The following is a 144179-nucleotide window of genomic DNA, read 5'->3' as shown; positions in this document are numbered from 1 at the left end:
CCTGTAACAGAGATGGCAGCTCCCATAGCTTTGTCCATAAAGTTACCAATGTAGCATAATAATAGCTACATGACATTTATAGAGTTTGATTTCTGCTATGACACTTCTTACTAGTTTTATAAGTAGAGAGAGTATCAGGATGTCTAGTTTCTTGGTTTTACCAGTGTGATAAAATTTGACAGGATTATAGAATTAGTCCTAAATTATTCAATTTATTAATTTATATTATTATTTTATATTATATTAATCTATGAAAGTGTTCCTGTGTTGGGCTACTTTTTCAAAAATTTTTATTATTTTCTTAATTCCAGTAAAGTTAACATACAGTGTTATACTAGTTTCAGGTGTAGAGTGTAGTGATTCAACAGTTCAATGATTCTGTACATTACTCAGTGCTCATCACGGTAAGTGTATTCTTAATTCCCTTCACCTCTTTCACCCATCCCCCCTCCCACCTTGCCTCTGGTCACCACCAATTTGCTCTCTATAGTTAAGAGTTTGAGTTTTCTTTTCTTTTTTTTTTTTTAAAGATTTTATTTATTTATCTGAGAGAGAGAATGGGAGACAGAGAGCATGAGAGGGGAAGGGTCAGAGGGAGAAGCAGACTCCCTGCCGAGCAGGGAGCCCGATGCGGGACTCGATCCTGGGACTCCAGGATCAGGACCTGAGCCGAAGGCAGTTGCTCAACCAACTGAGCCACCCAGGCGCCCTTGAGTTTTCTTTTTGTTTGTCTTTTTTAATTGTTTGTTTTGTTTCTTAAATTCCACATGTGACTGAAATCATACCGTATTTATCTTTCTCTGACTTAGTTCACTTAGCATTATACTCTCTAGATCAATCCATGTTCTTGTAAATGGCAAGATTTTGTTCTTTCTTTATGGCTGAGTAATATCCCATTGTATATATATATATCACTTGTTTATCCATTCGTCTATCTATCGATGGACACGTGGGCCATTTTCATAATTTGGCTATTGTAAATAATGCTGCAATAAACATAGGGGTGCACATAGCTTTTTGAATTAATGTTTTCATATTCCTTGGATAAATACCCAGTAGTGGAATTACTGGATCATATGGTAATTCCATTTTTAATTTTTTGAGAAACCTCCATACTGCTTTCCACAGAGGCTACACCAGTTTGCATTCCCACCAACAGTGCACAAGGATTCATTGTGTTTTGTTTTGTTTTGTTTGCACATCCTTGCCAACATTCGTTGTTTCTTGTGTTTTTTATTCTAGTCATTCTGACAGTTGTGAGGTGATATCTCATTGTGGCTTTGATTGCCTTTCCCTGATGATTAATGATGTTGAGCATCTTTTCATGTGTCCATTGGCCATCTGTTTGATCTTCTCTGGAGAAATGTGTGTTCATGTCTTCTACCCATTTTTAATTAGATTATTTGTGTTTTTTAGTGTTGAGTTGTATGAGTTCTTTAGATATTTTGGGTACTAACTCCTTATTAGATATATCATTTGCAAATATCTTCTCTCATTCAATAGGTTGTCATTTTGTTTTCTTGATTGTTTCTCTTGCTGTGCAGAAGCTTTTTATTTTGATGTAGTCCCAAGTATTTATTTTTGGTTTTTTTTTTTTCCCTTGCCTCAGGAGACACATCTAGAAAAATGTTGCTACAGCGGATGTCAGAAAAATTACTACCTCTGCTCTCCAGGATTTTTATGGTTTCAGGTCTCACATTTGGTCTTTCATTCACTTTGAATTTGTTTTTGTGGGACACCTGGCTAGCTCAGTCAGTAGAGCTTGCGACTCTTGATCTCAGGGTCTTGAGTACAAGCCCCATGTTGGGCATGGAGCCTACTTAAGAAATAATAAAATAAAGTAATGAATTTGTGTTTGTGTATGGTGTAAGAAAGTGGTCCAGTTTCATTCTTTTTCATGTAGCTGTCCACTTTTCCCAGCATTTGTTGAAGAGGTTTTTCCCATTGCATATTCTTGCCTCCTTTGTCAAAGATTGATTGACCATATAATTGTATGTTTGTTTCTGGGCTTTCTATTCAGTTCCATTGATGTGTGTGTCATTTTTTGTGCCAGTACCATACTGTTTTGATTACCACAGCTTTGTAATATAACTTGAAGTCTAGAATTGTAATACTTCTAGTTTTGTTCTTCTTTTTCAAGATTGCTTTGGCTATGTGGGGTCTTTTGTGGTTCCATACAAGTGTTAGGATTATTTGTTCTAGTTCTGTGACAAATGCTGTTGGTATTTTGATTGGGATTGAATTAAATCTCTAGATTTCTTTGCATAATACAGACATTTTAACAATATTTGTTTTTCCAATTTGTGAGCATGGAATATCTTTCCATTTGCTTCTGTCATCTTCAATTTCTTTCTTTCTTTTTTTTTTTTAAGATTTTATTTATTTATTTATTTGACAGAGAGAGACACAGCAAGAGAGGGAACACAAGCAGGGGGAGTGGGAGAGGGAGAAGCAGGCTTCCCGCTGAGCAGGGAGCCCGATGTGGGGCTCGACCCCAGGACCCTGGGATTGTGACCTGAGCCGAAGGTAGACGCTTAACGACTGAGCCACCTAGGCGCCCCTTCAATTTCTTTCATCAATGTTTTAATAGTTTTCAGAGTACAGGTCTTTCACCTCCTTAGTTAAGCTTATTCCTAGGTATTTTATTCTTTTTGGTACAATTGTAAATGGGATTGTTTTCTTAATTTCTCTTTCTGGTGCTTCATTATTGGTGTTTAGAAATGCAAGAGACTTCTGTACATTGATTTTGAATCCTGAGACCTAACTGAATTTCATTTATGAGTTCTAGTAGTTTTTTGGTGGAGTCTTTAGGGTTTTCCATATATAGTAGCATGTGATCTGCAAATAGTGAAAGTTTTACTTCTTCCTTGCTAATTTGGATGCTTTTTATTTCTTCTTGTTGTCTGATTGCTGTGACTAGGACTTCCAGTACTATGTTGAATAAAAGTGGTGAGACAGGACATTCTTGTCTTGTTCCTGATCTTAGTGGAAAAGCTCTCAGTTTTTTACCAGTGAGTATGATATTAACTGTGGGTTTTTCATATAAGGCCTTTATTATGTTGAGGTATGTTCTCTCTAAACCTACTTTGTTGAGGATTTTTATCATGAATGGATGTTGTACTTTGTCAGATGGTTTTTCTGCATCTACTGATTCTTTCTCTGATTTTTTTTAAAGATTTTATTTATTTATTTGACAGAGGGAGAGGGAGCGAGCACAAGCAGGGGGAGCAGAAGAGGGAGAAGCAAGCTCCCTGCTGAGCAGGGAGCCCAATGTGGGGCTCCATCTCAGGACCCTGGGATCATGACCTGAGCCAAAGGTAGATGCTTTAACTGACTGAGCCACCCAGGTGCCCCTGTCCTTTCTCTTATTTTACATGATATGTCATGTTGATTGATTTGCAAATACTGAACCACCCTTGCATCCTGGAAGTAAATCCCTCTTGCTTGTGGTGAATGATATTTTTAATGTATTGTTGGATTTAGTTTGCTAATATTTTGTTGAGGAATTTTGCATCTATGTTCATCAGAGATATTGGCCTGTAGTCTTTTTTTTTTTTTTTTTGTAGTGTCTTTATCTGGTTTTGTTATCACGGTAATGCTAGCCTTATAGAATGAATTTGGAAGTTTTCCTTCCTTTTCTATTTTTTAGAATAATGTGAGCAGGATAGACATCAGCTCTTCTTAAAATATTTGGTAGAATTCATCTATGAAGCCAGCTGGTCCTGGACTTGTTCGTTGGGAGTTTTTTGATTACTGATTCAATTTCATTGCTGGTAATTGGTCTGTTCAAATTTTCTGTTTCTTCCTGCTTCAGTTTTGGTAGGTTATATGTTTCTAGGATATAATTTTTCATAATATTCTCTTATAATCCTTTGTATTTCTGTGGTGTTAATTGTTATCTCCTCTTTCATTTTGATTTTACTTGTATCCTCCCTCTCCCTCTCTTCTTTGTTTTTGTTTTTTTAATGAGTCTGGCCTAAGGTTCATCAATTTTGTTAATCTTTTCAAAGAAGCAGCTCCTGGTTTCATTAATCTGCTCTATTGTTTTTTAGTTTCTATTTCATTTATTTCTAATCTTCTCTTTATTTCCTTCCTTCTACTGGCTTTGGGTTTTGATCTTTTTTTTTTCCTAGCTCCTTTAGGTTGTTAATTTGAGATTTTTCTTGCTTCTCAAGGTAGGCCTGTATTGCTATCAAATTCCCTCTTATAACTGCTTTTGCTGCATCCCAAAGATTTTAGACCATTTTTTTCATTTTCATTTGTCTCCATGTATTTTTTTTAATTTTTTTTTTTAATTTTCTCTTTGATTTCTTGGTTGATTCATTATTGTTTAGTAGAATGTTATTTAATCTCCATGTATTTGTGCTCTTTCCAGATTTTTTTCTTGTGGTTGTTTTCTAGTTTCATAACCTTGTGGTGAGAAAAGATGCAATGGTATGACTTCAGTCTTTTTTAATTGGTTGAGTCTTGTTTTGTGATCTATTCTGGAGAATGTTCCATGTGCACTTCAAAAGAATGTATCTGCTATTTTAGGATGGAAGGTTTGAATACATCTATTAGATCCATCTGGTCCAATGTGTCATTCAAAGCCACTGTTTCCTTATTGATTTTCTGTTTGGATGATCTATCCATTGCTGTAACTGGGGTGTTAAAGTCCCCTACTATTATTGTATTTACTATAGATTACTTCCTTTATGTTTGTTATTAACTGCTCTATATCTTTGGGTACTCCCATGTTGGGTACATAAACATTTAAAATGGTTATATCTTCTTGTTGAATTGTTTCCTTTATGATTATGTAAAGTTGTTCTTTGTCTCTTGCTACAGTCTTTGCTTTAAAGTCTATTTTGTTCAATATAAGTATTGCTACCCCAGCTTTCTTTTCACTTCCATTTGAATGATAAATGTTTTTCTATCCCTTCACTCTCAATCTGCATTTGTCTTTAGGTTTGAAATGAGTCTCTTATAGGCAGTATATAGATGGGTCTTGCTTTTTTATCCATTCTGTCACCCTATATCTTTTGATTGGAGCATATATCTGTTTATGCTCAAAGTAATTATAGATAAATGCACATATTGCCATTTGTTACTTGTTTTATGGTTGTTTTGTACTTCTTCTCTGTTCCTTTCTTCTCTTGCTCTCTTCTCTGTGGTTTGCTAGCCTTTTTTAGTGATATACTTAGATTCTTTTTCTTCACTTTTTGCGTATCTATTACCAGTGTTTTGATTTGTAGTTGCCATTAGGTTTATATATAACATCTTATGCATCTAACTGTCTATACTAAGTTGATGGTTGCTTAAGTTTGAACCCATCCTAAAAGCACTAGATTTTTACTTTTCTCCCACCTGCCATGTTTTAGGTGTATAGTGTCACACTTTACATCCTTTTAGTTTGTGAATCCCTTGACTGATTTTTATAGATATACTTAATTTTATTGCTTTTGTGTTCCATACTTTTCTTACTCCTGCTTATGGTCTTTCCTTTTCACTCAAAGAATTCCCTTTAACATTTCTTGTAAGGCTGGTTTAGTGGTGATGAGTTCCTTTAACTTTTGTTTGTGTGGGAAACTCTTATCTTTCCTTCTGTTCGGAATGATACCTTACTGGATAGAGTATTCTTGGCTGCAGGCTTTTTTCTTACAGCACTTTGAATACATCATGCCACTCCCTTCTGGCCTGCAAAGATTCTGCTGAAAGATTAGCTGATAGCCTTATGAGGTTTCCCTTGTATGTAACTGTTCTCTTATCTCTTGCTGTTTTTAAAATTCTCTCTTTATCACTACTTTTTGCCATTTTAATTACTATGTGTCTTGGTGTGGACCTCCTTGGTGTGGATCTCAATTTCTGTTTCTTTCCTCAGACTAGGGAAGTTTTCAGCTATTATTTCTTCAAATAAATTTTCTGCCCCCTTTTCTCTCCCTTCTCCTGGTATCCCTATAATGCGAATGTTGTTATGCTTGATGGTGTCACTGAGTTCCCTTAATCTATTCTCATTTTTTATTAATCTTTTTTCTTTCCCCTGTTCCACTTGATTGCTTTTTCTTCTTCTTCTTCTTTTTTTTTTTTTTTTCACTTGATTGCTTTCTATTACTCTGTCCTCCAGGCCGATGATCCATTCTTCTACTTCATTTAGTCTTCCTTATTTATTCCCTCTAGTGTGTGTGTATATATATGTATATATATATTTATATTTAAAATTTTATTTATTTATTTATTTATTTGACAGAGAAGGAACAAGCAGGGGGATCAGCAGAGGGAGAGGGAGAAGCATGGGACCCTGGGATCATGACCTGAGCCAAAGGGCAGACACTTAACCAACTGAGCCAGCCAGGTGCCCCCTCTAGTATATTTTTAATATCAGTTATTGAGTTCTTCATCTCTGATTGGTTCTTTTTTAGGCTTTCTGTTTCTTTGTTGGGGTTCTTATTGAGATCCTCCACTCTTTTCTCAAGTCCAGTAAATAACTTATGACCGTTACTTTAAATTCTCTATCAGACATATTATTTAGCTCCATTCCGTTTAGCTCTTTGATGTGATTTTGTCCTGCTCTTTCATTTGTGACATACTCCTCTGTGTCTTCATTTTGTCTAACTCTCTGTGTCTGTTTCTATATGTTAGGAAAGTCACCTATGTCTCCTGATCTTGAAAGTAGTGGCCAGGAAGAAAGGAGAGGAGAGGAGAGGAGAGGAGAAGAGAGGAGAGGAGAGAAAGAAGGAAGGAAGGAAGGAAGGAAGGAAGGAAGGAAGGAAAGAAAAGAAGGAAGGAAGGAAGGAAGAAAGAAAGAAACGGCCTTATGAATAGATGTCCTGTGGTGCCCTATAATGCAGTGTTGCCTGTTCAACAGAACCTGGCACTTCATGGATATCTCCTATGTGTGTCACATGCACCCTACTGTTGTGGCTGAGCCTTATTTGCCTTCAGTCCAGTTATCTGCTTTCAGTCCAGTTATCTGCAATGGCTCTCTTTGCCTGTTGTAGGCAGGGTTAGGCCCCTGTGTTGTTAGTAGGCTAGTCTGGGTTTGCCATGGGCTTGAGTTGAGTCACAGTAGGCATTTGCCAGAGCTGTTGTAGCACCAAAATGCAGGGTACTCTCCCTGTGTCATCCCCTGAGAAGTTTTGTTGGTGGGCAGGGCCTGCAATCAGACCAGATGTGTGCCCCCCAACCTACCACTTGGGCCACAGTGGAAGTGGTGTATGTGGTTATCGTCCCTTCTCTACAGGGCAGGAGTCATTTTGGGATGTGCTGGCCCCTGTCAGGGCTGCTTGCACAGTGCCAGCCTTGGGTGGATTCCTGCTAAGGACGGGTTAGAAAGGGTGGGGTGCCTGGTATCAGCAAGCCAGGTGGAGAGTGTTAGTGCTAGTCTGTATCTAGCCTGGAGGGCGGGGGAAGGAAATGGTGCTCCCCAGCTCTTTTGTTCTTGAAGAAATCTCCTAAAGATCTCTAACCCTCCAGCACATGTTCTGAGATTAGTAGATAAATCTTCCTGTATACCCCAGGCATTTTTCCAACTGCTGCTTCTATGCGGTATCTCAGCAGGGCTGTTTGTTGTGCTGTCTCTTTAAGGGCAGGGACTCAGTTTCCTACCACCCTCTACCTATCCTAGAGCCAAACCACTGATTTTTAAAGTTCCAGATGTTAAGTCCCACTGATTGTAAAAATTCACAATGTTAAGCCCCTCTGGTTTTCAAAACCAAATGTTATGGGGATTTATCTTCCCAGTGCAGGTCTCCTGTGCCTGGGGTGCCCAGTGTGGGGTCCGCTCCTCTCTCTTCTCCCTGCTTGCAGTGTCCCTCCCTCCCACAGACATCTTGTAGGTCAACTTTGTTCCCATCCGTGTCTCCACCCTTCCTTCTGGTTTTGATGTGGCTTCTCCTCTACGTTTAGCTGTGGACAGTCTGTCCTTCCAGTTTGGGGTTCATTTTCTGGGTTATTTACACTTATGTGGGTGTTATCTATGTGTATCTGTGGGACGAGGTGAGTTTACAATCCTCCTACTCTGCCAGCTTCCCCGGAAGTCCTGTGTAGAACTACTTTTAATGGAAAACCTGGCATTGGTAGTCATCAGCTAGCCACTAGGTTCTGATGGGGGTTGTGGGTAGGGGGGTAGATGTTGTTAATAGCTTTCCTTATCAAAGCAGTGTTGACAATATCTAAGATACCAAAGTGAATCCATCTTATTATATGATAAGGTAGCAGATGATTCACAGTCCTTATCACCACCTTCAGAAAGTTTTAAAAATAGATTCAGAATATTAGATTTTTGTTAACTGACAACTTTTATAAGAATGAAATCAACCTGCTCGGAAAACATGGGAAAAATAAGGTAAACCTTATTCTGAAGTATTCTTTTCTCTTAAAATATACTGAAAGGGTTGTATGATTTATTTTCCATAGAAACACCATAAATTTTATTGGGGAAAAGAATCACAGGTCGTCAACAATGTGTTCAGAGCTATTGTCAAATTCATTCTGAGTAAAATGTGGAAAGAACCCAATATTCTTTTTTTGGTTGTTTGATTCATAATCCATAAGCCACACTGAACTGAGATGGAATTAATCAATTTTAAGAATATATGACTCTTCTATATCAAAATTTAAAAATTTCTAAATTATTTCTCAATAAAACTGGTCAGGGGGGAATGGAGAGTTCCATGTTATACATGGTAAAAAGCCCAAAAAACTTCTGTGCATCAGAGGACATAACCAACAGAGTGAAAAGGCAACCTATGGCATAGGAGAAAATATTTGCAAATCATATCTCTAATAAGGGGTTAATATCCAGAATATATAAAATCTTCTATAACTGACCAATAAAAAAACAACCAACCAATTAAAAAGTAGGCAAAAGACTTGAATAGACATTCCTTCAAGGAAGACATAAAAATGGCCAATAAACACATGAAAAGATGCTGAATATCACTAATCATTGGGGATATGCAAACCAAAACCACAATGAGATACTATTTCATACCCATTAGGATGGCTACTATCAAAATAATGGAAACAAAGTATTGGCAATGATGTAGGGAAATTGAAACTTTTGTGTACTGTTGGTAGAAATGTAAAATTGTGCAACCACTATAGAAAACAGTATGTAGGTTGCTCAAAATAATAAAAACTAGAATATATGATCCAGGAATCCACTCCTGCGTATATACCCAAAAGAATGTAAAGCAAGGTCTCAAAGAAACATTTTTACACCCATATCCATGACCCATTATTCACAAAAGGTGGAAACATCCCAAATGTCTGTTGACTGATGAATGGATTAAGAAAATATGTTTTATACACAAAATGGATAACTATTCAGCCTTAAAAATGAGGGAAATTCAGACATATGCTGCAACATGGATGAACCTTGAGGGCATCATGCTAAATGAAATATGCCAGTCATAAAAGGGCAAATATAGTATGGCTCCATTTATAAAAAGTTACCTAGAGTGGGGCTGGAAGTGGGGGGAGAGGGAATGGGAGAACTCTACCATTGGTACTCATTGGTTAATGGGTACAGAGTTCCAGTTTCGCAAAATATAAAGAGTTCTGGAGATGGATGGTGATAATGGTTGCACAACAATGGGAATGTGCTTAATACCACTGAATTGTACACTTACAAGTGGTTAAGATGATATATTTTATGTCATTATTGTATTTTACCAGAATTTTTAAGATAAAGGAATATCTGACTCTTACTATAGCAGCTTATTTATGCTCATTGCAATGATCTCCATATCTAATTAATCTAAACCCTTTTGAAAATAAACCTATCAATTTCTTCCTTCTCTGTATTGTGGCCTTGGGTTAAAACTCTCAGTGCTACTTAATACACTGCACAAGAGAATTAATGAAATCCCAGACATCTTAGCAACTTTAGACACAGCTGATCACTCCCTTCTGGAAAGACTCTCCACTCTCAACTTCCAAGGTATGACAGTATTTTGGTTTTCCTTCTACTTACTGACAATTATTTTTTATCTTTGCTGGTCTTCCTCCTCTACTTGATCTCTAACATTTCTGGTCAATTTAGACTCCGCTATGGGCCTCTGTTCCTCTCTGTATGTACTCCCTCCCTAGGTGATTGCACCCATTCCACAGCTTCAATTCCACTGAGAAATCCTGAGAGGGAAATGGTATGGATGTGATGTGCAAATAGAAGGATATTTGTGGATGTTACTGGGACAGCAAGTTGGCCCTACTCCATAGCTAGGCTCTCAGGGGGTGCTGGAGAATCTCTGATACCCTGTAGGATTCTCTACAACAAAATGGTCAGACCAGCTATTTTATAGTTGCCCCATAATCATTTAAAAAAAAAAAAAAAGCAAACAAGATTCACTGTATTTAGACTGTCTACATTCTTTTTTTTAAATCATTTTTCCCTTCCTCTCCTCTCTCTTATCAATCCTGTTTTTGTCTTATTCCTTAACACCAATAGTCTAAAGACTGTGTCCCTCACTTGAAGTTTCTTGGAAGCCATCTATACCCTGCTGTTTCTCAGAATTGTCTAGATTGAACCTGTCTTCTGAGCACCGTACATATATGGAGGTCCAAAGGAAGATCTGGTAACTTGATGTCACGAGATGCTTGAATTATCTCTAAGGAATCTGAATTCCCAAATGCCCTCGAGCTTCTTTCTCTCTTAGTCATCCCCTCTCAATAAATGGTACAAACATCCACCCAGTTTGTCAAACAGAAGCCAAGGGAGTACCCTCAAGTTTTCTTTTTTTTTTAATTAATTTCTTTTTTCTCCTTTATTTTATTTTTTATTTTTATTTAAATTCAATTAATTAACATATATTATTAGTTTCAGAGGTAGAGGTCAGTGATTTATCAGTCTTATATAATACCCAGTGCTCATTACATCACATGCCCTCCTTAATGTCCATCACCCAGTTACCCCATCCGCCCACCCTCCACCCCTCCAGCAACCCTCAGTTTGTTTCCTATGATTAAGAATCTCTTATGGGGGGTGGCTGGGTGGCTCAGTCATTAAACGTCTGCCTTCAGCTCAGGTCATGATCCCAGGGTCCTGGGATCGAGCCCCTCATCGGGCTCCCCGCTCAGCCAGTAGCCTACTTCTCCCTCTCCCACTCCCCCTGCTTGTGTTCCTGCTCTCGCTCTCTCTCTCTCTGTCAAATAAATAAATAAAATCTTAAAAAAAAAAAAAAGAATCTCTTATGGTTTGTCTCCCTCTCTGATTTCATCTTGTTTTATTTTTTCCTCTCTTCCCCTATGATCCTCTGTTTTGTTTCTTAAATTCCACATATGAGTGAAATCATATGATAATTATCTTTCTGACCGACTTATTTCACTTAGCGTAATACCCTCTAGTTCCATCCATGTTGTTGCAAATGGCAAGATATCAATTTTTTGATGGCTGCATAATATTCCATTACACACACACACACACACACACTCTCTCTCTCTCTCTCTCTCTCACACACACACCACATCGTCTTTAGCCATTCAATATCCATGGACATCTAGGCTCTCTGCATAGTTTGGCTATTGTGGACATTGCTCAAGTTTTCTTTTCACTCCCTTATTCAATCTCCCACAACAGCAAACATTTGGTTGAATGAATGAAAGGAACTAATGAATGATTTATAGCAAAGGAACACATTTCATAGGTGGGTTTAATGGTGAAATTTTTTGATAGTTTATTCATGTTAGAAATTTATTTTAACCATCTACCAGGAACATAGAACTATTAGGGGAGCCAACAGAAGAAATAAGCATGGTATATACCTTTGAAAACATTCTAGCTAAGTAAAATAAGACAATGCACAAGGTATTCTTCAAAAATGAATTAGCTTAAACTTCACCCAAGATTGTGGAATGAAGAAGAAACACTTGAAAGATGAGCAAAGGAAGAGAAGATGAGAGAAGGAGATAGGGGTAGGTACGGGTGCACATAAAGGGATCCACTTGATGGATGGCTTTACTGATTAGCTGAGGCTTTTACATCTATCCCAGAAATAGCAGGGAGGCATTGCATTTATTGTGCATGCAAGTGACTTGGTATTTTAGGGTAAGTTCATTGACATTCTGACACAACTTCATTAAAAATACTCACAATGATGGTTTTCATTTATATTTAGATGCTCTTTAGGTTCTTTTCCAGCACCAAAGTCAATAATAAAATAATTTGTGAATATTTGTGGAGTGTTCATTCACACTCCCCAGCCTCTGTGCCTGATACTTTTGAAAGGTGCTACACAGATGGGCTTTTCCTTTTGGACTGATGGAGGTAGGAAGCATTTTTTGTGCTTAGGCACCTCGGTGGAAACACAAAGCCAAGACAAGGTATGGGAGAGGGTGGTTCTGGTATCTTGAGAGTTGAGAGCAGACAGCAGACATGTACCAGGGCTGACCAATATTCTCAAGTGCATTGCTGAAATTAACCTCCAAGAGGCAGCTGGAGTGTAGAGGAACTACCAGGCTTGCCTCTGAACACACTCAGAAATACCTGGGGACTCAGCCTCTAAAGGTAGGGGCCTAAGGAATCAGCAAATGTGGATTTTAATATCATTATCATCTCAGTTAAATCCACAGGCTGGTGAGAGAGTGATATTTGAGCAAAGATCTAAAGAGGGAGCCATGTGGCTATCTAGCGAAGACCATTCCAGGCAGATCCTAAAGTGAGAAGGGTGGGGGGTTGGAGTTGGGAGGGCATGCTTAGTGCATTCAAGGACCAGCAAGGAGTCTGTGTGGCCCAGTGATACTAGGGAGGGTGAAAGCATTAGGAAATGCAATCCAGAGGAGGGGGCTAGGAGGTAAATCACAGTAAGCCTCAGAAATCATGGTAAGTTATTTAGATTTTATTTTTTTTGAATGACAAGGAAGTTCATGGAAGGGTTTCAAGCAAAGGAGTAACAAGATCTAACAACATTTTAGAATGGATCTTTTTGGCTGCTCTAGAGAGTATACACAATAGGGGGCGAGGGTAGAAGCAGGAAGACCAATGAGGATGCTATTGTAATGGTCTCAGCAAGAGGTAAATGCGCTTTGCACTATTCTCTCAGCAGTAGAGAGAAGTGTTAGGTTTAAGATATAATTCCAAAGTAAAGTTGACAGAATATACTTGCAGACTGAGTGTGCAGTGTGACAGCCAGGTTATTAACCTAAGCAACTGGAAGAATGGAGTTGCATTTTGTTTTATTTTATATTTATTTTAAGATGGGAAAGAAGGGAGAGGGGCAAGTTTGAGGGACATGGAATGAAGAGTTTTACTTTGAACCCATTCAACTTGAAGTGCCTCCTAAATGGGTATCTAAATGGAAGTGGGATGGTTAAATACCGGCACTTGAGCATTCAACAAAGGACAGATCGCAGCAGATGGGGCAAGCCACTCGCTCCATCATTTACAGCTGGATTTCTATCTTGTACTTTGGCTTGTCTTTGAGTCATTCTTTAGTATAGCCTAATCAGAGTAAACTGCTGTTTAAAATCTTAGTTGATCCTCACCTCAGCACGTCTACAGTGTTCAAAATTCAGAATATTATGTTTAGTCATCACATATAAATAGTGTCTCCTAACAACTTCACTGGAAATCCCCAGGATGTTAATTTATACTCATGACTTTATTATGAAGCCCTACCATCACCTACTAAGAACTATTTCTGGAACCAGACTTGGCAAAGCCCCAGGATCACTGCCAAACTTTTGCAAAATTTCCTCATGGTTTTTTCTTGTTGTTGTTGTTACAATGTTTAAATTTGTGGCAAGATGTACATAACATAAAATTTACCATTTTAACCATTTTTAAGTGTACGGTTTTTAAGTCTCCAGAATTTTTTCAGACCCATTAAACAACAACTCCCCATTTTCCCCTGCCTCCAGCACCTGGCAACCAGTACTTTCTACTTTCTGTCTCTATGAATTTGACTACTGTAGGCACCCCATATAAGTGAGATCATACCGTATTTGTCCTTTTGTGACTGGTTTACTTCATTTAACATGATGTCCTTAAGGTTCATCTGTGTGTAGCATATATCAGAATTTCCTTCCTTCCTTATTAAAGCTGAATAATATTCCTTGTGTGTATAGACCACATTTGTTTTTATCCATTCATCTGTCTGTGGACACTTGGGTTCCCTCCACCTTTTGGCTATTATGAATAATGCTGCTATAAACTTAGGTGTGCAAATAGTTCTTTGTGTGCCGGTTTTCAATTATTTGGGGTGTGTCCTTTAACTGTAATTCCAATGTAATTTTTATGCTTCTAATTTTTAACTTCATCTCACTATTATTTTCTATATTATTTTGTATAATTTGAATTATAGAGTTGTAAGGGACTTTACAGATCTGGCCCAACTGTCTCATTTTTCAGATGAAGAAACTATCACCCAGCAGACTTTAGGGAATAAGGTCTCACAGAGAGTTGACAGCAGAATTGAAACTAGAACCCAAGCCTCTGAACTCCTAATCCAGAGTGGGCTATCCTATAGGTCCGTCCTGTGGCCACCTGGTAGTAATATCCATCCCCTCTCCTGCTTGAATCTAAAAGTTGTCAAAGACGATCTTATATTCTCCCACCTACTGTCTTACTAGATATTTGAAAAACTGGGCAAAGTTGTACTGCCTGTACCTAAAAGAATAATTTTTATCTCTGGAAGAGAATTAACCAGCAACTAGCAATGTACATGCCTCCCCAATGTAGGTTTTTAGCGTCAAAAGCAAGACTCCCAAAAGCAGATAGGCTACAAGAAACAGCTTTGTGACTGGTTATTTGTCATGGCAAATGCTCAAGGCGGTAAAAGGAAATTCTAAACTCACACTAGATGCTAGGCAAAGGTATGCTGGAGCTTGCAGGAGCTAACTGTGCCCATGTCTCTCCAATTCCAAGCTCAGTGACATCACTTTGGTAGCTTGAAATCAGCCATGTTGGAAGTATTTATACCACAAAAACTGTGAAATGCTGCAAATCGCACCCGTATTCTCACCAAGAGCTGGTTGTTAAGCATTTATCAGCACGCTACTGTTGCCAGGGACTATGCTCAGAGTTATGGAGGCTGGGGGGAGAGAGACAGTGTTACATAGCCAAGCTTATAATTATTTTAGAGAGAGTGTGAGTAGGGGGAGGAGCAGAGGGAGAGAGAGAATTTCAAGCAGACTCCCTGCTGAGCACAGAGCCGCAGAGCCAGACATGGGGCTCAATCTCACGACCCTGCGATCACAACCTGAGCCAAAACCAAGAGTCGGACACAGCCAACTGTGCCACCCAGGGGCCCCTCCAACACATTCTCTTAATAATAATTATCTGCCGCCTTATGGCATCAATTTAATTGTTGTATTTTAAAATAGAAATTGAGTTCTTATTATTGGATCCTCTACAGCACCTGGAAAGATGCCTTATATGTAATAAATTCTTAAATAATTATTGACTTGATGTGAACTAGAAATTCTGGTCTTGTTTAACCTTGTCCTTACCCAATGAATGGCTATAAGCCCAGTAAAATTTAATGAAGTGATTTAAACCTCCCAAATTAAAGAATATTATATCTTTCTGTCTTGTTTTGACATTTCAAGGAAGATGATTTGTAATGTCGGTGGAAATAACTGATATCTGTTCCTTTCTAAAAGTGAACAATACTTCCTGCAGGGTGAAAAGTGTATCCTTGTTCTTACAGAGGCCGGTTTGGAGTCCTTAAAGCTCAGAATTTTCGCACCTACCATAACTTTTTCCAGTATCACATATTGCCTCATGTTTCGTGAGCCCTGCACTCTATAAGTCATGGTAAAAATGAGTTTGGTTTATTTATTTTCAGAGTTTACTCAGTTGCCTAGAAGACAAATATGTTGTAAAACTTTGAAAATATTTCTATATATGTTTCATGGGGGTGGGTAAGGGGATGGTCTGTGAATTTCATTCACACTGCAACTTTTGCATGAACAGAAAAAAATGTTTATTTTTCTTTATAACTGATTTGGTCTTCCTGACAAGCCCCTATTGTTTGAGGAGTATGAAATAACATTTAATTTTTATCCTAATATGGTAATTTTTGCCTGAGGCAGTACTTTAAAGAGGTCTTTTTCATAAATCTTCATCTGTTTAAGATAAAAATCACCAGTCTCAGATTTCCTCTCTCCCCTTCCCTTGCTCCTCAACAAGAAAGGAAAAGGTGTGGCTTACTGGAAATGTGCTCTTTTCTCTGGCCTCTTCAACAATGACAGCAGGCTCCTGGTCATATTTTGTCTTCCCAGAACCCTGGGGTGAGGTCTGCAGTCAGTATAATTTATAGTTGGGGCTCTTAGCTTTGGGATGCTAGTGGGGCTCCCTGTATAATTGGGCCTCACTGGTAATGAAGATCCTTCTGCATTTTTACTTTGCCTTCCTTTATGTTTTGGCCCAGGTAACCACTGCTCAGCTGTGACTGTTTTTCACATATTAGGCCCCCATTGCCCCCAGTGGAGCTGCCTGCCATATTCTCTATTAGGTGCTTATGGGAACTCCTAGATCCTTCTCACATTACCCAGGAACTGAGGATAGCTAAGGAAAGTTAAAGAGCTGCCCTTACCAAACTCCTCCACCAGTGTTAATGTGATATGGACTTGACCTAGTTTGTTGGCAAAAAGGGACGGCAATCAGGACGCATCAGCCTCCTCCTTCAAGCTCTCTCCTTTTCCCCACAACACTCCAAGACCTAGAGCAAGCTTTCCCCCACTTCCATTTTCCCCTTCCTAAAACTCTGTGGTGTCTTTCCCTCAAGACTGGACCTAGATATGCTAGGTTGGCGGGGGTGGGGAAGGGACAGGATACCAGGTTGGTCCTTTGGTAGAGCATGTGACTCTTGATCTTGGAGTTGTGGGTTCAAACCCCACGTTGGGTGTAGAGTTTACTTAAAAAAAAATAGATATGCTAAGGGGGAAATGAAGGAATTTGAAAAATCCTCTATCTTAACAAAGCCTCTCTTGCAACATTATTGCCTTTGTGTGAAATTTCATCTTAAATGTCACAAGCCAAATATGAACTCTGCTTTCCTTTTACATCTTCTGATGCTGTCCTAATGGACATTCCGTGATTTTCTGCAGGTTACCATTCTCAGCTAAGGAGAGGGATGAATGCAGAAATATAAGAGAAAAAAAATGTATTACATGCTATTATCCCTATTAATGACTGTATTAACTTTGAGATTAAGATAGTATAAATACTATAAGCAATATTGTAAAACATAAATATTTTATTGTAAAGTAAGACAGAGTTCTAAGTCAGGGGTGGGAGACATATACTAGAGAAAACATTCTACCTGCTAATCAGTGTGTACTGCAGAGTTTCACATGAAGGAATGCAACCTGGGATAAATACCACTCTAGAGAGTTAAGAGAGAAAACTATGAATTCTGACAGTCCCATGGTGTTATCGTAGATCAGTTGTTTTTTTTTTTAAGTAATCTCTACACTCAACATGGGGCTCAAACTCATGACTCCAAGATCAAGAGCTGTTCGCTCTTCCAACTGAGCCAACCAGGCGTCCCTAGATCAGTTCTTTTTAATAGTCCAAAATATGGGCTATCAGTTATTTTAAAAATAACTAAGGTGAAAAAATGCAAAATAAGAAACTATAGAGTTCAGTAAAAAATACTGACAATGTGCAATTAATTATCACTTTCTTGCAAGTGGATTTTCACTTGGTGGATGGTCTGAGTAAACCCAGGGGCACTTTTCTTATTTTGACCTTCTCCCCATCCAGGCTGTTCATTGGCCATGCCCTCCCACGTCTAGGTTATAGTTTCCAGTTTTGGACTATTGAGAGTTAGATAAAGCCAAGACTATGGTTTTAATCCTACACAAAGAAAATTTAGTTTACATTGTGGAGGAAGGGGGTTGCGCAGATATTTGCCAACATTTCAAAATTAAATACCAACTGTTTAATATTGGTTCATTAATTTGTCCATTCTTTAATTCAAACATGTTTAAACATCTGTCATATAATCAGCATAGTGCTAGGTCCTAGGTGAACACTGATGAATATAAAATAACTCACAGTCTGGTGGGAAAGACTGATTTATAAAATTAATACTTTTAAAAAGATTATTCTGGTGATATGCATGATGGATGGGAAGAGACAGGGGCTAAAGAGGGGAGTATTATCATAATCCAAGTAAGAGTAATGCGGACTTAAACTAGATCATTAGGACTAATGAAGAAGGAAAGAATTTATTTCAGGGAACTTCCTGAAGTAGAACCAGAACTGGATTAAGATACAGACCAGCAGGGCAGCTGCCCAGGTCCCCCATCTATAAAGAGTTGCTAAAACACCATTCAAAAAATTGGAACTGTTGGGTTACTTCCTCTAGATTTCTACAAACTGTTCTGTACATAACTGACAAAATATAAACTAATATTCTCTTATCAAAGTAGATAATTTCTCAGAGAAAGAACTGTGAAAGATTTCTTGCCTCTGCCAGCATAAGCCTACCACTATCTACTATCTCTATAATAAGCACATACCAAACTTACAGTATGACTATGTAGTAGGCTGCTATTTCTAACCCCACTAACCTGATGATCACATGAACTTGGCAGTCATGATAACAATCAGAAATTCTAGATCACTATTAACACAAGCAACAGTAAACACATTCTTTCCAAGTGCACATGGAACAATTTCCAGAATAGGTCATATGTTAGCTCACGCCACAAGTCTTTTTTTTTTTTTAAGATTATTTATTTATTTATTTGAGAGAGAGGCAGACAGAGATAATGAGAGAGAGCACGAGCAGGGAGGAGAGGGAGAAGCAGACTCCTTGCTGAGCAGGGAGCCCGATGTGGGGCTCGATCCCAGGACCCTGAGATCATGACCTGAGCCGAAGGCAGATGCTTAACTGACTGAGCCACACAGGCACCCCTCACACAACAAGTGTTAATAAATTTAAGATTGAAATATCAAGCATCTTTTCTGACAGTGTTATAAAATTAGAAATAAATTACAAAAAGAAAACTGGAGAACTTCAAATACGTGGAGATGAAACAACATGCTACTGAATAACCAGTGGATCAAAGGAGAAATCAAATATCCTAAGGGCGCCTGGCTGGCTTAGTTGGTGGAGCATACAACTCTTGATCTCGGGATTGTAAATTCAACCCCACATTGGGTGTAGAGATTACTTTAAAAAAAATCTTTAAAAAAATATATTAAGACAAATGAAAATGGAAACATAACATACAAAACTTACGGGATATAGCAAAAGCAGTTCTAAAAGGGAAGTGCACAGCAATAAACACCTACATTAAGAAACAAGAAAGATCTCAAATAAACAACCTAAATTGACACATCAAGGAACTATAAAAAAGAAGAACAAAACAAAGATCAGAATGGAAATAGATGAAATAGAGACTAAAAAGATGAAAGAAAATAGCGAAACTAAGAGCTGGACTTTTGAAAAGATAACAAAACCAACAAGCCGTTAGCTAGATTCACCAAAAAAAAAGAGGACTCAAGTAAAACAGAAAGACCCAGTAGACATTACAACTAATACCATAGAAATGCAAAGGACCATAAGAAACTACTAGGAACAATTATATGCCAATGAATTGGACAACCTAGAAGAAATGGATAAATTCCTAGAAACAAATAACCTACCCAGACTGAATCATGAAGAAATAGAAAATCTGAAAAGACTGATTACCAGTAAGGAGATTGAATCAGTAATCAAAAACCTTCCACCCCCCCAAAAAAATGTTCAGAGCCACATGACCTCACTGGGTAAATTCTACAAAGATTTATAAAGATTTATTTATATATTATTTGAGAAAGAGAGAGAGAGCGCACATGCAGTGGGGAGGAAGGGGCAGAGAGAAAGGGAGAGGGAGAGAGAGAATCCCAAGCAGATTCCCTGCTGAGCATGGAACTCAACATGGGGCTCAATCTCACAACCCTGAGATCATGACCTGAGCTGAAATCAAGAGTCGGACACTTCACCAACTGAGCCCTCCAGTCAGTGCCCCCTACCAAATATTTATGACTAAAAATTCTCAACAAAGTGGGTGCAGAGGGAATGTACCTCAACATAATAAAGGCCATATATGACAAGCCCACAGCTAACATTATACTCAAGAGTGGAATGCTAAAACATTTTCTCTAAAATCAAGAACAAGACAAATATGCCCACTCTTGCTACTTTTTTCCTACATAGTATTGGAAGTCCTAACCAGAGCCATTGGGCAAGACAAAGAAATAAAAGGCATCCAAATCAGAAAGGAAGAAGTAAAACTGCCTCTATTTGCAGATGACATGATTTTATATATAGAAAACCGTTAAAAAATTGGTTAGAACTAATAAATGAATTCTGTAAAGTTGCAGGATACAAGATCAATATATAAAAATCTGTTGTTTCTATACACTAATAATGAACTATCTGAAAGACAAATTAAGAAAACACCACCATTTACAGTTACATCCAAAAGAATAAAATGCCTAGGAATAAATCTAACCAAGGAGGTAAAAGATCTAGACACAGAAAACTAGACACTGATGAAAGAAACTGAGGAAGACACAAATAAATGGAAGGATATTCCATGCTCATGGATTGGAAGAATTAATATTGTTAAAATGTCCATACTACCCAAAGCAATCTATAGATTCAATGCCATCCCTCTAAAAAAGGTCTGATGCATTTTCCACAGAAAGAGAAAAACAAATCTAAAATCTGTATGGAGCAACAAAATACCTTGAACAGGAAAAACATCTTCAGAAAGAACAAAGCTGGAGACATCATAAATAAAATCTTTAAAAAAAAAAAGATTTTATTTATTTATTTGACAGAGAGAGACACAGCGAGAGAGGGAATACAAGCAGAGAGAGTGGGAGAGGGAGAAGCAGGTTTCCCGCTGAGCAGGGAGCCCGATGTGGGGCTTGATCCCAGCACCCTGGGATCATGACCTGAGCCGAAGGCAGACACTTAATGACTGAGTCACCCAGGCGAGCATCCAACTCTTGATTTTGGCTCAGGTCATGATCTCAGGGTCATGAGATCAGGCCCTATGTCAGGCTCCATGCTCAGAGGGGAGTCTGCTTGGAGAGATTCTCTCTCTCCCTCTCTCTCTTCGCCCCTCCCCCTACTTGCACTTTACCTCTCTCTCTAAAATAAATCTTAAAAAAAAAAAAAAGAATGAAACTAGACCATTCTCACATCCTACAGAAAAATCAACTGAAAATAGAATAAAGACTTGAATGATATAAAGACCTGAAACCATAAAATTCTTAAGAAACCATAGGCAATAAGCTCCTTGACATTAGTGTTAGCAATGTTCTGGATTTGACACCAAAAATAAAGGCAACAAAAGCAAAAATAAACAAGTGGGGCAACATCAAACTAAAAAGCTTCTGCATGGCAAAGGAACCCACCAACAAAATAAGGCAGCCTATGGAATGGGAGAAAATATTTGCAAATCATGTATCTGATTAGGGGTTAATATCTAAAATATATATGAAGAACTCTTACAACTCAGCAGCAGAAAATTGGTGAAGGTAGTAAAAAGGTACACATATCTGGTTATAAAATAAATTAATCATGGGAATGTAATGTACAGCATGGTGACTATAGTTAACAATACCATATGGTATATTTGAAAGTTGCTAAGAGTGGATCTTGCAAGTGCCCATTGTAAGAAAAAAATTTACAAATATGTGCAGTAATATACACCTATGACTTTCAGTTCTATATGCTGGGGGGAGGAGAAAAGAACTGAGAGAAACCCTGCTCAAGCAATCTAGTTTTCCACAGAGTGGAAGGCAGCCGTCATCCAAAGACTGGTAGCAGTACAGAAGGACAGAGATTTCCTAAAGTATAGAAAGCTAGAGCCAGGACTAGAGAACAAAGATCTCTTCAATAACCCCAAAAGTTGGCAACCAAGCTGTAAGGCAGAAAGAGATCACCCATGGTTTAAAGAACCAATAACCCAGCTATAAAGTACAAAGAGATCTCTGGAAACTTGCCATTACTCAGATCTTATGCCCTGTAGAATGGAAAGTACTGATTCCACCATCAAAACATTTAGAGACAATGGTGAACTAAATGCAACAAAGCTCAGACCCAGGACAACTACTGAACAAAATGACTCTAGTGGCCTGACATAAAAAGGGCATGCACTTTTCTAGAAGAAAATATTGTTTATTTAATTCTTTATTATTTTTTTAAGATTTTTTTTAAGTAATCTCTACACCCAACATGGGGCTTGAATTCATAACCCCAAGATCAAGAATCTCATGCTCTCCTGACTGAGTCAGGCAGGTGCCCCTTTATGATTTTTTTACATATATCATCCAGTATGCAATCAGAAATTATAAGATGCATGAAGAAGCAAGAAAATGTGACTTATTGAAAAGAAAGAAGTCAATAGAAACAGACACAGAAATGGACCTGGAGTTGGAATGACCAGACAAGAACTTTAAAATAACTGTGTTAATATGCTTATGGATCTAGTAGAAAAGGTGAACATCTGCATGCAAACATAGAGAAATTTAGCAGAAACATGCAATCTATTAAAAAAGAGCCTAATGGAAAAGTCAGAAGTAGAAAGTATGATATCAGAAAAGAAAATTTCATTAGATAGGATTAACAGCAAACCAGACAGAGCAGAAAAAAGGATCAATGAAGTTGAATACAGGAAAACAGAAAGTGTCCACACTGAGAAAAAATAATGAAAAACAAAACTTCAGCGCCCAATATATATGTGGAACAATATCAAAGGCTTTAATATATGGGTAATTTAGGTCTCAGAAAGGAGAGAGAAAGAATGCAGAAGCAGTATATAATGAGATAAGACAATGTTTTAAAATTTGATGGTAAAAGTTATCAGCTAATAAATCTAGGAAGTTGAATAAACCCCAAAGGAAAAAAAATCTAGGCACATCATAATAAAAAGTTTGAAAAACAAAGAACAAATATAAAAAGCAGCTAAAGAAAAAAAATGGCACATTAAATCAGGAATTGGGGATGCCGGGGTGGCTCAGCTGGGTTAAACATCTGACTTAGTTGGTTCAAGTCATGACCTCAGGGTCGTGGGATCAAGGCCCATGTGGGGCTCTGTGCTCAGTGCAGAGTCTGCTAGAGATTCTCTCCCTCTGCTCCCCTCCACTGCTAGCGTGCTCTCTCTCTCTAAAATAAATAAATAAATATTTTTAAAAATCTTTAAATACAGGAAACAATAGCTAATTTTTCATAGAAACAATGGTGAATAGTTGAAAATAGAAGATAAAATGCTAAAAGAAAGAAACTAAATCTAGAATTCTATGTTCAGTGAAAATATCCTTAAAAAACCAGGGGAAAATAAAGACATTTTCAAATAGACCACATTGAAGAAAATTTATCTCCAGCAGACCTGTATTATGAGTTTTTCAGGATGAAGGAAAATAATGCCAGATGAAACTCAATATATGCAGGAGAGAATAGTGAGCAGAAAAGGTAAATATGTGGTTTAAAAAAATGTTTTATTTCAATCTTCATCTCTTAAACATATTTTATTTTTCCTTTTCAAAGTTACTGATGTTTTAAAACATAAATAATGCATCATAGGGTTTATGATATATGCAGAAGGAAAATATAAGAAAATAAGAACACTTGGGGTGGAAGTGGATAAATGAAATATACAAGCATAAGGTTCTTATGCATAAAGTTAATATTATTTAAAGATAGACCATGGTAACTGAAAAATACTTACTAAAATCTCTAGAGCAACCTCTAAATATAACACAAAATGGGATATAACACTAAAAAGTGAATAGATTAGGTAAAATAAAATATTAAAAATAATACATGAGTTATACAAAAGAAGAAAATACAAGAAGAATGGAGAAACAAAGAACGAATGGAAAATAAAAACCAAATAACAAGCTAGGATACTTAAACCCAACCATATCAGTAATCACATTACATGTAAATGGAATAAATGCTTTATTCAATGGCAGTGATTACCAAATAGACAAAAAGCAAGACTGTTGTTTACAAGAAATACACTTTAGGTGTAAAGTTAGAGAAGTATTGAAAAGATATGCCATAGAAAATGTAAAAACTGCTGAAATCTAAATAAAGTCTAGTTAATAGTATGGTACCAATGTCAGTTTCCTGGTTTTCAATTGTGCTTCTTTTTATGTCATATGTTACCATTGGGGAGAGCTAGGTGAGGGGTACGTGGGAACTCTCTGTTCTATTTTTGCAAGTTCTATGTGAGTCATCCTTCTCTATAAGAAATATAGAGAAGAGTCACATGCTTTACCAATGGGCTCAGTGAGTAAAGCATGTGACTCTTGATCTCACGGTCATGAGTTCAAGCCCCACACTGGGCATGAGCTTATTTATTTATTGATTGACTTATTGATTTATTGATTTATTTTAAAAAGATTTTATTTATTTATTTGACGGAGAGACAACGTGAGAGAAGCAACACAAGCAGGGGGAGTGGGAGAGGGAGAACCAGGCTTCCCGCAGAGCAGGGAGCCCAATGCTGGGCTCGATCCCAGGACCCTGGATCATGACCTGAGCTGAAGGCAGACGTGCTTAATGACTGAGCACCCAGGTGCCCTGGGCATGAGCTTATTTTAAAAAGAGAAAGAAAGAAATATATTTTTAAAAAGAAAAAGAAGAAAGAAAGACTGGTGCTTACAGCTGAGTGGGTTTTTTCTGATTTGGAGTTTTTCGGTTTTTAGATTGCTTCCCGCTCATGGTAGTTCAGAGAACCAAAGGCCACCTTTTATTTTGTAATCTTTCTGTCCCTCTTAAACTGCTGGTGATATTTCCACCAATACATTTCTTTTACAAACTTAGTGGACTTCTTAAGAATCTTATTGGGGTTTATCACATTCAACAAAAAGCACACCCACAAATATCACAAAGATAAGCTCTTTCTACCTTGCGCTTCCTGTGAGATTGCTATGGAACTACAACTTTAAGATTCTTCCAAGGCCTATTGTTTCATACAGAGGATCCCTAAGGCAAGCTTTTAAGGTTTCAGGGAGACTTTTTTCTGTTTGAAAGGGTCTATGATGCACCACTGACACCTTTCTGAGGTCTTTTTCCCCCCTTTTTAAAAAAAATATTTTATTATTTATTTGAGAGAGAAAGATAGTGGGAGAGAAAGCGAGAGAGAGCACAAGTGGGAGGGATGAGCAAGCTCCCTGATGACCAGGGAGCCGGACGCGGGGCTCGATCCCAGGACCCCGGGATCACAGCTTGAGCTGAAGGCACACGCCTAACTGACTGAGCCACCCAGGTGCCCCTTTCTGAAATCTTTTTATTATTATTATTATTATTTAAAGTAGGCTCCATGCCCAACATGGGGCTCAAACTCACAACCCGGAGACCAAGAGTCACATGCCCTACTGACTAAGCCAGCCATGTGCCCCAAATCTTTCTGAGATCTTAACAAAAAGTTTTATAGTCACTCTTGGTTTCATCTCTAGACCTTGTTTTCTTGACAGTGCACTTGACTTGATCTCTGCCTAAAAGTAATTTCTTAATTTCAACATGTTTTTCATTTGGAGAGTCTGGAAATAACAGTGTAGTGTTTTAACCCATTAAGTCTTAGATCCTTAATATTTTCTGATTGTGGTAAACTATCATAAAATGCACTCTCCCCCAAATTTCCAAGTGTAAAATGCTGTTGAACCGCCTTAAACGCATTGTTGTGTAACACATCTCAAGAGCCCCACCCCCCCAAGCCCATGCTGCTTGACCAAACCTCTATATACTCACTAAACAACTCCCTACCTCCCTCTCCCAAGCTCCTGGCAACCACCAACCTCCTTTCTGTTTCCATTAGTTTGACTACTTCAGCTCATATAAATGGAATCATGCAGTATCTGTCCTTTTGTGACTGGCTTTTTTCACTTCGCATAATGTTCTCAAGGTTTATCCATTTTGTAGCACATGACAAAATTTGCTTTCTTTTTAAGGCAGTAATATTCCACTGTATATAAATACCACATTTTCTATATTCATTCATCCATCAGTGGCCATTTAGATTGCTTCCACCTTTTGGCTATGGTGAATTATGCTACAGTTGGCACGGGTGTGCAAATATCTCTTCAAGATCCTATTTTCAGTTCTTTAGGCTATATACCCAGAAGTGGGTTTGCTGGGTCATATGGTAGTTCTATATTTAATTTTGCTCAATCCTTACTATTTAACAATTCTTTCTTTTGCTTATCTCTATCTGTACCTTATGACAAGCAGCTTAAAAAAACTAGGTAACACTTTTGACATCTGATTGGAAATACCTTTGGCTGGATCCATCAGTTTATTAGGTTCTTCATCTATTTTCCATGTTACTACAGGTAGCAACATGGCTAACCTTGCCACCACTACATAACAAACATCTCCTTTCATCCAGCTTCCAATATTTTCTTCACTTCCTTTAAGTCTTCATCAGCAGTCTCCTTGAGGGCCATCAGGATTCAGCTAACGGTATCTTTAAGGCCCTACTACCTTCGTCCCACTGCCTGCTCCCAAAGCCACTACATGGTTTATTATAGCAGCGCCCCACTTTCAGTTAGCAAAATCTGTTCCAGTTATATATCCTGCATAATGATCACCCCATTCTTAATGGCTTAAAACAACATTGTATTAAATTTTTTCTCATAGTTGGGGGCATGCTGAATGAGCTCAGAGATTCTTGCAACTGTTGATCTCACGGTCATATAGTCAGAAGGGGGCTAGCATCATCTCAAAGCCTTCCTCATTCACATTTCTGGTGGCTGATGTCGGCTGTCACCTTGACCGCACTTGTGCTATTAGCTGGAACACTTACATGTGGCCTCTTTGTGTGGCTTGGGGTTCCTTCCCCATGGCACTGAAACTTAAGGGTATGCTTCCTAAACAGAAAGAGCTGGATGGGAGCTGTATTGTCTTTTATGACTTAACTTGGGAGGTTTTATTTCTGAAGTCATCACAAAGAATCACCACATTCAAGGGTAAAAGACCTTCCACCAATTAACTGGGTGAGAGGCAAGTATCTGGAAGATCATGTAAGACTGGAAATATTTTTTGCAGTTTTATTGTTGTTGTTGTTTTTGGAAAAGACATAAATCTGCCTCAGGTCTCATTTGATGAGGTGGTGACTTGGTTAGTTTCCAAGTTCTATGCCATTACTAGCCACCTCTCTTTAATTATAAGTAGGCCACATGGTCACAGTTATCTCCACAATCAGTAGAGGATAGGATTCTCTAATGTTTATAGGGGGTGGGCTAAAGGGGATATTGTGATCACTCTTCCTAAATGAAGTAGCACAAAGACCTAGATATGAGGCAAAGTTTTGTCAGAAAGATCAGGCCCTGGCAAACTATTACTTGAGGACCAAATCCAGCCCACCACATGTTTTTGTAAATATAGTTTTATTGGAGCACAGCCACACCCATTCACATTGTTGCCTACAATCGTAGAGTTGAGTAGTTACATCAGAGACCACAAGGCCCTCAGAACCTACAGTATTTTCTATATGGCCCTTTACAGAAAAAGACAGATTATTCATATCTCATCATAGGAACAGGTGGTGAATGTACTTTCCCGGCCTCTGGATCTTAGGATCAGAAAGATTTACCCAGTCTCTTTCACTCTCATCTCTTTGATTAAGGTGCATGGGGGGAGGGGCTGATGGGATGCTCTACCACTAAGAGGTGGGAGGATGGTGGACATCTTGGCCACCAACTTCACTGATGAAACTAAACAGACCATGAACCAGAGGCGGATGTTTATATAGACCTTTTTAAAGAAGACGTCAGAGTAGATGGAGTCCTATTCACAGTCTCCAAATCACTTCTTGTCACATCTGTTTAACTACGAGTAAATAAGAGGGGCACCTGGGTGGCTCAGTTGGTTAAGCATCCAACTCTTGATCTCAGGTCAGGTCTTGATCTCCGGGTCATGAGTTCAAGCCCTGCATTGGGCTCCACACCCATAAAAAAAAGAGAGCGAGGAAAGAGTAGATGGCAAAGTCCGTGAAACAGTTTTTAATGAGGTTGGTATAGGCTGACACAGGAATGAGTCAAAAGAATGGACTCAGAAGGCTTCTCTGTGGAGGGATTAGAGGATCAGGTCTTCCTGATCATTGCTTTTAGAGCTTAGTGGTTGGGGCGGGGGGGGGGAGTTCTTTTTATCTTATGCTGATTACTTTTTTCTTCTCTCCAGAAAGGGCTTTCCATAGCATAAACAGGGAGTCACTTGTCACGGGTTCTCTCTTAATAATAACAAATTTCTATTCATGGAAACTCTTTGTTTTCTGAAATCATTCTCCATGTCTTGAATTCTTCTGCCTGTAAATTTTTGTTTCCTCTACATTGACCATTTCTGTTCATTCCACATACTCTTCATAAATTAGTTCCTTTTAAAGAATGTCTATCTGCTCAGGGAGTTCTTTAAGAGTTTCTATTTTCAGCTAGAGGGCTTTGTATTTTTTTCCAGTTGTGCTTTCATTAATTGCAGAGGTCAAAAGTCACGTTACAACTCTTTTGTTGTTGTTCTCCCCATTCATGTGTATAGCTCATACCCTATCACTCATTTTGGATTGTGATTTGAATTGTGATTTGAATCTATCATTTTCAACTAATATTCATATAGTTTCTGCACACGAGACATAAATCATCTCTTTTTTTCTCATCTTTTAGTACCTCATTCCAATGATCTACTAGTTGTCAACTAATTTACACCTTTCATTTTCTATTTTATTATATGGTATTTGTCGCCTGATTCAGAATGAAGATCTGGCTATTTCGGTCGCACAATGCAATGATTACAATGTTCGGTTTCATTTTCCTTGTAAACAAGAGTTCTTCTGTGTCTTTCTGAGACTTCTGAATTAATTAAGTTTGTCCTCTCAGCAAGTTCTGAATTCCAGGCTGCTACTTCCTCCGCTCTTCAATCTTGTATTTTCTTCTCCAGTAGGAAGGAGGACTTTCAACTTTATATTGTCTTTATTGCCTTTACTTCATTAGGGATATTTTTATATTTTTGAAAATTTTGTGGAATTCCTTATAATTCTTCGTAACATGTGTATGGATTTCTGTCTTTACAATATATATATTTTTAAAGATTTTATTTATTTGACAGAGAGACACAGCGAGAGAGGGAACACAGCAGGGGGAGTGGGAGAGGCAGAAGCAGGTTTCCCGCGGAGCAGGGAGCCTGATGTGGGGCTTGATCCCAGGACTCTGGGATCATGACCTGAGCCAAAGGCAGACACTTAACTGATTGAGCCACCCAGGTGCCCCTGTCTTTACAATATTTTATCCCAGTTCTTTACTCCATATTCTTTCTTGGTTTCAAGATGACAAGCATGTATTTCAACATGTTTTGGTCATCTTAATCAAGCCCAAAGATTGTATCTTTTTCTTTTTTTTTTTTTGAGATTTATTTATTTGAGAGAGAGAGTGTGTGGTGGGGGAGGAGCACAGGGTAAGGGAGAGAGTCTCAAGCAGACTCTGCGCTGAGCTCAAGCCTGACATGGGGCTTGATTTTAGGACCCTGAGATCACGACCTGAGCTGAAACCAAGAGTTAGATGCTTAAACAACTATGCCACCCAGGCACTCCATATCTTTTTTTAAAGATTTTATTTATTTATTTTATTTTGGAGAGAGAGCAAGAGCACAAGTGAGGGGAACAGAGGGAGAGGGGAGGGAGGGGTAAAGAATCTCAAGCAGACTCTGTGCTGAGCACAGATCCCGACACCCAGCTTGATCTCACAACTGGGAGATCATGACCTGAGCCAAAATCAACAGTCCAAAAAAAGACACTTAACTGACTGAGCCACCCAACCGCCCCACCCAAGGATTTTATCTTTAATCCCAGTCTCTCCAACAGAGAGATCTCTATTTTTGCTTATTGGTTTCTTCAAATATTTACTCTTAATATTCCATGTTTTTTTTTTAATTTGTTTGCCCTCCAGATTTTTAATCAAACTCCCAGATCTTGATTTTCAAATATTTGGAATTTTCAAATTTTCTTCATTACATCAGAATGTATTTCTTTAAAGAACTGAAGTTCCTGTCCAGGTTATTTCCCACATTATTGGCTAGACATTCTTCCTGGACTAAATTTAACTTTGGCTTAATGGTGTGTAGCATGACTTTAATTAGAAGGATTATTGAACCAATATACTTTTTGAACTATCTTATAGTCCACTTGTCAACATGAGATGTCTTTATTATAAGCAATGGTATCATGGGATTACTTTTTCTTCACCCTATAGAGGCAGATAATCAGGTTATATTTAAGTTCCTTTGAGTTGTTTGATTCTTCTCTATGAATTTCTTCAAGTTCTCATGACATACTTAACAGAATTCTATGTTAGGTTTTTTAGTAAGGCTGAAGATTTTTATTTCCATGGAGTTATTTTTCACTCTAGCAAAATTCCTATTTAGTTAATAAATCTATTTCTCTCTCTACCCCCACCCTTCTCTCTCCCCCTCTATCTTCCAAGCAGGAAAAAAAATGAAGGGAGTCCCAGGCAGAAGAAAGAACATAACCAGACACAGACATGAGGAAACTGCACTTATTTGTGGAAGAACTCATGTGAGCATAATGGGAGATGTGGCGGGAGCCTGAGGTTGGAAAATCAGAGTGGAGCCAGCGTGGGGAGGGTCCAGTATGGTCCAACCCTATGGAGTCTAACTTAGCTTGCTGAATGGACAACCATCTGAATGTGTTTGTTTGTTTTTACACAGGAGCAGCATGTAATTTCTATGTTGAGGAAAATAATTCAGAAGGTGGATTGATAGTGGGAGACAGGTTTTGGAAGGAGGGAGACCAGTCAGGAGATAGCTACAGTAATTTAGGGAGAGCTGGGGAAGGTCAGTTGTGTTCCAGCTCAAGCAGCATCTTTGAAACACTGAAGGGGAATGCTCCATTGATCCACATATGAGAGGCCTAACCTAGGGTGTCAATGAGGAGGAGGGGGGAAGTCATTGGAAAGAATTGGATGTAGACTGAATTGGTAGCCTGAGTAGTGCCTGACTGTTCTTCAAGGTGCTATCCCTACTAGGGGCACCTGGCTGGCTCAGTCGGTAGAGCATATGACTCTTATCTCAGTGTTATAAGTTCAAGTCCCACGTTGGGTATAGAGATTACTTAAAAAAAAAAAATCTTAAAAAAAAAGACACTATCCTGACTGAATTAAATCTTTCTGACTTTCCTGACTCTTGCTACCAGCCATTGCTACTCCTGTGCATTGTTTCATCAGTTGTGGTTACATTCATGTAACAGCATCTGACTACAAATGACTTCCCAATATCTGTCTGCGCAGCGCATACACTGTACCAGGTAAAAAAGTGGTAATGGAGCCACTGGAAGACTGACTTGAGAGCCCTTTCATCACTATGGCTGGTAGGGCTTACTTGACACCTAAATGGATGTGAGAGATAAACAAGAAGCCAATGGTGACTCTAACATGTCCATCTCAGGGGCGCCTGGATGACTCAATCCATTAAGCATCTGACTCTTGGTTTTGGCTCAGGTTCATGGGATCAAGCCCCACATCAGGCTCAGTGGGGAGTCTGTGTGAGGTTTTCTTTCTCTCCCTCTGCCCCTCCCCCAAGCACCCTCTCTCTCTCTAAAATCAGTCAATCAATCTTTAACATTTCCATCTCAGACAACTGCTTCATTAGTAAAGGTTAAGCGTTACATAGCGTATGAGGCTCTTTAACAAATGGACCATGATTAATTGTGAGAAATCTTAATCACCAGCAACAACCACGATCACAGCTTCTTTGCAGTACACATTGTGGCTACCCTCAGGAGACGACTTGCATGTTAATGCCCTCCCCTGCCTCTACTGTCATCCTAACATTTCAAGGAAATTCACAGGTCATTCTTAGACATTCTTTTTATAAGGATTCCTTAGACCATTCCTATCAGAAAATACTTTTTCTCTCCCATCTTTCAAAAATACCCCTTGCTCCATTCCACTACTCTTTTCTTTTTTTTTTTTTTTAAGATTTTATTTATTTATTTGAGAGAGAGAGAGAGCATGAACACATGCAACAGAGGGAGAGAGAAAGAAGGAGAAACAGGCTTCCCGCTGAGCAGGGAGCCTGACATGGGGCTTGATCCCAGGACCCTGAGATCATGACCTGAGCCGAAGGCAGATGCTTAACCGACTGAGCCACCCAGGCGCCCCTCTAATACCCCCTTCAATTACTGACCTATTTCTGTCCTTTCTAGAATAAAGGCCCTATAATCATTATCAGCAATTCTCTCCTTCCATTCTCTCCTGAACCAGCTACAATCAGATGTGCACCCACTCCACTCCCAAACTGCTCACCTCGAGTCACCTATCATCTCCACTTTTTCAGAGCCACTAGTCGCTTCCCAGGGCTCATCTTACTTACACTATTAGCAGCATTTGTCATAGTTGGTTGCTTTCTCCTCCTTGAATCACTTGCATTTCTTAGCTTGCAGGACACTTCTCTCTCCTGGTCCCTTTCCCATGTTTCTGCCTGCCCTTCCTCAGTCTTTTTTTCCCCATATTCCTCCTCATCTCTCTAACCTGTAAATGTTAGTTCCCTATCACAAACCTTGGTCTTCTCTTTCCTATCTATACCCATTCACTTGTGACCCTGTTGAGTGTCATGGTTTTATATATCATCTATATGCAGGTGACTCCCAAGTTTATATCTCCAGCCTGGACCTCAGTCTTTCCACATTCCACATTCCAGACCTGTGTATCCAACTGTCTGTTTGAATCACCATTCAGACCAGTAACATATATTTCAGATTTTGCAAGTCTAAACTGATTTTTTTAAAGTAATCTCTACTCCCAACGAGGGGCTCAAACTCATGACCCTGAGAGATCAAAAGTCACATGCTCTACTGACTGAGTCAGCCAGGCGCCCCTAAAACTGATTTTTTGATAGCTGCCCTTCACAAGGACAACTCCATCAGTTCTCTCCATCTCAGTGAATGGCAACTCCATTCTACTGTTGCTTGGTAAAAAAAATAAAAAATAAATATGTTGGTGTCATTTGACTTGGACTCATTTCCCTCTTTCTCATCCCACAGTTGATCTGTTAGTAAGTGCTGTCAGTTCTACCTTCAAAATAATGGAACCACTTCTCACCAACCCTTTTATTGTCACCATGGTCCAGGTCACTGCCACCTCTTGTCCAGATGATTACAAAAGCCTTGGAGACACCACAGTGAAAGGAAAGAAGAAAGCTAAATTAAGGGTCTTGAAAAATAGGTTACACCAATACTTCTACCCTCCAACACTACCAGAACTCATTAAAAAAAACAACTGTAGGTTTGGGGCGCCTGGGTGGCTCAGTCAGTTGAGCTTCCAACTCTTGGTTTGGCTCAAGTCATGATCTCAGGATTGTGAGATCAAGCCCTGCATGGGGCTCTGTGCTCAGTATGGAGTCTGCCTGAGATTCTCTCCCTGTCCCTCTGCATCCCCACCCCCGCTCACACACTCTCTCTCTCTAAAATAAATAGAAATCTTAAAAAAAAAAAAAAAACTGTACTTTATCTTGGCTGAACTCCATCTCCCAAGAATAGCAAAATATTAAACCAACTCTATACAAAGCAACTATAAAAACACAAATACAGAAAAATAAATACTTTTAGCTGATAAAAATTCTCCTCCCAAAATGAAACACAAAGTAGTATACTGTTACACAAAACTCTATACTGAATTACATATTCTCAAACAAGCATATAAAAACAATTTTTTTAAAACCACTTAGAATGTAAATTTCAACACTAAGAAGAGATAAAAAAAAAACAAATCCAGGATGAGATGCAACAAGAACTGATCAAACTCAGGAAAGTAGTTGAAGAAAAAGGTGTAAGTGTCTAAAAAAAATGAAGGATAAACTACAGTGTGCCCAAGGAAGAAGGAATTCAAATAAAAATTTAAAAGAAACATTGAATCCATTGATGTATGAATGGAATATTATTCAGTAATAAAAAATTAAGAAAATTCTATCATTTGCAACACCATGGATGGACCTTGAAGGCATTATGTACATGAGATTAGTCAGACAGAAAAAGATAAATACTGTGTAATCTTACTTACATGTGCAATTTAAAACACACATTCCCCCCCCACACACACACACAAAACAACCAAATGCATACAAAAGAGATCAGATTTATGGTTACCAGAAGTGGAGGGTAGAGGAAGAGGAATTTCAGGAAGGTGGTCAAAAGGTGCAAACTTCCAGTTATAAAATAAATCAGTACTAGGGCTGTAATGTACAACATGATGACTATAGCTAACTCTGCTGTATGATACAAAGGAAATTTGTCGAGTAAATCCTAAGAGTTCTCATCACAAAGAAAAAGAAAGAAACATTGAAGAAAGTGAGTAAAACAACAAGAGAATGAAACTGAGATAAAGATATTTTAAAAGAAATCAAGAGAATGTGATGGGAATGAAAAACAAAAAAAATCAACGTACACATAATTGGAATTCTTGAAGAAGAGAAATGAAACAACAGAATAAAACTTGTGTTTAAAAATTTTTTAAAAACTTTCCAGAAGTGAATTTAAATATATTTCAATATTTTGAATTTGTCACATTATTAAGGGTCCACCACATGCATGGGGAAAATGACCTATTATAATGAGTTCTGAGACTTTAAAGCAAAGGAAAAAGGCTTAGAGCCTTTAGGCATAATGATAAAATTACTTATAAAGGTAAGGAAATTAGGCTGACATCAGACCTCTCAAGAGCAACCTACAGAACTTTAAAGCTTTAATATATATAAATTCATGCCAGAATAAATCTAATCCTCTTAAGGAAAGACAACAAAATAGCACTCAAAAATGAAATACTCACAATGCTTAAAATACAATTAAAAATTACTAAACATACAAAGAACCAAGGAAATGTAATCCATAAGTAAAGAAAAATTGGTCCAATTGCAAGAGACCCCAAAATCACATGTAAAGTAGCAGACAAAACACCTTTATAAATACATTCAAGGATGTAAAGGAAAATGACATAATGAAGTGAAAAATGGAAGCTATTGGAAGAAAAAGCCAAATTGAAATTCCAGAGCTGAGATGACATATCTGAAATGAAGAAATTCATTGGATGGAATTATCAGAAGGTTAGACACTGCAAAAGAAAAGATTATGTACCTGAAGATATAGTGATAGAAATGTTTTCAAATGAAGCAGAGAGGGGGGATAAGGGTTGGGGGAAGAAAAGAACTTTACTTCAGTAATCTGTGGAACATTAAGTTATCTAATATATGTATAATTTGAATCTCAAAAAGTGGAGGCAGAGAAATATTTAAAGAAGTAATAGCCAAAATGTTTCCTAATTTGATGATAACTATGAATGTACATATCCAAGAAGCTCATGAACCTTAATCAGAATTAAAACAAATAAAACAACACCAAGTCATGTTTTCATCAAATTGGTAAAAACTAGTGAAAAAGAGAAACTTTAAAAAGCTTTTGGGGTTTTTGTTTGTTTGAAAGGAGAGAATGCATGCACGCACGTGCGTATGCATGCATGCATGCATGGGGGAGGGGAGGGGAGGGGCAGAGGGAGAGAAAGAATCTTAAGCAGGGTCCACACCCAGCGTGGGGCTTGATCTCAGGACCCTGAGATCATGACCTGAGCCAAAATCAAGAGTTGGTTGCTTAACCGACTGAGTCAGCCAGGTGCCCTAAAAAGCATTTGAAAACAAAACTCATTAGTAGTGGACCAAAGGCAAGAAATACCAAAGACTATTTTCAGAAATAATAGAGCCAGAACACAATGAAATGACATCTTTATTTCACTAGAAGAAAAACTCTCAACCTAGAATTCTATATCCAGCAAAAACATTTTTCAAAATAAAGGTAAAATAAAGACTTTCAGACAAACACTGAGAAAATTTCTCTCTCTCTCTCCTTTTTTTTTTTTTTTTTTGCCAGCCAGACTTGTACTAAGGAAATATTTTTGGACATTTGTTGTGCTTAAGGAAAATCAGACCAAGAAAACACCACTCTACCAAAAGAAGAAAAACAAAGAGACAGAGGAAGTGAAGGGGCAGAGGAAAGGAGAGGAAGAGAAGAAAAGAGGAGGTAGAGGAGAAAGAGAAGGAAGAGGAGGAAAAGCAGAAGCAAGAACAGAATAAGCAGGTAGAGAAGCAAAACAAGCAGAAGCAGAGAGAGCCTCCTCTTTTTGTAAATGAAGGGGCCACATGCATATTTTTATGTATTTTCCATAGATAAACACCACAATAGCAGAGCTGAGTAGTTGTGACAGAGACCGGTTTACCATCTGGCTCTACAGGAAATGTTTGCAAAAGTCCAGTTTATATATCTCAAATAGAGATTATCAGACTGGATATAAAATCAAGATCCAACTACATATATTACCTCCAAGAAACATGCCTCAAACACAGAGACATAAGTAAAAGGATGAAAATTATATACCAGCAAACATTAATTGTAAGATAAAGTGGCTATATTAATATCAAAGTAAACACTAGGATAGGTAAAATTAACATGAATAAAGAGGGGTATTTCCTAAAGATAAAAGGAACAATTCACTAAGAAATAATAATTTCAATTGTATATCTAATAACAAAGCATCAAAATACAAAAGCAAAAGCTCTCACACCAGAGAGAATACGAAAAACCCATATAACCATAGCTGGAGATTTCAACACTCCTTTCTCAACAAGTGATAATACACAGAAAATAAGTAAGAATATAGAAAACTTGAATCCTGTCAACAAACTTGACCCAACTAACTTCGGTAGAACATTCCACTCAGCAACAGTAGAAGATAGTTTCTTTTCAAGCACACATGGACCATTCACCAGAGCAAACCATTTGCTGGGTTATAAAATAAGTCTCGATAAACTGAAAAACAATTGAAATAATAAAGAATATGTTCTCTATCCAAAATGAGATTAAATTAGGAATCAATGGCAGAAAGATCCCTGGAAATTCCAAACATTTAAAAATTCACACACACACACACACACACACACACACCTTTAAAAATTAAATAACCCATTTCTAAATAGCCATGGGTCAAAGAAGAAATCACAAAGGATATTATCTCAAAACATATTTTACTGAATGAAAATGAAAACACAACATATCAACATACATGGATTGCAGCTAATGTAATGTTTATAGAGGAATTTATACTTTTAAGTGTTCATTTAGAAAAGAAGAAAGTCTAAACATGTTCCCAAGTTTCTACCTTAACAAACCAGAAAAAGACAGTTAAATCCAGAATGAATTGAAAAAGGAAATTATTCAGAAAGTAGCAGAAATCAGTGAATAGAAAATAAATGATAAAGAAAATCAATGAATCAAGAAATTGTTTTCTTACAATCAACAAATCTGACAAAACATTAGCTAGATGAATCAGGAAAAAAAGAAAGAAAATAAAATTATCAACATAAGGAAATTACCTAAACATTCGAACACAGGAGACTAGTTGAATACACTATACTATACTATATTCACATGATGGAGACCCATGCAGTTACAGCAAAAAATGAGGAAGGTCTCTGGGGAAGAAATGTGCAGTGGTTTCCAGAATATATTAAGTAAAATAAGTAAAATGCAAATCAGTACATGTAATATGCTACCTTTTATATAAGAGAAGAGGAAGTTAAAAATATACATAAATCTGCTTATGAAGAAACTTCTACATTTATAAATTTATTATTATATTTATAGATTTCTTTATAAAAAGAAATACAGGAGAAATTACAACTGAAACCACAAAAATACAAAGAATTATGAGAGACTACAATAAATAATTATATGCCAACAAGCTGGATAAACTAGAAGAAATGGGTAAATTCATAGAAACATAGTGTCTACCAAGAATGAATCATGAAGAAATGGAAAATCTAAACCTACCAGTAGAGGTAAGAGGGTTGAATCAGCAATCAAAAAACTAAATTCTGACAAACAAAGAAGAATTAATGCCAATGCTTCTCAAACTCTTCCAAAACATTGACAAAGAGGAATACTCCCAAATTCATTTTATGAGGATAGCCTTACCCTGATGCCAAAGCCAAATAAAGACACTTCAAGAAAAGAAAATTATAGGCCTGATGAATGTAGATCTAAAAATTCTCAACAATATATTAGCAAACTGAATTCAACAGTACATTAAAAGGATCATTTCACCTTGAGCACATGGGATTTATCCCTGGGATGCAAAGATGTTTCAACATCTGCAAATCAACCAGTGTGATACACCATTAACAAAATCAGTGACAAAAATCATATGATCATCTCAATAAATGCAGAAAAAGCATTTGACAAAATGCAACATTTTTTTCATGATAAAACATTCAACAAATCGGGTTTATAAGAAATAAATGTTCCTCAGCATAACAAAGGCCATATACAACAGGCCCACAGTGATACTCAATGGTGAAAGTTAAAATCTTTTCTTCTAAGATGAAGAACAAGAGAAGGATGCCCATGTTCACCACTTTTATTCAACATAGTATTGCAAGTCCTAGCTAGAGCAAGTAGGCAAGGAAGAGAAATAAAATTCATCCATATCAGAAAGGAAGAATTAGTTATCTCTGTTCATACATGATGTGGTCTTATATATTGAAACCCTAAAGACCCTACTAAAAACTGTTAGAACTAAGAAATCAATTCAGTGAAGTTGTTCAATAAGAACACAAAACCAACATACAGAAATCAACTGCATTTCTATACACTCACAAAGAACTATATGAAAAAGAAATTAAGAAAACAATTCCATTTAAAATAGCATGAAAAACAATACTTAGGAATAAATTTAACCAAGGAAATGAAAGCCCTGTACACTGAAAACTGTAAGACATTGATGAAAGAGATCAAAGAAGACACAAATAAATGGAAAGATATCCCATGTTCTTGGATTGGAAGAATTCATATGGTGAAAATGTCCATGCTACCCAAAGCAATCTACAGATTCAAGGAATCCCAATCAAAATTCCAGCGGTGTTTATTTTCACAGAAATAGAACAAACAACTCTAAAATGTGTATAATCACAAAAGACCGCAAATAGCCAAAGCAATCCTGAGAAAGAACAGAGCTGGAGGCATTACAGTACCTGATTTCACGCCATATTATAAAGCTGCAGCAATCAAAACAGTATAGTACTGGCATTAAAAACAGGCACATTGATCAGTGGAACAGAATAGAGTCCAGGAAAAAACCCCTACATATATGGTCAATTGATTTTGGACAAGGAGGCCAAGAACACACAATGGGGAAAGGACAGTCTCTTAAATAAATGATGTTGGGGAAACTGGACAGCCAAAAACAAAAGAATGAAATCGGACCCCTATCTTACACTACTCACAAAAATTAACTCAAATGGATCAAAGATTTCACTATAAGACCTGAAATCACAAAGCTCCTAGAAAAAAACATAGGGGAAAAGTGATTTCCTGGATATCAAATGTAAAACATAAGCATCAAATGCAAAAATAGACAGGGGACTACATTAACCTAAAAAGCTTCTGGACAGCAAAAGAAACAGAGTGAAAAGGCAACCTATGGAGTGGAAAAAAATATTTGCAAACTGTGTATCTGATAAGGGTGTTAATATCCACAATATATAAGGAACTCCTACAACTCAAAAGAAAAAAACCCAAATAATCCAATTTAAAAATGGACAAAGGACTTGGATAAACATTTCTCCAAAGAAGATATATAAATGGCCAACAGGTACATGAAAAGGCGCTCAACATCCCTAATCATCAGGGAAATGCAAATCAAAGCCACCTGTGAGCTATCACTTCACACCTGTTAGGATGACTGTCATAAAATTAACAAAATGCACTTTTCCCTCCTTTGACTCCCCCATATTAATTCGCATTTATCTCTCTTATGGAATTTATCATGTTTTGCCGGGGGATTATACATCAGATCCTTCAGTTTAAATCCTTCTCCTCCTCCTTGTGATCTTGGGAACTATGGAACTTGTTAGTACCTCACTTTCCCTAAGTGTAAAGCAGAGATGGTAATACCCACCAATAGGTTTACTGTGAGGGTTAAATTAGATGATGCATGGGAAGAATTTAGAACAACGTCTAGTTATATGCTATGTACTACATAATTAAAGACAATTATATCAAAACGGAAAAAAAATCAATCTCCTAAAAATTGAAAACAAAACTGGAACTAACTACATCTCAAGTTGATGGCACAGTCATATAGAGAAAATAATTAGATCAGGTGACTTTAAAACACACCGTTTTGACTATCTGTCCCTAATGGGATATATTACATATACAAACAGAATACAATAAAGGTAGGATAAAGCAGATAAGTAGTTTTGTAAATGTCATCAGGAAAAAAAGTTTCATCTGAGAAAATAAAACACAAATATAAAATCAAATAAATTAAGATACAACCCTATAGGGACACCTGGGTGGCTCAGTCGGTTAAGCATCTGCCTTAGGCTCAGGTCACGATCCCAGGGTCCTGGAATTGAGTCCCACATTGGCAACTTGCTCAGTGGGGAGCCTGCTTCTCCCTCCCCCTCTGCCTGCCACTCCCCCCTGCTTGTACTCTCTCTGACAAATAAATAAAAATCTTTTTAAAAAAATAAATAACATAAAATAGAATAAAATAAAATACACAGGAACCACCTTGAATAATTTCTACTGGCCAAACTATTTAAGCATCAAAAAGAATAATTCAAGTAATTCAAATATATGAAAATCACAACTGAAGTTGCAAGGGCACCAGTTCATTATTCTAAAAATTGAAAAATGAGGGGCACCTGGGTGACTCAGTTGGTTAAGCGTCTGCCTTCAGCTCAGGTCATGATCCCAGAGTCTTGGGATCGAGCCCCATGTCGGGCTCCCTGCTCAGCGAGAAGCTTGCTTCTCCCTCTCCCGCTCCTCTGTTTGTGACACCTCTTTCTCTGTCAAATAAATAAATAAAATCTTTAAAAATAAATAAATAATAAAAAAATAAAAATTGATAAATGAAAAGAAACACGTACTGATGCTTTCTTTCATCTACAAATTGTATTTTAAGGTAACAAAACAGTTGATGATAAAAAGTTCTCTATGGTGGCTTTCCAGCTGGTAAATTCAAAAGGAATGATAGAATTATAAATTCATTATTGTACAACCTCTAATAAAATACTGGATCACAATCATCAACTGACACTAAAACAATCAGGTGAAAGGCTGATGAAAAACTTTATAATATAGGAATCAAGCTGACACCACTTGAACCCATGAGCAATATTTCATCAACATTGACACTACAACATTATGTGCCTCAATATGTGATACATTAGGAAGTATAGGGCAAGTACTAGGAAATAATCTTATCTAAAATATAGAACTGAATTTAATAAAAATTATAGATCTAACTACCTTTCTACAGAAATAAGTACTAGGAAATAATCTTATCTAAAATATAGAACTGAATTTAATAAAAATTATAGATCTAACTACCTTTCTACAGAAATAAGAGGAATATCTTAAGGAAGGGATATAATAAGGAAGGAATCAGCTAAATCCAGAATACGTAATTTGTCATTTCTCCAGTAAATCAATGGTAAGAACAAAAGGGTAGGGTACTAGTAAAACTGAGTAAAAGGGACTTAACTAAGTGCAATGTATGAACCTTGTTTAGATCTTGAATAGAATAAAGACTAAAGCAACTGTAAAGAGAATCTTTGAGACAATCAGAAAAATTTAAACACTTCATGGATGATGGATAATATCAAGATTTTCTTTCTTTCTTTTTTTTTTAGTATTTTATTTATTTGTCCGAGAGAGAGAGAGAGAGAGAGCGCACAAGCAGGGGGGAGCGGCAGGCAGAAGGAGAAGCAGGCTCTCCGCTGAGCAAGGAGCCCAATGGGGGACTCGATTCCAAGACCCTGGGATCATGACCTGAGGCAAAAGCAGACGCTCAACGAACTGACCCACCCGGGTGTCCCTCAAGGGTTTCTTAATTTTGTAAGTGTGATAATGGCACCGTGGATATGGTTTTACTTAAAGTCCTTATTAGGGGCGCCTGGGTGGCTCAGTCAGTTAAGTGTCTGCCTTTGGCTTGAGTCATGATCCCAGGGTCCTGGGATAGAGCCCTGCATCAGGCTCCCTGCTCAGTGGGGAGCCTGCTTCTCCCTCTCCTGCTTCCCCTGCTTGTGCTCACTTTTTGTCTCTCTCTCTCCATCAAGTAAATAAGTAAAATCTTAAAAAAAAAAACAAGTCCTTATTAGACACACACACTGAAGTTGGGATATGCTTTATGATACTTCAGCCAAAATAAGGGATAAATTTGGAGGCCACTATGAATTATATGCCAACAATTCGGACAATCTAGAAGAAATGAATAAATTCCTAGTAACACACCACTTACCAGGACTGAATCATGAAGTAATAGAAATTTCTGCTCCCTGATTTCAAAGTGTATCATAAAGCTATAGTAATCAAAATAGTATGATATTAGCACTAAAAAAAGAACACTAGAACAGAATTGAGAGCACAAAGATAAACCCACATATATATGGTCAATTGATTTACAACATAGAAGCCAAGAATGTACAGTGGGGAAAGGACAACCTCTTCAGTAAATGGTGTTGGGAAAATTGGACAGCCACATACAAAAGAATAAAACTGTACCACTATCTTACAGTATACACAAAAATTAACTTAAAATGGATTAAAGACTTGAATATAAGACCTGAAACTATAAAATACTTTGAAGAAAACATAGGCAGTCAGCTCCTTGACATTGGTCTTGGTGATGACTTTTTAAATTTGACACCAAAAGCAAAGGCAACAAAAACAAAAATAAACAAGTGGAACTACATCAAAATAAAAAGCTTTTGCATGGCAAAGGAACCCATCAACAAAATGAAAAGAGAGTCTGTGGAATGGGAGAAACATATGTGATATATATATATATATATATATATATATGGTTGTGATATATGGTAGAATATTATTCAGCCATAAAAAAGAAGGAAATTTTGCCATGTGTGACAATATGGATGGATCTTGACTGCATTATACTAAGTGAAATAAGTCAGACAGAGAAAGACAAATATTGTATGATATCACTTATATGTGGATCTAAATTTTAAAAAACCCACTAAGCTCATATATGCAGTGAACAGATTGGTGGTTCCCAGAGGTGGGGTTTGGTGGGGTGGGCAAAATGAGTGAAGGTGGTCACAAGCTACAAACTTATAAGTCTTGGGGATCTAATGGACTATGTGGTGATTACAGTTAATAATACTGTGTTGTATATTTAAAAGTTGCTAAGAGAGTAGATCTTAAAAGTTACCACAAGAAAAAAAAATTGAAACTATGTGAGGTGATCGATGTTGACTAAACTTATTGTAGTGATTATTTCATGGTATATACATGTATTAAATCCTTATGTTGTACACCTAAAACTAATACAAGGTTCTATGTCAGTTATATCTCAGTGAAAAATATATTTTAAAAAAGTCAAAATGGGGGCAGGACTAGGCTGTTAAAATGTTGTTAACTGTTGAACTAATCAGGGTTGAGGTTGATTATATGATGATCTCTATTTTTATGTATGTTAACATTTTTTCACACAAAACGATGTTACAGAAAAAATTATTTAGCTGTCTCCAGCCTGGATTGGTATAAGTTACTTACTGGTAATACACTAAAAGTCAGTTCAACGTTAAGTAATGTTTGTTGGAGGGGTGGGAAACCCTCATTGTGTAATTACATTAACACAAAGCATATAGTATCCCATGTTTGTGAGTAATAAATTCACCATAGTGAGAAATGGTTTAAAGTTTTAGGTTCTGTTTCTTGAGATGAGATGATCAATTTTTAACTGGATTGGGAAGTTTTAAACCGTAAGCTGATAAAGTTGGGTGATAGATACATTTTCCGGAATACTTAAGAAGTCTTTTGAAATATCTTATTTTCTAAAGCAACCTTAGTACACAGCAAAGCTAGCTCCACATATGTCGGGAAGCACATAGCTTATGTGTGCATCTGGCAGAACCCCCAGTACAGAGAAGAGCAGGTGCTATTTCCCAGTGACACCTACTTGTGCGCATCCCAATACTATAGTTAGAAAATGGCTCAGATTTTTAGTTGCTTTCCCAGAACTCAAAGATCGTCTTCCTGTTTATCTTGGTGGGATGCCTATGTTGTACTTGTGATTTTTCTGTTCTCTGTAACATATTAAAATAAGATCGTCACAGATGGGGAAACAAGAGGTCATTAGTTAACAATCAGATGTTTGATTTTTATTTCCTGAACAGCAAAGATACTCTCTTGTGAATTTTTAACATATTTTTAAAGGAGAAATGGGGCTAGTCCCTTGAAGGTAGGTTGTTCCTTGGGCTTTCCTCAAGAGTCAACACAGTCCTTTGTAAATTCATTTCCTCACTTAACTCTGTCCTGTGCATTGACTCTCAGCTTTGCCTCAATCTTAGTAAGTCTCTTGTCAGTTTGTAGTGGTTACTGCTTTATAGTTTATGTAAACATTGCCAGAAGAGCAAAGGGAAGCCAGATAGGTGGTGGGTTAGCTTTGGCCCAAGCCAGTGTGCTATGGAGATGACAGCACTTTTACTTTAATTCATCCTTTGGTTTCTAGAACAGTTAATCTGGATTAGATTGGGGGCAGGAAAAAACTCGTAGTAATTCCTGGTTTTGGGAGACACCAGCCTTTGTTCTCCCCCAGAGTATTAGGTAACACTCCTAATGCTACTAATCATATAATCCTGAGAACTGGGAGGGACACTCATTCATTGCCTTACTCTTCTTTCACCCTCTGTAAATGAGCATAATAATAGTACCCACCTCATAGTGTTTTCATGAGGATTAAATGAATATTTGTAAAATGCTTAGGACAGAGACCGACATAATATAAGCACCATGTAAGTGTATATAAGATAAGTTCCTTCATGCCAATGTAAATCTTCTCTATAACATCTGAGTAAGTGGTCACTGCTACAATGCTGGTAGAGTTCCAGAATCTCGTTGGTGAACTTCTCATTGGCTGTTGCACTGCCAGCAGACGGTTTGGTGAAACCTCACTAACTTGAAATTAGTTCACAGATTATTGAGCCCGAATAAGTGAAAAATCAGAAATTGCAGCTCTTTGGAAATATCTGAAATAATATTTTATATTTGACTGCTCTGTTCATGAAAATTTTGCAAGTGTCATATTTGATTATTTTCAAGGTATACATGTTCAGTTTGTGATTTTGTGTACTTGGTCGGTACAAAAGGGAAGCTAATGAAGGGTTTTTTTTTTAAAGATTTTATTTATTTGGGGCGCTGGGTGGCTCAGATGGTTAGGCGTCTGCCTTCGGCTCAGGTCATGATCCCGGGGCCCTGGGATGGAGCCCCACATCGGGCTCCCTGCTTGGCGGGGAGCCTGCTTCTCCCTCTCCCTCTACTGTTCCCCCGGTTTGTGCTCTCTGTCAAATAAATAAATAAAATCTTAAAAAAAAAAAGTTTTTATTTATTTGGGGCACCTGAGCGGCTCAGTTGTTAAGTGTCTGCCTTCAGCTCAGGTCATGATTCCAGGGTCCTGGGATTGAGCCCCACATCGGGCTCTCTGCTCAGCGGGAAGTCCACTTCTCTCTCTCACACTCCCCCTGCTTGTGTTCCCTCTCTCACTGTCTCTCTCTCTCTGTCAAATAAATAAATAAAATCTTAAAAAATTTTTTTTAATTTATTTGTCAAAGAGAGACAGCACAAGCAGGGAGAGAGGCAGGCAGAGGGAGAAGCAGGCTCCCCTACAATCAGAGAGCCCCACACGGGGCTTGATCCCAGGACCCTGGGATCATGACCTGAGCTGAAGGTAGACGCTTAACCGACTGAGCCACCTAGGCGTCCTGCTAATGAAGGTTTTGATATGAGCATCTGTTCTTTTAACTAGACATCAATGAAAAGAGCATACAGAGATGTAAGTACACTTGTTTGCACACCATAGACCTAAATAGTAATTTTTAACAAAATTGTTGTACTACTTTTAGTACCTACATATAACTAAATTTAGAAGAATCCAATGTTTGTGGAATGAGTGTTCTCCAGTAAAGTTCCTGCCCTTGAGAATAGTTAAGAAGCACTAATAATTACTCTAGCAAAAGGACTACAAAGTAATTGATTTTACTTGTATTGGAATTATAATTCATATAATTTATGTATATCAAAAATGTTTTAAAAGTTTGCTTTTTTAAGCCATTGAATAGCTTCTTTACATTTTTAAGAATTTCTTAACTAATTTGCTTGGAATCTTGCTTAGTGCAAAAGGCAGACCTAGCAATTCCTTTTTCTTTGTTCCCATCCCATTCTATCCATCCCTCTCTTATGAAACTTAGTCCAAATTCTAGGTTGTCATTATTTGTTTACATGTCTGCCCCCTGCACTGGACTATATACTTGCCCTGCGTACATAGAACTAGTTCATTTGTGTGTCAAACACAGTGTGGCATGTAGCATGCTTCTAATGCATTTGTTGAAAAGCCTAATTAGCAGTATCTGAAACAATATTTTACTGTATTTAATAAAGCTCCGGGAAAGTTGGATACACAACTGAGATTGATCCAGGTCTTGATTCTTTCCAGAAAGTTGGACTTTTAGTTTGGTTTGGAATTTGAAGCTGTGAGTATAACATTTACCTCAGTCTCCCAAAGTCCAAGCTAATTGGAATTACTGTCCTCTTTCACCAGACTGGATCCCCAGGATACTGTTTATTTATACAGAAGAATTTAGTGACACTTTCAAGTTCTGTATAATTGATGGAGAGCTGTGATGTTTTTGATTCAGGCCAGTTTAAAAAAAAATTCTACAAAGTGGTTTATAATTATTCCTTATATTCTTCTGCCTTTGACCTACACCTTTCAACTCTTGTGTTGTTAGTTTGAAAGGCTGTCATCTCAAGGACTGATGTTACTTTCGATCTATTCAGAGGATATGCAAGCCTCGCACAGCATTTTCCACATTAGCAGGTGTTCAATAAAAATTGTGAAAATCTAAATTGCAGGTCTTTTTATTCTTAAATGGTAAGTGTAAAGAAATCTTCGGCTTATTTCTGAAAAGGTTTTTATGTTCTACAAAACAAAAATTGTATTCATCGGCGTAGCACAGATTCTAATACGAGATTTTTTCTCTCAGGAGTAATTCCATCAGTTTGAATTTAAATGCCTGAATGAGGATACTGGAATGGCCACTGATTAACTTGAATTTGGTGGCCAAAAATTTCTTCAGAGGGTTTGACACTCGGCAAGATTTCATAAGGCTTAGAAACGGTTTTTTAAAAAATAAAGTGAAATTTCAGTACCTGCAAATGTGGCTCAAACGGGGCATAGGGGCTTAGATGAGTGCTGCAGCAATACTTACTTTTTGTTTTTAACCACTTCAGGCCTCGAAATAGAGGCTGTGTTGGTGTAATGGAAAAAGCAGCCTTGGAATCTGACAGAGCCTAATTCCTGGATTCAGTCCCAGTCCTGCGTGACCTTGGGCAAGTTACTTTACTTCTCTGAATTTCCGTTTCCTCCTATGCAAGACCAGGACTGCGAGAGCCACCTTGCAGCGTAGGCTGCGGCGCCCCCAGAACACACCGGGTGGGCCCTAAACAGATTGCAGCCATATTCCGGGCACCCGCTCCGCGCAGCTCTCGCGGCCGCGCTCTCCCCAGCAGGTGTAGGCACCGTCCGCCGCGCAGGGCCGGGCTGCCCCGCCCTTCCGTTCTCGCGGGCCTGCTCCTCGGCGTCCCCGCGCAGGCCGCGGCGGGAGGTGGCAGCGCGCCGGCCTCTGCGTCCCGGGACCGCCCCGGGCGGAGCCCGCAGAGGGGCGGGGGCAGGGCGCCGGGACCCGGCTCCCAGGCCCAGCCCGGCCGAGCGCGGGCGCGCGGAGGCGGCTCCGCGCCTGAGCGTGTGTGCGCGGCCGCCGCCCCCTCGGCCCTCCCCTCGGCCCTCCCCTCGGCCCCCTCCGCCCTCGCGCGCCGCCCGCCCGGGTCGCGGCGGGGCCGTGGTGTACGTGCAGAGCGCGCAGAGCGAGTGGCGCCCGCACGCCCTGCGCTCCTCCACAGGCCGGGCCGGGCAGCCGCGGACGTAGAGGCGGCGGCGGCGGCGGCCGAGGCGGCGAGTCTCGCGCGCCGGGGCCCGCGTGCCCGAGCGGAGGTCGCTGTCCGCCGCGCAGGCCGCGGTCCCTCAGCTCGCGGCAGCGATGAGGCGCTGAGGCGGCCGCCGGCGCTGCGCGGCCGGACCCGAGGACGAGGAAGCGGCCGGGCCGAGGGCGCCGGGCCCCGGCCTCCCTCAGGCGGGGAGTGGCGGGTGCATGGCGCAGTGACGGCCTCTGTCGCTCCTCCCGCTCCCCGGCCCCGGGCGAGGCCCTCCGGCCGCCACCCCTCCTGCTCGGCTGCCGCCTCCAGCGCCGCCGCCGCCGCCGCCGCCATGGCTAATGACAGCGGCGGGCCCGGCGGACCGAGCCCGAGCGAGCGAGACCGGCAGTACTGCGAGCTGTGCGGGAAGATGGAGAACCTGCTGCGCTGTAGCCGCTGCCGCAGCTCCTTCTACTGCAGCAAGGAGCACCAGCGCCAGGACTGGAAGAAGCACAAGCTAGTGTGCCAGGGCGGCGAGGGCGCCCCCGGCCACGGAGCGGGCCAGCACCGGCACCCCGGCCCCGCGCCGGCCGCCTCCGCGCCGCCGCCCAGGGCCGGCGGGGCCGGGGCCAGGGAGGCCAGGAAGGCAGCGCCGCGCCGGGACAGCGCCGCCGCCGCCGAGAATGCGGGCCCGCGGGCTGCCGGGGACGCGGCCAAGGCAAAGGCCAAGCCCGCGGCCGACCCCGCGGCGGCCGCGTCCCCGCCTCGCGCGGCTGCCGGCGGCCAGGGCCAGGCGGCGGCGGCCGAGGCGGAGCCCGCGAAGGAGGAGGACCCGGAGAAGACGAACCTGTACCCGCCGAGCAACACGCCGGGCGAGGGTCTGAGCCACGGCGGCGGCCTGCGGCCCAACGGGCAGACGAAGCCGCTGCCGGCGCTGAAGCTGGCGCTGGAGTACATCGTGCCGTGCATGAACAAGCACGGCATCTGTGTGGTGGACGACTTCCTGGGCAAGGAGACCGGGCAGCAGATCGGCGACGAGGTGCGCGCCCTGCACGACACCGGCAAGTTCACGGACGGCCAGCTGGTCAGCCAGAAGAGCGACTCGTCCAAGGACATCCGAGGCGATAAGATCACCTGGATCGAGGGCAAGGAGCCCGGCTGCGAAACCATCGGGCTGCTCATGAGCAGCATGGACGACCTGATCCGCCACTGTAACGGGAAGCTGGGCAACTACAAAATCAATGGCCGGACGAAAGTAAGTGAGTGCTAGGGGGTCGCGCTGGACATCCCTTACTGGGCGGGCCGCCCCCTGCGCGGCGACAGGAGCCGCTTAGGGCGAGGAGCATGGTTTTTCCTCCGTATAAAAGTGATTTCCTTCTTGTGTAGCACCGCGTAAGGAAAACGGCTCTAATCCGTACATAGGTGTTTATCTAGGTAGCCCCTTTCTCTGTGCCCACTATTTCCCACCTACTGCCCGTTTACAAACGTCTTATTGCATGGTTTTGTGGCTGAACTTAGGCCCTTCCTTTCACTTTGCTATTTTCTGCTATTTTTCCTTTTCCAGTGCACTGTCAGTTCAAACCTTATTGGAGCTTTAGCCTCCCGATTGGGGGGTATTAGAGTAGTACCCCAAGCAAGTGCTGGTTCTGCATCTGTCTTGTGTTTGCCTATACCCCTAAATTCTCTCTGTGGTGTTGGAGCCACTCATCGGATTCTGGTTCACAGAGTGGAATGCTGTGTTTGGTTTAAGAATCTGCCAGCCTGACCGCGAAAAGGTAAATTTAAAATCAGTACCTAGTCAGAAGACTCCTCGTATTCAGGAAGAGCCTGGCTGCTCCACGCCTTCTCCTATCGCTCCTATCCCCCTCCCTGTCCCTACTGTTTTGAAACCCCCCGCCCAAAACGGGGAAAGAAGTATTTCCGTTTTTAGATCTTGCAGTGTAGGTACGTTACATTTTTAGCATAGGTTTCCTTTATTTGCTTTGTTAATATAATCCTTCTGTTGAAACAGAACTGTGTTGTAGCTTCCTGGAAAAAAAAAAAAAAAAAAAACCCACGGAATTGGAGCAGGAGGGAGGGCTCATTCTAAAGTCTCAATTTGGTGGAATCTCTTTGTTTTCTTTTTACCGTTGTAGTTTTCCCCCCCCAGATTGTTCCGCTCGTACCTAGTCTAATCCCTCTTCCCTCCTCTGCATGGTAAACCGGAGACTCTTCCCTCCTTAATACTCTCTCGCAGTTCTTTTTCATTTTGCTTCCCTGGTCTTAATCTTTTCTTTGTATCCAGCTCCTCCCCAGGCGGCCCTGCTCCACCCTCCTCCACCATCAATCTCTGTCTGATATTTTGAGTTTTAAGAGCTTGTCTTAGGAGATAATCACGTGTGTGTGTGCACACACACTGACTCTTCCCACTAGTTCTTTTGTGTGTTGTCAGGGCATCTATTTTGGCAATCATCACGGGTGACTCTCAGGCTGCCTGAAGGCTGAGCAAAGGCAATGAGGAAAGTTCTGAGCATGACAATTTTGTGGGGAAAAATACAACATGAAGTCTAATTTATATATTGCCGTCTCATTACTGGATGAAGGCACGTGTCATAATATCATGTAGTTTCAAAAAAAATCAACAGTCGCGTAATATTAAGCTAGAAGAAAAAAAGGGAGCCTGATTAGACCTCAGTCTCAGTCTTCAATAAGAATTTTACTTATATATTAAAAAAAAAAAAAAAAAAAAACTTTGTCATGGATCGAATCTTAATATAGTCATGAACTCCAGAGGAGGAAGGGAACTAGCCTGAGGGAATATCAACATAGCTCTATGCAGACTGACCAGTCATTAGTTGAGGTATAAACTTAAGGCGAAGTCATGAAGAAGTTAATGTCCTAAATCTTCCTTGATATGCTTTCCTTAGTTAATTTAGCTTTCCAAGTTAAGTCTTCTCCTGTCCCCCCTGTTTTCGTCTGTCCTCAGGGAGGGGACAGTAGTCAGCCTAGCTCTTAGAGCAGTTGCTTCTCAAGGGGAGGTTGTTAGAAAATAGCGACCTCTTCATCAGGCATCCCAGTGGCTGAAGGGAACAGTAGTCGAGGTTGTAAATCACTTCAGCGCACATATTTTATTTAGGGTTTTTTTTTTTTTAAGAGATTTATTTGCTTATTTGAGAGAGAGAAAGAGTTTGGCACGCACCAGGTGGGGAGGGGCAAAGAGAGAGAGGGGGAGAGAATCTCAGGCAGACTCCCTGCTAAGTGCGGAGCCTGAGGAAGGGCTTGATCCCATGACCCTGAGATCATGACCTGAGCCGAAACCAGGAGTCGGATGCTTAACTGACTGAGCCACCCAGGCACTCCGGAAAGGACAGATTTTAAATTCTTTAGATTGATCTTATGCTTACATTCATTTTCAGCGCACAGTTTGAGAATCCGTGAATGATTTTAGGGAATCCCTTTCATTGTATTTGGTTGAGAGAGTTTTTGTTAATTGTGTTTAACCATGTAATTTTAGTATTCCTTAAAAAACCAAAGATCTTGCTTTGGGGGAATGGGAAAGCAGTCAGATTATTAGCGACCATTTATTGAGCAACCACAGTGTGGGGTAGGCACCAGAGTAGGCCCAATACAGACATGATCACAATAAACTTAATCCTATGAAGTGTAGGTAGTAGTACTCCTAATTTACGTTTAAGGAAATATCAGGTCAGACTTGGCTAAGGACTACCACGTATGCTAACCTCGATGGGATTCAAATTTAGGTCACTGAGATACCAAGCCCCAGGCTTCTTCTACTATACTGCATATAGGTAGGATATTAGATGAGCTGTAGATTACTTAGCATACTGCTGGGACTAAAATTTGATACATTTTATTGAGGGCGATAGCATTAGGCTTGTATGTGAATAACTGTACTTGATGGTTGGCCTCTGTAAACTTTTTAGTAGATGACTACACAGTGTTTATTTCAGTATCTGAAAAGCCACTTTATAATTACCCATTTGAATCATGTTCATTTCTCTATAACTTTTAAGAGAGGCAGAATATAGGTACTATACTATATGGGATTGAAGAGAGGGTCTTCAGTTAAGAATTTTGTTATTCTTTACAACACTATAGTAATTTAAAAAGTTACTTGCCACAAATGTGTAGTGTTTTTCTCACTTAGATTTTCACAGCAACACTGTAAAATAGGTAAATTGTTGATATATTTTTCCTGTTCATAGTTTAGAAAGGTGAGCCTCAGGAAATCATGCACTAGTGGGAAATCATGCAGCATTCCAGGACTTAAATTGAAGTTTTCTGACCAAGATTCAAATGTCCTTTTTTATTTATATTATCTATTCTGAGTGGTCTTTGTGTGTATGAGGGCCTGATAATCAGATGATGTAAAATTGGCTGTGGCTCATTCAGTGTTAGGCTTTGATTTCCCCCAAGTTTCTACTTCAGACATGCTTATCTGGCCCACTGTTTGTCCAGCTCCTTTAAAAGAGGAACTGCAGGGGAAGGATGAAGTAATGCACGCCGACGCTGATGGAACTGAGCTTCAGTTTCCACTTTCTCTGGTCCCTTTTTCAGGATTTTCCCCTCTTTTGCCCTTAAACTGACCTTTGATCCTTTTTCCTTTCTCACACCCTTCCTTCAGCCAGCAGTGGTGTTCAGTGGGAAGAACGCATGATTTGTGAACAGTGGTGTCGTGTGGGCCCTAAGAAGTCATAGGTGGCTTTACTTGGGGAGAGAAGAAAAGGAATGCAGATGAGTGGGGATCATGGGAAAGTGCTGCACTATTCAGTTGGAGCTTCTCAGCTACTCTGAAGGAAACGATTTGCCTGTTAGAATAGAAATACCAGAATCATATGCATATTTTTGGAATTCATCCAGAATTTAACTCTGTTCAGTTAAAATGAACATAAAGAAGAGGAGTGATAAAATGGGTTGATACTAATAAGAAGCAGATTATATTCCTAAGATTTTTAGTTAGTGTCACTGTTAGTCAGCTCTGGCTGATGATGGCTTTCAGAGCAAAGAATAGGATGAGGAAAATCCTGTTGGCTTTATTATCACTACTGAAGAGATGTGGTGACTGTCCTTTTAGATGTTACAAACAAAACTTCCTTCTCAGTCCACTTCTGCCACTTTCTCTGTATCTCAGCATCCACCATGTACGAAGGGGAGCAGCTTGTTTAATGTTTTAATAGCTCTATCAGTCTTAAAGATCAAAGTCCGTTATTCCATATGTGAAAAGGTCGAAAACATTGCAGTTTCTCATAGTGCTTTACAGTTTAAAAGAGATATGTGAGGACTGAAAAAGCAGTCTTCATAGGTTGTGACTGAACCAAGTTCAACTTTGTAGGAAAACATTTTGTATAGTGGATTAGTTTACATGTAGTTCACATACAAGGTAACTCCTTTAACTATTAAAGAATTTTATTTTAAATTAAAAGGGTTTGTGTGTTTTGGATGTTTATAACTCTTCACCCATCTGTTACCTAGTAAGCCGCAAAAATTCCCCACAAGACCTTAGTCATGTGGGAGGACGGCATCTGAACATAGAAGGATGGTGGACTCTGCTGCTGTCCCATCTGGCTGGGATCCTGGATCTGCCATGGCTGCTGTGTCCTTGAGCCAATTGCTTAATATTTCTGAGCTTCAGTGACTCCATTTGTACAGTGGTGTTAAATCATAGTCGCCTTTTCTGCCTCGTAGGCTTGCTGTGAGGAGTACATATAATTATGCGTGTAAAAGCACTTTCTAAATTGTAAAGCCCAGTGTGAAACTGTTGTTAACTATTACTCTTTTTTTTTCCTTAAGGTTTTATTTATTTATTTGACAGAGAGACAGCAAGAGAGGGAACACAAGCAGGGGGAGCGGGAGCGGGAGAGTGAGAAGCAGGCTCCCTACTGAGCCGGGAGCCCAATGCGGGGCTCGATCCCAGGACCCTGAGATCATAACCTGAGCCGAAGGCAGACGCTTAATGACTGAGCCACCCAGGTGCCCCAACTATTACTCTACTTATCTTAAAATTTTCCTATTTTTCTGAATCCTTCTGTAAGAGTTAGTGCTTTTCATGTCTTTTCCCCCTTACAAGCTAGAGGGAAAAGAGACCGAGAATGATCACCCATTTTTGACCTGACCACTCCCCTCCCCAACACATATATTTCTTTTTAAACAGAGAAAATAAGTCCCAGAGAGGTTAAGTGATTTGTTCAAGGTCATAGAGTTCCTTACTGACAAAACTGATGCAACTTAATGCTGCATCTCATGTAAAAGGACATATTCCTACTTAACTAATTTTGGTATATTTTTTTGCCATTTTTGAGAATTGCTTGAACATATATAACTTCCTTTTTCTTCTCCCTTTTACTCCTATCATTGTACACTTTGGCTTATCTGACATTCTAGTTTAAATTTTCCTCCTTTAGGGATGCCTGGCTGGCTCAGTGGGTTAAGTGCCTGCCTTTGGCTCAGGGTGTGATCCCAGGGTCCTGGGACTGAGTCCCACATCGGGCTCCCTGCTCCGTGGGGAGTGACTGCTCCCCCTGCTTGTGCGCGCGTGCTCTCTCTCTCTCTCACAAATAAATTTAAAAAATCTTTAAAAAAAAAAAAAGATTTATTTATTAAAAATAAATAAATTTTCCTTCTTTAGTTAATTCCTCCCTAATTTCCCTAGATGTTCTTTATTCACCTTCTTTTCTTTCCTCCAACATTAAAGCCATTTTCCTGAAGCAGGCCTTCTGCATTTCTGATTTACACATTCATTCTCTCTTTTCCTTTCCCTTTTTTTCCCCACTATCAGGCTGCAGATCTATCTTTGTTCATCTTCCCCGATGTTTTTTGAAGCCCGTGCCTTTCTGGTATGCCTTTGGATAGATGTTATCAGCTTCGTTTTTATTTAATTTTTTGCTTTAGGCCTTTAAAGTGACACCAGATGTTTCAGTCTTTCTTTCATTTGACCAGATGCTTAGCCGGTTTTCACTGATGCAGTTTACTACTATGCCTGCCTTTTTGTGTTGTGTTTGCATTCTACCTCCTTTCCCACTTGTTTCTGCACTTGAAATACTGTCTGTAACTATGGGATGGCATTCATATCATTTATGAAGCATATTCATAGCTTGTCTTTGTTATTCCAGCTAAAACCTTTCTGTTCTAAAAAAAATAAAACAACAAACAAACAGAAAACTGACAGATGGTTAACCAAAGCCGTCCCTTAAAATAGTTGTTTTCACACTTGTATTTCCTAGTCCAAATGCTGAACTGTTCTGCCACCTTTATTGGAATGTTTTGTACTTCATTATCACATTTTCCCTGAACCAACTCACAGTTCTGTTTCCAAAGAGCTCTGATAGTATCTGTAGCCTCTATTTGCTCATTGAGGCCACTATAAAATTTTCATGAGTTTGGAATCCTCATTTTCTTTATTCAATGTCCCAAACCCCATTTCTTTGCCAAAGCAAAGTGTATGTACTCTTGGTTCCCCTTGTTTATTCTCTGAGTCCTGTTTTGATAATCTTTTCCTTCATTTGTTCATTCACCAAATATGAAGTGGGGACTTGCCTCTTCTAGGAACTAGGAATGCCTGAACAATGACAACACCGAAGAGCCCTCGTTCTCATGGGGCTTAAATTCTGTTTGAGGTAGGCGAGAAGTGGGGAGAGACAGTCACTAAACAAATGTATAAGTAAATATATAACATGTTAGGTGGCAAATATTAAGGCAAAAAAAAAAGAGTGAACAGTGGTTACTCTCTTAGGATCGATAAAGTACTCAGATGATATTACACTTGATCTTAGCCAAAAGGCCGAGAAGCGATTACTCAGATGATATTTAAGTAGACACTTGAATGAAGTGAGGACCTGGGTTATGTGGATACATGCAAGATGAACACCCCAAGTGAAGATACTACATAGCAAATACAATGGCCCTGACATGGAATGTGCTAGATGGGTTCGGAAAACAGCAAGAAAGGAGGCGGCTGTGGTTACAGGAGAGTGAGGAAGGGAGCATGGTAAGAGATGTGGCCCATGAAGTGGTGGGTTAGGAAGTAAGATCACATCTGGTCGGATTTTGCCTTGTAAGCCATGGCAAGAACTGTGGGTTTTATCCTAGGTGATGGAGAGTAACTGCAGACATGGTGAAAATGAGTTGCATTCTGGGCATATTTTAAAAGGAGAGTCAGTGAGATTTGCTGATGGATTTGATGTGAGGTCTGAAAGACAGGAAAGAGTCGAGAAGGACTCCAAGGTTTTTGGCTTGGGCAGTCAGAAAGAAATAATGATTATTTTGTCTTGCCCTAACTTTTCTGCCTTTCTTCTCTTGTCCCACTTTTTCAGTTTCCATTTATAGCAGGTGGTTGACACTTATTTTGCAGCCAAAGCTACAGGAAAAGGTTCTCTGCTCTTCCTTTGCACATTCCTTGGTTGGCTGTGCTTGCTGCTACTGGGTTGGCCTTACAGCACATCCTTTCTTCTCCAGAGGCTTTGGGGCTTCTTTGCACACCGTGCTCTCATCAGCCCTGCCACGGGGGCTGCCTGCAAGAATTACTACAGCATTTCTGGTGCTGCCAGCAAGTGTGGCTGTGCTGTCTTGCATGAATTGCTCACTTAAGATGGCTTATAGATACAAATCCTGTAAAAAGAATTATACAGATTCTGAAATTTGAGGGAAACATTGGAGAAAATTGAATGGTTCCATGTGAGAGACAAACAGATTTAGATGTCGAAATAAAGTCAGAAATAAGACACCTTCATTTAAATATGCTGTTGAAAATAAAACTACTGTAGAAAATTGAGAAGAGGTAGAAGGAATATAAAATACCAAAAATAATCCCATTGAGGGGCACCTGGGTGGTTCAGTCAGTTAAGCCTCTGACGCTTGATCTCAGCTCAGATTTTGATCTCAGGATTGTGAGTTCAAGTCCAGCATTGGGCTTCATGTTGAGCCTGGAGCTACTTTAAAAATAATAGTAATAATAATAAAAATAATAAAATTTAAAAATTAAAAAAAAATCTCTTTGACATGTACATAGGACGATATGATAGCTTCCTATATAGTAGTATGAAAAGCGGGGATAAGTTTAGGATAGCTTAGGCTCCATATTCAATGGTCTGAAAAATGCCAGAGAAATATGAATTCTCATCCCCTTGCTTTGGAGCCTGATACTGGAATTAGAAATAAAAGTACTAACTGTCAAATGGCAACTAATAGTGTTAAAATTAGAATATTGTATCCAGGACTTTGAAGGATAGGAAGCCTCGCTCTGGACTCCAGACAGAAGTATGGATAAACATTAGGTTATTGTGTATGAAATGGTTTTTAAAAATTTAAACCTGAGGGACACCTGGGTGGCTCAGTTGTTAAGTGTCTGCCTTCGGTTCAGGTCATGATCCCGGGGTCCTGGGATCGAGTCCTACATTGGGCTCCTTGCCCAGCTGGGAGCCTGCTTCTCCCTCTGCCTGCCATTCCCCCTGCTTGTGCTTACTCTGTGTGTGTCTCTCTCTCTCTGACAAAAAATAAATAATCTTAAAAAAATTTAAACCTGAGGGCGCCCGGGTGGCTCAGTCGGTGGAGCGTCTGCCTTCGGCTCAGGTTACTGTCCCAGGGTCCCGGGATCCAACCCTGCATTGGTCTGCCTGCTCAGTGGGGAGCCTGCTTCTCCCTCTCTTGCTCCCCTGTTTGTGTGTGCGCTCTATCTCTGTCAAATAAATAAATAAAATCTTAAAAATAAATAAAAATAAATTTAAACCTGAAAAGTCAAACATGAACTATAGAATCCAGGAATCTATATTCTCAACTTAATTCAAACAACTTCTATTTAAGGCTGAATTTTGTATAATAAAACTTAGATAGGAAACATCAAATCTAGCCAACTAACTGAAAAGGTCTAATCAGGATTTTGGAGTCTTCAGAGATTGACCATGCATCTGAATTTTTTTCTCAGTGTTGGTACTCAGCTCTCGTCTATAAATGGTAACTAGAAGTTCTGAGTCTATAGTTTTGTCATAGAAGTATCCTTCATTTTAGCTCCAGGCATTTGTTACCTTCTTTTATGTCTTCCACTGACTTCTTAGCACTATTTCTCTGAAATAGATGTCTTAAAAATTACTTCTTTTTTTTTTAAAGTAGGCTCCATGCCCAGCATGGAACCCAACATGGAGCTTGAACTCATGACCCTGAGATCAAGACCTGAGCTGAGATCAACAGTCAGATGCTTAACTGACTGAGCCACCGAGGTGCCCCTTAAAAATTACTATTTTTTTTTTTTTAAGATTTTATTTATTTGAGAGGCACCTGGCCCAGAGTCCTGGGATAGAGCCCTGTGTTGGGCTCCCTGCTCAGAGGGGAGCCTGCTTCTCCCTCTCCCTCTGCCCTCCCCTCCCAACCCCCGCTCTCACTCTCTCAAGTAAATAAAATCTAATAAAAACAATTTTATTTATTTGAGAGAGAGAGCGTGCAGGTGGTGGGGGGAGGAGCAAAGAGGGAAGGGGAAAGAATCTCAAGCCAACCGAAGGCCCAGGCCTTTGCAATCCAACCACAGAAGAGACATCCATCATCTGTACTGTATTCTTTTGTTAGCAGCAAGTCACTAGATTGATTCCACATTCAAGGGGAAGGAATTACAAAGGGGTGTGAATGTCATTTCTTGAGTTGTTTCTTCCTTTGCAGTGTCTGCCCCTTAAATGTTATTGTTCTTAATGGTCTGTGCTTTGTCTTCTCTCTTTGTTCTAGTCAACACTTTTTCTCTCTGGCTGATACCATGACGCGCTTGGGAAGCACAGGTTCTTAAGTTAGTTTGCCTATGTTCAGACCCTTGTTTAGCTACTTGATTGCGCTCTGATTTTAGGCAAATTTTCTAACAATTAAAGCATCAGCTTCCTCACTGGTATTAAGAGGAGTTAATAGCACCTAATTCAATAAGGTTTGTTTGAAGATAGATGGGATAACGCATGAGAAATGCTCAGCAGATGATCAGTTCGTGCTCATTTAATATTAGCTGTAACTGTAATAGTAACAGCAGGAGGATGAGGAGAGGAAGAGCCATGACTTCAGCTATTAGGGTTTGTCGGAGCTCCTCGATCTGTGCCTCACCCTGGCGTCTGTAGAGGACTAATGGATAGCTCCACCTGCATGTTCTGGAAGTACTGCAAACTCAGCATGATCAAGACTGAAGTTCCCTCCAGGTTTCCTGCGGGGGGTAGGGGGGATGAGGATTGAAGGGGCTCTCTGGTGGGGAGAGGATGGAACAGGTTTAAAATTGACTCTATCTGTGAACTGCATTTACTTTTTTTGACAAGTGTTCACCGATTGCGCAGCGTATGCCAGGACCAGTGCTGGGAACTGGTCATGTCAGCGCCCAAGCCAAGGTGATGCTCTCTGCCATTCTGGAGCAGGAGACAACCTTGAGCCTGCATTCCCATGCGTGGCGGGTGTTGCTGAGACGGACAGGATCCCACGGGAGCACGTCAGAGGGGGCCGAAGTTGGTCTGCAAGCCAGGAAAGGTCTCCTGGAGGCAGTTACTTAGACTGAGACTTCCAGCACCTCAGTCGGTTTCCAGTGGAGGAAGTCCATTGAAAGTCTCCAAGTCTGAAAAGGGCACAATGTTTTAGAAGAACATACCTTCTTTTATCAATATGGAAATTGTACTCATTTATTTTTATTTATTTATTTTTAAATACCTTTTTTTTTTAAGATTTTATTTATTTATTTGAAAGAGAGAATGAGAGAGAGAGAGCACATAAGAGGGGGGAGGGTCAGAGGGAGAAGCAGACTCCCTGCTGAGCAGGGAGCCCGATGTGGGACTCGATCCCGGGACTCCAGGATCATGACCCAAGCCGAAGGCAGTCGCCTAACCAACTGAGCCAGCCAGGCGCCCCGAAATTGTACTCATTTAAAAATTATTTCCTATCTGTGTCTTGTTCCTGTTCCCATTTACACTTTCCTGTTGAAACCCATCTTCTCTGTCTAGGTTATTACAAAAGCCTTTTTCTTTTTGTCTCTTTCCTTTCCAGTCCATTCTGTCCTGGTGTTACATTTCCAAAACACAGATCGTATCATTGTCCTGCTTGAAAATATTTGTTTCCCCCGTAGTCTTCGTATGCCATACAGACTTTAAAAAAAATTTTTTTTTTCCACTTCTCATCATATACTTTCTCCTCTAGGCACTGGAGCCTTCTTGCAGGTTTCTTGAACCTGTATTTGCTTTCTGCCTCAGTGCATTTCCCTGGTGCTTTCTGTGTGGAAAGGTGGTAAGGAGGTTTCTCTAAGTTGATTCTTGCCCTGGTGCCTCTAAGCAGAATTACACTTCTGTCCTGTTTGTTGCTGGGACACTTACCATTGATAGAACACTTTCTACATTGGTGGGTTTCCTCTACTGAGTGTGAGGCACTTGAGGATGGGACCCGTCTTATCCATGTTGCATGATGCTCCTTGCACCAGGCATCCAGTAAATATTACATTGGAATTTCCACTGCACTACTCCGATTGAGATTTTGATCACTTCATACCTGAATTGTTTCACAGTCTTATTATTTTTTCCTTAATTCACTCTTCTCTGTACCACTTCTATCCATCGTGTATAAATTTACCAACATTTATAAAAATCTTACTCAAAAACCTTCCTGAGTTTTATTTATAAGGGTACAATTTGATTCTCATGCACCTAATGCTGAGCCAACTGCTTAGGCCCACACCATCTATCTGTTATTTGCTACTCCACTTGGGGAAAAACAACCACTATTTCTGCTGGACTGTTTTCTTCCTCTTGCTGCCGTTCTCCTCCCAACACATCTGCGAGTTCTTTGACTGGTTTATGACTCCCACACCCCTGCTCCAGCAATTTAAATCTTACACATTTTTTAAGATCGAGCTTAACTCCCATTCCTAAATATCGCCTTGAACTCTGTACCTCCACCATTCTTTTTTCTCAAAAACTTTGTATACCTTTTATTCCTGAGGCATCTTCTCCAGAAAGTTATATAGGGCAGGGGGACTGTTTTATACTATTCTGTCTTACACAAAGCACCTTTCGTTGTTGTTCATGGTTTTTATTATTCATATATTAATACTTAATGAATGGGACTCAGCTGTCCTGCCCGGTACCTCACCCTGCTTCCCCTTATTTCCATCTAATTTCTAAAACTACACTTTTTGAAAGGCTGTGAGGCTTTTTGTCCTATTGTGGTGAACTCTCCTTTCTGTGCTTACTGTGCTGTTTCTAGTCCCTATTTTCCAGATAAAAATAACCCAGGCCAATATGGCCTAAACTATTTTTAACTGCAGTTACGGGGAGAAAGGTCTGCTGTGAAGGTGGAATGAAGTCTCATGCCATTGTCTAGGCCCAAAATCAGTTGATCAGGTTACAGATTGTGGTAGAACCCTGTACGTCCATGAATCTCAAGGGGAAGGGCCTGCGTGTCTTCCCTCCCTCGCCCCCACCAGTGGCATGAGACTCCCCAAGGAACAGGAGTCACTTCACAACAAAGCAACATAATAGACATGATGTTGAAAGTGACCTCTTGTATCCTCTTGTGCATGACCTAGAAGAGAGAAGCTTGTGGCTAATAAGCTGACACAGAGTTCAACATTGATACACATGATTCATGTACAAAGTAAAAATTTTCAAGAACAAAATTTTAAACTTCTAACATACCGCAGTTTTATTTTGGTTTTGGAACTATATTCAGAATTTCAAATAACATTAAAGGAGGTTTAAGAGTGATATTTAACAGAAGAGGGCGTGGGTTAAACAAGATGAGAAATACTTCTTTATAACCAGAAAACCTTTGACTATTAACCGCATTCAGGCATCTAATCAGCTTGGGGGAAACAGTTGATTTAACTGTTCGAAGAGGACACTGGTAGTGCAGATGATAGTAACTGGACAGTATAATGGTTATTTGAATTTGATCTTGAAATGCACTCAAACGTTTGTATGCTTAAAAAGAGTTGCACTTCCTAATTTTGCTGAAGTTTGGAACTTAAGATGTTTTCATTCTCTGAGAATGGTTTTTGGGTTGGTAAGGAAAGTAGCCTAAGATTTCATATTTACTGCAGATAATTTATGTGCAGAAGAATGGTTGTAGTTTTGGGTGCGTGTTACCCAGAGTACTTTGTATCAAATTTTTTGAGTAAAGAAAAATTGGGCTAAAAGTCATGTATGATAATAAAATAGCATCCCTTACCAAGAGCTTAGAAGTTTTTTTTCAAGGAATGATATAAGTTAGTGCTTCATAACTTTGTTTTGTTTCTGGACCCCTTTGGGAATCTAATGGAGGCTGTGTACCTTCTCACCCTAATAAAGAACATACACATAATGTTTTGCTTATAAAAAGGCCCATCCATAGACCCTACATTGAGAACACGTTACAAGAAAAGTTCTAAAGAATAAAACAAAAAACATTTTTAAGCATTTAATATCTTGTTATGGTAGAGTGAGGTTTCTTTCTTTATTCAGTTGCTCTTCTTCCCCCATGTCTATATAACTATGCTTTGGATTTTTCCCCCCATGGTAGTAGTCAGTTTAAGTTATAGAGACCCTGATAAAGGGATATACATTTTAACTTAAAACTAGTGGTATGTATGTATGGACTTCTGAAAGATGTTTGCCTCATAGAATCTGGATATAAAACAAAGCAAAGTTAACCAAGGTGGAAACCATGACCTTAGTACCTCTCCAAGCACATCTTGCTGGGTTAAACCTTGCTCTAGAATTCTAGGCGTGCAGTTCTGCCACGAAAGACTGAGAACCTTTATCACTAATGATTAACACTGGATTATGATTCTCTTTTTTTCTCTTCTCTTTATGCTGTCTTATTCCCTGCTCCCGTTGCATATGTTTGTTTGTGTTTTGCTTCTCTTTTGGTTTTTTACTTGTGGCATTTTAGTAAGATTAATTTAAATTTTTTAAAAATAAAAACCTTAGGTCACCTGGGTGGCTCAGTTGGTAAAGCATCCCCACTGTTGATTTCGGCTCAGGTCATAATCTCAGGGTTGTGAAATCAAGCCCCAGGTCCAGCTCCTCGCTCAGTAGGGAGTCTCCTTGTGATTCTTTCTCTCCCTCTCCCTTTGCTCCTCTGCTTGCATGTGCGTGCTGTCTCTCAAAAACAAAAACAAAACACCTTAGTAACAGTGCACCAGGGGCCCAGGAGTAGGGGTACTCTTACAAAAATGAAACTAGAATTCATATTGGTTGGTTTTATTTATATTAAAAATAGTTCCTATAATTGTTAGATCTGAAGCATTTAAAATAATGGTAAGGTATTTCTCTAATGTATACTTACTCTAAAGATTCTTGCAGGTGTTTCTTTTCTTTGTCTTAGAATTGTCTAGGGAAAGGGAGGACAGTGGGGAAAAGAGGTGATTGTTGACAGAAGCCAGGAATGGGAATAGCTGTGCTAGCCCTGCTCTGCTCTGGATTCTTGTCCTCTGGCTCTCTGAGCACTGAGCATGTCACTCAGCATCTCTCTCAGTCTTTTCATCTATGAAATGGGAATCATGTTGACCTAATTAGCAGGAGAAATAATGAATAATTGATTATTGTAAGAAGCTTTTTATTTATTTAAAAAAATTTTTTTTTAAAAGATTTTATTTATTTATTTGAGAGAGAGAGAATGAGAGACAGAGAGCACGAGAGGGAAGAGGGTCAGAGGGAGAAGCAGACCCCCCGCCGAGCAGGGAGCCCGATGCGGGACCCGATCCCAGGACTCCAGGACCACGACCCGAGCCGAAGGCAGTCGCCCAACCAACTGAGCCACCCAGGCGCCCCTATTTAAAAAATTTTTTTTTAACTTTTTTTTTTTTAAGATTTTTATTTATTTATTTGAGAGAGAGTGAGCAAGAGAGAGAGCGCGTGAGCAGGAGAAGGGGCAGAGGGAAAAGGAGAAGCATACTCCGCACCAAGCAGGGAACCGGACACCGGGCTCCATCCCAGATCCCTGGGATCATGACCTGAGCAGAAGGCAGATGCTTAACCGACTGAGCCACCCAGGTGCCCCTTAAGATTTTATTTTTAAGTAATCTCTGTACCCAACTTGGGGCTCAGACCCACGACCCTGAGATCAAGAGTTGCATGCTACACCAACTGAGCCAGCTAGGCACCCCTGTAAGAAGCTTTTTTTTAAAAGTGATTATACTTTTAGCTTTCAGCACCGCCTTATCCAATTGTTAGGATTTGGCTTGGCTGCCCTTAACTCTAGACCTTTGTTCTCTGTGCATTGTGTTGGTTAACATTAGTATCACAAGTTAAAGTTCAGTTTTAGATTCAGAATTCTTGACCTGTTTTTAATAGGATATCAGAACCTTATTTTTGTTTGTTTGCTTCATTTTAATTTTAATTCCAGTATAGTTAACATACAGTGTTCTGTTAGTTTCAGGTGTACAATATAGTGATTCAGCAGTTCTCTAAATTGCTGATAAATGTACCCTTAAATTCCCTTCATCTATTTCTGATAAATGTACTCTTAAATTCCCTTCATCTATTTCACCCATCCCCCCACTCACCCCCCTCTGGTGACCACCAGTTTGTTCTCTATAGCTACAGTTTTTGGATTTGTCTCTTTGTTTGTTTGTTTGGTTGGTTTCTTAAATTCCACGTACGAGTGAAATTATATGGTATTTGTCTTCTCTGACTGACTTACATCACTTAGCATCATTCTCTGGCTCCATCCATGTCCTTCAAATGACAAGATTTCATTCTTTTTATGGCTGAGGAATATTCTATTGTATATGTGTATGTGTGTGTATATATATATATATATATATATATATATACCACATTTTTTTTTTATCCATTATCTCTCCATGGATACTTGGGCTGCTTCCATAATTTGGCTATTGTAAATAATGTTGCAGTAAACATAGGGGTGCATGTATCTTTTTTTTTAATGTATTTATTTATTTGAGAGACAGCAAGAGTGAGAGAGATCACAGAGGGAGAGGGGAGAAGCAGGCTCCCCGCTGAGCAGGGAGCCTGATGTAGGGCTGGATCCCAGGACCCTGGGGTCATGACCTGAGCCTAAGGCAGACACTTAACCAACTGAGCCACACAGGCGCCCCAGGGTTGCATTTCTCTTTTTGAATTAATTTCTTTGGTATTCTTTGGGTAAATACCCAGTAGTGGAATTACTGGATCATATGGTAATTCTGTTTTTAGTTTTTTGAGGAACCTCCATACTGTTTTCCATAGTGGCTGCACCAGCTTGCATTCCCACCAAAAGTGCACGAGGATTCCTTTTCCTGCGCATCCTTGTCAACACTTGCTGTTTCTTGTGTTTTTGATTTTAGCCATTCTGACAGGTATGATGTTATATCTCATTTTAGTTTTGATTTGCATTTCCCCGATGATGAATGATGTTGGGCATCTTGTCACATGTCTGTTGGCCATTTGTATGCCTTCTTTGGAGAAGTGTCTATTCACATCTTCTGCCAATTTTTTAATTGGATTATTTGGGGGGGGTTTGATGTTGAGTTATATAAATTCTTTACATATTTTAGATACTAACCCTTTATCAGATATGTCATTTGCAAATACCTTCTCCCATTCAGTAGGTTGTCTTTTAGTTTTGTTGATTGTTTCCTTCACTGTGCAGAAGCTTTTTATTTTGATGTAGTCCCAGTAGTTTATTTTTGCTTTTGTTTCCCTTGCCTCAGGAGACATATGTAGAAAAATGTTGCTATGGCCAGTGTCAGAGAAATTACTGCCTGTGCTCTCCTCTAGGATTTTTATGGTTTCAGGTGTCACATTTAGATCCTTAATCCATTCTGAGTTTATTTTTGTGTATGGTGTAAGAAAGTGGTCCGGTTTTATTCTTTTGCAGGTAGCAGTTCAGTTTTCCCAACAACATTTGCAGAACCCTGTTTTTAATTAAAACAAATCTCTTGTTGATTAAGCAGTTGGCACATAGCCTTGGCACTGCGAAAAAAGAAATAGTCAGTTGATAAGGGCATCTTGCACTGAATTTCAGATTGTTGTATTACACCATGGGTCATGAAATAACAGACCAGGATACCTTGATCAAAGGATTTCTCTCTTGCCCCCCTCTTCCCCACTCCTACCCTGCTTTCACCTCCCTTCACCACCCCCATATCCTCTTAGCAAAATGAAGTCAGATGACAATGAATATTTTATTTATTATTAATTTAATTATTTAAGGTGCATTTTAAAAATTGAAACTCTTGGACATTAATTTTAAAAGCTAGTCATGCATATAAATAAGCTAGTGCCCATAAAACAATTGGATTAGACCTCACACAAATGAGTTTATACTTATTTTATAGTTTTTATTGATGTACACATAAATTAGATTGTTTCATAATTTGTTGGTAGTACTTAGTATTTCTTTTATTTGCCGTATAGTCTATAACTTAATAGGAGGCTTTTAAATTCCTAAAAGTTAATTCTTCCCTAAAATGATGGGGAGTGTTTGGGGTTAGCTATTTTTCAGCTGTGCTTTGTGGCTGAAATTTTACCTTTACCTTTAATATATCATCATCTTGTAGTTGATCATCAATTCATAGAATTACTTTGGTGTCTGTGCTATTGAGTTTGACTCATGATAATTGTGCTCATAGTGAAAAATGCATTTTAAGAAGCCTTTGTTGCCCTTAAGAAATTGCTTGTAAGTTCCACACTTTTTTTCTAAAGTTGATTGTTCTTAACATTGTTAACAGTGGAAACATGAAACCCTTGAGAAGTCAGCTCTACATATTATAATATGTAGCTCTTTTTATGTCGACACTGGATAAGATCATTTTAGTCATTTACAAAAAAAAATTAAGCTTATATGAAAATAAGTAATGATAAGGGTGCATGTGTGGCTCCACCCATTAAGCGTCCGACTCTTGATCTCAGCTCAGGTCTTGATCTCGGGGTGGTGAGTTCAAGCCGTGCATTGAGCTCTGCGCTAGGCGTGGAGCCTGCTTATAAGAAATAAAAAAGAAGGAATGGAAGGGCAAGTGAAGTTAAACTGCATGAATCCATAACTGAATTTTTCTTACAGAAATATATCTACCTAGGTATTATATAGAAGAGTGATTGCTTTGAATTATACAATAGTTTAATAATTTAATATAGCTTAAACACTTGGTAATTTTAGTTATTGCTGTCTATTTTTAATTTGAGAGGGAGAGAGTGCATGCTGACGCGCATGTGAGTATGTGGGGTGGGTGGAGGGGCAGAGGGAGAGGGAGAGAGAATCTTCATGCAGACTCCGTCATGAGTGTGGAGCTCAGTATGGGGTTCCATCTCGACCCCGAGATCATGACCTGAGCCAAAATCAAGAGTCTGACACTTAGGGGCTCCTGCCTTTGGCTCAGCTCATGATCCCGGGGTCCTGGCATCTAACCCCATGTTGGGCTGGCTCCCTGCTCAGTGGGGAGTCTGCTTCTCCCTCTGCCTTTCCTCCTGCTCGTGCGTGCTCTCTCACACAAATAAATAAAGAAAATCTAAAAAAAAAAATAAAAGCCTCCCAGGTGCCCCAGTTGCTATCTTTTCAGTTTGGGAATTGCATATATATCTGAACTGTAAAAATCTTATATATGGAAAAACAGTTGCTGCTTTGTTTGTGACTTTATATGTTTCTGATTATAAAAATAATACAACGCTTGGAAATATATGAAGCAAAAACTGGCAGAATAGAAAAGCAATAGACAAATTAAAAATTACAGGTGAAGATTTCAGTACTTCCTTCTAGTCATTGTTATAACCAAGAAGAAGAAAATCAGTAAGGATATAGAAGACTTGAACACTGTGAACCAACTTGACCTAATTGACATCTGTTGAACACTCCTCAAAATGACCGAATGAAACACATTCTTTGCAAGCACACCTGGGACATCACTGGAATCGACCATATGCTTAGCCATAAAACACGTCTATCGATAAACTTGAAAGGATTGAAATCATTCAGAGTATATTCTTGGACCACAGTGGAATTAAATTGTAAATAAATGATAGAAATCTTGCAAATCCCACATCTATGGCAATTTAACAACACATTCCTAAATCATCTATGAGCCAAATAAGAAATAGATGTAGACATCTAGGTCGATGGACAGGATTAAGAGTCCAGAAATAGACCCATATTTAAAACATCAATTGATATTTTTTGTTGTTTTTTTACAAAGATACTAAGGTAATTCAATGCAGAATAGTTTTTTTGTTTTGTTTTAATAAATGGTGTTGGAGTACGTGGATATCTATCTGGAAAAATAAACATGACCCTTACCTCACTCCATACACAGAACTAAGTTCAGAATGGATCATTGACTTAAATGTAAGACCTAAAGCCATAAAAATTTTTAAAGAAAACGTAGGAGAAAATCTTGATCACCTTGAGATGGGCAGCGATTTTTCAGGACAAAACAAAAAGATGAACCATGAAAGAAAAAGACTAACAAATTGGACTCTAAACATTAAAGCCTTTTGCTTATAGAAAAACACCACTTAAAAAGAGATGATATTTTATCTCCTTTGGGGACAAAATATTTACAAAACAAGTATCTGACGAAAGACTTGTATCTGGAATATATAAATTTTTTTTAGATATAAACCTATATTATAATCTACATATACGGAGATAAAAGAGGAAAGAAGTAACCACTGTTAATGCCTTGATATTCCTTTTTTCCTCTCTGAGTTGTGCTGTTATGGCTATTTATTTCTTTATAATTTGCTCTTAAGTTTTTGTCACTTAGCTTCTGTTTTCTTTTATTAGAAATTATTTTTAAAGGCAAAGTTCAGTGGTCAGGGTGATTCATTGGATGATAGAGTCATGGAGATAGATAGGTCAGTGATGGCTCACTTATGTAGCAACAAAGAACTGGTGGAGAAAACCACACTGTGTTTTCCATTCTCCCATAAATGTGTCTGTCTCTCTTTTTTCCTCCTTGGTGGTAGGTAGGATCTAGTTCCTTGCGGACTGTTGGACTGAAAGCCATAGTTCCTCATTGGCTGTTAGATGGAGGACTTTCTCCTTTCCTTGACCTTTTATAGGGTAGGAAACACGACAGAATTTCACAATATGGCAGCTGGCTTCCCTCAGAGTGGGCAAGTAAGAGAGGGAGAAAGGTATAACTATTTCTTACAACTCAAAAATAAGAAGTGAAACAACCTAAAAGAGGCAAAAAATTTGAACAGATATTTCACAAAAGAAGATACATAAATGACCAGAGTCTATGAAAAGATTCTCAGCATTATTGGTTGTTAGGGATATGAAAATTAAAAGCGCAATGAGATAGCACTGTACCTACACTAAAATGGCTAAAATTTAAAATATTGGCAATAGTAAATTTTGGTAAGGATGTTGCACAACTGGAATCCTCATATACTGATACATTCATTGTGGGAGTGTAAAATGGTACAGCCACTTTGGAAAACAGGTCAGCCATTTCTCAAAAAGTTAAATATAGACTCATCATATGGCCCTAAGTATCTTAAGTATTCACTCCTCTGTATCTACCAAAAGAAATAAAAACCTGTCCACACAAAGACTTGAGTAATTATTCATTATAGTCAAAAATAGGAAACAACCCAACATTCCATCATGTGGTGACTAGATAAGATGTGATACATGATGCAGTGGTATCCTATTCAGCCATAGAATGAAATGAACTGTACTCTTTGGGGCAACAACATGGATGAATCTCAGAAACATTGTGCTAAGTAAAAGATTGTACCATAAATTATTTAACTAGCTCCTTGTGGTAGAAGTTTGTGTTCTTTCTGGTATTTTGCTATGACAAGTAATTCTGCCTTAGATACCCTTGAAAATATCTAGTTTTTATAAGACAAATTTCCAGAAGTAGAACTGCTGGGTTAGAAAAGATTTTTATATACTTACATGGCCAACATTACTGAATGCTTATGTACAACCACAATTGTAAGTACTCTTTCTACCCAGATTATCTTGTTTAATTCTCCCAACAACCATATTAAGGTGTAGGTACTTATTTTCCTCATTTTTTGGTTGAGGAAACTGAGGTACAGAAAGGTTGTTGTTGTTTTTAAACTTGTTTCAGATCACACAACTAGGAAGTCACAGAGCCAGGGCCCAAATCAGGATAGTGTGATTGCAGAGCTTGCCCTGGTTAAGACACGTGAAGGAGGGTTCTATTTATGCATGTTTTGAGGGTGCTGTATTTATTTTCAGGTCTCCTACTTGATCTTGCTCCGTGCATGACAGAAATTTCTTAATTTTAAAAAGTTGGGGAGAAGCCAAGAATTTATCAAATGAGTCTTTCTCCTTCCTAACTGAAATAATTTCAGAAATGCACCATTGGAATGTTGTTTAATTTCAACACAGACAAATTCATAGTCAAGAAAAATACCAACCATTCACTTAAAGGAACATTCTTTTGAGAGTATACAAATATAGTATACAGTTCTTTGAGCTGGTTTTTTCAATGTAAATCATAAAGAGTATCGATCAAATAGTAAGTTCATATTAACCTCAGACACTTAACCACGATCCTGTCTTCAAAAAGGCAGTGTGTGCCTAGCGTCCTCCAGGCATGTAAGCTTCACATCAGAATCACACTAGTGTCAGGGGCCCTCTGTAGAGCTTCTGAATCAGAGATTTTGATCCAGGGGGAAGGCCAGACAATTTTTTAGAACTTCATGGAGCTTCTAAGACACATTTGGGTCTGAGAAAACTGGTATAGAGCATACTTTTAATCGATAAGGGATCTTAGGAATGCGATGTCTGATATATCAGATACCCAAAGGACATTTGTTGAATATTCTAAACACCTCTTAACAGCGAAAAGCTTGGCAAAGAAAAAAGTTGTTGCTAGTGAAAACGACTGGTTTACATTTTCTTGGTTGTATTAATCTTATAAATTGATATTCTCTCACCTTTTCCCCCATGGCTTCTACAAGTAGGTGATACCGTCTGCTTTTACTTGTTCATCATGTATTTATTCCTTAATCTCCCTGGTAATATGATGCGGGCCTTCCAAGCATTCGGGTAGACCCGGGTTTCACTTGCACCCCTGCCACGTATTAGCCGTGAGACCTCAGAACTTAACCTGAATCCTTTCCAAGCTCAGGTTTCTGATCTGTAAAACTGGGGTGATTCCTGTACCACGGGATTGCTGGGAGGAAGAGAGCAAACCCAGGGCCCGGTACAGGGTCTGTGCATGTGGTTGCAGAGTAAATGGGCCCTGCTGTCCTGCTGCCATCTCCAGCTTGTCTCATCCCCTTGCACTCACCCAGTTTTCTTCAGGTTTCATCACATAACTGTGGCCCCTTAATGCTGTTTGTCTAGTCGGATTTCCTTCTCGCACCGTGAAGGTGTGCTTCCTGTAGGTCTTAGTGATATTTTAGAGGTTTCATATCTGATCTCAACTAATCTTCTGTCATCTTCCCTCTGAAACTTTATCCTGTGTCCCATTTTAAAATCCATGGTCTTGACGTCCTCCACGTCACAGTACTACTAAGCCTTGAGTTGATTTGTGCTCCTGGTCTGGCTCTGGTTCTTCCCAGTGTAGGTTCCATTCTCACCCACACCGAGGTGCAAGCTGTGTTTGACCTGCAGTCCTCACTACTGTATTTAGACCTGCATTACCTTGTTTTTCCCAGTAGCCACAAATGTCATCTCCCCACCTCCATTATTCCTTGTCCTTCCTAATCTATTTTTTACATTCATTTTTCCCTTCTCAGAGTCCTGTTCCTAAAGTGGGAGATCAGCAGATTTTCCCCCCAAAGGGCTAAATAGGTATTTTAGGTTTTGTGGTCCATGTAGTCTTTGTTGCGACTACTCAAGCTCTGCTGTTGTAATGGGAAAGCAGCCTTAGACGGTGTGTAAGTGAATGTGGCTGTACTTCAGTGAAACTTAGAAAACAGGTGGTGGGCTAGATCTGGCCCACAGGCCAGAGTTTGCTGATTCCTGTCCTAAATGACAGCTCAGATTATTATCTGTGCTTGCTTACATGACTTCAGGCATTCAGTAGCTTGAAAAATGGAGCCTGAATTCCTTAGTGCAGAGTATGTAAGATCTGCTATTATGTGGCCTTGATTTCACTTTATTTTTCTGTACTCCTCATCATGCATTCTTTATTTTATTTTTTTAAAGATTTTATTAATTAGAGCGTGTGCGCATGTGCATGGGTTGGGGGGGCAGAGGGAGAGGGACAAGCAGACGCCCTGCTGAGCGGGGGACCCGATGCGGGGCTCAATCCCAGGAATTGTGAGATCATGACCTGAGCCAAAGGCAGACACTTAACCAGTTGATTAGGACATGCCATGGTGTATTAGGGCATCTCATGGTTCTTTTTTTGGTCAAGGTCCTAGAGTAAGCACTCTGTATATCCTTCTTTTTTTTTTTTCCCCCTCCCTCCCTCCCTAATGACCACTCTATACAGTATTTCTTCAAATGGTTTTCTTTTTTAATAATTGATTGCAAGGTAGGACAGTCATCCTAGTGCCCCACTTCCTTACCCTTCACTAAAATATTTTGGTTTTAAGTGTTCTGCTTCCCACCATTTGGAGAAGAAAAATGGGATGCAATTGCACAGACTCCAGAAAGACTGGTTCTTATAGCAGCTGCTCTGAGTAATAGCTCCTAACTCTTAGATGCCACCAGATGCACGTGTTAGTGATATGGTGCTATATGGAAGTTCTTTGGGAAGGTGGCTTTAGGTCTGATGAGCCTGTCAATTTCTTCAGAACATGTTTTGACCTCCATAGAGTAGGATACTATTTTCCCTGTCTCATCTCAGCCTTTCAGAGTTCACTCGGTGATGAAGGAACATCTCTGGCCCTGTATGTCTTCCTTAGGGCTTGGAGGCATTCTACATCAGCTTCATGGGCGCATCCCTTATGGGGCCTTGGAAATCTTCCTGGCAATATTCTAATTCTTTAAGTTAAATATTTTTTAGTCCTTTTTCTAGACCTGTGCTGGGACATATATAAGTAAAACACAGTCCTACTCTTAACAGTCCTCATGGTCAAATGCAGGGATCTGTAGACTTTCCCAAAGGGCCAGATAGTATTTTAGGCTTTGTGGGCCACGTGGTCTCTGTTGCACCTCTCAGCTCTGCTGTTGTACTTTTTTTTTTTTTTAAGATTTTATTTATTTAGCAGAGACACAGCGAGAGAGGGAACACAAACAGAGAGAGGGAGAAGCAGGCTTCCCGCTGAGCAGGGAGCCTGACCTGGGGCTTGATCCCAGGACCCCGGGATCATGACCTGAGCCGAAGGCAGACACTTAATGACTGAGCCACCCAGGCGCCCCCCTGCTGTTGTACTTTGAAAAGAGCCCTAGATGATACATCAATGACTGAACTTGGTTGTGTTCCAGTAAAATTTTATTTACAAAAACTGAGGGGCCAGATTTGCCTTGCAGACCATAGTTTGCCAACCCCTGGCCTAGTGGCATTGTGCCAAAGGGTATTTTGAAACCACAGGTAACCAGTGTATCTTCCTTGAGTGTCAGTTTTACTCCATTATCATGTGGAAAAAGTTAAGTAGTTTTAATTGGTAAGTAATTTAGAAGATTCTCTTAATAACATAAGTAGCTACCCATGGCCTAGAAAATTGAAAGGACTATTTAAGATGAAACTGAGCCTTGCAAAAAGTATCTTGTTTGTGGTGAGCTTCTTAGATCTGTATCTGCAACTTACTGTGGTTTGTTGGAAAAGCTGAAAATTGCTGCTAGGCATTGGAGCCGTTGAAGGATTGAGAGGAAGGCAGTGACACCAGATTTTAATTTTAGACAGCTAACTTGGGTGGGGCACCGAGGAAGGTTTAGAGCAGGCAGGACCCGGCCATCCTGGAGGCAAGGAGACGAGTTAGGAGGCTGTTACAGGAATCCAAGCAAAAGATAAGGACCTCTTTTTTAAGATAGAGGTAACAAAGATGTAGAGATTCAGACAGATCGGAGACAAAGCAAGGATGTTTGGTTTGATTGATTGTGTCGGGGAAGGGACATGGAGAAGGGAAAGGAAAGGGTATATGAAGAAGAGCCACCTGAAGGCCAGGGAAGACAGGCAAGTAAGGTGTTTTGGCATAGTTGAGCTTACTTTGCCTGTGTACTGTACACACAAGGAGAAGTTGGTTTTGGAGGTCGAAGACTCCAGAGAGCCGTCTGGAATGTGGTGGATGGCATATGGATAGTAGCTAAAACCACAGGATCCAGTGCAGCCTCTGAGGGAAGAGTTTTACACAGCAAAAGTAATGCTAATCACAGAAGCCTTAGGGGAAACAATACTTCATTGGTGGAGAAGGGGGGGCAGGTAGTATTGGAAGGAAAAGAAACCAAGGAAGAATAGAGGTACAAGAGGAAGATTGGTAATGTCAAACACAGCAAAAGGGGCTTCATTAGCATTGGAACTGGAAGACATGTATTGCTTTTATTAAAAAGGGAGGAGGGTGTAATTTGGGACTTTGCCCATGGCAGTTTTACTGGAGTTGTGAACTGTCAGAAAGCAGTGAGTTGAGCAGGAATGGTGGAAGTGAGAGCTGGCAGGGAGGGCCAGACCAGCCTTCTCAAACTGTAGTGCTGTCTTAGTCACTCGGAGAACTTGGGAAAGTGGTCTTGAGTCAGTGAGTCTGGGGTAAGACTTCAGCTTGTGCATTTCCAACCACCTCCCCAGCAGCGGCAGTGCTGTTATTCTGAGGACTGTCTAGACCACAGGTCCCTAATTGTGCATCGAGGGCCCCCCAGGGCACTGCAGCAGACTCATAAAGAGTGCCTTGGAATATTTTTTAAATTTCAAGGGAAATACGGCAACATCTCTTGGATGGTACAGTATTAAATCACTGTATTCCTTTCCTTGATGTCATACCTTTGGAACCTGGGTTTTTAGTGCTTGTTCTGATTAAAAAAAAAATGTAAGTACCACCTAAAAATAACCGTGAAGCAGGAAATGAGGCTGTTGTGTCCAATCTGATTCCAGGGTTGGAAAAGTTACACAGGGCTGCCAAGGTACAAAATTATTAGGACTTTCATACCTGCCAAGTGGTTTGGTGCGTACTGCTTAATCAAGAGAGCTAATAGGTATTTCTTATGGCTTAGAAGTGTCATGAAAAAAATTGCTGAGACATTAATTACTCTGTGCACCAAGATAGTCTGAGAACCACGGACATAAACTGTACTTCATAGAAACTGTGGAGCCAAGCAGTTGAAAACATTGGATGGCAGCTAATAGAGGAGCAAAGGAGGGTTTGTTCTAAAGTAGAAGAGACAGGTATGTTCAGTGCTGGGGCAAGGAGCAGCTGACAGAGAAGTAGATGTGAAGATACAGGGGTAAAGATGTTGACTTGGAGTAAAAGGTCTCTGAGGAGATGGAACAGGATGGACTATAGAGCCTGCTTTTCTAAATGTTGCTTCAAACCAGCAGCATTGTTTTGTTGGGAAAAGTGCAGAATCTCAGGCCCTAACTTCAAACCTCCTGAATCAGAATATGGATTTTTAATAAGATCCTTGGGTGGTTTGTATGCATGTTAACATTCCAGAAGCGCTGTAGGAGGCAGGATTACCCCTACCTAGGAGAAAGGACACCTCCTTTATTTATTCCATCACCACACTGTGTATCTTGTACACACCAGCCATTCTGATTAACAGAAATGAGATGATGGGGCTTTTACATTTAGATGCATGGGAGTAAGAAGCTGAGGAAGTTTCTTCCTGGTTGCCTTAATTACCTCAGATAAATAAGGAACATCTCCATTAGTGAATTAAAAATTGGGGCTGAAATAATGGCTGAGACAGCCTGCAGTGGTGCTCAGTAACTTGGGTATAGCTACAAAGATTGGATTCATTTAAATTTGCTAGTTTGCAGGGTGAGGTGAAGGAAAACATAAAGAGGGCTGGCAAGACATCTGTCCTGGATCTGGAAAGAGATGAAGCCAAAAGGAGAAAGATGAGAAGGAGGGGTAAGAGGATGGGAGGTCTCCTTGAAAAGCCAATGAAAAAGTCACACATCCTGGAGTGGGAGGGGTCCTGCCCTTATTCTTACCACCAGGAAGAGGAACATTCTTTCCTGTCAGGCTACAGAGATTTAGCGGGACTCAGTGATGGATTGGCTAACAGGGAAGGAGGATCAGTCTAGAGTGACTCCTAGGATCCCAGGAACACATTCTCATTCATTGGTGAAGAATTGATCTCTAATGAGGGGTTTTTTTTGAGGCAGGGGGAGTAATGGGGCAGCGTGGAGATAGGTTAAGATGAGATTTGGCAATGTTAAATTTGAGGATGGGGGACTATGTAGGTGGAAATGGCTAAACCACTGGAAATATAGATGTGGAACTCAGGTCAGATATGAAGATCGATCTGAGATCAATGATACATTAATAGCTTCTACCAGTTGAGTGTTAATCCCTGTCAGGTGGAAGACTGAGCAGTTTATAGGCATTGTCACATTTATCCTCTGCAACCCGTTTTATTTTTTTTTAAGTTTATTTATTTATTTATTTAAAGATTTATTCATTTATTTCAGAGAGCAGGGGGAGGGACAGAGGAAGAGGGAGAGAATGTGCAAGTAGACTCCCCACTGAGCGCAGAGCCCCACGCAGGGCTTGATCCCAGGATCCTGAGATCATGACCTGAGCTGAAACCAAGAGCCAGATGCTCAAGCGACTGAGCTACCCAGGTGCCCCTATTTATTTATTTTATTTTTAAGTAATGTCTATATCCAACGTGGGGCTTGAACCCACAACCCTGGAGATCAAGAGTAGCATGCTCTTCTGACTGAGCCAGCCAGGTATCCCTTTTAGGAACCCTTTGAGGCAGGTATCAAACCACTTCACAGATGAAGAGGTAGGCTTAAACAAACTGCCCATGGTTCACATGTTCAGTGAGTGGTAGAACCAGGGTTAGAAACCAGATGTTGCTGATTTCAAATCCATGCCCTTCATGGCAGAGCTCTACTACATCCTTGGTCACCAGCTTAGTCTAGGTGGTGACTGGTACCAAATGTGTTAGATCTCAGATGCAAATGTCAACAACAAAATGAAAAATCCCTAGGCTTGAGCAAACCAAAAAAGATTGGTCCCTATAACTGTAGATCCTAATGATCAACCCTCTGACACAGTTGGAACCAAGGGTGCAAATAATACCATCAAAACTTGCTCTCTCGGCTCTTCTTTTCTGTTACTCTCTTGCAAGCTTTCTTCATGTGACAGCAAGTTGGCCCCAATAGTTTTAGATTTTCATCCTAGAGATGTACATAGGAAGAGAGTCTCTCTTTACCAAGGGCTCCAGATAAAATCCTGGAGTTGCATCCCATTGGTTCCGATTGGCTTGGGTCATGTGCCCATTTCTGAACTAGTCTCTGACTAGGCTTGATACACTCACCCCAGAGGGTAGAGAGTGAATCTCACCCAAACAAGATTGAGAACCACAGGTCAGGGTTGCCCAAGGACGAGGGGCAGTGGGTACTGGGAAAACAAAGGCAAATGTTAGCACAGGGGCAGAGAGGACATCCTCCTGTGTCATCAGTGTTTGAGGGGCAGACTGGCAGTGATGCGAATAGCTCACGTTTATTGGATGTTTACTGGGTACCAGGTGCAAAATGCATTCTATTTTTAATCCTCATAATATCCCTTTGGGGTGTATACTGTTGTTATGCCCACAGAGAGATTATAAGTAGTGGAGCTGAGATTGAATCCATGCTGGCCAACTCTAAACCTTGCTATATTTGATCATTATACTGTATGTTGTTTTACCCTGTCTGTAGCACCATAACATTTGTAGTTTTCTCATTGTATTTTCACATTTTGTACATTAAAGTTATAGATTTATGGTGAGTGAAAGCATAGTGAATCAGACAGATCTAGGCCACCATTTGGTCTATTTAATATGCATAATAAATAATTTATATGACTTAAATAACATTTACCTTAAGTGTTAGAGTCGAAATTGCTTGTTTTTTTTTTTAATTCTTATTCTTTCTGTTTTGAAATGTTTTGTGTTTTATAGTTTCGTGTTATAGTGACTTTTTATATTTAGCCCTAGTACTCTTTTTTTAAGACTTTATACCATCCTTGAATATATAAAATTGTAGTTGAATTTTTGCATTTTAGTGTGTCTCCAGAAATTATGATAATTTTTAGTTATTCTCGGTTTGTTTAGCCTTCATAACAATAGTTTCAAAATCTTACCCAGTAGTTCTATAAATCCTTTTAAAAAATAAAAAAAGAAGCTAGGGGGCCTGGGTAGCTCAGTCGGTTAAGCATCAGACTCTTTTTTTTTTTTAAGATTTTATTTATTTATTTGACAGAGAGAGACACAGCGAAAGAGGGAACACAAGCAGGGGGAGTGGGAGAGGGAGAAGCAGGCTTCCCGCCGAGCAGGGAGCCCGATGCGGGCCTCGATCCCAGGACCCTGGGATCATGACCTGAGCCGAAGGCAGACGCTTAATGACTGAGCCACCCAGGTGCCCCAAGCATCAGACTCTTGATTTAGGCTCAGGTCATGATCTCAGGGTTGTGGGATGAGCCCCCACACGGGCTTCCCACTCAGTGGGGAGTCGGCTTAAGATTCTCTTTTTTTCCTCTCTCGCTGTCCTCCCTGCCGCCCCACTCTTCCACTCTCTCTCAAAAAAATTTTTTAGGGGCACCTGGGTGGCTCAGTCGTTAAGCGTCTGCCTTCGGCTCAGGTCATGATCCCAGAGTCCTGGGATCAAGCCCCGCATCAGGCTCCCTACTCAGCAGGAAGCCTGCTTCTCCCTCTCCCACTCCCCCTGCTTGTGTTGCTGTCTCTCTTGCTATCAAATAAATAAGTAAAATCTTTTAAATTAAAAAAAATTTTTTTAAAGCTAATTAGTGCTACCGCAAGGCTTTTATTATCAAAATAATTTATTCTGAGGTTACCCTGTTTGTTTATTAGAATTTGGTATTCACAAAATTAGAAAATAATAGCTTAATGTGTCTTTAATGTGGTATTTTAAGCAATAAAACCTGGTGTTTTGTAGTGACTAATAAAGTGAGTTTTTAGAATATAAAAGTTACTACTGTTTAACTTTGGCACCCATTATTTTTGGACTTTGTGATGCCAGTTATATTTCCTTTAATCCTGTTTGAAATGTCTACTCAGTGTCATTACAAAAGAAGCAATGTAGGTTTGGAAATCGATTGGGAAACCCAGATTTTTGTCCTTGGGGATTCCCATGTCTAAAGAGTTTGGGCCAGACCTTTAAGGTCTCTTACAGTTTTGAAATTCTAGAGTTTTTAGAATGCTTTGTCAGAAGTGTTGCCAGAAGGGGGGCGCTTGGATGGCTTAGTTAAGCATCTGCCCTCCACTCAGGTCATGATCCTGGAGTCCAGGGATCAAGCCCCACATCAGGCTCCCTGCTCAGCAGGGAACCTGCTTCTCCCTCTCCCTCTGTCTCTTCCCCCACTTGTGTTCTCTCTCTCTTTCAAATAAATAAATTAATTAAATATTTTAAAAAAAGTGTTGCCAGATGGAACCATTATGGTCTTCAAACCAGATTGAAAGACTGTATAGTCCAGGTTCCTTATCTTAGAAATAAAGAAACCTGGCCCAGACAATGTGATAGATCTCCTTGCGCTTTATGGCAGGTGCATGGAGCAGGGACAGAGTCTTTTCCACAGCTCCTCTTTCCTTGCAACAGTTGTACCACGTTGAAGACTGCTAACATTCATTTATTTGATTAAGGAAACATTCATGTTGTTAGCTGCCAAGATGTGTAAATGCAGGAATGTGTATGAAAAGCCATATAGCATGGAGGCTCTAAAGTGGGCTACAGAGTCCAAAAGACCTGGGTTCTCAGTCTTGCTGACCACTTAGATCTGCGGCCTCATGTAAACTAGCCATCCTAAGCCTGTTTCCTTGTCTGTAAAGCGAGGCTGGTAGAAGTAGGCATTTTATATAGTTGTGGGGAGGATTAAATGAGATAACAAAGATTATGCTTAGCGTAGTGCCTGGCGTAAGGCTCTCTCAGAGATGATGATGAAGGTGTTCATGAAAGAGAAAAGCAATTAAGATTTACAGAACACTTCCCTTTTTTGTCTTATTTAACTCATAGCCCTGTAAGTAGATGGTGATAATCCTAATTTTTCGAATGAGGACACGGCTCTGGAGGCTTGGGACTTACCCAGCGCCCCATAGCTGTCGGTCATAGCTGCCATTAACCTGCTGCACAGGCAGTGTTTTTAAGCACTTTTTGTGTACTAGTTCATCAGCAATGCAGGTATACCGTTGTTATTTTCACTTTACGGACAAGGGAAATCAGGCACAGAAAAGTTAAATAATTTGTCCAGAGTGACCCAGCCAGGAAGGGGCAAAGTTGGAGTTTGAGTGCAGGCAGTTGGCTTCAGATCCCAGTCTTCTTAATCTCAGTGTGCTTCCTTTATTTTGTGTGGCCTTTGGGGAAGGTAAAAGCCGTTTTGCAAACTGGAAAGCTCTACGTAAAATGTGGTGCTATTTTTATCTGACTCGGTCCCTGTATTCTGGAGATTATGGTCTACTGGGAATGTGTCTTCTCCAGGCTGAACCTATTCACATCCTGCCACTGTTCCTTACTAGACATTGCCCTCACCACTTTGGCCATTTAAAAAAAAAAATACTCTAATGTATCCCCAGAAATGAATAGGGCCTGAGTAGTACAGAATCTAGTCGAACTGTTTAATGTAGCTTAATGTGGCCGTAGCTTTTTAGCGACACAGTGGCTAGTTTAAATTTATGGTCAACCAGAACTCCTTGGTTTTTTGTTTTGTTTTGTTTTAAGATATCTTTTCTCCAAACCATCTTACCCCTTGCATAGTTTACTCCACATGATGAGCATAATACCTGTCTCGCAGGGATTCTGAGAGTTAAGTAAAAGCACGTAGTAATACCTTGGTGGTGGTTTTCCTGTAAAGTGCACTTATCTAAACTTCTCCTATTCAGAAAAGTTACACTGATAAATCCCTCCGTCTCTTCATTCAAAATCATTGATAAAAATGTAGATTAATTGGCTAGAGGCTAAAGAAAGTAGACTCTCCTCCCAGGCTGGCACCGGCCTACAGGTGGATTCAAAAAGAAGCGAACTATTAGATTGCACAACTCACATCTCACCATCTTATCAATCAAATATGGGAGGATTTTTCTTCAAGATTCTTTTAAATGTATCTGGTTGGTTCTTCATAATTAATTTACTTAAAATTCTCTCAAATTATATGCAAAAGTGGAGCCTCACCTTTAATACTTCGCCTTAAGACTTCTTGCAACATTCTCTTCAAATTCCAATCCTTATAGCAATGGTCCTCAGTTTTTATCTTAGGGCCCATGAGTCAATTTGGTTAGAGTCACTGGGCCCCACCTAGAACCAAAACACAACTTCCTCTTTTATAAACAGCACATTGATTATGCTAAGTGAAATAAGTCAAGCAGAGAAAGACAATTATCATATGGTTTCACTCATATGTGGAACATAAGGAATAACATGGAGGACCACAGGGGAAGGGAGGGAAGACTGAAGGGGGGCAAATCAGAGAGGGAGACAAACCGTGAGAGACTCTGGACTCCGGGAACCAAACTGAGGGTTTCAGAGGGGGGCAGGGTGGGGGGATGGGGTAGCCCAGTGATGGGTATTAAGGAGGGCATGTGTTGTGATGAGCACTGGGTGTTATATACAATTAATGAATCGTTGAACAACTACACCAAAAACTAATGATGTACTAAATGCTGGCTAACTGAACATAATAATAAAAAAACCCAGCACATTTAGACATAATACTGAATGACAGTCTGTAGAACTTCGCCTATAGTAGACTGACACGTAATGTTGATCAGATGAGCAGGGTAGATGAGTTATTAAGAGGATTCCGTAAACACTGTGACATAAAGACTGAGCCTGGGCCAGCAGAAAACTGTGGGTCAAAGAAGCAGGTGGCTCTGAAGAGCAGGGAGAAGCAGCAGAGTGGCCCACATGCTTGTTCTCGCCCATGGGAACGAGGCTTTGAGAGAAACACTGGAGGTTGCTGGTTCCTGGCACTATGCCTGAAAGTTAGTAGGTGTGAAGGCTTAGAGAACTTAACTTCTTAATGCTTGTTATGGAAATCTTATATTCTACTTAGGCTCTTCTCCTAAACCATTCACTAGGTATACTTAAACATTCTTTTCTAAAGTAGGCTCTATACCCAGCGTGGGGCTTGAACAACCCTGAGATCAAGAGTCACAGGCTCTACTGACTGAGCCAGCCACATGCACCTACCTGAACATTCCTTTTTTTTTTTTTTTAAAGATTTTATTTATTTATTTGAGAGAGAGAGAATGAGAGAGAGCACATGAGAGGGGGGAGAGTCAGAGGGAGAAGCAGACTCCCCGCTAAGCAGGGAGCCCGATGTGGGACTTGATCCCGGGACTCCAGGATCATGACCTGAGCTGAAGGCAGTCGCTTAACCAACTGAGCCACCCAGGCGCCCCCCCCCCCTTTTTTTTTTTAAGTTTTTTTGTTCTGGGGGTTTTAAAAATTAATTTATTTAAGTAATCCCTACACCCCACGTGGGGCTCGAACTCATGACTCGAGATTGAGTCCCATGTTCCTCTGACTGAGCCAGCCAAGCACTCCCCTACTTGACCATTCCTAAAAATAAGCTGTGCCAAGACCGAAAATAAAGCTATATGGTCCTGAATGAAAACCAGTCTGTTGGCATAACTTAGTAACTATGCTTCTTTGTGTACGTGTACACACATGCACATACGTACATAGTGTATGTGTGTTATTTTTGTCATCCTGTGCAAATGGAAGGTTGTTGAACTTCAGATTTATTTCTCATAACCTAGTAATACTTCTGTCAACTTTAATAAGATGGTAAAACTCAGCTTGTATTTTGTATTAAAGTGCAGATGATGTCTTTTCACGAAGGTCTTCAGATGCTCACCCGAGGCACTGCTGAGAAAGACACTTGGCAGAGCAGATCCAGAAGAAAAAATGATCAATAGATCGTATCAAAGTTGTTCAAGTTATTCTCTCCTTTCTCTCTACCCTTAATCATTAATTGATTTACTCAATAGAGATCTGAGCACCTGTGTTTGGCACAGATTAGTAAGATCTGCTTCATGTTCTATAGGAGTCCAAAATCTGATGGGGGAAACCCAGAAAATAAATATTACAAGGGTGTCTAGGTAGGGCGATTTATAAGAAATTCAGGAACTTTTCTAAGAATGATGCAAAAAGCAAAGAACATTAAACTTGTTCAAAGTGATAAAAGCAGAGTAGAGGTTAATGTTATTTGAAACAGGGCCATCATTATTTTCTGGGACCAGATCTGATGCTTGCAGTAACTATACTTCTGTGCAGTGGTATGAAGGCTCGGCGGAGTAAGCCCTTCAGCACTGTGACTTTCCCGCATCACTCGTGGAGGTGTGGCAGGACTGACATGAGATGCCTCATATGCAAGTTCTGTAAACTCAAGTTCTGTAAAAATACAAAGGCTGTGATTGGAACCTCTGTCAGTCACACCACAAACACTTTTCAGAGGTGTTTGGTTATGGGCCGCCTGGTGGCTCAGTCGTTAAGCGTCTGCCTTCGGCTCAGGTCGTGATCCTGGGGCCCTGGGATCTAGCCCCACGTCGGGTTCTCTGCTCAGCGGGAAGCCTGCTTCTCCCTGCTTGTGTTCCCTCTCGCTGTGTCTCTCTTTGTCAAATAAATAAATAAAATCTTAAAAAAAAAAAAAAAGGTGTTTGGTTATCTGCCTAGAAAGGGAGTTATGCTGTTGTTGTTGTTACTGTTATTATTATTGAAAAACTTCTTAAGGGTCTGATTTATATGTTTTTAATGAGCAGTCTTTTCAGCTAAGAAAGAGTCCTGATTCTCTGCCCATTTAAGTCTTAAACTGAAATAAGCATTTTAGCATTTATGGACTATCTCTCCAAAGCAGTAAGGCTAGGATGAAGTTGACACTTTCAGGTACTTCATTTGAGTGCATTCGTTCGTTTGGGGAAATTTTTATTTATTTTTTTAAAGATTTTATTTATTTATTTGACAGAGAGACAGTGAGAGCAGGAACACAAGCAGGGGGAGTGGGAGAGGGAGAAGCAGACTCCCCACTGAGCAGGGAGCCCAGTGCAGGACTCGATCCTAGGACCCTGGGATCATGACCTGAGCCCGAGGCAGATGCTTAACGACTGAGCCACCCAGGCACCCCTGGGAATTTTTTTAAAAATCAGCTTTTTGTTGTTGCATTGATTCTGCATCAAGAATAGCAAATTAAGAACAAAACACAAACATTCCTTTGAAGAGTACCCCACAAAAGGAAATAGTTGTGGTTTACCAACTCCAATACGAAAAGCAGACTGATGGGCGCCTGGGTGGCTCAGTTGGTTAAATGACTGCCTCAGGTCATGATCCTGGAGTCATGCATAGGGCTCCCTGCTCGGCAGGGAGTCTGCTTCTCCCTCAGACCCTCCCCCCATCATGCTCTCTTTCTCTCTCTCTCTCAAATAAATAAATAAAATCTTAAAAAAAAGCAGACTCATGACTTCATAGCTGTGCTTCAGAAATGTGCCTCACAGTCACCTGCCCAAGTGAATGAAAACTTTAAGAGTTGGTAATGTCACTTCCCTGCTCAAAACTCTTCAGTGGCTCCCTAGTACCCATAAGATAAAGTCCAAGTTAATCATCAAGGAACACTAACCTTCCGGGGAGTGGCCTTGGATATGTCCTGCCTCATCTGTCACACCCCTTGCCTGGTGCTTTGGGTTCCCCCTTGCTTATAGTTTACACACAGGACATGCATATGCACACACACTGTGCTCTCTGTTGTCTTTGTGACTTTTTCTTTTCCTGGAACATTCTCCCTGACCTCTATTGTCTGGCTAATTCACATTCTTCTTTCAAGACCCATTTTTCAAGAAGCTTTCTCTGACCCCAACTTCCCCTGCAATGGAATAATACTCCGTGCCTGGCCTGGTCATTTTCATTGTTGGCTGTGTTGAAATATCATTAGTTTTCCTCTCTGTCCCACTGGAATATAAGTTCTTTAAGAACAGGGACTGTCTTCCTAAAACTGTGCCTTACACATACCCTAACTGAACATGTTCAGAACTGAATCCCTGATCTCCCACATGCCCCCATCCTCAGGCTGTGCCACCTGTTGTCTTCATCTGTTTACAGTAATTACATTTTTCCAGCTTCTCAAGCCAGAATCTTAGAGTCTTAGAGTCATCCTCTCATACTCCATGCCAGTCTTTCTGGAAATCTGCTTATTCATCCAATCACTTCTTACCACCGTGGCCCAAGCAGTCATTGTCCCTCACCTGATTTAGTGCAATAGCCTTCTAAATAGTCTTTCACTCCTGCTAGCCTTCAGTCCATTTTCTGCACCAGGGGTCAGCAAACATTTTCTGCCAAGGGCCAAATGGTAAACATTTTAGGCTTTCTGGACCACACTGCCTCTATCATGGCCACTCACATGTACTGTTGTAACATGACAACAGCCATACAAAATGTAAACGAAGGAGTGTTCCAATAAAACGTTACTTCCAAGGACAGTTGGCTGTAGTTTGCCGATCCTTGCTCTACATGGCAGCCAGACTACTCAAAACCCGCCAGTGACTTCCCCTCCTGCTTCGTCTTTACAGTGGTCCCTGTCCCCACCCCTTGCCTCTCTGATCTCATCTTCCAATCTCCCCTGCTTTGCTCTCCTTTCCGGCCACACTGACCCTCCTTTTCCTCAGACATGTCAGGCACAAAGTGTGCATGGAACATTCACTTCCTCATCTCTTAACATTTTCTCAGATGTCAGCTTCTCAATGAGGTTGACCTGACAACTCTATTGATAATTATGCCCCAGCACTGTATTCTCCATTCCTGTTGTTTTCCCCCACAGTGTTGATCTTCTAACATAATATAAGAAGTACACCAAATGATTCTTACTGAACACATTTGGCTATACTGACTTATAAAACAAAGCTCCTCAGCAAGCCAGTAAGAGCCTCTTTGCCCCACCCCTGCCTGTCTTTCCTGCCCCATCTCCAGCTGCTCTGCACTGAGCATTTCCTCTCCCAACATTGTTTACCCATTTGCATTTCTCTCAAGGTGCCATATTTGTTCTTGCTTTTTGCAAATACTCTGTTCCCTTTACTGGGAGTCTCCCACTACTCTGGAAAACTTGTATTTTTATCCTTCAAAATTCTGCTCATTGGTCACTTTGCCCGCATAGTCTTTTCTTTTGTCTTTTTTTCTTTTAAGATTTTATTTATTTATTTGTCAGAGAGAGAGAGAGAGACAACAAGCAGGGGGAGTAGCAGAGGGAGAAGTAGGCTTCCCGCCGAGCAAGGAGCCTGATGCGGGGCTCGATCCCAGGACCCTGGGATCATGACCTGAGCTGAAGGCAGACGCTTCACTGACTGAGCCACTCAGGTGTCCTCGCATGGTCTTTTCTGACACCCGTTCCTAGGAGAGCATTCATCATCTTTGCTGTCTGGGTACCTTGTGTAAGACTGTGTATATCACACTGTCCTGGATGCTTTTCCATGACTTTCCTTGTTGTGACCCAACTTGAGCCAATTCAGTTGTTTGAGTATTAGGTTCTTTTAAGAGATACTGCTCATGTTTGCAAGCTACAGATAAGTGAGCACGATAGATCTACTCCCCCAAAACCTAACATCCAAAAGGCACATTACTATGAAAGCAAAACTCACACGGAGCTCTGCCACACATACAGAAATTTATTAGTCAGCAAGCACAAAAATAGTCTTACAAACTATTTTCTAAACTGCATAAAGTCCCTCCTCTCCATCCTTCTAGGAACTCTGGCAGGTACCTTTTATGAGAGTTTTATTCCAGGCAGAGTGCTAATCTGGTTGTAGGATTCAGTTTAACCTAGTTGGGATCAGACAACAAAATTCCCTTACAGGGAACTAATCACAGAACCAGCAGGAATCCCGAGGCCTAGGGTCCATTTCCAAAGAATATTCGCCACAGGTTTGTTAGATTCATATGTGTGCTCATAGAGGAACAGTGGTCCCCTTTGATACCTGTAGCCAAACCACATATCCTGAACACGACTCTTTTCTACTACTATAGTCATTTCTCATATCTTTTATGCGAATTACCATACCCTCTGGATTTGAGGAGAGAAGAGAAAACTGGACTTACCGTAGTGAGGTTTTTTTTGTTTGTTTTAGATTTTTTTTTTTATTCATTTGAGAGTGTGAGCGAGAGCATGAGCAGGGGGAAGGGTCAGGGGGAGAGGGAGAAGCAGACTCCCAGCCAGACGAGGGGTTGATCCCAGGACACCGGGATCATGACCTGAGCCAAAGACCAACGCTTAACCAACTGAGTCACCCAGATGCCCCTGGAGTGAGATTTTTTTATTAGCAGCTTCAACACTAACCAGTGATTGTGCATATCCAGTAGGGGTTTTGCAGATGTTAACTCCGTGCTCCAGGAGGAGTATCAGGAACCTCTAATCCATGCCCTCCAGTCCATTTAAGATAAATATGCATTACACTCTATGCTGAAATAATGTACTGAATAGTTTAAAATCACACCTCTCTTCTGGACTCTGGAACTGAAGCAGGTATTGAACTTTTCATCCATGTATCCCCTTGCCGAGTGCAGTGCCTGCTCAGTAGGCCTAGGGAAGTGCTGAAGCAGATGTTTGTAATATGAAACAGCTGAGTGTTTTGTTTGTTCTGTTTTTATTTTTCTTTTAATGTTAAATTGCATACTCTGCCAGGGAGTTATATTAATAACATAACAGGTTTACCATAGCTGTCTGAGTATGTGTCTTACCAGTGACATCTCCTTGCATGGGCTCAAATGAAATCACGCCACTCCCTGGGTGGGGATCAAGCTGAGGCCTGCCTGGGATCCCCAACCTCCTCACGGGAGAGAGGTTGCTCTGTCCTCCTCCTCAAGTTTGCGGTTGGTGGGGGTGAGGGGGAGCTTTGTGGGTGAGTGGCGTAAATACAGAGCCCTGCTTAGGAGCCCGGGGAAGGTTTGTGCATAGCTGGTGAGATTGCAGCCGAGGTTAGCAAATTATAGGTCTCTGTTCTGACAGCAGGGCTAGACAGCTCAAATAGAAACTTCTTCACCAGATGGCTTCCTAATTTATAAAGTATAACTGCAATTCCTAAAAGGGAAATGGAGAGTGAGTAAGGCATCATTATATGTCTGTAGATCACACTGCCTGTTGGGAGCATCGCCCTTAAGTTGATTTTCAAATGTATATGCAAGTTCTTTTCTCTTGGGCTAGAATGAGGGCCCAGTAAGGAAAGTAGTGTGTGTGGTGTTAAACAGTCCATCATTCCTGAGCCACTTGGGGAGTAATTTGGAACAATGCTATTTATTATCTTTGGGTTTTTTCTGCATTTTTCACATTCCTATGAATATAGTCAGAAAGTCTCTTGGACTTTTTAAAACTTCAGTTTATATTAATAATTAATATGGTTATACTCTGCCTTCCTGCACAAATAATAATTACATTGTATTAAAATATTCTGTAGGATCATAGTAAAAATGTTGAAATTGCTGTCATGTCACTGGACAGAAGGCTAGTAGCTAAGGAGCTTAAAAATCCTTAGAAAAAGAATGAACAACCCAAGAGGAAAGCAAGTAAAGGATGTGAGTAAGCAGTTAACAAGAATTAAATGGCCAATAAAAATACGAAAACTGCTTTCACAAATTGAGATGTAACTAAAATAATAATATAAATTTTTACCTATCAGATTGAGCAGTTTTTAAAAGAATAAAATTCAGTAGCCAGGATTGGCAAATGAGTGGGAGGATGTGTAGACTCCTACAGAGGTGGAGGGAGTATAAGCTAATAGAACTATTCTGGAGAACGTTGTGGCAATAAAAAAATTTTAAAGACTTATAATTTCACTTGTAGGAATTTAATTTTAGGGAGGTACTGAGGATGTTTACAGTGACAGAGCTCCAGAACTGTTGTCAATCACAATATTGTTTGTAATGGCAAGAAGCTTCTTAAAACATTTTATGGAAACAACCTAAATGCCCTTATAAGTCCTGTAGTTTTGTAGTATGTATTTATCATTTACAATTAGTCAGCTTTTGCCGAGTTATTTAACTGTTTTTGCTGTGATCAGGAAAGCAAAGTTTAATGAATTTTTATTCTAAGTGAGTTTATTCCATAAGAATCTGTCCTCTGTTCTCTTCTTCTCTCCCTACACTCTCTTCCTTGGCAATCTCTGGCAGCCACATGGCTTCAGCTATCCCATGTGAAGGTGGCTCCTAAGTCTGCATCTCCAGCCGTGACCTCTTTTTGGAGTTCCAGACTCACATTTCCAACTGCCTTTTTTTTTTTTTTTAAAGATTTTATTTATTTATTTGAGACAGAGAGAATGAGAGAGATAGAGCACATGAGAGGGGGGAGGGTCAGAGGGAGAAGCAGGCTCCCTGCCGAGCAGGGAGCCCCATGCGGGACTCGATCCAGGGACTCCAGGATCATGACCTGAGCCGAAGGCAGTCGCTTAACCAACTGAGCCACCCAGGCGCCCTCCAACTGCCTTTTGAACATCTCACCTGGATGGCCCACCAGCGTGGCAAACTCAGTATGTCCAAAAAATGAACTGGCCTCTCCCAGACCCGTGCTCCCTGCTTCTATTAATGGTCTGTTACTCTCAACCACACACAAACTCGTAAGCCATCTTTGGTTCAGCCATTTCCCCCCCCTCCTGTCTGTGAAAGCACTTACCAAATCCCCTCCCTTGTCTCATGGTCACGACCCCTCCCCATTCCACTCAGCCCCTGCTCCCTCTTTCCCCACCCTTCCCAAAGGCCCTCCTGTAGATCAGACTGCTTCCTTTCTTTGTCTGTAGAGCACTTGTGTTCTGACTGGTCTTTTTGGTGTCTTGTTTTTTCCTGCCCCCTTTCCCAAAGCCATCTTACGTTCAACTTGTCATGTGTCTGACGCACAGTTCTGATCCTGTTGCTCCCTTGCCCCAAAATGCTGGCTTTCCTCTCTCTCCCTGTAGGGTAAGAAGACACTCGGCTGTTTCCACAGGCTGGCCCCCTCACCTTTTCAGTTTTCCTCCCCCTTCTCAAGAACTCTGTGCTTTAGCGAGTCTGAATATTCCTTGGCACCAAATTGTTCTGTATTTTCTTGTGTTTAAAACTTCCCTTACATACTTTATTCTGTTTGAAATACCCTCTCTCTAACTTATATATTTCTTTTCAGCTTAGTTCAGATGCAGCTTCTTCCATAAACTCTGCCATGATCTGTCATGGTACTTTCTCAGGGCCTCCTTTTCCATTCTTCTCTTTCCACTTGGAATTAGTTTGTTTCAGTCCCTGCTGATCTTCTGAATGGGCTTTGTTGCCCCACGTGGACTAGAGGCCTGAAACAAGAGAAACTGTCCTTGTTCTTATTCCTGAATCCTGTTTCTCAGTTCGAGTTTCATTTTTGCCATGACATGGATTTGAAAAATATACCTCCCAAAACACACAGTCTGAGGCTATTTATGGTGAGATACTTATTTACAACATTAAAGTTTAGCAACTAAGTCAAGAGATTTAAAAAAAATTTTTTTAAAGATTTTATTTATTTATTGAGAGAGAGCATGAGAGGAGGGAGGGTCAGAGGGAGAAGCAGACTCCCTGCTGAGCAGGGACTCCGGGATCATGACCTGAGCCAAAGGCAGTCGCTTAACCAACTGAATCACCCAGGCGCCCCTAGAGATTTAAAAAAAAATTTTTTAAGGTTTTATTTATTTATTTGACAGAGAGAGATGCAGCGAGAGCAGGATCACAAGCAGGGGGAGAGGGAGAGGGAGAAACAGGCTTCCCGCTGAGCAGGGAGCCCGATGCGGGGCTCGATCCCAGGACTCTGGGATCATGACCTGAGCCGAAGGCAGACGCTTAACGACTGAGCCACCCAGGCGCCCCGAGATTTAAAATTTTTAATGCATGTAGATTGCCCTCCTCCATTACCCTCCCCATGCTAATTAATGCAATGAACAAAATTCATGACTTTTTATAAAGTTTTTAATTGTATTTTTTTGGAAATGAGATTTACCTAAACAGGTATAATTGAAGTCTGCAGTTTTAAAATTAGGTTATTCTTACAATAAATACCAACCTGTTCTTAGTTCACTTCTTTTGGTGACCTATTTTTCTCCATATTTGAGTGGGATGGTATGTAACCCCAGAGGTAGCGATGGTGGTGGGTGGGTGTGCTTTCCAGGATGGTTGGGAAAGAGACTTAAAAGGTAAGGTATAGAGTTGGAAAACACCATATGTACTACATCTGTGCGTTTGAGAATTGAGCATTATGCATGTGGCATTATAGCAGCTGGGGAATCACGTAGGAACCCGTGTTACCAATTTCATCTGAACTCTAGACTGAATACAAGCCTTACTGGAGCCAGAAATTGAGGAGGAGTACAGACAGAATGAGTGAGTTTTCTCTCTAGACTGCTTCAGTTCACATCCCACCTCCACCACTTAGAGTCTCTCTGACCTTTGGCAAGATTTTTATTCTCACCGTAGTTCAGTTTTCTAAACTCTAATGGAGAGATTAATTGTACCTACCTCATAAATTTGTTGTGAAGTCCAAATGACTGGCTTGCAGTAAGTTCTTACTAAATGTTCACTGTCAGCATCCACAAAGGGCCAAGTACGGTGTACACTTAAGCAGTACTTTTTTTTTTTTTTTTTTTTTAAGTAGGCTCCACACCCAGCATGGAGCCCTATGTGGTGGGGTGGGGTGGCAGGGCTTGAACTCAGGACTGTGAGATCAAGACCTGCGCTGAGATCAAGAGTAAGACCCTTGACTGACTGAGCCACCCAGGCGCCCCTAGGCAGTACATTTTAATAGGATAAATTTTCAGATAGTACACCGGTTCCCCTCATTCAGGGAAAATAGTACTTTGATAGCCCATAAAATTTTGGTTCTCTTAGCTTTGAATCAATGTTTTAACATAATTCTGTTCAAAAAGGAAAATTTTTTTTTAAAAGTTTCCTGATTCAACTTCATACTGAATACAAGTCTTCCAATGCCAGAAATAAATGTCTTCAGATTCCAAAGAGGTATCACAAACCTCTTCCTTCCTTTTATTCTCAGAGTGAAAAACAAATTTATGGTGTTTCTTATCTTAAGAACATCCTCAATCATGTATATTTTCATATCAAAAAGGAAAAAATAGTATTTAATTGTTTTGCTTATGTTTAAATAGGCTCTTCCCAGTGGGAAATTGAAATATTTAAAGCTGGCATCTCAAAGAGATGGCAGATTAGGAACATACCTCAGAATTATAAAGGAGCAATTGTATTGTTTCTTTTTCAGACAAATGCCTAGATTCTTCTGCTGTCCTCTACCCCAAACCTTAGAGGAGTGCAGTCATTTCTGGTGTTGCTTCTTCTGGGAAAGGACAGAAGGACAGCCAGGGAGTATCACTTTAATCCCTAATAAGTCTCATTTCAATTTTTCTTGATAGACATTAATGCATTTCCTTATCCTTAGAACTGGTACATCTAATGTAAATCTGTTGGAACAATTTTATCTTTTATAGATGTGGCTTAGTCCATTTGGGCTGCTATTAAAACAACAACAAAAAACCCCAGATTGGGTAGCTTACAAACCACAGAAATTATCACAGTCCTGGAGGCTGAAAAGTCCAAGATCAAGGTTTCCATGCCTTCTGGTGAGGGCCTTCTTCCTGGCTCGTGGCCATCGACTTCCCACTGTGTCTTCCCATGGTTAGAAGGGCAGGGATCCCTCCAGAGCCTCTTTTATAAGACACTAATCCCATTCCTGAGGGCTCCACATTACCTTACCTCATTACCTTAGCGCCTCATTACCTTATTACCTTAGCACTTCCCAGAGGCCCCTCCTGTTGCCATCATCTTTAGGGGTTAGGATTTCAACAAATGAATCTGGGGGTACACACATGCAGACCAAAGCAGTGTGCTTTATAATATCTTCCATATAAATCCTAGAATAAAGAAGCTGCCTTCTTAAAAGCTACCCCACTGTCACTTAACTGTTTGCTGTATTTGTAATCTTCAGACACTTTGCTTTTCTTCCCTTCACCTTTATCAAATCACATCTGTTCTTTAAAGATAACCTTAGGTATTATATGTAGCTCAAAGCCTCGTCCCTTTATTTTATTTTATCCCACACGAAAACTTCCTTTTTTTTCTAATTCTTTTTATTTTTTATACTACTCAGTTCATCATTTGTTTTGTGTGTGCCCACTTTTTTCTTTTCTTTCCAGTTAAGTCCTTTCAGACTGATACCATAGCAGCCCTTGTTGTAGGGTGATATGGTAGGTATGCCATAAATAGTTTTTTCCATTCTTTTTTTAAAAGTTTTTATTTAAGTTCCTGTTAATGCCATAAATATTTTTTAATGCTGTCAATGACATCTAAACTAATAAGATGCTCAAGCAGCACCTTATGAGTAGAGAATGAATGGTTATTAGTTGCTTTACCAAGGAGTTAATAGAAAATAAACTGAATTTACTAAAGTATTGTGAATAAGAGTATGTTAGTTGCATATTAAAAGCAAGCAAAACAAGAACAGCAACGTCAGAGTCTTCTTTACACAAATATATATAAAATGCACCAGGAAAACAAAATTACCAATTAAGAAGCAGAGCATGAATATTATTTCAAAACTGGAAAAGCTGTGTTACATTTAAGGAACTTTAAAATTTTGATGATGCAGATCATAGCTAAGGATAACTGTTTAAATGTGAATACTGGTTGTAAACTTCATCACTGCCACATTTCATGAGACTTAGAGAAATGACCCCCCCCTTTTTTTTAAGTTTTGATTTTAATTTCAGTTAGTTAACATACAGGGTTACCTTAGTTTCAGCACTTCATACATCACCCGGTGCTCATCACGACAAATGCACTCCTTAATCCCCATACCTGGAGAAATACCTTTTTTATGTTTGCTGTAGTCCAAATGGAGAGGAGTCTCGGTACATGAATCAGTTACTAAATGCAGTGTCACTGTGTCATTATTGGGCCATGCGTTACTTGAATAAATTCATGACCCTTCCAAACCTTTGCAGGTTTCCTACAGGGTTTCTCTTTCCCCAGAACTCTAGGAGTGTGGCCCCCTGGTTCTAGATTTTCTGTGATAGCCTGTCTTTTCTGGGTGTGCTTAGGCTCTGTCCTTCTGTAGTCTGTCCTTGTATGGCTGGAGGGGCTTGTCTGGCCATCTTCTGGGACTCTTACTCCTGTCTTGCTTCCCTCACAGTTATGTACCAGCTTGCAGTTAAATGCTGCCCCTAGTTGAAGGTTGGGGCAGAATCTGCTTGTTTGGGCTCTTCTCATTTCACTGCATCCCTCCACCAGTCGCCACCGTGGGTACCACCATGTCACCCAAGGTGACTGATACAGACAGATCCCATGTTGAGGCATAATCCTGATGTCTGCAGTTTTGTTCTGCTCTGGGGTGTCTGGCTCCTCACGACCATTGCTGAGAAACTCCTTTCCTCCATGATGCGTGTTATTAAAACCACTCCTTCACCTCGTCTTTCCATGTTTGGAAAGCATTAACCCCATCCATTCCATTCCATAGGGAGAAAACCTCAGAGTCGTCCTTGACTCTTCTTACTCTCCACTTCCAATCCATGAGTGGGTCACGTTGGTTTTCTGCCTTCAGAATTCTCCCCACTTTGCCGCCCTGGGCAGGCCTCCTTTGTGTTACTCTCCTAGAAACTGCAGTAGCCAGCCAGCCCCCCTTCTCTCTCTCCATCCCGCCCACAGTCTGGAGTAGCGGTTATGTGGGTTCTGAAACTACATTGCCTGCATTCCTACCTGCCTCTACAGTCATAGACATTGAGAACGTTAATGAGCCTTTCTGGGCCTTGGTTTCCTTTTTTTTAAGGTTTAATTTATTTATTTGAGACAGAGCGAGAGAGAGCATGGGTGGGGGGGGGGTAGAGGGAGAGGGAGAAACGGGCTCCCCCCTCCCCGAGCAGGGAGCCCGAAGCAGGGCGATCCCAGAACCCTGAGATCATGACCTGAGCCGAAGGCAGACGCTTAACCAACTGAGCCACCCAGGCGCCCCCAGGGCCTCAGTTTCCTTAACAGTTAAATGAAGATGAGGATGATGATACTTTTTACCTCATGTGGTTGTGCCAGATGAGTTAGTACACACAAATTACTTAAAATAGTGCGTGGCAAATAGTCAACATCCAAAAAATACTAGGTAGTGGGTGATACGGAGGTTATTGCACTTGTTAGTTTTTATTCATACAGAGTTGAAACTTACTTTCTTAAAACATTGATCATTGATCTCCATTGATCATTGATCTCCGTTGGCTTCCTGTCACTTTTAAAACAGTATCCAAAGTCCTGACCAGGGCTTGCTGAGCCCTCCAGTGGTTTGCCCTTGCTCATTCAGTCCTGCTGGCCTGCGGTGCTTTACCACTTGGCCCACCCACTTCTGCCTTTGCTCTCATTTTCCCTCAGCCGGAAATGCTGACCCCACAGATACTTGCACAACCTGCCACTCCCTTCACTGAAGTCCCTGCTCAGTGTGAGCCCCTCACATAGGTCTTCCTTGACCACTGTTCTAGAATTCATCCTGTTGTTTTCTATATCCTTCAACTTTATGAAAAGATAACTACCTAACAGTGTATTATACATGTTTGTTTATAGGTTATTTCACCATGCTAGGTTCCCTAATAAATAAAAACAAGGGACTCTGTTTTGTTCATCATTGTAGTCACTGCCCCCCTCTCTTCCCACCAAGGCCTTTCAGATACATAGCTGGTGCTCAGGAGGTGTTTGCTATGGGATGGATGGGATGGGGTGGGGTGGAGTGGGGTGGATGAACAAAGACAGATTTTCCCCTTTGTTCTTTGCACAAGAGATTCTGAGGTTACCAGATAGTTGGAGACGCCTGAGTGAACTTTTTCGAGATGAGACCACTTTAGAGAAGAGTTCAGGTTGGGTTTTTTGGTTTTTGTGTTTTTGGGGTTTTTTGTTTTTCATTCTTTTTGTGGATAAGACTGTATCATGTAATTTACAATAATTGTCTTTATTAATTATAGGTGGGTTAATTGCTCTGTTAAACTGGTATCTTATAGTTCCTGTTCAAGGTCTGTTGCATGTGCCTTACATTAGCAGCTAGTGACAAGGGAATTGTTTATCTTTTATTGAGCATTATTAAATCCACTAAACCCATGCTATTCTGCCTGTTATTAACAACCTCAAGTCCCAAAAGAAAGCATTTAAGTCTATCTGGAATCAGGAAAAATAGAGACATATGAATATACACCAAAAATTCTGCTTCTGAAAAAGCAGTAGGTCCAGGGTGTCTAGGAAAATGTGATTTTTTTTTTTAAGCTTTCAGGTTTAAAATGCTTCCTAGTCTCTCAGAGGTGGAATACTGAGTTACTTATTCACTAATCAGTTGAATATGAATTTTAAAAATTAGCATTTGCCTTTTATCTTAAATAATGATGTAATCTCATTACTGTTTGATAGCTTTATACTGATTCACTGACATTAATACTGACCTGTTGACTTCAATACATGAAGAAATTGGAGAAATAAAAGATTTCAGGAATAAGTGGTAACCTTGATCATCTTTGTTTTTGTTTTCTTCATAATTCCTGAGGTTTTTTTCTGTGAAATCACTCTTTCTAGTTTCAGTCAGTTAGTATGTACTACAGTTCTAGAACACGTGCGTTCTTCTGGTGCTTTTTATTTTGGACCTCTCTTGCACCTTCATGCTTAATACCAAACAATCTTCTGAACTACATCTTGTTATAATGTGAGCAAAAAATTATTTTCTGGTTTGAAGAGGAATTAGTCACATGCTAATTTGTCATGTAAGCCTTTTTTTTAAATCATGGAAATTAAGTGAGTGAATATTTGAAGTTGACCTTCTAAATTCAGAGACAGTGTCAGATGAGGTATTTGGCTGTCAGATAGTAATGCAGGTGTTCTGTCTGCAGGAAGCTCAGGAAGGACAGAGCCTCCCATGGAGCAGAACAAAAACTCACTTGATCTTGATCATCAGTGTGAATAAAGATCCTGAAAGTGTGTCCTGCAATCCTTCTGGCCTCTGATTCTCCCATGTGGGTTTTTCCCTTCACCATTAGGCAGACCTCACCAGGCCTTGGATTATTCACCAACCTACCCTTGTATTCTTTATAAGTGTCAACATAGGCTATCTTTGCCTCTTCTTATCTACAAAATATGATTTTTATTTAGAAGAATTTAAGTGTAGGAGTAGCCAAAAATCAGAGATTTCTTTTATATGCTGTTTTGCCTTTTTTATTCATCTATGTATAGACTTTTAAAATCATCATCATTATTATTACAGGCCATGGTTGCTTGTTATCCAGGCAATGGAACGGGTTATGTACGTCATGTTGATAATCCAAATGGAGATGGAAGATGTGTGACGTGTATATATTATCTTAATAAAGACTGGGATGCCAAGGTATGCAACTTAATTGACCATTTATTTTTTCCCCCATAGCTATTAAGACTCATACTCCTCTTAGGGAGACTGTCTTTACTTTAACACATGGAATAGTTAAAAATTTCTTAGATTTGTTTCAGTTTTGGGTATTAGGAGTGGATCTTTGTAAAGTGAAACATAATAATATTATCTCAAAAAGTGGATTCCCTTATTTTCAGATATTGAGGCATGCATCCAAATTTAACCTTTTTTATTTGTTGTTGTTTTGTTTTGTTTTGTTTTTTAAGTAAGCTCTACACCCAACGTGGGGCTCGAACTCACGACTCCGAGATCAAGAGTCGCATGCTCCACCGACTGAGCCAGCCAGGTGCCCCCCCAGAATTTAACTGTTACCAAAATGTATTTCATTAAAATATACACCTTTTAATAGCTTTAATAAAAAAAAAAACTCCTCTGCGAATAATTGCTTTATAATGGCTTTTAAGAGAGATTATATATAAACAACTATTGTGGATTATTTCCTACTTATTCCTGTTGCAGAGATCTTATCTGGCATTCGGTTATTGAATCGAATATTGGAGGCAGGATTCCTTCTTTTCCTGATTATGGAAAAAAACTAGAAGTTTATCAATACTGACAAATCCTTTAAAACCAATTAGAGTGTACAATACATTTAATTTTCTCTTGTTTTAAATATTTATTTCCTTAATATTGGCCTGAGTTTCACTTGAGTTTAAATGATTGAAAGTTCAGAAGTATGTCATGCTTTCTTACTGCTTTGGAGGTTGTCTAAACTAATTTTTGGTTGATTTTTAGAAATCCTTATTTACTTTTATTGAAGCAAAATATTCAAATAGAAAAGTGAACACAATGTATAGCCCTGTGGATTTTCACAGCATGAACACACCTGTGTAGCCAGGGCAATTTTTAAAAACCAAATAACCTTTAAAACACTTCCCCGCGGGGCGCCTGGGTGGCTCAGTCGTTAAGCGTCTGCCTTCGGCTCAGGTCACGATCCCGGAGTGCTGGGATTGTGTTCCCTCTCTCGCTATCTCTCTCTCTGTCAAATAAATAAATAAAATCTTAAAAAAAAAAAACACTTCCCCGCCACACAAACCTATACACAGAAATGAAAACCACCAAGTCTTAAATATGTAAAAACCTAGTCCTGTCCTAAAACTTAGGATATGCTCATCGTGCTCTTTCTGTGTCATACTGATTTAAAGATTCTCCTCTGTCCGAGTTCAAAAGGGAGGTAAGTTTTACTGCTAAGTAGATTAAGTAAATTTCAAGGCATTCTGTTAACAAGCATGGTCTTTCCGTTATAGCTTTCAAAGTTTAAAATAGAGACATAAATCTGGTCATTTGCCTTGAGCCTAATGCACAAAACGGTATAATTTTGGTTAAAACTTAAAAATTTATTTATTTTTTTATTTTTTTAAGATTTTATTTATTTGATAGAGACACAGCGAGAGGGGGAACACAAGCAGGGGGAGTGGGAGAGGGAGAAGCAGGCTTCCTGAGGAGCAGGGAGCCCGATGTGGGGCTTAATCCCAGGACCCTGGGATCATGACCTGAGCCAAAGGCAGACGCTTAACGACTGAGCCACCCAGGTGCTCTAAAAATTTATTTTTTTTCCCAATTTTGTGAGTATCTTGAAAGCTAGAAATATGTTTGAGCAACTCCTAACTTCTGTATTTTGTTAGGTTCTTTCTAGGCTGATCTTTTAATTTTGATCCGACCTAGCCAGGGTCATTAATACATAGTTTTTAAATTAGTACATAAGCTGAAAAAAGTCCTTATTAGTATTTTTGTATGTAGAACTGAAAACTTCTTTGCAAGATTGCACTGAATATGTGCAGTGTGCCAGACATCATTCTGGGTGCTGGAGATAGAGCAGAAATAGAAATAGCCTTCATAGAGCCTGGGATCTAGTGGAAGGTACAGATCAATAGATTAACAGTGACAACTGGTTAGGCCCAGTGCAGGCAGGACAGATTGCTGTGGGACCGCCTGGGCGGGTCAGGGAATGTTTCCCAGAGGAAGATTGGAAGCTTTAATTATCTCTTTTTAAACATTTCCAGCAGATCACCTGTGATATTCCCAGTGACTCCAGTCAGAGGTCAGGGAGAAGAAAAGGATGTGTTCTTGGTCACAGTCTAGAGATTCTTTAGATGTTTGCATGAGTGCCGTGGGAATCAATCTGAACAGAACCTGAGGAAGGTGGGCAAGGGTACAAGTAGCTTGAATTTAACTTAAGGATGAGCCTGATAAACAGCTTGCCTAACTACAGATTCTAGGCTCAGCCTCCATGATGTCTTGATTAAGTATTAAAGTTCCTTTCAATTTAAGCATCTACCTGCTTAGAAGTTTAGTTCTTCAAGGGTGAAGGGCTACTCAGTTGTGGGTGGGTTTGGCCTCGCTTTAACGCCCCCCAGATTGTAAATACCATGAGGCCCACATCGGTGTATGTTATTCCCTACTCTGTACCCGGGGTCCACCCCAGGTCCCAGAATACTCAGTCTGTATTAGAATGAATAGGTGAGTCCATCTAATCCCCAATAGAGATGGATGTGTATTGGGATAAATAGTAATTATCCTTTCTGGATGGAATCCAGTTCTGTAAACAGGTAGCCTTCAATGTGTCAGGTGCAGTCTAGAAAGGGAGAGCTATAGTCTCTAATAACGACCACAGTGATGATGGTGGTGACAATAAATGAGGACACTTTGTACTGATGAAGTTGAATTCATTATTTTTTTTTTTTTAAAGATTTTATTTATTCATGAGAGACAGAGAGAGAGGCAGAGGGAGAAACAGGCTCCCTGCTCCATGGGGACTCGATCCCAGGACCCTGGGATCATGACCTGAGCCAAAGGCAGATGCTTAACTGACTGAGCCACCCAGGCGTCCCTAGTTGAATTCTTTTAAGTAAGAGGCATTAAACTTGTGACTGTCTTATTAATTACTGTTGAACCTTAAAATACAATAAACTGTTTATTTGACATCACCATTTAGAGTAATCTATCAAGATGATTTGAAACGGACACATTTTTAAAGAATAGGCTAATTAAGCACATCATAAGTATCCCTACATAAGAAACATGTACTAGTTTTTACAACTTGTTTCTAAGTGTCATTTTAAGCCTTTTGAATTCAGATAATACTTCTGTTTCATCAGTAGTTACAGAAATCCCTAAAACAAGAAATGAATTTTTCCTTGTATCAGTGCATGTGCTTGGAATCTCAACTCCTCTTCATACCTTGTTATTTGAGATACATTTGTGAATAATCCAACTAAGAATTTTGATTCTGAAATGGTCTTTTTTTCCTCCCTAAATTTCATTTTGTAGCGTTCTTGCTCTCATACTCACATATTTGGCTCTTTTCCATAGGTAAGTGGAGGTATACTTCGAATTTTTCCAGAAGGCAAAGCCCAGTTTGCTGACATTGAACCCAAATTTGATAGACTGCTGTTTTTCTGGTCTGACCGTCGCAACCCTCATGAAGTACAACCAGCATATTCTACAAGGTGTAGTATTCCTTTTAAGAAAAATTGGTAAAGACTATGGTAGGAGAGGAGGGGGATAGGTAGGATATACTTGAGAGTTTTCTAGTGAGTATCTTCCTGTTCTTTAGTTACCTTTATCATAACGCTTCAGTCATAACTATTTTAATTTGAATAATTTTATTTATGATTTATTCCCAGTTAGCGCTAAAAGTTTGTGACTTTGCATAACCACTTCCATTTGGGGTAAGAAATGGAAGTACAGGTCCTCTCCTTCCTCCAGCCTGTCTCATTATTTTGTGCGTCTCTGACTATAATCCGTTCTGATTCTGTGAGTGGATTCACTTGGGGGACAGAAAGATTCAACAGAGAAAGGAAAGGACAGCTTTTCAAAGGCAGTGAGAGAAGAAAATGAAAGGGATAATGTAGGAAAATTAAACAAAGCAGAAAAACAAGGCACCTGGAGAGTAGAAATGAAGAGGGAAAAAGAAAGGTTGCCACGTGGGGGAGTTAATGTTAGAAAAATAATGCGTTAGCTTTAATAATAAGCATCTAGGAGCCTTATTATACTTTATGACGCTTTCTACATTGAAATGTTAAGACTCTTAAACTAGAAGATGTTGCAGACATTGTTATAAATATTTGTAGAAAAATTGCACTATTTTGTAAATACCTATTTTTCATTATAGAAGGGACTTTGAATCTTGTGCTAGTGAGTTATGGGCCTGCAGTTGTTAGGTCTGGTGAGAAGAGGCTTAGCCATAGTCAGCCCAGGAGAAGAGCTGGCTTTTCCTGGTGGTATGAGGCACGGGCCAGCCCCAGGGAGGTTCGAATTCCAAAGACTTTATTGTCACCTTTCTTTTTTCTTGGTTCTGTTCTTTTCCTTCTTTTCTTCCTTTCCTTTACTTTCTTTCTTTTTTTCTTCCTTCCTTCCACCCAACATGGGGCTCAAACTCGTGACCCCCAAGATGAAGAGTCACATGCTCTACCAACTAAGCCAGCCAGGCACTCCTTTATAACTTGCTTCTTCCTGAGTTATGTTGCCTTTAACCCTAATTCACATAGTGGGCAGGAAGCTGAGTAGTTTGTGGCTAGAGATCCAAAGAAGCCATGAATGGAAACCAGGGGGGGATCCTGTCCCATCACATGATGTGCCATCCTAAATCCCCCATCTCTCTTCCCGGCATCCCAGTGCCCATCTCTGCCCCTGCTGTTTCTTTAAAACCCTTTTTGACCTAGAACCTGCTTCATAGACCCTCCCTTTTGTGGAATCTTGAGTATGGTCTGCTTGTATCATTTCTAAATAAATAAATAATGAACATTTTTAGGTAGTAAATGCCAGACAACTGTGGAGGATAGATACTACAAGACTCAGAGGAGGGAGAAAATGGTGTTAATTGGAATAGATGGAATAGATGGGCCAGGTTTCACAGTGAAGAGGGGAGCTCAGCCAGGCCCAGAATGACCAGAAGCAGGGAGTTATGACAGTGTTAGGGAAGCTCTGGGAGAAAGGTCAAGGTTGTTCAAGTTCAAGACTTTAATTACTAAGTAACTGAAAGTTTGGGGCATGGGCAAAAGAGAGAAAATTATCTCTCTGTGCCCCTTTCCCATTCCCAAGGCCACCTGGGAAAATAGAAGAGGCTACATGGAAGGAGCAGAATCTGGAAGTCAGGAGGCCAGACTTTGACCTCAGTGTCATCACTCAGCAGCTGAGTGATCTGTGGGCCTCACTTTCCCTATTTGTCCAGACTTCCAGGCTCTGACTCTACTCTGCCTTTGACTCCTTCCTGATTCAGGTCTGTCACATTGTAGGGCTCTTCATTCGACCAGTGTTGCCCACCCCCCCGCCCCGGCCCCAGGGAACACTGGCCAGAATCTGCAAGATACTTTAACTAACTGTTGTGTTCTACTAAGGAATTCCCATGTATAGTGTGTTTTTACTTCCTATGGTGTATGTACACTTCCCCCATTATTGGGACCAGGATTGTAACTGTGTGCTTTGTAGTATTTAATAAAGAAGAGAGTCTTCCTTTATTTGTGGAACGAACTGTTCCAAATAAGTGAAATTTTCAGAGGAATAAAGTTTAGCTAAATAAACTTTAAATGTCAAACACAGTGTAATTATTTTGATAAAAATCCCCAAAACTCTAAGCATAATTTAACTCTTTCTTGATGACACCAGGTTATAAAATTACAAACCTCCACTGTTGGTCTTTGCTGTCCTACAGTGATGTCCTCAGAAGCTGTTGGAACTGTGAGCCCTCCCGTTCGCCACAGGGCCCCGGCCTCGGGTCCTCTTCTGCTTCTCTTCTCTTCTTTGAGAACTTGTGCTAGTGATACTGTGCTTTTTCTGCCGGGGCCGTTCTTTTCCTTTCTTCCTGTCTGTTTCTGATCTGCTGTGGGGTCGCAAAACAGATAAGCAAGCCGGTTAAGTAGGTATTAAGAAAACCCTAAAAACTCCTCAACTTTGCAACATCCATTTTGGCTATTCCTGGTTCTCTGCTGCACTCTTGAGCGTCGAGGTTCCTGGAGAGGTGGGTTGTTACTGCGCTCAGTTATCCTCTGACACATCCAGTCGAGGCATTGTTTGGCATTACACGTTTTAATAGACCATTGCAAGAGCATACCACTATTTTTTCCCCAGTGTGATCATTCTTACCCTATTCTAAATTTTCTTTTAGGTACGCAATAACTGTTTGGTATTTTGATGCAGATGAGAGAGCACGAGCTAAAGTAAAATATCTAACAGGTAAACGTTATTTGGGGCCAGGGTATCCCGCAAGGCAGGTGCCCCGCAGTCCCGCGGTGCTGGCCGTGAGCGCAAACACGGTCTTTATTAACTCCACAAAGACTTGCTCCTTGTTTTTGTCAGATTCCTTAATTCCCTTATGTAAAAGAGGACTTCTCTCAAGTCATCTTCATTGTTCTCTTTAACGAACAACATTGTCCAAAGATGAGGAAAGTTTGAGGCAAGAAACCTGAGCAAATGATTCAAATACAAGCTGAGTTTTTCTGTGATTACCCTTTCCAGTCACCGGCTGCCCAACTTGCCCAACTTAACTGCCATCTGGCTTCCTCTCATTCTCCCATTAGAAGGAAGTCAATAAATACCCTTCCCTTTTTAAATGTACATGCTCTAAGGAATATCCGGGTCTTCCACGTTGAATGTGGACATGAAGAAAATGAATACAAAGGAGATGAATTGAAATGCCGAAACCAAAAGTCAAACAGGCGTGTCGAGCCCGTCCCTGCCAGCCAGTGGTGTCCATAAATCAACACACTTGAACCGAATCTGAAGATCCTTCAGGATGCCAGCCCCACCCATCCCCAATTCCCATCCCAAACTGCCTCCTGAGAGTAGGGGGTCTTAGTTTTCCATCGGATGGACCACTTCTCTCTTTTCTTTAACCCTACCTTACAGCTCCAAAAGTCTGCTCAGTGCTCACATGACTGATTCGCTGTATTTTCATGAGCCATTGATAATCCCACATCAGCCTTTTGTAAAATTACAAAATTGGATGTGCATTGCTTTTTCTATGTATTTTTAAAGTTATTATTTGTGGCAGAACCCTAGTGGGGTGCTTTCAGTGACGCTGAACACACTATTTTATAGCAATTCAAATTGCTTTTAAAGTAAAAGGAGGTAAAATTATCTCTGTAGAGAATGGCTTTTCCCTTTAAAGGTTTACCAGTTCAGAGTAACGCGTTCATTATAACAATGCTGTGGGGTAGCGAGTACAGTAGTTTTCAGATGATGTGTGTTTGCAAAGCTGAGGCATTGTGCACACTGTTAGGAGCTCAGTGGGAAGCAGTATCAGAATAACAGATGCTCTCTGGTGCTTAATGAATGAATGAATTTTTTTTTTTTTTCCCTTGCAGGTGAAAAAGGTGTGAGGGTTGAACTCAATAAGCCTTCTGATTCCATCAGTAAAGACGTCTTATAGAGCCTTTGATCCAGCAATACCCCACTTCACCTACAATAATTGCAAGCTCTTTGTTAACTTGTGAATACGAATAAATGGGATAAAGAAAAATAGACAACCAGTTGGCATTTTTATAAGGAAACAAACAACTTTGTCATGTTGCATCAGAAAGAAGATTTTGACTGTGTGACTTTGTACTGCATGATTGACTCCAAACCTGTGATTGCTCATGGGAAGAATATAAGCTACCAGCAGAAAATGGGGTTGACATCTGGACATGAAATAAGTGCCCTAGGTAGAAGTTTTTCATTCTTATATTTTGCCAGATCTGTCATCTAGATGAGTTCATTTCATCTCTCCCTTTTTTATATAGTAAGTTTGAATTTGAAGTAATTTTTGTATGATCAGGTACAATACATCAAAACTGAATTGACAAAAAATTACAGTATTACTCCCCCAAATAGCATCAATCTATTTTTGTAAACTTCTTCGTACTATTAAATTTTGCCCTAAAAAAGACCTCTTATCATGATTGTTGCCAGTGACTGATGATTACTTTCATTTCCTTTTTACTTACCATAAGAAAAGGAGCACTTTAATCGCCAACTTAAAACTCAGATTGTTTTGTAGTCCTGTCTTTTACACTAATTTGAGCTCTTAAAGATTGCTGCTGTCCTGTTTTTGACATTGTTCATAACAAAACATTAACAGTAAAACCATCACCGTTTACTACCAGTAACTTTTGGTTCATGTTTTATAAGAAAAAAATACCCAGGTTTTATTCTTTTAAGTTAGTATTTTTAAAAGACTAAAGTGACTGGCACTAAATGAACTTGAGTTTGTCCTCAGCATCAAGTTCCCAAGACAAAGGGCTCTCTCATGCTTTCAGGTATATCCTGTAGATGTAGAAGGTGACAACGTCCCCTTCCTAAGACTTTTCCTTTTGCTTCCTGTCAAGTTGATCGTACTTCCAATTTTGCTGTTACGTTTTCTTCCTACTCCTGTGACGCACGTGGTCTGCAGTGGAGAACCTGGCTTCTGTTGGCTAGCTTCAGGGGGAGACTGAGCGCTGGGGCTGAGCCGCGTTAGTATAGACCGAATGTTAGCGAATCCTCGGAGCCGAGCCAGGGCAGGCATTCCTCAGGCGCGATGCTCACCTCTTTGTCAGTACTGAAAGCTGGATGTTTAGCTTAAAAATACAAAAGAAGTGGAAAACCAGGTAGCTTTATTATTCTATTCTGTTTTGTGACTTTTCTTTTACTTTTCAGAAAAAAGAGGGACTATTACATTATCACACAAGGCCTCCCAGACTTCTGTTTTTTGATGTATGAACTGGGAAGGATGTCTAGGACTTTGTTTTCCTGGGCTGACCTCTAGCAGAGCCCAAAGGGTGGTATCCATGTTTAGCATGAATTATGGGTCTAGACCTTGCCCACTTCAGTTTTCTGTCTCTGTCCTTGATCTTTGCCAAAATGTGTGTACAGAAATACTTCTGTATATTTCAACTCATGACAGTTTTAGCATCTGTATAGTTCGTATTCAATTAGAGACCTTTTCTATGGAAAGCTCAGTAATTTTTATTAAAAGATTGCTATTGTTCATGTAAAACATGAAAAAAAAAATTGTTTAGTGAAACCGACAGCGTGGACTTAGGGCGGGATGAAAGATTCAGTATCGTGAACTCACTTAGGAGAACTTGCGGGAGAAAATTCGAGTTTATTGTTGTCTTTCCTGCCCGTGCTCGGTTTTGTTCTCCTTCCTCTTCTGTGTTCCAGACAATGCAATGTAAACCTCTCTCTAGTCAGTGCCTCTGCCGGCCGGACCTGGGGATGCAAGGTGTCTCTGCCCTCTGGTCTGCGGTGCGGCGTGCTGCGCTGGGCCCCCACTCAAAAGCGCTGTCGTTTTTAGGTCTAGTAGAAGTTGTCTTCTGTTGGGGGGGTGCGGTTCGTGTGGTTGTCAAGGTGGGACTGCAACAGCCTTTCCTTCTGGGAACCCCTGTGTCATTCACATGTGTATCTCTGCAGTTGTGCAAAGTGTCAGATTCTACTGTCTGTGCGTGTGCTTTCCAGGCAGGTCTTAAAATTTGTATTTTTCAGAAAATTGTAACAGATTTCTTGGAGATGATTGTGAAAGGATCAGGAAATCCAGGATAGCCATTTCTTTAGTATCCATTTAAAATCTGTTCGTTTCATGTTAGTGGGACTGTTAACTTGTCACCAAGCAGGACTCTATTTAAAACAAAATTTAAAACTACTCGTGGCCTATATGTGTTTAATCCTGGTTAAAGATAAAGCTTCTAATGCTGTTTTTCATTCAACACATTAACCAGCTGTAAAACACAGACCTTTATCAACAGCAGGCAAAGAATTTCAGGATTCATACACAGACGGTAAAGTCATGTAATTTGAAAAGCAGTGTTTCATTATGAAAGAGCTCTCAAGTTGCTTGTAAAGCTAATCTAATTAAAAAGATGTATAAATGATCTTGAAAAACTTATGGTTGTTATTTCCAGCCGTCTTTTTTTTTTTTTAAATCCTTTATCATACACTGACTTTCTTAATGGGCCCTTCCATCAGATAAAGTGCTTTTCTATCACACATCTCTGGCTTAGTCCAGAACATTTGGTATTGCTTTTTATAAATGATAACAAGGGAGAGAGAGAGAACAGTCACCATAGGAGTCTAACAATTTTAGAAACATCCCAGGGGTAATTGGCCTGTTCACGGGATCCATGAGCTCTTTGTTTAGATTCTCAACATTTGGATTCTTGCCCTTTCAATAGAATTTTTAAAAATTACTCTAACACCAGTGCTGTTGAGTATATCTGTGTCACCCCTCTGCAGCAAACAGGAAGGGGCATTAGGCATAGATCTGTAATTGTCACAGGTGTCCTGTGTGTGTATGCACAAAAGTTTAATTCGTGTGGTTATGGTCAGAGACTAAAATATAAGCGCTCTTGTAATGTGAGATCAGTGTACATGTTCATTTATCTCTTACCTAAAGAACTTTAGTGTGGTGGTTTTGTTATGTTCTAGCCTATCGTGGGGCATTTGGGAAAATGTACTGAAATATAGTGGGGTGGATTAAAGGAGAGGGCAAATAAGTCAGAGATGAAGACTAATTAAATTAGGTCGTGTTGTAAAAAGAGCACAGGACTGACAAATCTCTGTTTAGTTCTGGCCCAGTCACTTAATTATGTGACCATTGGAGCCTTTCTCATCTGAAAACAAACACCTGCCGAGCCGTGTGAGACCTAAATGAAGTACAGATTATTTCCGAGGTGTGCGTGGCCCAAGCGTGAGGACTCTGTGGTGGCCATAGACCACCGTGGTAAATATTTACACCGTATGGTTAATCACGTCCTCGTGGACTGGAGGTTTTCAGTTCACGTACAAACACTCACGAGGAGATGCCCAGACTCTACCGCTTCAGGATCGTTCTTTGGACATCCAAGGTTGGGAATCCATTCCCCCCACTCTGCTGTTGGTTTTAATGCAGATTCTTTTCCTTATCACCAGCAAGTAAATTTCACCTGAAATACGGCAAGTGCCCAAGGATAAACCATTGGACAAATGACATGAAGGGCCTACCTAGAGCCAGTGAGGTGCAATGCCTTCAAAATGCTGAAGGAAAATGCTTTCCAAACGAGAGTGCTAAGCTCGGGCAAGTTACTAATGGAGTGTGAGGGTAAAACAAAGACACAGGTCTTGAAAAATTTACCACCCACATACCCTTTCGCAGGAAGGCATGTGAAGGACATGCTACCCCAGATTGAGGAAGTCAGCCGAGAAAGGGGAAGATAAGGGATCCAGGAAACAGGAGACCCAGCAGAGTGGTGGAGGGGGTCTCCAGAACAATGGGGAAAGGAGACCTCAGGAAGACGGCTGCCTAGCAGGCAGGCAGGGAGACAACTGCTCCAGACTGCTAAGGGCTAGAAGCCACAGGAAAAGTAGGAAAATCAGGACATGAGGATACAAGCAAATTGTGGATGAAAAGTCATCACAATTTACTCTGCGTCCCAGCTCTGAATACCACCAGTAGTCTGAACTATCAACCTGATCTAAGTTACAGTGGAATTACATGAGGAAGATGGGGGATGGGAAGTGTGCTGTCCACTTGGGGGGGTGGGGACGGGCTGGGGGGCTGGACAGGGCCCTACATTCTTATTTTTCATGTGGGGAGCCGGTTAGCAGATAAGCTTTCACCCGGGAAGTCCAACGTGTGGCAATGTGATTATGTTACTGAGAACTAATCAGGCAACTAAACCTGAAGAGTCACTTAAGAGTTAAAATTTGTGCTCAGGGGAAGAAATCTAAAGCCATTCCTATGCCTGACTCTTTAGATGGAGCCTGCTTTTTCTCTGTGGAAGCTCGTGGAGTTACTGTCTGTCCCTGGAGCTCTGTAGTTTTCCAGTGTTCTTTAGTGTGGTAGGCATGTGGTCTGTAAATTCATGCCCTACGTGTGGGGACATTTTCTTAAACGATTACATTAATTATGTCCCCCCTCCATTCTCTTGCTCTTTCTGGACCTCCCATGGTCCAGACACTGCATCTACTGGGTTGTGCCTCTTGCTCTTAGTTACTGTGTGTCTTTGTCCTTTACGTTTTTTTATGTCTCTTTTCCAGTTTTGCCAGCGAGGGTTTCATGTCTATTACCAGGTTTTAATTTTCAGGAGCTCTCTTTTGTTCTAATTTTTTTTTTTTTTTTTAGTATATAAGAACCAGTTCTGCTTAATAGATACAGTATTTAACCTTGCTTTGTGTTCATTTTAATTTTTCTCTTTCATATTAGAGGTTTTGCTCACACGTCTGGTTATTCTTGCTGGGTGTTCGTGTCTAAGGGGAGGTACTTGAGCTTCTGGTTTTCCAAGAAATATCGGCAGCCGCCTAAATCTGAATCTCTTTCATAATCTTCCCAACACATGCAGATAAGGAGAACCGAGTAAGTCACCTAGAACGCATGCCCGAAGCATAACCGTGAGACACAGAAGTTCAACCTGCAGGAAAGCAGAGAACTAAGCCTCCGAGGCCAGCATCAGGACCCACGTGAAGGCAGAGTCAGGTGGAAGCTATAAGATAAAGGGACCAGGGAAACAGGGGCCTGGTGGTGGCAGTACACAGCGGGGGGCGGGTGGGGGGGAGGCAGGGACCCCACCACAAGTGATGGAAATACAGTCTCCGACTGACGATGGCTGACTCAACGATTTGTCAACTTTACAGTGGTGCAAAAGCAATATGCACTCAGTAGAAACTGTACTTGGAATTTTGAGTTCGGATCTTTTACCAGGCCACGGATCGCGTGGTACATACTCGCTCGTGATGCTGGGTGACGGCAGTGGCCTCAGCTCCGAGGCAGGCACGTGACCACGAGGGTCAACAACCGACCCACTTCCCACCGTTCTGTGCCCCAACCGCCACTCTTGCTTTTCACTTCCAGTGCAGTATCCAGGCGATTACATGAGCTGTGCATCACTTTATTATTAAACAGGCTATGTGTTAGATGACTTTGCCCAACTGTAGGCCAACCTCCGTGTTCTGAGCACGCTCAAGGTCAGCTGGGCTGAGCTGTGATGTTCAGTAGGTTAGTGTATTAAGGGCATCTTCAGCTTACCATGGGTTCATTCAGTTGTAAGTCGAGGAAGATCTGTTTTGATAAATCTGACCCTGGTTCAGCAGAGCACGGACCACTGGGTCATCGAGGAAGAAGTTTGAAAGTTCACGAGATTGAAGGTGGCTGTTTGGGGAAGGTACCATTTCTGGGAGAAGGGGTAGAGGTCTCCTGGAGACTTGATGGTAAAGTGCAAGAAGGAAGCAAGGGTCTCACAGGGATGGAAAATATCACAGAATCAGAAGAGAACAACCCCTCCCAGCTCAAAATAAAAGTGTTCTCTCGGGGGAATACTGCATTTCCCTGTACCAACAGAACACTAGTGAATCAACTCCAGTAAGCCACGCAAACCCCTCCTCTCTGCCTGGATAGAACCAACTGTTTCTGCAAGTCAAGAAAAGAATGCCTTTCAAAATGAGCAGAAAAAGGAAGACAACATCTATAAACACTGCCATTAGAAAACAAAATGAGAATCGTTTACAGCTGATGAAAAGTCTCCCCTCAACGAAAAGGCAGAAGAGAACTGCAACAAGAACTACCCTGAATCAAATACCCTTAAACAGGACTTTGCAGAAATTAAACTTAACACTGGAACTTAAAAACTCAAAATATCAGGGACACCTGGGTGGCTCAGTTGGTTAAGCGTCTGCCTTTGGCTCAGGTCATGATCCCAGGGTCCTGGGATCGAGCCCCACGGGCTCCCTGCTCAGTGGGGAGTCTGCTTCTCCCTCTGCCCTCCCCCTGCTGCATGTGCACACGCCCACACTCACTCCCTCTCTCTTTCAAATAAAATCTTTAAGAAACCTTTCCAAATGTCAGAACAAAAATGAAACAAAAAGAAAACCTTCAGCAAGCTGTAAAAAATTTAAAAAGACAAAATTATCTCAAGATTAAATTACAGGGTGGCCAAGGAAGAATAGATTTCGACTGAAAATACAGTGAAGGGCATTGGAAAAAAGTAGAAAAGCAGCCAAGAGTCCATAACCAAAGTTAAAAGAGAAAGTAGAGTGGGTACACACGAGTGTGTATGCATTGAGGGGTGCTCACATGGTGAAATGATCATGGACAGTCGGCCAGTACACAACATGGAGGACTCACAGACATGCTAAGAAGATGGACTCCAACCTCCCCTTGTGGATCCTGTGGAGGTGGCTATTGAATATCTGGTGTTAAGAGTGGAACTGAACAAGTGTGGGTGGGTCCATCTTCATAAATGCATTACTGGGGCGCCTGGGTGGCTCAGTCGGTTAAGCGTCTGCCTTTGGCTCAGGTCATGATCCCAGGGTCCTGGGATTGAGTCCCACGTCAGGCTCCCTGCTCAGTGGGAAGCCTGCTTCTCCTTTCTCTCTCCGTCAGCCAGTCAGGTGCCCCTCTATTGAATTATTTTAAATGTATACAAATGCATAAAAGAACCCTATGAGGAATCTAATGTAAAAAAATATAAATACCCTCCCGTTTCTTTCATATAGATGCAGATTTTCGTATATTTAGTTTGCAAGGAATGCGTATAACCTGGAATGATTTGGGTCTTAAGAGTGTTCTAGCTTGAAAATACACAACCTTGGATTCTTCAGAGAAGTACGGAGAAGGGGGCGCCTGGGTGGCTCAGTTGGTTAAGCGACTGCCTTCGGCTCAGGTCATGATCCTGGAGTCCCAGGATCGAGTCCCGCGCATCGGGCTCCCTGCTCGGCAGGGAGTCTGCTTCTCCCTCTGACCCTCCCCCCTCTCCTGCTCTCTCTCAAATAAATAAATAAAACTTTAAAAAAAAAAAAAAAGATGAAGAGTCGGCATTTACAGGGTTATTATTGAGAAAGCACATAAAAATGGAACTTGAAAATGCCTAGCCATTTCATTCACTTAACACCAAGAATCTAAGAGGCTCCTCTTTGTTCTGTTAGACAAATTCTGATGTAGGGGCAAGGGACAGTATTTGTGTCCTAGGAAGCCTTCAGACTAATGTAGGCGAATGAGAGCGAAGTGCGTTGTCTCAGACATACTCAAAGGAAGAGCACTATAATTTCAGAAATAGTAGGAAAGTATAGGTGTTGCCTTGTCTGGAAGGCTTCCTGTTATGAACTGCCCGGTTTTGCCCTATGTGTGGGTTACTGGTTTGCTTTCTTGCAGACAACTGTGAAGTCAGCGTGTTGAGTGAGAGGTGAAATGAAAACAAGGCTAGGGAGGTTAGGGTGCCCTGTACATCAGTCCTTGTTTGTTTGAACAAGCACACATTCTTGGCCTGCTGTGTCTCTTCGCGCAGGACTTGAGATCATAACCTATCCTTTCCTTTCTACGAATCAGAACTGGCAATTATTGTTCCAGTTGTTGGCAAGTTTCTCGTCCATTTGCTTTGGGCTCGGCTTCGTTTTTTTCCTCCCGAGAAGTTTAACTTACCAAGAGCGCCCCCTGGTGTTCGGTAAACAAGAGGGTAAATCTTTTGGCAAGTTGGGCTCCAGTAGGGAAGGGAGCCAACAGCCGCTTGTTTCTGTATTACAGTGCACAACATTGTAATTAATAATTAATAATGATCTGGCTCCAGATTCACCCAAGACCAGTCTTTTCATTTCAAAAGATATGTGATGATGAGTATGTATCCTATAACCTTCTGGTGGAATGTTAGAAAAAACAAGAAACCCCAGCGCTAAATCTCCACATGGCGTCCTTTTAACTCCCAAGGCAATTTAATCTGTAATAATAATTGTCATATTAGAGTTTCACTTCAGTGGTGCATATGCTTCTAGTCAACAACTACAACAAATTGCTAAAAAAGCGAGACACAGGGTAACAGGAAACCAGTGGCCCTCAGTAAGAATGAACAAACTACGAAGAGCTCACCTTTGTTATGAGCAGCCTGATGAGAGGTCCTGCATGTACCCAGGTGCAGGATCCCAGGGAGGCACTAAATTTGCATGAAGATACAGTTAGCTGTTTCACTTTGACAGTGAAATTTACTTAAAAATCCTGTAAGCTTTGCGGGGTGCCTGGATGGCCCAGTGTGACACTTGGTTTCCGCTCAGGTCATAATCTCAGGGTCGTGCCCTGTGTCTGGCTCCGCGCTCAGCACAGTCTGCTTGAGATTCTCTCTCCCTCTGCCCATCCCACTCGTGCTCTCTTGCTCTCTCAAATAAATAAATCTTTAAAAACAAAATCCGGTAGCACTGGCTGTTAACATGCAACTAATGAATCGTTGGAACACTACATCAAAAACTAATGATGGACTGTATGTTGGCTAACTGAACATAATAATAAAAAATAAATCCTGTAGGGGCCCCTGGGTGGCTCAGTCGGCTCAGCGTCTGCCTTCGGCTCAGGTCATGATCACAGGGTCCTGGGATCGAGCCCCGCATCCAGCTCCCTGCTCAGCGGGGAGCCTGCTTCTCCCTCTCCCTGTCTGCCACTCCCCCTGCTTGTGCTCACTCACTGTCAAGTAAATAAAATGTTTTAAAAAAAAAATCCTGTAAGCTTTGAAAAAAACAAGCTCAGTGCTTTAGGACATGGGACAATATGAGTGTTTTGTTGTATTTTCCACTTTAGATACACATTTATGTAGTCTAAAAAGCAAGACAGAACTTTCCAAATTTAAAATTAGGTGATAGTGGATAGCCCTGACTTGAGTTTTTATAAAGTTTACTACCCTTCTCCCCCACCCCATCTCTCCAGAATGAAGGGTGATAGGATTTAAAGGTTGACCCAGATACACCAGCTGTTACTAGGGCAGGGCGTGGACTTTAATGGTAAAAAACTAAACCAACAAAACAGAAAACAATTTCTCTGATGTAAGTGACTCAGAGTTGGGGGTAGCAGAATTCTTTTGGTGCAAGTTTTCTCAAAAGCTTTAACATGAAGTGAAGGCTATATAATTCCAAATTTAAAATTAACTTCCCTTTTCTTGCCTCCTAACATGTCATCATCCCTTAAAACTGACCAACTCAAGGGGCGCCCGGGTGGTTCATTCGGTTAAGCGACTGACTTGATTTCCAGCTTGGGTCATGATCTCAGGGTTGTGAGAGGTCATGTTCTCAGCGCAGAGCCTGCTGAAGATTCTCTCCCTTTCTCTGCCCCTCCCCCGCCAAAGAAACAACTGACCAACTCTTCATTTTACCACCTAGCTCTTTCTCAACCCACCCTCTCTCCAGCCCTGCCACTGCCCTTCTTCCTCCCATTAATGTTGCCCCCAGAGAATCCATCAAAACACTTCTCAAATGTTCTTGACTGGCTTACAAACCTTTCGAACCCCTCTCCCCACCCGCCCCTCCCCTCCAGAGCACCGCCTCCACCTGAATCAACAGGTGTGTCACCAGGGACCACACAAACCAAACATAAAGTGGACATAACACCACCCTCAAAATTCCACCTAGCTAGATCTGTCTGCAGTCCTTCTGCCATTTTACCCCTCACATCTTACCCTCTGTTCATTTGGAATGGCTTAGTTCCCCCAGTAGAATGTGCTGGTCTAGCTCCAACACCTTTCTTGTGCTCCCTCATTCTGCAAGGCCCTTTCCATCCTTTCTTACCAGGCTACCCTGACTCACCCTAGAAGATCCAGCTTGGAAGGTGTTTCCTCCAGGACACATCCCCTGATGTCCTGGCTGTGCTGATCGTCCTGAAGTCCCCACAGCTCCCAGCAGAAACCAGTCAAGTGCACTTCCTGTGTTCAAATTAATCTGTTCTTGTCTCACTACCCAACTAGGCTGTTTTTAAAAAGCCTGAGGACATGGACTGTCTTATTTACTTCTTTGCCCCAGAACCTCATACAATTTTGGCTCAAAAACTGTTTACCTGCACATAATTTGCTAAATTGAATTAAGAGAAAATGATCCTCTGTGAAAGTATATAATTGCATATATTCAACATAATACACATTTTAAGTCATTTATCTATAAATATTTATTAAAATACCATTTTTCAACTTCATACTTAAGAAATATCAAAACTTGTAAACACTCAACCAGATGAGCCAACGAAAAGGACTGATAACAGTGTGAAGACAGTTGAACAATTGGAACTCTCCTACATCGCCGCCAGTATTTACTAAAGTCAAACCTGCAAACACCCTGTGCCCCGGCACCTCCAGTCCTGGGTATATGCCCAACGGCAATGAGTAAGAATATTCTCAGCAGCATTACTCATAAGAGCCAGCCTCAGATTGGGACTAATTCCCACGTCCGGTAATACTAGAATGCTCGGATAAACTGGCATATTCAGACAGACGCTGCAGAGCAATGAAACAGAAGGAACTTCTAACGTGGCAACGAGGGCAGGGCTTTATGAAGTTCAAAGACAAGCTCAAGCAACCCCTGGGGACGAGATGTAAACAGTGGTTACGTTTGGAGGCGGTGGCTGGGGCCCGTGAAGAGGCACCCATGCGGCCGCCTCCTGCGGGAGCCGCAACGTTCCCTCCCTGACCTGGGCAGCCACCGCCCAGGAGAGCACGATGTCCAAGTCCAAGTTCACAAGTCCAAGTTCACACTTCAGAGCTGGCCCCTCAGGTGTGTGGGTCATGTTGCAACAAAGGTCAGAAAAAAGAAAACTTGTGAACTAAACTCTTGGAAAAAAGCCAACATGCTAGAGGTAACAGGCATGAGAAAGTAAACTTAGGATAAAAGGACCTTTGTCTCTTTGCTGTAACATGGAAAGGGATGTTTTCAAAAAGAATTATACTTTTTAAAATGTCCTTTTTATTATAACGGTTACAACTTTGGCTTAAGGTTCGTGATACTGTTTCCAGATAATGTTCCACTGTTAACATAAACTAGGCAACTCGGTGATGTTACTTAGGCCAGTTACTCAAGCACTTGACCCACTCATTTGGCTACATTGTGAGAAAACTGCTCAACTCTGGCTTACGGGATTGCAGGAGTAATAGTCTAAAATTTTTATTTCAAACTATATTCCTTCTGTACTTTAACCTAAAACCTGCTGCCACCTTTTTAGTGATGACAGAAAATAAAATTCTTTAAAATACAGAAAATGCATTTCCTCCTAAGATTAAAAAAAGAAACCAAAAAACCAAAAACGGTGAATACCCTAAAACAACTGATACACTTTGTCCTCCAGATTGTATTTTTGGTCGATGTGTCTTGACGTTCTGAATATTAACTTCAGTTCTGGGACTGAGTTTTAATATTAATAAATATTCAGTTTAGCCAAAAACCTGGCAGGATTCCTCACTGAATATTTTGAGGGAAGTATATAAATAAAAAGATTAAATACCTTTAATCAAATACCTTTAAGAGCAAGAGAGAACAACAGTATCTAAAAATTATACATGTAAACACGCAGAATGAACTCTGGGCTACAGGATACGCAAGGCAAGAGTGGAAATATAGCCCTTTTCAACACAGAATATTTTCCACTACAATCTCATATATGTATATATCAAACAAAACTAGATCATTAACCTACAAATCTTAGTATTACTTTCACCGAACTTCCGGAGTGGCCGACCCCCTATTCGTGGGGTAATACAGGTGGCGTGTGACACCATTTGTTTTTCCAAGACTTTTTCAACTTTCGACTTCGATGCTATCCCCTGCGAGGCACAAGTCCAAGTGCTCATTAATCTGAGACTCCACAACCTCATTCTGACAGACGGGACAAACAACCATTCTGGCTGAGCTGCTGGGGTTCGGAGTCGCAGCTGTAGGATGGGGACTCCACTTTGGAGCATTTCCACCACTTTGTACTTGCTCTTTCTTGATAAAATAACTGTCAACAACAGTCTTGTCTTCTAGCCTGGGTCGTTTACTTGGGAATGTCTCTTCAGGCCCACTCACATCCTGGGGTGCAGTCACAGACGTTGATTGCGGTGCTTTTAAAGAATTTCTCAGGGGTTTCTTCGAAGAGGTGACCCTTCTTTGAGAACCAGAAGAGACTGAGTTTTTAGCGATGTCACCAGCTGCTAGGCTTTTCGTTGGAGATCCGTTCACACTTCGGAAGGCCTTCTGACTGGCAACTGAGACTCTAGGAAAGTAGTTGCTTAAGACATTTTGGTGACTGGTAGTGAGAACAGGGGACACTAGAGGAGTTTTTTTACTCGAACCATTCTGTTCCAATTTCACCTCAATTTTAGAATTAGGTCTGAGAGCTTTCGCTGAATGGTCTTGACTTAAAAGATCTTGGGTTTTATTAATAGCATATGGAGTGACAAACTTCCCAGATGAAGGCGAATTGCTCGTTTCTCCGAGAACATATCCTTTCCCGCTGAAAGGGATTAACAGTTGGGTCTCACCTCTGTTGAGTTTCTCTGCAAAAGAAGCAAAGGTTTTCTTGACTCAAAATTAATACAGCAACAAATGTTAAGCTAATGACCTATTAATGGGAGAACGACGATCTGCAGCGGTCAGGGGGCTCTGGGATGGAGAGGACACAAAGGATAAAAAACATCTTCTCCCATTCAGATAAGGAGTTCTATCATCCAAACACTACCAGCAGAGGAACTTTTACCTTGAAAATCACTTAGCATTCTTTTTTTTTAAAGATTTTATTTATTTATTTATCTGACAGAGAGAGCGAGCGAGAGCAGGAACACAAGCAGGGGAAGAGGGGAAGGGAGAAGCACACTCCCTGCCGAGCAAGGAGCCCGACGTGGGGCTCGATCCCAGGACCCTGGGATCATGACCTGAGCCGAAGGCAGACGCTTAACTGACTGAGCCACCCAGGTGCCCTGAAAATCACTTAGCATTCTTGAAGTTTAGTTCCAGAGGGAGAAGTCTGCTCCCACATTCTTACCTTTTCTCCTACTCCCACAGAATGAGGACATATAATCTCTCCATGTAAATTCTTCTCTAGCTTCTCCACTCACTGAACATTTTGGATTTGGGAAGAGTAGCTTATTATGTTTCTGGATCCAACCAACAAATTCCCAAGGGAAGAAGCATTAACTTTAGTGACCTGGTTCCCTCTTCAAAAGGCAGTTACTCTGAACTTCATAGGAAAGGGATAAATCTTGAAGATGAAGTACCAGCACATACATGTCATATCCTTTTCCCATTCTTCTCCAATGGAAATACATACATCAACAGCAGAAGTCACTCGGCTAGAATCCAACTGATAGGAAGGGCTGGGGTCAGGACTAATTCCGGGCATTGTTATTTGCATTACTGTTTTTATTGTGACAATCATTTTGCCTTCTGTTTCCCAATGACTCATCACGTCAAGACAGGGAAAGGGACTTTACCCGCCAGTATCATCCGTGGAAACTATTTCTACTTTAACTCACATCTACCTCGAGCGGAGTACATTTTTCTACCATCACTTCATAAACGGGGATTTTTTTCCTAAGGCCACGCTTACAGGTACCTCTAGGAGAAAGAATCCTCCTCACGCCCGTCCTAGCAGCCGTGCTCCAGAGGCCAGCTCTGGCTTCACGTGGTGAGCCGCGGTCCCAGCCAAGGGGGAAGCAGGGACAGCAAGCTACCTTCATCTCCTGGGGCTGTTGGCGGCGTCCCCAGCACTGCCTTTCCTCTGCCCTTTCTGGAGTAGTTCTCTGGCTCCCTGACTTTGATGTAAGTGCCGCCGCAGGTCTTCTGGTGCTCGGCCCACCAGCAGTCGTGAGCAGAGGGCGCCCGGTTGGTGGCGCGCTTGACGTAGCCGTAGTAGGGCCTCCTGTCCCTGCACGGGCCGCTGCAACGCCACCAGTGTCGCCGGTACTCGTCCACCTCGTCGTGGAAAGTGTGGCACACCTGGGCGGGAGAGAGCGCTCAGCGTTAAGAAAACGGGTCGGCGGCCTTCCGCCGTTGGAACCCTCCGGTTTCTGAGGGCTCCCTGCGGTGGCGCTTCGGGCAGGACAGCCACTAGACTTGGCTTCCGTGCAAAAGCTCCTTTTAATGGGCTAGCAGCAGCTAACCCTTCATGAACTGTCTAAAGCCAGACAGATGGGAGCTTAGAAGACCAAAAAAAATTTTTAACCCATAAAAGCCCCTATCAATGCTAAAACCTTTAGAAACCAAATTTTAAAATAATCAAAAATTATGATAAAGACACAGTTTCATATAATGCCCAACTGTTTCCCCTGCTCAACTGATACTTTCCCCCACAGGTCACACTCCCAAGGGGTCCTGGACGATCTCCTATAAATGCCCCACTCCACCTACACAAGCCTCTTGCCTGATGCAGCCTCTGCGACACCCACTCCACATTCTCGAAGCTCTTTGCTCGTGTCTGTACTGAGCCTTACGGGGCATCATTTTATCTGCTTAAGGCGAAAAGCTCCCCAGATTTCAACTGTTTTCATCTCTGTGTCCCTAGCAGCTAATACAGGCTCCAGCACAGTGAAGGTGCTCAGTCAGTATTTGCTGCCCGACTTAATGAAAAGCTTCATTCATTGATTCAAAGAAAATTCTCTGCAAATGGGCTTTGCAGTCCTTACACAGGATCCTTTAGTTGCACCCTCTAGAAGAACCCTACTGACAGATGAAAGCGGTCTGGATGAGAGGAAAGTTAGCCCTCCCACCTTGGTGGCCCTGAGGATAGCAGGGCACCACTGAAAAACCGATAATCCTAAATAACTCCTCGTACCTTTTTCTTCTGTCTTCTCGTAGAACATTACTACTGTACAAGATAAGGAGCATCCATAGGTGAGATTTTTTTTTTTTTCTTTTTAACCAAAGACCTTTAACTTTCTAACAATTTCCCCAAGGGAAAGAATGTAACGCCTTCTACAACTCTACAGCTAAGTTTTATACTGGCTCTCCATCCTAAGCAAAACACCTCTCTGACTTGCCAAGCATGCCAACAGTACATGTTATGTTCGGTGCACAAGACCCTGGAGGGTGGGGGTTTGGGGACAAAGAGCTACGGAACACCTGCCTTCTCCCTTATGTTGAGAATTCTTCACTTAATTCACTGGCCAAACAGCCAGGGCACTGGATCTGTTTTGCTTCAAATTCCTGTAACTCCTACAGCCTGGGATGTGACTTCTTTAACGACGTCGTCACTAAAATAAAACTGTGCAACTGGATGCCCTGTGGAGTTTGTTATAACAGGATGTAACCTGTAAAAGCAAGGGGTGTCCACTCGGTAAAACCTCTCCTAAATGAAAACACACAGACGTGCAAGATAAAAGAATATATCCTCTTCCAACTGAACAATAGGAAGTATACCAGGACTTTGCTTAAAGTGAAAACGCTAATGAGGAAACTAAAAGCCTTTTGTACCAGCAACTCCACAATTCTTTTGTTAATGCAGGCCACTTTCTTATGTTGAAGTAACTCTGTTTGATAATACATGAGCTCTCTGGAAAATTAAAGCCAACAGCTAGAAAAAAATATACAGAAAGTGAGCACTTTCCATTTTCCACCACACTGGCCTTTACTGCCTTTTAAAGGCAGGAAATAATCTTTGCAGGAACGAATATTCTATTTAGTTCAATCCAATGCAATACCCATTAAGCCCTAGTGGGGGTGCTGCATCACACGTCTTATACAACGATGTGCAAAGCTAAGAGCTGCCCTGTGTGCAGAGGTGGGAAAGTAGAATAAAATACTGTAAAAGGTCAAAGAGCTGCTGAGGACATTCAAAGGACGGAGTAGTCCTGGCCCGCCACAAAGACGCAGGGCATGTGACAGAGCACAGAGGAAGTGGCGCATGTGAGGGAGAGGATGTGTGAGGAGTGGCACGGGGGCTGCAAAGTTCCCTCAGAAGCCAGACAAGCTGGGGGCTGTGAGAGGCAGGAGAAAAGGAACAGTACGGTCACCTAATAAAATGAATCCGTGATAATAAAAACACCTAGTATTTTAACTTGTACTCAAACCGGGCTACAATGTTTTGTGTGTATTTTCTCCTTTAATCCTCAAGGACCCGCAGGTAAGTATCCTTACTGCCCTCACTGCCTCCTCCTGCGTGAGGCCCCACCGTTCGCCATCCGTGGAGCCAGCATCGGAACCCCGGCATCAGACTGCTGGGTTTTTTGACCCCAGGCTCTGCTTCCTACGGTATCACGCAGAAATATGAATCCAGGAAGACTTCTGGTGATGGCAACGACCCATGAAATGGCAGCACATTCAGGAACAATTGAAGGAGGAGACGATCACAAGGACAGGAAGCTAAGGGACAGTTGTAATGACCCAGAGGTAGTGCAGGCCTGCAGCCACTTCTGCATCCAGTGTCGCCCTAGCTATGCTCAGAGGCCTTGGGGGACTGCGGTGAGGCCCAGCCCGAGACGAGCCAGTCAGCATCTCCTCGCCCGTCTTACCACTCACTGTGGAAAATCCTCAGAGACAGTATTTATTCCTACCTGTTGTCTATTTTTAGTTAAATCCCAAGGTTTACTGAATAAACTACTAAAAATCATAAATGTTATACTTGTTTAATATTTAGTAAACTAATTACTTAAATTAGTAAATGTTATATTTATTTATTATTTAAATCATATACCGTTATATTGGCTCCAGTCAGGCGATTGATGCGATGCATATGTTTACAAAACTCTGGGCCGTGCCCCTCCCGGTCTTTATCATTATTAGTGACAAATAAATAGGCATGTATCATTTCATGCAAGAGGGTCTGAAACAGAAAACAAATTAATTTGTTAGGGTGCTTTTGAAAATAAAAATGCATTTTCTTACTCTACCTGGGGGTCTTAACTTTGTTTGGATCACAGGCTCCTTTCAGAAACTGACAGAAGTCATGAACTGTCTTTCTAGAAAAATTACGTACACATACATTCACAAAACTTTGCATATATGCTCCAAAGCTCTGCAAATCCCAGGTTAAGAACTCTGTGTTCCAAGAAAAGCCTTTTTAACTCTTCATCAAAACCCAAAAGGAAAGATCAATGAACTCAACCACATAAAAACTTTAAAATTCTGGGGCGCCTGGGTGGCTCAGATGGTTAAGCGTCTGCCTTCGGCTCAGGTCATGATCTCAGGGTCCTGGGATCGAGTCCCGCATCGGGCTCCCTGCTCCTTGGGAGCCTGCTTCTCCCTCTGCCTCTCTCTCTCTGTCTCTAATGAATAAATAAATAAAATCTTTAAAAAAAAAAACTTCAAAATTCTGTGTGGGGGAGAAAACACAGTGACTGAAAAGACCAATTCAGAATGATATACGTGCAATGCATCTCTCAGGCTACTAATTCTTTTTTTTTTAAAGATTTTATTTATTTATTTGAGAGAGAGAGTGAGAGAGAGAAAGAGCACAAGAGGGGGGAGCGGGAGAGGGAGAAGCAGACTCCCTGCCGAGCAGGGAGCCCGATGCGGGACTCGATCCAGGGACTCCAGGATCATGACCTGAGCCGAAGGCAGTCGCTTAACCAACTGAGCCACCCGGGCGCCCTCAGGCTACTAATTCTTAAAACATGAAGAGCTACGGAAGTCAACACAAGATGACCAATAACCCAATTTTTCAGTGGGCCAAGGTCATAGATGGGTTCACAGAAAAAGAGATATAAAGTCTCTGTCAAAGCTATAGAAACCAAATTTTAAAATGATAAAAAATTAGGATAAAGCATAAACATGAAAAAAAATGTGCACTTCATTTATAAAAACAAATACAAACTAATGCTACACCAGTAGGCCACTCCTGCTTATCTAGAGTAGTAAAACTCCTGAAGTTTGACACAATTAGTAAAGCTAAGGAAAAAAACATTCCCATCTATCTCTGATGGGACTGAAAAATGGTACACACCCTCACAGAGGAGAATTTGGTAACATCTCACAAAATTACAAATGCATTTATCCTCTGACCCAGCAATCCCGAGACTAATAAGAAAGGTCATGTGTACCAGGTATTTTCATTGTGGCACTGTTTATAAGGTTAACACTGGAAGTAAGTGTTTAGCAATAGGGGCCTGGCTGAAGGAACTAGGGAAAATCCACATCACAGAATTCTATACAGACTTAAAGAATGAAAAAGATCTCTATGAAATCATTTGGAGAAACCTACAGGGTATACTGTTTAAATGGAAAGGACAAAGTACAGAAGAACGTACACAGTATTTTGTATAAGTATGTTAGGTGATTGGGAGAGGGAATAAGAATGGACATAAATATCTGCAAAACAGGGGCACCTGGGTGGCACAGCTGGTTAAGCATCTGACTCTTGGTTTCAGCTCAGGTCACGATCTCAGGGTTGTGAGACTGAGCCCCGTATCTGGCTCCACACTCAGCACAGAGTCTGCCTGAGGTCCTGTCTCCCTCTCCCTCACCCCTCCCGGAGGCTCATGTTCGCTCACTCTCTCAAATAAATAAATCTTTAAAAAAAATATTTGCAAAACAGAAAAATGAAACAAAAAAGAAACTAATAACAACAGTATCCTACAGTAGTCAGGAAGTTCAGCATAGAGAGGGATGGGGTAGGACAACATTTCTGTGTATATAGCTTTCTATAGTTTTGGGATTTTTGAATCATGTAAAATTTCGAAACAAACAAGAAAACCTACTGCTCTAGTGAATAGCATTTGATGGTAAATCCTGTGATTGGCCCAAATTTCATCTGAATTTACATAAATCTTCTTTGAATTAAAACAACAGCCTACTGCTCATTTCCACACCAAGGATGCAGAAGTGTAGGTGCAAAATTCACGAAAGTATTTAAGGCTGCTATTTAATAATGTATCCTAAAGAAATATGAATACATTTTTTTAAAAAGTGAAAGTCACAGGGCGCCTGGGTGGCTTCGTTGGTTAACCGTCTGCTTTCGGCTCAGGTCATGATCTCAGGGTCTTGGGATCGAGCCCTGTGTCCAGCTCTCTACTCAGCAGGGAGCCTGCTTCTCCCTCTCACTTGCCCTTTGTGCCCTCCCTCTCTCTCTTTCTCAAATAAATAAATAAAATCTTAAAAAATATATATGCTTAAAAAAAAGTGAAAGTCATAAAGGTCTTCAAGAGCAAACCTTGTTCATAATTTTTTTTACAAAGAATTTCCATCAGAAGAACTAGACTGCCATTAATGAACCACAGTCTTATCAAATTATGCTGAACAGAAAAATGGGTGAATCAAACATTTTAACTTGGTCATTACGAAAACATCCCTTTTAAAATTATCAACTCCGGGGGGCGCGTGGGCGGCTCAGTCGTTAGGCGTCTGCCTTCAGCTCAGGTCATGATCCCAGCGTCCTGGGATCAAGCCCCACATCCAGCTCCCTGCTCGGCAGGAAGCCTGCTTCTCCCTCTCCCCCTGCTTGTGTTCCCTCTCTCGCTGTGTCTCTCTCTGCCAAATAAATAAATAAAATATTTAAAAAAATAAAATAAAATCATATTATCAACTCCATCTCTGAAAATGAATTTAATCTCTTCAAGTAAATGCCACTTTTTTGGGACTCAAACTCAAAGGGCATTCTACATCTCAAATGTTTTCCAACATTCTGAAGTAATGATCAGTAACTATTCTTTTTTTTTTAAGATTTTATTTATTTATTTAAGACACACACACACACACACACACACACAGAGAGCACAAGCAGGGGGAGCTGCAGGCAGAGGGAGAGGGAAAAGAAGACTTCCTGCTGAGCAGGGAGCCTGATGCGAGGCCCGATCCCAGGACCCCGGGATCACGACCTGAGCTGAAGGCAGACGCTTAACCAACTGAGCCACCCAGGCGTCTTGATCAGTAACTATTCTTATAAAGGAGAAATAAATTTAGGTTCCTAATTTTGGATTCAATTTAAATACCTTGAAAATGGCACATGGCACCATACTAAACAATTTCTATTTTTATATATCTACCATTTTCCACACTTAGGCTAGATTCAAGGCTCTACTCAACACGGTCCCAAAACACCTCTACTTCCCAGCACTGTTCTCTGGCCAAAAGGAACTACTTCTGGTCCTCAATACACCCTAAGTTTCATGCCTCACTTTTGTTCACAGCATGCCCATTCCTTGTGCCAAGAGTAGTCTTCCTCTACCATCTCTACTTGTCAGAATCCAGTCTGTCCCATAAGGCGCACTTCCATGTTTTAATTAGCAGGAGTAACAATTATAAAGTGGTAGTAATGAGGCCAAATGGTACAGGGAATAGGACAAGAGCTTTAGAGCCAGGGAAACTAGAGCCTAAACCAAGGATTTGTTATTTATTATGCACAAGACCTTGGACAAGTTACAACGTGCTCCTCATCCCTAAAATGGGCATATCCTGATCTTGCAGGGCTATACACACTAGATTAACTACTAACTAGATTAACACTAATTAATCTAGTCCAAAATATGGCACACAATACATGCTCAATAAAGAGTGAGTGGTAGGAGTGGTGATGTCAGTAGTCACAAAATACATGTGCATGAAGCTTTTCTTCTTTGTCCTCAACCAAAGTCTTTTCCTTTTCTGAATCTTCTTCATTATAATTTAGGTCATACTCTATGTATAGACCAGAGTCACACTGTTCCTCCTTGGTCCTTCTTACCCCGATTTGATATTGTAACTTTCTGCCAACAGCAAATGCTCACTTGATAGCATTACCACACATTTCCCATTCTCTTCTCGCCCATTACCTTTAAAAAAAAATTGTTTGTGTGTTTAATCATTTACGTAATAAATATTCGTTAAGCAAATACTGTTCTAATTAGAGCTCCTCATAAGGTTGATTTGGTCAAAATTTTTTATGCTACTTTTTTTCCCTGCTAATTCATTGTGTTACCAAGAGACTTGTGTTAACATCTGCAACTATGATTGTGGATTTGCTTCTACTAATTTATGCTTCATGTAATTTAAAGTTACATTATTACTTTTAGGATCAAATCATGTTTTTATTTAATAGATTATTTTATCGTTCTAAAATGTTAACCTTTTTTTTTTTTTTAGTAAAACTTCTTCCCTTAAAATCTTTAGTCTGGGGGCGCCTGGGTGGCTCAGTCGTTAGGCGTCTGCCTTCGGCTCAGGTCATGATCCCAGGGTCCTGGGATCGAGCCCTGCATCGGGCTCCCTGCTCAGCGGGAAGCCTGCTTCTCCCTCTCCCACTCCCCCTGCTTGTGTTCCCTCTCTCGCTGTCTCTCTCTCTGTCAAATAAATAAAATCTTAAAAAAAAAAAAAAAAAATCTTTAGTCTGATACAACAGTTTTCTGTTATTGTTTGGATGATAATACTTTTTTCCAACCTTCTACATTTAATGCATGTATGTCATTATCTTAAGCACATCTCTTTTCATCTAGTATGTCATTTCATGTCTTTAATTAGTGCTTAGTCCATTTACATTTAATATAATTACTGATATTGTGTTTATGCTTTTTTTTTTTTTGCAGGGTTTTGTTCCTTTATTCCTTTTTTTTATTATTTCTGCTGTACCATTTTACACTTAGTAACCATTTACTTTTTTTCTAATTATTGGTAAAAAGCATGTAACATACAATTTACCATCTTATCTATTTTTAAGTGTACAGTTCTGGAATATGAAGTATATTCACATTGTTCTGAAACCCATTACCTTTCACTATCCTTAAAAACACCATCTTTCATATTTCCAAGCATGTTTTAACATATTTCCCATCTAATCTCTACCACCCTACCCTCTTTCATGCATACGTTTCAAGTGACGTAACTGGGGCAAGACCAGTCACACTGGGTGCATCTTGGGGAATTTCAGGCATCTTCTAGACTCAACTAACCATAATCTGGGAGCTCCCACTGCTCCATTTTGCTAGTGAAGCGTGCCCTTGCCCACGCTGGTGGTTATACCAGCTCAGGTAGATATTCTGGGAGGGCGGCACCATGGTGGCTAAACTATCAAAATTTGTGTGCCTCAGTAGGAAGATATGGGTCCTAATTTTTTCTCTGCTCCTAAATATGTAACTTCAACCAGTTACTTACCCTCTCTGAACCTTAACATCCTCATTTATAAAAAGGAGGACAACACACATTGTACAAAAACAGGGTTGTTGTGAAGATCAAATTAGATAATATACCTGAAAGCCTTTAGCTGTGAAGAACTATAAAAATATAAGGTAATCATTAACAGTTGCCCTGCAGTTAAAGTTTGCAATGACAAAAAACAAGTTTTCTTTTTTTTTTTTTACATTACAGGTTAACTCACAGCAGTCTAGATCAGTAATAAGCATTTTTAATTACTCAGCTAAGAATCAAGTTTATGCAAACAATACCTCTACGAGATCCTTTCTTGGTCTCAACTTTAAAAGAGGTTCACTGAGACGGATGGAACACATTCCACCCCTCCCTTCATAGCTGCATATCCCAGCACACCTGGAAAACAACCACCACAAAAGCATCATTCACCTAATATACACAAAAGAGAAATACAGATGAAAGAGTAAATCCTTATACATTCTTGGGCAGTTCACACTAGTGTACCTTCTTTGTTAGGAGATATTTGCATTTCACCCCAGTGAGAGAGATTCGTCAACAGTACTGCATCCCTTGCCCTAGCCAGGCAGGCTGCAGGAGTCCGAAGAGGACAATCCTGTTCTGCTGCTCCCAGCCTCCTCCCTACAAACTATAATCAGTTTGTGTTAACAGCCAGATCTCCATTAGCACATCTCTAAAACTGTAATCGAAGCCTTTATGAAGATTTGTTCTTTAAACACAGTTTCGTGTCATATCTTAATCTGTCTTACTTTAGGCTGTTTTGTATCCCTTCAAAAACAAGCACCGTGGCATACAACCCCATCTTAAACTCGTTAATTCCGTTCATGTGCAGGAACAAGTTATTTCAAACCGGGATTTCTCAACCTTAGTGTACATCCTTTTAGAGGCATCCCCGAAGATCCTTTGGGTCCAGAAATATGGAAACGTCAACCCCATGCCCCTTCTAACACCTGAGCTCACTAGTAAGTGGTGATATCTCAAGGAGCATAGAAGAGGACAACACACATCCTTGGGAGACTTCGCTGCCTCCTCGGCATTCTTTCTTAGGGGCTGACTGGTTGCTTCTCCCTCCTGGGTCAGAAATGTGTTAATTTTATTTTCAAATCAGAGGAGATCCAAAGACACATCCTTTTCTCTCACTGTGTCCTTTACAAATCAAACTGTTACCGGGACGGGACACACGGTTTCTTAAAGTTGCTCGAGCGGGAGAGAGACAGAGTAGGGAAGAGAGAGATACACCGAGAGGAGCTGCTGGTCCAAAACAAGACCCCCGCGTTTCACTCCTCCGGGCCCATCGGGGCGGAGAAAGAAGAGAAGCCCAGGGCCGGGGGCTGCAGGGAAGCTGCCAGCCGCCCTCGTTTCCCCAGCGGGGCTCGGGACTCACAGGGTCATTCGCATGCTCCACTTCACCTCGACGGCCTCCAGCTGGCCCCAGAAGAACCGATCGTTGAACTGCACAAACAGGGCCTGCAAATCCGGGGTTGGGTCCACCAACTCCCAGGACGCGTCCACCAGCGACAGGGGCGCCTGGGCCCGGTCGCGCTCCGAACCCTGCAAGTTCCACTCCTCCTGAAGCCGTAGTGCCAGCACCAGATCCTCATCCATTACGGCCGGGATCGCAGGCGGTGTCCGCCGGCGTTAAGCTGTCCCCACGTCTCCGAAGCTCCGAGGGCCTGGTAGAGCTCCTAGGAGATACCGGCTCTCGGGCTGCTCTCGGGCTGGTCTCGGGCTGCTCTCGGGCCGGCCCGCCGGTCTCGCGAGAACTCAGGAATAACCGGCTCTAGAACGAGAACTGAGTTTGCCCCAAACGCCGAAGCCAAGATTCTGGGGCTTAAAAAAGAGAATTCGGCATGACACCTCCTAGTGGGCTCAAAACGTGGGTTCCCAGGGCTTGGACTCCAGGGAGGTTTCAGGAAACTGGTTACCGCCTTACGCTTCGCCGCAAACTTCAAGCACCAACGTCACGCTCAGCCCATGCGCAGTACCCACGTCCCTCTGCCTCGCCCTCCACTCGCTTCCGCAATAGCGCCCCCGGCGCATGAGCCCTAGGCGGCGGGCGTTCCTGCGCAGGCGCGGTGTCTGCGCCCGGCCCCTGCGCAGGCGCGGTGTCTGAAGCTCAGACCCGGGCGCAGGCGTACTCGTCTCTCTTCCATCCTGCTTCCTCAGCCCTGGAGCTCGGCGGGGCTTGGGTGGGTCTCGACAGCGGCGGCACCGGCGGCGGCGATAGTGACAGTGACTGCGTGAGTCTCGGACGGAAATGGCGATGGCGATGTCGGACAGTGGGGCGACCCGCCTGCGGCGGCAGCTGGAGTCAGGGGGCTTTGAGGCGCGGCTGTACGTGAAGCAGCTCTCGCAGCAGTCGGACGGGGACCGGGACCTGCAGGAGCACCGGCAGCGCATCCAGGCGCTGGCGGAGGAGACGGCGCAGAACCTGAAGCGCAACGTCTACCAGAACTACCGGCAGTTCATAGAGACGGCTCGCGAGATCTCCTACCTGGAGAGCGAGATGTATCAGCTCAGCCATCTGCTGACCGAGCAGAAGAGCAGCCTGGAGAGCATCCCGCTTACCCTGCTGCCGGCTGCCGCCGCCGCTGGCGCTGCTGCGGCCTCCGGAGGGGAGGAAGGGGGAGGTGGCGCGGGGGGCCGAGACCACCTGCGGGGCCAGACTGGCTTTTTTCCCACTCCCGGGGGTGCCTCCCGCGACAGTTCGGGCCAGGGCGAGGAAGGGAAGCAGCGCACTCTTACCACCCTGCTCGAGAAGGTGGAAGGCTGCAGGCATCTGCTGGAGACGCCAGGGCAGTACCTGGTGTACAACGGGGACCTGGTGGAATACGAGGCTGACCACATGGCCCAACTGCAGCGGGTGCACGGCTTTCTCATGAACGACTGTTTGCTGGTGGCCACCTGGCTGCCACAGCGGCGGGGGATGTATCGCTACAACGCCCTCTATCCCCTGGATGGTTTGGCCGTGGTCAATGTCAAGGACAACCCGCCCATGAAGGACATGTTCAAGCTGCTAATGTTTCCCGAGAGCCGTATTTTTCAGGCGGAAAATGCTAAAATCAAACGAGAGTGGCTGGAAGTGCTGGAGGAAACCAAGAGGGCCCTCAGTGAAAAAAGACGAAGGGAGCAGGAGGAGGCCGCGGCCCCTCGAGGACCGCCCCAGGTGACTTCCAAGGCCAGTAACCCATTTGAGGAGGAAGACGACGACGAACCAGCTATTCCTGAGGTAGAAGAAGAGAAGGTGGATCTCTCAATGGAATGGATCCAGGAGTTGCCTGAAGACCTGGATGTCTGTATTGCCCAGAGGGACTTTGAAGGAGCCGTTGACCTGCTGGATAAGTTGAACCATTACCTGGAGGATAAGCCCAGTCCACCTCCTGTAAAAGAACTAAGGGCCAAAGTGGATGAGCGGGTCCGGCAGCTCACCGAGGTGCTCATGTTTGAGCTCTCCCCAGATCGTTCCCTGAGAGGTGGTCCCAAGGCTACTCGAAGGGCAGTTTCTCAACTAATCCGGCTTGGCCAGTGCACAAAGGCTTGTGAGCTGTTTTTGAGAAACAGGGCAGCAGCTGTGCACACTGCAATTCGTCAGCTTCGCATTGAAGGCGCCACCTTACTCTACATTCATAAGCTGTGCCATGTCTTCTTCACCAGCCTTCTTGAGACTGCCCGGGAATTTGAGACGGATTTCGCAGGCACTGACAGTGGCTGCTACTCTGCCTTTGTGGTCTGGGCGAGGTCGGCCATGGGCATGTTCGTGGATGCTTTTAGCAAGCAGGTGTTTGATAGTAAGGAGAGCCTCTCTACCGCGGCTGAGTGTGTGAAAGTGGCAAAGGAGCATTGTCAGCAACTGGGTGACATCGGACTCGACCTCACCTTCATCATCCATGCCCTTCTGGTGAAAGACATCCAAGGAGCCTTGCACAGTTACAAAGAAATCATCATCGAAGCCACTAAGCATCGCAACTCTGAGGAGATGTGGAGGAGGATGAACTTGATGACCCCAGAGGCCCTGGGCAAGCTCAAAGAGGAGATGAAGACTTGTGGGGTCCGAAACTTTGAGCAGTACACCGGGGATGACTGCTGGGTGAACCTGAGTTACACCGTGGTTGCCTTCACCAAACAGACCATGGGCTTCTTGGAAGAAGCCCTGAAGCTGTATTTCCCAGAGCTGCACATGGTACTTTTGGAGAGCCTGGTGGAAATCATTTTGGTTGCCGTGCAGCATGTGGATTACAGCCTTCGGTGTGAGCAGGATCCGGAGAAAAAGGCTTTTATCAGACAGAATGCATCCTTTCTCTATGAGACCGTCCTCCCTGTGGTGGAGAAAAGATTTGAAGAAGGTGTGGGGAAACCCGCCAAGCAACTCCAGGACCTGAGGAATGCATCCAGACTTATTCGTGTGAACCCTGAAAGTACAACGTCAGTGGTCTGATGCCCATGGCGCTGTGTCTATGTATGCGTATATATTGCTTATATATTATTTATATTTATATTATGTTGCATTAGCATATTCTTTATAGTTTTAAACACAGCTTAAAAATAAAAGACGCCCTCTCAAATAGAAATGCAGAATCAAAAGGAAAAAGAAAAAAAAGTTAAAATTAAGCCCAAATAACAGAACATTGGAATTATTAAAACATACACTTTCCTTTTAAATTATGCTCTCTAATGAATATATTGTCACACTACAGCATTTCAGGGTATCCTTTTGGGTCAAAACACACTTTCTTCCAGTCTATATTATGCAGCCCGGAGAAATCGTATCTATAAATACGTAGAGTTTAAGTATGTTGTGAGGTTTCCCAGTTCACTAAAATGTTAGGTCCTCTTAAAGAGTACAGTGCCATACAAAATACCCTTCTTCATACACTTCCCCAACTTAAAATGTGATTGAACAATTTCGGGAAAAGAAAGGAACTGAGAACATCGGTTTTAGGGTAAATTTCGGTCAAAAGAATTCCTTCTGCCAGTGGCTAATTTGTGGACTCAAATACTTGGGTCCTTATAGAATACAAGGGGACGCTTTCATAAAAACAGCTCAGCAAACATTGCCATTGTAATTTGAGTGGCTAATAATTTTCACTGCTAATTAGCGGCTTTCTAATACTTGATTTGGGAGCATTTATATGAATCTTAAGGACTGTGGTAAGTTTTCTTTCCACATATTCCTGAACTGTGTGAATTCCCAGCCGCAGTTTTTGTCCTTATCATACTAAAAAAATTACAATGATTAAAAGAAAACCACCCAAACAGGACAGACTGAGGAAGCTGGCAGCGGCCAGTGATTTTTAGCTGCCTTCCCCCACTTTCCCGATAAATTATATATAGTGGCTCAGACGGGAGAAAAGTTTTCATTGAAATATTTATTTAGATTTCAGGGAGGATCTAGGATGGGAAATCACATGCAAACCCTACAGTGTTCTCAAGTCTGACTGCTTTGGGCAGAGATTTGGTTTTGTTTTTTTGTAACAAAGTGGAGAACAAAAAGGCGAGACAATGTGCCCAAAGCCAAGGGATGAAAAGAACTTTGCTCACTCCCGACTCCTACTAAAATGCTACATCCTGCCTTTTTCTTGTTTTGTGTTTTCCTTTGTTCTTAAATATAATGCTTACTTCAGATTGTTCAGTAAAACAAAAATAGCTAAAGAAATTGGAGCTTCCCAAGATTTCTGAACTACTGCTTCTGTTGTACATGGATTACATGAGATTCCCCATCTTTGAGAGAAATTGTGCTAAGATCCATTTTTATCTCCAGCCTCTAGTTGTGATTCTTGTCCAAAAGTGCCATTTCTGATGCCGAGGACTTCCAAAGGTCATGTCTTTTATCTGAATTCAAATACTGGTATTAAGACTGGAAATTATGTAAAACCTAAAATGGCTTCCGAGAGTGGCTTAGGGTTTGTGAAGCTCCTTGACTCAGTTACTCACTGCCGGAGGAGCCCTTTTATTTATTTTTAGCTATGCATTTTAAAAGTTGAAAATTATCAAAGTTACAGATTTTCTTTGATTACTTTTTTCACATAAATTTAGGATTTTCTAGATAATAACCATAACTGGATATCTCAGCTGAGCAAAAACAGTTATAATTTGTCTTTTTTAAGATTACTGGAAACTTGAATTTGACAACAATGTTATGATTATTTTGTGCAACTTATGGTTTCTAAAATTATATTGTATAAAACACGTGTAAATATCTGATGCTGGGTCCATGGAATGATACTTCTGAAATCAAAACTTAAGGCATGAAGTTGTAAAAACTTAAGTGTGTGTACTCAGATATTTAAATGGTTGCTTCTTCATAGAACTGTGTGCTTTCTAAAACTGGAAGTACAGAATTTTCTTTGGGTAAAATTTGTGTGTTCCTTAAAGTTGTAGCTGAAGGAAGTCTGCTGGTGGTGATTCAGTTAGTGTGGGAAGTTGATCAAAGACCACCAGTATCATAATGTCTCTTCCCTCTAATTCTTGTTTCGTTAGACTCCAAAACAAGTCCTAAAAATTGAATGCAGTTAGAGTTTGTCCAAAAATATAGCACATATTGTAATATACCACTATAGAGTTGATTGCCTTTTCTTGTCTGCTTCAAACATAACACTGTCACTCGAGCTTGGAATCACAGACTTGATTGAACTAATTACTGTTGAAAAAAAGACACCCTGTGGAATTAAGTCTCTTTTTGATTAAAGCCTCATTTCACTTAAAGTGCTGAACACTTATTTTTGTTAAAAATACTACCTATAAATTATCGGCACTTGTATTTTGCAACTTGCTTACCTAGGATTGGGAATTTGGGACTTGACATGAGGTATAAAATCAGTATATGTACATTTTGCTTATTGATACGCTGTGATATGAGGGAATCTGAAATGTTTATCAAAATAAAGCTTAAAATTTTTCTTACACTGGATAAAATTGGTGTTACAGTGTTCTGTCTCTCTTTAATTAGGATTCAATATTCTTACGTTCTCGTTACAGAAATATTGGGGTTTTTTAAAAGATTTTACTTATTTGACAGAGAGCACACAAGCAGGGGGAGTGGCAGGCAGAAGGAGAGGGACAAGCAGACTCCCTACTGAGCATGGAGCCCCGAAGGCAGACGCTTCATCAACTCAGCCACCCAAGTGCCCCTGAAATACTGTTTTAAGAGCCTAGGTTGTTTTTTTTGTTTTGTCTTTCTCTATGGGGATGACAGGTAGGAAGCTGTTAGCTAATTTAAATATATGTTCTGCTTACTGTCAGAATTGTGATTAAATCAGATCTCAGTTTTTTTTTTTAGGACTACCTTGAATGGGAAATCTCAGATATACAAAATGAGTTTGCTCTAAAAAGTGGATTTTATACCATCTGCACATCCCTAAATGAAGAAAATATAATGGAGGCCATATGACCTAGGAACTAGGAGCATAAAAGACAAGGGTCTGTTTTTTAATACATATAGATCCTGAGGGAACTTTCACATATAATTGATTTAAAACTATTTATTGAAAAATAAAAGTATTGAATGCTATGCCTTACATTGACTACAATGTGGTGTGGGGTGGGGAGGACAAAATAAATTTGAGCATGCTTTCTCTGAAATTCTTAAGAATTGGAAAAATGGAGGGGCGCCTGGGTGGCTCAGTTGGTTAAGCGACTGCCTTCGGCTCAGGTCATGATCCTGGAGTCCTGGGATCGAGTCCCGCATCGGGCTCCCTGCTCGGCAGGGAGTCTGCTTCTCCCTCTGACCCTCCTCCCTCTCATGCTCTCTGTCTCTCATTCTCTCTGTCTCAAATAAATAAATTAAAAAAAAAAACTTTAAAAAAATAAAAAATAAAAAAGAATTGGAAAAATGGAGAATAAAAATTTGGAAAAACTAGGTTAGAGAGTAAATTAAATACACAATAGTGTGTTGCAAATTACATTAATTAAACAATTGCATGCAGACAGTGTGTTGTAAGAAAAAACCCAAAACAACCCTGTGCGTTGTCATTTTCATACTTAGTATTTCATGGGAATACTGAGAAGAGGGCAACGTGTTTTTGAGGAGTTTGGAGAGTCTTCATGGAATTGTTGGCATTTGAGCCAAAAAAATAAGAATCAGAATATTTGACATGAAAAAAATTCAAGTATGATAAGCAATGTGGGAACCTTCCTTTAGGGAATCATTTACCAATGATTACTGTGTTCCAAGCAGTGTGATAAGCACCTTTATCTGGTTATTTTATCTAATCTTCACATCAATCTATGAAGGAGTTGAAGTTTTGTGAAGTAATTTGCAAGTAATTCAACCTACAAAGAGTTCCCTAAGTGGCCCAGAAGGGATTTGAACTCAGACTCTCTCTAGCGAGGGCTTCTGAGCCATTGAACTATATTATTGGATTATCTCTGATGGTTGACATCTCACTCGTACAGATTGCTCTTTATTTCAAAGGCTTATCCATTCACAAGTGTATTCTGTTAAAAGTAAAGGTGTTATGTCACAGGATATTTTTTTAAAGATTTCTTATTCATTTGAGAGAGAGCACAAGCGGGGGGGAGGAACAGAGGGAGAGGGAGACGACAAGGGGCTCAAGGGGCTCAAGGGAGCCTGACGTGGGGCTCAATTCCAGAACCCCAAGATCATGACCTGAGCCAAAGGCAGATGCTTAACCAAGTGAACTACCCAGGCGCCCCTGTCACAGGATATTATAACTCATAATTTCCTTAAAAAAAATAAAATAGCAGATTTGAGTTAATGAGATAGTTAAAACCAGATTATTTCCATTGACACCATTTGGTTTTGTTTAAAACATTTCATTTAGGGACTTAGGGTGTCTGGCTGGCTCAATGGAGCATACGACTCTTCGTCTCAGGGATATGCATTTGAGCTCCACATTGGGTGTAGAGGTTACTTAAAAATAAAATCTTGGGGCGCCTGGGTGGCTCAGTCGTTAAGCGTCTGCCTTCAGCTCAGGTCATGATCCCAGGGCACTGGGATGGAGCCCCGAATTGGGCTCCCTGCTCGGCAGGAAGCCTGCTTCTCCCTCTCCCACTCCCCCTGCTTGTGTTCCTGCTCTCACTATCTCTCTCTCTGTCAAATAAATAAAATATTTTTTTAAAAGTTTTAAAAAATAAAATATTTTTAAAAATTTTTAAATAAACATTTTCTTTCTTAAAAAAAAATTTTATTTATTTGAGAGAGAGAGAGAGAGCACCTGAGAGGAGGGAGGGGCAGAGGGAGAAGCAGACTCCTTGCTGAGCAGGGAGCCTGATGCGGGACTCGATCCTACGACTCCAGGATCATGACCTGAGCCGAAGGCAGTCGCCTAACCAACTGAGCCACCCAGACGTCCCTATTTTTTTTTTTCTTAAGTAATCTCTCTGCCCAACGTGGGTCTCGCACTCATGACCCTGAGATTAAGAGTCACATGCTCTGCGGACTTCAGCCGCCTCATTAACATCAATTTGTATATTATTGAATTCTTTGTAATTGGTAAAATTAAGTAGTCTCGAACTTGATGAAATGTCATTGGGCATTAAGATACATGTAACTTAGCTCCTACAATAAGTGGTCAAGCTCCTCAACAGCTGAGTGGGTGCCATTGAAATAGGAAAGTTGCCGGACAAGAGCTTGTTTTTTAAATGTCACCCTTGATTAGTTTTACCTAATATGTTGACTTACTCTCAGATTTATTATCTACTTAGCTAAACACATTAAACAAAGTTACATAAGCCAAGCCAGTGTTGAAAAGTCTCTAAAATATTTGTGTGTGTTGTCTCAGACATCGCCAGTGGGAATTACTGTAAACTGGGGCACTGGCAATTCGGCAAGACTTAAAACCACAGAATTATACAAACCCTTTGACCCTACAATCCACATCTGGAGATTTATCCTACAAAATATATATATATATATATATTTGCATACTTCCTAAATTAAATTGATCCATTAAACTTATGTGATTTATGAATAAGTTTTTAAGAACACTTCTAGTTTCCATTTTTGCAAGTTGCACTCAGTCCTGACAACTAAAAAGCTGAACAGACCAAAAAATCAACAAGTCTTGGATCCACAAAGAGCGGGGCAAACCACCACCCCAAGACTGGTGAGACCAGCGGGCAAATGCAAGAAGTCCTGTCTTAGGGAAGCCGAGGCTCAGAGGGGAAACCACTGTGGAAACCAGTAGAGAAACTTCAATCGGAACCGACAAAAGCTGGAGACTCCGTACCTACAACTCAGGGTTAAAAACCCCAGGGGGGGACCCAGTCCTAAGGGGAAACCCCACAATATTGTGAACTATACCTCCTTCCAGGTTCTCGCAGTTTAGTATCAGAGGGAAACCCCTCAGGCTTCCAGCAGGGGGCGGGAGAGGGACCATTCTGAAATGGGATAGAGCCCTCTGCTTTTCTTAACAAGACTTGCCCTCAGGGGAGACTAGTTAACCCGAGCCTAACCTGCTGGGGTAGTATCAGAGCCTGGTTGACCAGGGGAAGGGAAATACCCAACCTTAGCCCACTTTAGCCACCCTGTCCCCTGCAAGGGGGAGAAAACAGCTGAGAAACACTTCTGAAATTCACTGAAAGACAGACCTAATCACCAGATGGTAGAGTTCTGCTCCCCCACACTTACCATCACCTCACTAAGGGCCTATTTACAGCAGTTCCTTTTTCCTGGTAACTCCATGTTCAGCTACCGAGAAAAAATTGGAAGACATACCAAAAGGCAAAAACACAATTTGAAGAGACAGAACAAGCATCAGAACCAGACATGACAGGGATGTTGGAATTATCAGACTGGGAATTGGAAAAAAACATGATTCACCTGCCAAGGGCTCTAATGGATGAAGTAGACAGCCTGCAAGAACAGATGTGCAGTGTAAGCAGAGAGATGGAAATCTTCAGAAAGAACAAAAAAGAAAGGCTAGAGGGGCGCCTGGGTGGCTCAGTAGGTTAAGCATCTGCCTTCAGCTCAGGTCATGATCCTGGGGTCCTGGGATCGAGCCCCGCATCGGGCTCCCTGCTCAGCAGGGAGTCAGCTTCTCTCTCTCTCTCTGTCTCTCCCCCCTGCTCATGTGCGTGCTCTCTCTCTCAAATAAAATCTTTAAAGAAAAAAAGAAAGAAATGCTAGAGATATTAAAAAAAAAAACCCACAACAACAAAATAACAACAAAACCCACACTTGTAATAGAAATGAAGAGTGCCTTTGATGGGCTGCTTAGTAGACTGGACCTGGCTGAGGAAAGACTCTCTGAGCTGGAGGATGTACCAACAGAATCCTTGAAAACTGCAAAGCAAAGAGAACAAAGACAAAAAAACAAAACAAAACAACAAAAACAAAACCCCAGAATATCCAAAGACTGAGAAACAACCATAAGAAGTATAACATACTGTAGGGGTGCCTGGGTGGCTCAGTCAGTTGAGCGACTGACTTTTGATTTTGGCCCAGGCCATGATCTCAGGGCTGTGAGATCAGCCCCACGGTGGGCTCCATGCTCAGTGGGGAGTCTGCTTGGGATTCTCTCTCCCTCTCTCGGCCCCTCCCCCTCTCCACTCCCCCATGCTCTCTCTCTCAAAAAAAAAAAGAAAAAGTGTCACATACTGTAATGAGAATACCAGAAGGAGAAGAAGGAGAGAAAGAAACAAAAATATTGGAACAGGTTTTACTGAAGAGGTTACAGTTTTTGTAACAGCACGAGGGGAGACCGCCCAGAGGCCTATGGAACTTCAGTGCGCACATACAATGTAATACCATGCAGCTTGACAGTGAATGTCCTGTCCAGGTCCTGAGGTGGAAAGATGTCTAAAATATGTTGTTAACGGGGGTGTCTGGCTGTCTCAGTGGGCAGAGCGTGCGACTCCTGATCTTGGGGCTGTGAGTTCAAGCCCCACATGGGGTGTAGAGATAACTTAAAAAAAATAAAATATGGGTTAGCCGGGTGGCTCAGTCAGTTAAACGTCTGCCGTTGGCTCAGGTCATGATCCCAGGGTCCTGGGATCGAGTCCCACATCGGGCTCCCTGCTCGGTGGGGAGCCTGCTTCTCCCTCTCCCTCTCCCCCTGCTTGTGTTCCCTCTCTCGCTGTGTCTCTCCCTCTATCAAATAAATAAATAAAATCTTAAAAAAATAAATTTAAGTATGTTGTTAAGTGTAAGGCAAAGTGCAGAATAATCATACACTGTGCTACTTTAGGAGTAAAGAAGGAGAAAGTACAGTTATATACTTGCATAGAAATTCCGAAGGGGTCCAAGCAGCTAGAACGGACTAGATGGAGGCAGGCATGGAAACACACTACAGATTTTTTTTTCATATTTGAACATTCCATGTTTCCAAAACATTAAGTAAGAAAAACATTTTTAAGTATATGATCTTAAAAATAAGATCCACTCTTTCCATTCCGTCATATGTCTTTCTAGTACTTTTTTTATACGTATGTGTGAGGTCTAAGGATACTTTTTTTTTAAAGAAAGAGAGAGAGAGAGCAGGGGGAGAGGCAGGAGAGAAAGAGAATCTCAAGCCGACTTTGCATGGAATACAGAGCCCCACTCAGGGCTCGTTCTCACAGCCCTGAAATCATGACCTGAGCTGAAATCAAGAGTCAGATACTTAACCGACTGAGCCACTCATGTGCTCCTAAGAATACTTATTTTTAAAGACTTTTATTTTTGAATATTTTCAACATATAGAGAGTAACAGGAATATAAAGAATCCCGCATCCTCATTGCCCAGCTCCAACAACTGTCAACATTCTGTCATTGTTTCAACTGTACCCAGCAACTCCACACCCTGCCCATCCCCACTGGGTTGTTGTTAATTATTATTATTACTTACAGTTTTGCTGGAGATAAACTTTACTCACACTGTAATGTATAAATCTTAGCTCTAAAATTTTGGAAAGCGGATCTACTTACGAACCAACTCCCCAAAAAAGATGTCAACCATTTTCATTTTTCCATGTGGTGATGATGATACCACCTCTCTTCTGTGTAGCCCCTGCTCTGGTTCTTTCCCTTACCTCAGGTTCTTTTTCTGGAAAAGAAAACCAGGCTTTCATACACAATTGAGAGCGGTAACACTTAGACGCTGTCGCCAGGAGCTTGAAGGTTTCAGTGAGTTATTTTGAGCGAGCCTTATCCATGGAGATACCAGGCACATTCCTGCATCCCCAGACTCGCAGCCCTCGCTATGCTGGGAAGCTGGGAAGGGTTCGAGGGGACTGTGGGGTGGGTGGTTCTAGTCTTTCTCTAAGAGATGAAACATCCAAGCCAAGGTCAGACTGTCCGATATGTAGTCCCTTTGCCACCTGTGGCCGTTTAAATATAAATTATCAAATAATAATAAAGCTCAGTTCCTCGGATATACTAGCCATACTCCAAGCACTAAATAGCCACGGGTGGCCAAGTGGGTACCTGATCGGACTACGCAGTTACAGAACATCTCCATCATTACAGAACATTCTACTGGACAGGGCTCATCTAGGAGACAGAAAGGAGGGTGAGACATCAAAGAAGTGGAAAGTGACGTTTGCAAGATGCAGAACTAAAAAAAAATGTTGAGGGGCGCCTGAGTGGCTCAATCGGCTAAGCAGCTGCCTTCAGCTCAGGTCATGACCCCAGAGTCCTGGGATCGAGTCCCGCATCCGGCTCCCTGTTCCACAGTGAGCATCCTTCTCCCTCTGCTTGCCGCTCCCCCTGCTTGTTCTCTCTCTCTCTCTGACAGATGAATAAATAAAATCTTTAAAAAAATTTTTTTTAATTTAAAAAATGTTGAAAGCTGTCTCTTTGGGATATGTACCCTTCTACCATCATTTGCTCCTTTGCTTCGTTTTCTTTGTGCTTCGTTTTCTTTTTACCTGCTGTTTTACCTGCTCCCTTTTTATTGGTCCAGCCCTCTGTGTCCTTACTCTCTCTTTTCTCTTGCTCTTTTTTCATTAAATCGTATTTATTGACGATCAAGAAAATTTTGCTCCCAGTTCTAGTGGACTAGGTATTTCTGAACGGTCCCTCCCTGAGGGCAATTAGAACTATAAAAAATATATAAGCAAAGAATATATTTGAAGCCTGTAGCATAACAAAAATACTTATCTGGTGTTTCTCCCTGGTCCTGGCAGGAGGCTTCTCAACCCGTGGAATTTCCCGAGCGATAGGAGTGTCTTTGTTATGTTAATAAGATGACTCCTGGTGGGATCCTAGATGGCTCCAGGATGGGGACTGGTCCCCAGAAAACTAATCATGTGACTAGAAGACTAGAACTCTCAGCCCTCCCACCCCAAACCCCAGGAGGCAGGAGAAACTGGAGATTGAGTTCAATCATATGGCCAGTGATTTAATCAAGCTGGTGTATGGGACGAAACCTCAATAAAACTGAACAAGGCTCCTGGAGCTTCCTGGTTGGCGGACGTATGGAGGTGCTGAGCACATCCAGACCTCGCAGGGACAGAGACTCCTGTGGCCCTCCATCCCCTCCATGCCTTGCCTTTTGTGTCTCTTTCATTTGGCTGTCCCCGAGTTGTATCTTTTTTTTTAAAGATTTTATTTATTTATTTGAGAGAGAGAGAATGAGAGACAGAGAGCACGAGAGGGAAGAGGGCAGAGGGGGAAGCAGACTCCCTGCTGAGCAGGGAGCCCGATGTGGGACTCGATCCAGGGACTCCAGGATCATGACTTGAGCCGAAGGCAGTCGCTTAACCAACTGAGCCACCCAGGCGCCCCCGAGTTGTATCTTTTATAGTAAAACTGTAATTGTAAATATAGCACTTTCTTGAGTTCTGTGAGTTATTCAAACTTGGAGGGGGGGTCATGGGATACCCCAAATTTATGGCTAGATGGACAGAAGTGAGGGTGGGTTGAGGACACCAAGGACTTGCAGCTAGCACCTGACATGCGGGCAGTCCTGTGGGTCTGAGCTCCTTAACCATCGGGATCTACATTAACTCCAGGTAGTTAGGATCAGAATTAGATTGAATTGTGGGATACTCAGTGGTGCTACTGGGGTCAGAACATAAAGGTATTGCAGAGCTAACAAGGGAGTGAAATATTATGGGGCAAAAGTCCAGAAGAAGGAAATCCAGTGAGGTGAGCCCAGCATTTGAAAGTAGCTTTTCTGGGACACCTGGGTGGCTCAGTCAGTTAAGCATCTGCCTTCGGCTCAGGTCGTGATCCCAGGGTGCTGGGATCAAGTCCCGCATCGGGCTGCCTGCTCCGCAGGGAGTCTGCTTCTCCCTCTCCCCTCCTCCGCTTGTGTGTGCACTCTCCCTCTCTCAAATAAATAAATAAAATCTTTTTTTAAAAAAAGTAGCTTTTCCTAGTTTTTCCACATCGCTTCTTGTGAAGTGGCAGAACGAGAAGTGAAGCAGGCTGTCAACAGACACACGGAGCTAGAGAGATAAAAATCAGACTCTGGGGCGACCCTGACAAAATCCCATCAAAACTTTGGAACGGAACCCTAAAAGTCGATACCCTATGAATAAAGATGAAATGAAGTGGCCATCATGAGGATTGAAGCCATCATTCCTGATGGGTGCACCCGTCTTAAACCCTAATTGGATTAAGGGCATCTTAGGTGGCTAGTGCCTCTGGCAGTCTGCTAGGAGCAAAGACTCAATCTTTCACCCGGATGATAAAATTCTCCCGGGCTTCAAATATTCCTTTGTGTGCAATGTGTAGCACTCAAATAAAAATAATGAGCTCAATGAGGAAAAGAGACCATTTGATTAGAACCCAAGAGAAACCATACATAGCAGAAACAGACCAACAGAGGACCCACAAGAGACGAGTTGCCAGGCACAGACTAATACGTTCACAGGAATAAACACAACATTGAGTTTCTCAGAGAACTGGACGCTAAAAACAACTAACACAAAAATAATGAAATGGCATGCCCAGAGCTGTAAAACTCAAGAACGGAAATTGAAAACTCCATAGAGGGGTTTACGCAAGTAAATCAGACTCAGCATGAATGACCTGGAAGGTAGGTTGGAAGAAAAGTCTCCAGACTAAAACACAGAGAAACGGAAGGCACGCAATTAGAACCTCAGAAGGAAAGAGCATTGTTTTCCTATTTTCGTCTTTATATTTTCTTTTTACCCGAATGTGTGGGAAATTTCTTGGTCTTCCAAACTCCTATTGAATTTTTCATTCCATATCTGCTTCCACATTTTTAAAAAGATTTTATTTATTTATTTGAGAGAGCGAGAATGAGAGAGAGCACATGAGGGGGGGAGGGTCAGAGGGAGAAGCAGACTCCCCGCTGAGCAGGGAGCCCGATGCGGGGCTCGATCCCAGGACCCTGAGATCAGGACATGAGCTGAAGGCAGTTGCTTAACCGACTGAGCCACCCAGGCGCCCCTGCTTCCACATTTTTAATTTCCAAAAGTTCCCTTTGTGTGTGACTGTCCCCTTTTGCTAGAGCACCTTATATTGCACTGAGGATATTCAGAATATCTGGTTTTGTTGCTGCTTCATGTTGACGCTTTGTTCTGCCTCGTGCATTTTCTGCTTTTCTTCATCCTTCTTGTGAAAGAGGTACTACTTACTTGCCACTCCTGTTTACAGTTTGGGAACCAAAGAACTGACAAGAAGCTCTGAGCACATGGGTGGGGTCTTGCCACCTCTGGGCTTCCAGTGTGAGATGATCTGGGGACCCCGATGTGTCACAGCTTCCCCTGGCACCCCTTTGTCAGATTGCCCATAGACTTCTCCAGTCTCTTGCCTTGAGGTGTGGCTGACAGCGCTCTGGGAGCTGAGGAGACACCTCGTCCTTGTTCTCAGGTACCACTTCGTCCAAGGAAAAGACCTCCCAGTGGTCGCAGAGGCGGACACAGGCAGGCCCGGCTTTGAGGAGTAGGAGACAAGATGGGATCTAATTGCTTCATAAATAGCTTTTATCCCAATCTCCTGAAAGAACTCACCACTGAATGAGAAGAGGGTTCACGAATGTACATACATGATTGTAATGACCTGTCATAGGGATTTCAAATAATAATGGAAGCCCAGAAGAAGTTCAATGATATATGAAGAATGGGGTGGGGGGGGCGGAGGTTCCAGGGGAAAAGAAAACAGATCCTGGAAAGGTGACGGGAGAGTTTGTTTGGGTGGAGAGGTAGGAAGAATCTAGTCCTTTGCAAAGCATGGAGGCCTGGAATTGCCACCCGCATTGGGAGCTGGGCAGGGAGGACCACACT

At 41.2% G+C, this 144179-nt stretch overlaps 3 protein-coding genes and 2 non-coding genes across 7 annotated transcripts; 3 read left to right on the top strand and 2 right to left on the bottom strand.

The window, feature by feature from the left end:
* Positions 1-48019: 48019 nt before the first annotated feature.
* Positions 48020-107170, top strand: EGLN1 (egl-9 family hypoxia inducible factor 1). Of its 3 annotated transcripts, XM_081824277.1 has the most exons (5): positions 48048-49231; positions 97158-97277; positions 100653-100789; positions 103447-103514; positions 104645-107170. In XM_081824277.1, the coding sequence occupies exons 1-5, from the start codon at positions 48329-48331 to the stop codon at positions 104707-104709; spliced, it is 1293 nt and encodes a 430-aa protein (XP_081680403.1). In that variant the 5' UTR covers positions 48048-48328; the 3' UTR covers positions 104710-107170. The 3 variants fall into 3 exon arrangements, with proteins under 3 accessions (XP_081680405.1, XP_081680403.1, XP_081680404.1); XM_081824279.1 differs by lacking the exon at positions 100653-100789 and having other exon boundaries at positions 48020-49231; XM_081824278.1 differs by lacking the exon at positions 103447-103514.
* LOC145722425 (U2 spliceosomal RNA) lies at positions 55568-55765 on the bottom strand. Its single transcript, XR_014146725.1, has one exon. It is a non-coding gene; the product is annotated as a U2 spliceosomal RNA (small nuclear RNA).
* LOC115943788 (small nucleolar RNA SNORD35) lies at positions 82736-82821 on the top strand. The gene has a single exon (XR_004078377.1). It is a non-coding gene; the product is annotated as a small nucleolar RNA SNORD35 (small nucleolar RNA).
* Positions 107171-115164: 7994 nt separating the features above from the next.
* Positions 115165-129061, bottom strand: SPRTN (SprT-like N-terminal domain). The gene is made up of 5 exons (XM_006751793.3): positions 128428-129061; positions 127322-127421; positions 121669-121797; positions 118712-118976; positions 115165-117538 (listed from the first exon to the last, which is right to left on the bottom strand). Exons 1-5 carry the CDS (start codon positions 128646-128648, stop codon positions 116799-116801), a joined length of 1455 nt encoding a protein of 484 aa, XP_006751856.1. The 5' UTR covers positions 128649-129061; the 3' UTR covers positions 115165-116798.
* A 118-nt stretch (positions 129062-129179) lies between these two features.
* EXOC8 (exocyst complex component 8) lies at positions 129180-133955 on the top strand. The gene has a single exon (XM_006751794.3). The coding sequence runs from the start codon at positions 129301-129303 to the stop codon at positions 131476-131478; it is 2178 nt and encodes a 725-aa protein (XP_006751857.1). The 5' UTR covers positions 129180-129300; the 3' UTR covers positions 131479-133955.
* The last annotated feature ends 10224 nt before the right edge of the window (positions 133956-144179 follow it).

The sequence above is a fragment of the Leptonychotes weddellii genome, chromosome 6 (assembly GCF_054177405.1).
Source record: "Leptonychotes weddellii isolate Sample4059 chromosome 6, ASM5417740v2, whole genome shotgun sequence".
Lineage (NCBI taxonomy): Eukaryota > Metazoa > Chordata > Mammalia > Carnivora > Phocidae > Leptonychotes > Leptonychotes weddellii.
This window is presented reverse-complemented; position numbering and strand designations above follow the sequence as displayed.

Bases quoted from the DNA above. Each gene is read 5' to 3' on its own strand.
- EXOC8 (XM_006751794.3), top strand. From the start codon at position 129,301: ATGGCGATGGCGATGTCGGACAGTGGGGCGACCCGCCTGCGGCGGCAG.
- SPRTN (XM_006751793.3), bottom strand. From the start codon at position 128,648: ATGGATGAGGATCTGGTGCTGGCACTACGGCTTCAGGAGGAGTGGAAC. The intron at 127,422-128,427 runs GTGAGTCCCGAG...GTTGTTTTCCAG, and splicing joins TGGAGCATGCGAATGACCCT to GTGTGCTGGGATATGCAGCT. The intron at 118,977-121,668 runs GTATATGATTTA...TCTCCCGCCCAG, and splicing joins TGACTGGAGCCAATATAACG to GTGTGCCACACTTTCCACGA.
- EGLN1 (XM_081824277.1), top strand. From the start codon at position 48,329: ATGGCTAATGACAGCGGCGGGCCCGGCGGACCGAGCCCGAGCGAGCGA. The intron at 49,232-97,157 runs GTAAGTGAGTGC...TTATTATTACAG, and splicing joins AAATCAATGGCCGGACGAAA to GCCATGGTTGCTTGTTATCC. The intron at 97,278-100,652 runs GTATGCAACTTA...TCTTTTCCATAG, and splicing joins ATAAAGACTGGGATGCCAAG to GTAAGTGGAGGTATACTTCG.